Source organism: Vanessa atalanta, chromosome 20 (assembly GCF_905147765.1).
Source record: "Vanessa atalanta chromosome 20, ilVanAtal1.2, whole genome shotgun sequence".
Taxonomy (NCBI): domain Eukaryota; kingdom Metazoa; phylum Arthropoda; class Insecta; order Lepidoptera; family Nymphalidae; genus Vanessa; species Vanessa atalanta.
In genome coordinates this window covers 2,690,006-2,834,184 of record NC_061890.1, presented here as the reverse complement: position 1 = coordinate 2,834,184, position 144,179 = coordinate 2,690,006, and the positions used below count along the sequence as shown (strand labels likewise).

General features: G+C 34.8%; 3 protein-coding genes across 4 annotated transcripts; 1 reads left to right on the top strand and 2 right to left on the bottom strand.

Annotated features, from left to right (window-relative positions):
* Nucleotides 1-33,170: 33,170 nt before the first annotated feature.
* LOC125072091 (fatty acid synthase-like) lies at nucleotides 33,171-63,214 on the top strand. Its single transcript, XM_047682602.1, has 40 exons — nucleotides 33,171-33,323; nucleotides 33,445-33,637; nucleotides 35,117-35,237; nucleotides 35,326-35,529; nucleotides 35,612-35,728; nucleotides 36,088-36,251; nucleotides 40,430-40,572; nucleotides 40,985-41,188; nucleotides 42,293-42,482; nucleotides 42,723-42,882; nucleotides 43,440-43,609; nucleotides 43,864-44,015; nucleotides 44,249-44,432; nucleotides 44,676-44,824; nucleotides 45,674-45,858; nucleotides 45,970-46,089; nucleotides 46,391-46,497; nucleotides 48,923-49,113; nucleotides 49,482-49,651; nucleotides 51,674-51,937; nucleotides 52,030-52,150; nucleotides 52,353-52,643; nucleotides 52,884-53,327; nucleotides 53,598-53,768; nucleotides 54,009-54,139; nucleotides 54,273-54,423; nucleotides 56,241-56,412; nucleotides 56,562-56,674; nucleotides 57,399-57,557; nucleotides 57,674-57,802; nucleotides 58,337-58,416; nucleotides 58,544-58,699; nucleotides 58,991-59,242; nucleotides 59,812-59,965; nucleotides 60,186-60,390; nucleotides 60,635-60,785; nucleotides 60,978-61,146; nucleotides 61,395-61,571; nucleotides 61,761-61,863; nucleotides 62,539-63,214. The coding sequence occupies exons 1-40, from the start codon at nucleotides 33,171-33,173 to the stop codon at nucleotides 63,090-63,092; spliced, it is 7,224 nt and encodes a 2,407-aa protein (XP_047538558.1). The 3' UTR covers nucleotides 63,093-63,214.
* A 4,987-nt stretch (nucleotides 63,215-68,201) lies between these two features.
* LOC125072048 (fatty acid synthase-like) lies at nucleotides 68,202-94,367 on the bottom strand. Its single transcript, XM_047682528.1, has 41 exons — nucleotides 94,353-94,367; nucleotides 93,740-93,892; nucleotides 93,043-93,235; nucleotides 92,450-92,570; nucleotides 91,474-91,677; nucleotides 91,275-91,391; nucleotides 90,556-90,719; nucleotides 89,389-89,531; nucleotides 89,078-89,281; nucleotides 88,182-88,371; nucleotides 87,863-88,022; nucleotides 87,550-87,719; nucleotides 87,031-87,182; nucleotides 86,718-86,901; nucleotides 86,352-86,500; nucleotides 85,794-85,978; nucleotides 85,032-85,151; nucleotides 83,684-83,793; nucleotides 83,379-83,569; nucleotides 81,292-81,461; nucleotides 80,003-80,266; nucleotides 79,748-79,868; nucleotides 79,008-79,298; nucleotides 78,186-78,629; nucleotides 77,833-78,003; nucleotides 77,389-77,519; nucleotides 77,053-77,203; nucleotides 76,410-76,581; nucleotides 75,349-75,461; nucleotides 74,934-75,095; nucleotides 74,690-74,818; nucleotides 74,464-74,543; nucleotides 73,677-73,832; nucleotides 73,300-73,551; nucleotides 72,781-72,934; nucleotides 71,794-71,998; nucleotides 71,188-71,338; nucleotides 70,551-70,725; nucleotides 69,873-70,052; nucleotides 69,299-69,401; nucleotides 68,202-68,926 (listed from the first exon to the last, which is right to left on the bottom strand). The coding sequence occupies exons 2-41, from the start codon at nucleotides 93,890-93,892 to the stop codon at nucleotides 68,391-68,393; spliced, it is 7,221 nt and encodes a 2,406-aa protein (XP_047538484.1). The 5' UTR covers nucleotides 94,353-94,367; the 3' UTR covers nucleotides 68,202-68,390.
* Nucleotides 94,368-109,601: 15,234 nt separating this feature from the next.
* LOC125072049 (fatty acid synthase-like) lies at nucleotides 109,602-142,790 on the bottom strand. 2 transcript variants are annotated; one of them, XM_047682529.1, is made up of 39 exons: nucleotides 142,685-142,790; nucleotides 142,363-142,515; nucleotides 141,843-142,035; nucleotides 139,682-139,802; nucleotides 138,353-138,556; nucleotides 137,690-137,806; nucleotides 136,964-137,127; nucleotides 136,030-136,172; nucleotides 135,216-135,419; nucleotides 133,237-133,426; nucleotides 132,476-132,635; nucleotides 132,111-132,280; nucleotides 131,461-131,612; nucleotides 130,976-131,157; nucleotides 130,102-130,221; nucleotides 129,008-129,117; nucleotides 128,493-128,683; nucleotides 127,631-127,800; nucleotides 125,948-126,211; nucleotides 125,555-125,675; nucleotides 124,895-125,155; nucleotides 124,225-124,668; nucleotides 122,187-122,357; nucleotides 121,385-121,515; nucleotides 120,913-121,063; nucleotides 119,964-120,135; nucleotides 119,447-119,559; nucleotides 119,004-119,165; nucleotides 118,030-118,158; nucleotides 117,693-117,772; nucleotides 116,945-117,100; nucleotides 115,461-115,712; nucleotides 114,779-114,932; nucleotides 114,014-114,221; nucleotides 112,928-113,078; nucleotides 112,594-112,771; nucleotides 112,027-112,203; nucleotides 111,681-111,783; nucleotides 109,602-110,968 (listed from the first exon to the last, which is right to left on the bottom strand). In XM_047682529.1, the coding sequence occupies exons 2-39, from the start codon at nucleotides 142,513-142,515 to the stop codon at nucleotides 110,391-110,393; spliced, it is 6,900 nt and encodes a 2,299-aa protein (XP_047538485.1). In that variant the 5' UTR covers nucleotides 142,685-142,790; the 3' UTR covers nucleotides 109,602-110,390. The 2 variants fall into 2 exon arrangements, with proteins under 2 accessions (XP_047538485.1, XP_047538487.1); XM_047682531.1 differs by lacking the exon at nucleotides 142,685-142,790 and having other exon boundaries at nucleotides 139,682-139,815; nucleotides 142,363-142,481.
* Between the last annotated feature and the right edge of the window lie 1,389 nt (nucleotides 142,791-144,179).

Genomic DNA, 144,179 nt, shown 5'->3' with positions numbered 1-144,179 from the left:
AAGAAGTTACAAGAATCTGGAAACAAGAAAAAGTGTACATCATCCCTATAGTTATCTCCACAACTGGTGTCGTCCCAAACCATCTCCTCCATAGTCTAAAATTATTAGATCTAAATGAGTCCCTTTATATCCCAATACAGAAGGCTGCTATCTTGAACACATGTAGAATAGTAAGAAAGTTCATGCAATTAGAAGAGACTGACACAACATAATTACTACACATAAATATTACATACATAAATAACACACACCACATACTGCATTCACTTGATTTATATCCTTGAATGTAGTTTACACCAGCTTGAAGGCTGAGAAAAACAAAATTTCCGAAAATAATAATAATATATGTTTATTTCAAGAAATTAGATCCCATAGTTTTGTTAGTAGAATGTAACTTATATTTAAATGTTAGTAAATTTATAAACTATTTCAATTACAAAAATTAAAAATCAATACGATAGCTGGGAGCATGCAGTCCACAGCAATACAACATATAGGAACAGTCTAGTCTTCCTGCTATCATTTTTAGGATGTTGTTTGGGCCGTCACGCACTCGCTGTACAAGAGATGCCGCTCTCCTCCTCATTATAGTCCAAAAGCAGTGTACACGAGCCTCTGCAAACATGGTGGAGGCACTGCAAGAACGAGACAGCCCCATCAGCACCCTAAAAGCGTCATTGTATTGAACACGAAGGGCTCCATATGCTCGTTTCGTATAATTCCTCCACAAAGAACAGGTGTAGAAAGTATTACAAAAAGCTCTAAACAATGTAATTTTCACCTCTTTTGCACACTTACCAAACCTGCGGAATATCATGTTAGCTCTGGCCGACAGAGCCCTTCGTTCTCGTTCAATATCCATATTGTCCTTGAGATCTGGGGTGAGTATATGGCCGAGATACTTAAATGTATGTACTCTTTCTAAGGGAACCGAATTAAGCTGTATGATAGGCACTTCAATATTTCTCCCCTCAGATTTGCTCTCAAAGACCATGTACTGACTTTTCTTCGCATTATATATCAGTCCATGTTGAGTTGCATATTCCTCACATTTTTTTAAAAGTGACCTTAAACCACAGACCGAGGCACTCAGCAGCGCCATGTCGTCAGCGTAGCTCAAATTATTTAGGCACACTCCATCTATGTGACAACCAACATGCATACTACTGAGTGACTCGATCAGCTGGTTGACATATAAATTAAAGAGACTAGGAGAGCTTAACCCCCCTTGTCTCACTCCACACTCCAATACATAAGGCTCCGAAAAAGTACTAGCCCATTTCACACTGTTGATCTGATTTCCATACCAGTATTTGTAAATGTTTACAAGTTCGTAAGGCAAATTAATAGATTCTAACTTTTTCCATAAGATGTCATAGGAAACCAGATCAAAAGCCTTTGACATGTCGAGAAAACAAGCGTAAACCGGTGTTTTACGTTTCAAATAGTACTCAACAGCATGCTTAAGAGACAATATAGCAGTTTCAGTTGACAGCCCTGGCTTAAAACCAAACTGGTTATCGTGTAATTTTAAATACTTATTTAATTGTATATTAAGCATGCAATCCAGCACTTTTGACAATATTGTCGCAAGGGAGATAGGTCTGTAGTTATGTCTATCTGATAAATCACCGGTCTTGCTTTTTACAACAGGCACAACAACAGTCTTCATCAGCTCTGATGGGAGGTATGAATGACTGATACATAATGCGTAGAATATTGCCAGTACTCTAGATATATGACGACCAGCATATCTCAGGTGCTCAACACTGAGGCCATCATGGCCAGGCGATTTGCCACCCGAAATAGATTTAATAGCATTTTTAACATCTCTCTCAGATAAATTAAACGAGAGAGGCTCTTTTCTTGGCAAGCCATCAATTGTGAGCTCGAACTTAGACTGCCCCAATGGAGATCTTACAATAAAATGTTCTCTAAAAATATTTGCAATGAGTTTTGGATCACTTTCTCCATCGACACTCACTGGGGGGCCAGGCCGAGCGTTCATTCTACTTGTGGTTTTCCAAAACGTTTTAAAGTCTTTATCAGAGTGTTGAGAAGCTAAAATGTCCATTTTGATTTGGTTTTGATGAATTTGACACCATTTCAATTTGGACTTGAACACTCTACGACTTTCACGCATTTCATTAAATTCGACACCAGATGTTGGTTTCCCGTATTGCTGAATAATTCACTATCGTGGACACTGTCATCCAGCCATGTCTCTGTACCAACTATTATACCAAAGTTTTAATTCGTCTAAAGTTTTGATAGTAGATCTTGAATTTTAAGTTGAGAATTATACGGACGTTTAATAATGTAACTTTTCGTTTGAAGGTTATCCAGAGAATCGTAACATTTGATTTGTTTGGCGGGTGAATGATCATTTTAGGGTACGATAATTCTTCCATTACGAATCCAAGTAAATCTATATTCCCTATCTCCTGCAACTTTTCAGCTTCTAGTGGTGCATGAAGAGGTTTAAAGTGAGGTGATAGATGATCGGATACATATATTAGCAATTTATTAGTAAAGTATCCCAGATGACTGGTGTTAAGTTTATTCGTTAAATTTATTTTGTTCAATTTGGTAACAGCTGCCAATATTTCGTCTCTGGGTCTAGAAGTCGGTAACTTAATAATAATAACTTGGATTAGTCATCTATTTTTCGTACTCTAGTTTAAAGTGAGGTGATAGATGATCGGAGACATATATTGGGGATTTATTAGTAAAGTATCCCAGATGACTGGTGTTAAGTTTATTCGTTAAATTTATTTTGTTCAATTTGGTAACAGCTGCCAATATTTCGTCTCTGGCTCTAGAAGTCGGTAACTTAATAATAACAACTTGGATTAGTCATCTATTTTTCGTACTCTAGTACAAGAGAGAACATCCGAGTCATGTATTGGTACTGAGACTGCAGCGCATAATTGCTTGACAACAGTGTTAAAGTTTTCAGATTTATTCTCTGATATACCATTATTCTCCACATTAGTTTCACGCGAATGTTGTTCAATTAAGTTAAGTCTATTAGAAAGATCGTTAACTTTGCTATTAAGAGTGACATTTTCTTTGCTTAAAATTTTGATTTTATCGCCAGAGGCCAATAGGTCGAATTTTAAACGATCATATTCGGCACTTAGGAATTGTATGCAATTTTAAAGATCGTTCAGTGTGGCCAATTCGGTTTTTAAAAACTGCGAATTATTTTAATATAGTAGATTCCATTGCCGTTTTAATTGAAGTATTGAAGTCTGAATCTCGTTTCGAATACTTGCAAGCAGTGTTGGATCAACTGAATTTAACGCATGAGGAGGCGCAAAAGAGTCATTATCAGCTCTTTCGCTTATGATGTTATTATTACTACCTTTTGGCTGGCCGCAAATGCCACGGAACACAGTCTACTCGCCAATCCGTTAATATGGGGGATATATAGTTCATTTTAAATTTTGCACAGTTTGGTATACTAAATTTTACAGTTTGTGTTTTTTTTATTATTTAGCCTAATATATTTACACTAAACGAGTGTACTTTATCAGTATAGCATAGTTTACATCGTCATACTGTTCCTGCTTTCTATTAATTTTGAATACTAAAGAGGTATCCGAGATGGCCCAGTGGCTAGAACGCGTGCATCTTAACCGATGATTTCGGGTTCAAACCCAGGCAGGCACTACTGAAATTTCATGTGCTTAATTTGTGTTTATAATTTATCTCGTGCTCGACGGTGAAGGAAAACATCGTGAGGAAACCTGCATGTGTCCAATTTCAACGAAATTCTGCCACATGTGTATTCCGCCAACCCGCATTGGAGCAGCGTGGTGGAATATGCTCCAAAACCTTCTCCTCAAAGGGAGAGGAGGCCTTTATCCTAGCAGTGGGACATTTACGGGCTGCTAATGCTAAAGAGGTATCAACAGCAAACAATACTATATCATGTTCGTTGCCAACAAGAAAGGGCGAGTCATTTATGTATATGAGAAATAGAAAAAGTCCAAGAATTAATCCTCGAGGGACCCCATACCAATCGAGACCCCAGGAGAACTTTTTTCTTTAACGTCAAACTTCAGAATTCTATTGTCAGTATTTAGATTACAGGAAAAATTAACTTCTAGCGTCTATTCATATTCATTTTGAATATTTTTACAATGCATTGTAATGTAAACAAAACTAGTATTTAAATTTAGTTCAAAATTACAATAGTTAATTTCCCTTTCATAAATAAAAGTATAGTATATATAGTGATTTATTTATGTAAGGTAAGCCCGTACAAAGTAAAAGAAAAGTTACAAATTTGAATCAATGACTTTTTATTGACCTTTTGCTTTATTAATTGTCATGGCGAAATAGACTATAAGCGCGAATTGTACTGTTTTGAGCTTAAAAAGGTGTTCGAGCGCCTGAAAAGTTTAAAGAGCAACACGAAGCGCTCACTTATAAGTCAATTTTAAGTTATAGTTTTATGTACACCGTTCCGACGGTGATTAACGATCATACCGGCGTTCAGTTAACACGATTTTTAAGTTCTCCAAATTCGCCTGTTTTTTCTTTCGTCAAGCCAGTTATCCCTTTACACATGGTCCATTATCGAGCCTGATTATATCTTCTTCGAGAATTAAAGAAGATAATAATTTATGAATCAGAAATATTAATTAACAACGGAGTTAAAAATAACTGCATCTTGAGGAGTTACACGTGAGCAGAGTGAATTTGGTATCAGTACACATATTTCAACGGTGTTAAATTTTCTAGTGGATAATATCGTCACCCAACACTCGTACAGGTTGTATTTAACTTTAATATATAAGAAATATAAAAGGTTAGTACATTTTTATACCTGTATTCATTATTTTATTATAGTACCGACTAGCATTTTGAAGAGTTCTCATTTTCATATTATTTTCATATGATTAGCAGAAATATGATTATTTAATACTTTAATAGTGTTTTAGAAGTAATTACTTCGATTTATATTTGTATTGATGCGTTTAAGAGACATACATTCAATCATTATAGTTGATGCGTAGGTACTTTTTAATTACAATATAATAATTAGTGTTGGATATTGTTACGATTCATTTTCTATATAATATAGTTAATTCAGCCGTAGTGTACTTAAAATAATCATTTATTAACTTATATATTAAGAAACACGTGGTGAAAATAATATTTGCCGTTAAATTAGTTATTATATTTTAACATTCACAATAAAGATTACCTACTTACATTGTTAAATATAATAAAATCAATTCCAAAACGTAGTACCTAGTTTATAATTATAATAGTACATCATCTGTTATATAACTTGTCATTATATACATTTCTGGTCGACGACACTCGAATCCCAGTATGTCCGAGGAAAGGGAGTTAGTAAAAAAGCGTGGAAGTTTAGTGAAAGGTCGCTTAACAGCATTTATTAATTATCTCGATGCGTCGAATGATAAAAAATTAAGCAGTTGTGATGTTACTGAATTGCAAGTGGAGGGAAAAGATCGAGTCGTTGTACGTACAATATAATGAGGTCCAGTAGCGTTTAGAATGTATAGTCGACGATGTAAAATTACAGTTGTCTGAGCGTTCAGAGTTCGAATCATTATATTATAAAGTTTTGTCTAGGTTTCAAGAATTGTTAAAATTATACAATAAAGATAATGAGTCTATATGTAGTGATCGGAATACAGGTGTCAGCATTCATAAGCCTATTAAGTTGCCTACAATACAGCTACCACGGTTTAATGGGTGTTATAGTAATTGGCTAGAATTTCGTGACACTTTTACTAGCCTCATCCATGATAATGAGGAAATTGACCAAATAAATAAATTCCATTGTTTGCGTGCTTCTCTTGAGGGATCTGCTGCTTTAGTTATTCAATCGATTGAGTTTACCGCTAGCAACTACACCGTTGCTTGGGATTTAATTAAATTAAATTAAATATTGGACAACATCACATACATTACTCTGATCCCAATGTAAGTAGCTAAAGCACTTGTGTTATGGAAATCAGAAGTAACGACGGTACCACAAACACCCAGACCCAAGACAACATAGAAAACTAATGAACTTTTTCTACATCGACTCGGCCGGGATTCGAACCCGGGACCTCGGAGTGGCGTACCCATGAAAACCAGTGTACACATTACTCGACCACGGAGGTCGTAACAATTTAATATGTGATCGTTATGATAACAAACGATTATTAGTGCAGAATCATGTGTCAGCTTTATTTAACATTGAAGCTGTTGCTAAGGAATCCTCTATGGCGTTAAAAGGTTTCATAGACCAATTAAATAAAAATTTACGTTCATTAGAATCCTTAGGTGAGCCAGTTAAACAATGGGATACTTTATTAATATATTTAGTTACTCGCAAGTTAGATCAGAAGTCTTATCGTGAGTGGGAGGAGTTTAAGGGCCGTATAGACAAGAATAGCAAAATCACATTCGATGCTTTCCTTCAATTCCTTCATACGCGCGCTGACTAAGTTGAAACTTTAGAGTTATCACGAAATAATACTCCCGTGACTAACAAATACGTTCCCAAGATAAAATCCATGGTAACGACACAGATTTTTGGTGTTCCAAGCACTGAATCTGTCACCAAGACTTGTCCCTGTTGTAAAGGTGACCACAGCTTAAATACTTGTTCGCAGTGCAAATGCAAGGACATTAAGTAATGAAGCTCGTCTTAAGTTAATATGTAGTTTTAAAGTATGTTATAACTGTTTTCGTTCAGGTCATTTTGCGAACAATTGTAAAAAAACAGGGTGCAAATTATGTAAGCGTAGGCATAATGTATTAATTCACGTCTCGGACAGTAAAGGTACTCGCTATAATAATAATAATATATCAACGTCTCCGTCGACGTCTGCAGCGCCTGAGCGCTCAATTCCCACTGGCAATGGCACTGGTAGTGTTGCTTTATCTGCGCGCCTCTCGCCTTCGACTAGCGAGAATAATAATAAGCAAAGTGGCGTGTTATAATCAACCGCTTTAGTTAAATTATATGATCACTATAATGTTGAGCATATAGTGCGTGCAGCACTTGATAGTGGTAGCACATCATGTTTTATGACGGAGCGATTATGTAAACGACTTAAGTTATATACTAAACAGTTAGATGGGTCAATATATGGTATAAATAACGCGAATTCTCGCGTAGGCAATGCGTGTCAGGTCAAAATGACGTCACTGGATAACAGCTATACCGCTAAGTTATTTTGTTTTGTATTGCCGTTAATAACAAATGATATGCCTTGTTGTGAAGTTGATTTGTCTGACCTTAATATTCCTACTAATATTTGTTTAGTCGACCCTACTTTCTACCAGCCGTCGGAAGTAGATATTTTACTTGGTGCTGATCTCTCCTGGGACTTGCTAGGTACTGAAAAAATTAAGTTAGGTGTTGTAAAACCTGTGTTATGTGAAACCAGGCTAGGCTGGATCGTATCTGGCCCAGTTACCTATTGCAATGGTAAATTATTAAATAAAATATCATGTAATTTTACTCAAGCTAGTTTTGATGATTACAGTGATTTAGATATAATTCGTAAGGATTTATTGCGGTTTTGGAATCTCGAGGAGATTCAATCTCAGTCACATGATTATATGCCAGAAGAAAGATTGTGTGAGGAATTATTTATTAAAAATACGACACGTTTATTGGACGGTCGTTTCTGTGTCCGTATCCCATTAAAGAATGACCCTTCTATTCTTGGTGACTTATTTCGTAAGGCTATAAATTGCTTACACTCCCTTGAACGTAGACTTAAAACTAAACCTGATTATAGTAAATTATATCACGAGTTTATGTCTGAATATGAGAATTTTGGCCATATGACTGAAAATAAAGAAATACACTTGAATGACAATAATTATTTCATACCGCATCACGGAGTATTACGCGAATGTAGCAGCACAACAAAACTTCGTGTAGTATTCAACGCAAGTTGCCCTACTTCATCAGGAGTGTCCTTCAATGATTTACAGATGGTAGGTCCTACGGTTCAGGATGAACTTCTGTCCATACTTCTACGGTTTCGTCAGTATAAGTATGTGTTATCCGCAGATGTCGAAAAAATGTATCGACAAATTGTAGTCCATCCATCGGACAGGCACTTGCAGCAGGTAATTTGGCGTGAAGTAAATTCAACCAATCCAGTGAAGGTTTTTAAATTAAACCCTTTCTTGCGACACGATGCCTTAAGCAATTAGGCTTGGAGTGCACTAACGACGAGGTTGTTACTATTATAAAGCACGATTTTTAAGTTGATGATTTGCTTACCGGTAGTGATGATTTAAACAAATTAATTTTTATTCGTAATGAAATCACCAACATACTTGCGTCAGCTTACATGTCACTTAGGAAGTGGAAATCTAATTCCCCTCAAGTAGTTTCTGGTGATTCTCAATCATTAGACTTAAATATGGGATCCGGTGAACATAATAAATTATTAGGAATTGACTGGTTTGCTAATTCCGATGAATTAGGTTTCATAATTGGCTCTAAGGTTCCCTCTCATAATAGTACAAAACGTGAGTTGCTGTCAGTAAATGCACGTTTTTTGACCCTTTAGGTCTTTTATCGCCCTTTGTAGTATCAATGAAGATATTATTGCAAAGGATGTGGTTAGATAAAATCTTATGGGACGAACCATTACCTTCGGAACTCAACTCCAGTTGGACAGCTATTATCAAGGCCCTGCCCCTATTAAATAATTATCGGATTCCACGCGTTGTGATATGCGATTCATGTGAAATGTTAGAACTCCATGTATTCACAGATGCATCTGAGCGTGCGTACGGTGCATGTGCCTATATCCGCAGTATTAATCATGACGGTCAGTGTATGATACGGTTATTGATGGCGAAGAGTCGTGTGGCACCGATCAAACCTACTACGATTCCACGATTGGAATTGTGCGGTGCCGTAGTAGGAGCTCGGATTTATGAGAAGGTTGTAAACTCACTTCGAGTAAATTTCCGTCGAGTTTATTGTTGGACTGACTCAACCATCGTTCTGGGATGGTTACAAATGTTGCCTTCTAAGCTTCAACCATTTGTTCGCAACCGCGTTGCTGAAATTTTAGACAAAGCAGGTAACTGTAACTGGCGGCATGTCCCAACTAATAAAAACCCAGCAGATCTTATATCTCGTGGCGTGGATATTAGTACCTTACAGGGGTATGGTACGTGGTGACACGGTCCTGATTTTTTAAAAGATAAATCTAATTGGCCTACTCAAATTAATTTAGAATTTGTAACTTTACCTGAAACTAGTTCACATATTTCACTGACTGCGGTCGCGGATAATGTTAAAGATAACACATTAATTAATTTTATACGTTTTTCCAATTATTTAAGACTCCTTCGATGCGTTGCATATATGCTGCGATTTATTAGAAATTGTAAAAAACTTCCTGTTTCACAAAAATCCTTAACACAAGATGAATTACAAGAAGCATTAAATATTATTATTGTAAGAAGTCAAATTGAGTCCTTCCCCGAGTATAAATTACTTATAAATAAACAAAATTTACCTGTAAAAAGTACTCTTCTTAAATTGAATGTTTACTTAGATTCTAATAATATAATGCGAGTTGGAGGACGTTTAGAGAACTCGTCATTCTCTTATGATAAAAGGCATCATATTCTTTTACAGTCCACTCATATTTTTACGAAATTATTATTTAGTTACGAACACAATAAATTAATGCACGCTGGGCCACAGCTATTATTAGCTTCCATAAGGGAATTGTATTGGCCTATAGGTGGCCGAAATTTAGCGAAAGCTTGCTATCGTAAATGTGTACGTTGCTGTCGAATGAATGGTAATGTAATTACTCCTTTAATGGGAAACTTGACAAAGCAACGTCTTCTTCCGGGTTACCCATTTGAAAGTGTTGATTACGCCGGCCCTATCATGTGCGCTAGTCGACAAGGTCGTGGTTGTAGGTTAGTAAAAGTGTACATCGCGATTTTTATTTGTTTTACTACTAAGGCAATTCACTTGGAGCTAGTAGGTGACTTAAGCACAAATAAGTATTTACTAGCACTATTTAGATTTATTTCGCGCAGGGGGAAACCTTTAGATATATATTCCGACAATGGTACTTCATTTGTTGGTGCGTACAACGAAATTTCTAAATTATTAAAATCTAATTGCGATTCTCTAAGCGAGAGTTTAGCTAACGAGGGAATAAAAATGCATTTTATTCCCGCGTACACTCCTCATTTCGGCGGACTCTGGAAGGCGGGTGTTAAGTCGACAAAATATCATCTCAAACGAGTGTTGGGAAATTGTAATTTGACTTTTGAAGAACTTAACACCACTTTAATTCAAATTGAGGCGATACTGAATTCTCGCCCATTAACGCCGCTGTCGTCTGATCCTGAAGATTTTTCACCACTGACACCAGGTCATTTTATTATTGGTCGGCCACTAACTTCACTTCCTCAACGAGATAACCGAAACGATCCTACCAAATATTTAACTCGTTTCTAAAGAATCGAACAACTACGCCAGGACTTTTGGACTCGGTGGAGTAAGGAGTATGTTTCAGAATTGCAACAAAGAACCAAATGGCGTTCATCAAAAGACGAATTGAAGCTGGGTTCCATGGTGGTAGTGAAGGAAGACAATCTTCCACCGCTAAAATGGAAAATAGGACGAATTGTTGGTGTCCATCCAGGATCTGATGGTGTTGTACGTGTGGTTGACATCCGAACGTAGCAGACGCAGCGACGGAGTAATCCGTCGAGCATTCAATAAAATTTGCCCACTACCAGTTTCTTCTGATTCTTGTTGAAAGAGGAGCTTTCAACGTCCGGGGGCATGTTCGAGCGCCTGATAAGTTTAAAGAGCAACACGAAGCGCTCACTTATAAGTTAATTTTAAGTTATAGTTTTATGTACACCGTTCCAACGGTGATTAGCGATCATACCGGCGTTCAGTTAACACGATTTTTAAGTTCTCCAAATTCGCCGGTTTTTTATTTCGTCAAGCCAGTTATCCCTTTTACACAAAAGGTATTCTGAAGATTTCAAAGTTATATTCGTGGAATATACTGTTTCTTATCCATCCATCATCCAGTGATAACTGTATGTACTCTATGACATGACGATGGAGTACCGTAACTATAAATCCAGTGCAGTTGCATATTTTTGGATGTCTTAAAACCCTTAGTAACATTACTGGCACGCCAATCTTCCAACTTCAAAAATAATACTTTAAGACTAACCTATACACGAAATTTAAACCCCTATCACCCCATTGGGCTTGAATATCCAGAAGTACTTAAATACTTATCTACTAATTTTTTATCAATACCCCAAAAATAAAGTTTCATATTTCTACCTTAAAAAAATGACAGACTACTGTACAAACTTTCAACACTTATTTCATCCCTTTAAGGGTAGAATGTCTATTAACGCTTAAATACGTATGTACTTATTTTTAATCAGTATCTCAAAAATAATTTTTCATGTTTCGAACTTAAAAAATGTAGGACTTCCATACAAACGTTCACACACACAAACACAGTGACTCTAAGTTTTGCTTTTTGGCGGCAAAATATGTAATGAATGGATGGTACCTGCCCAGAGGGGGTTGTACAAAGCCCACTGCTTGAGAATAGTTGGCTCAAAACCACGAAGGTGGCGAATTAGGTTTGGAAGCTCGTAAAATAAAATATACGAATGAATAACAGTAAATAATAATTCGATACTATCGAGATCCAATAAATGTATATATAACTAAAATTTAGGATTTAAGAAATAAGTAATTTTAAATAATTTCATAAGAAATATGTGTAAAAAGTCAGTTTGGGAACGCGTCCAAAGCAAAAACTTCAAACGTTAACTTACGTTAATAAATAGTAAAATCATACTTTTTATATTCTCAATATTCATTAGAGTTGTTTGTTTTCTATACAATTACTATTTTAAGCCAAAATATTGAAATAAAAATAATTTTAAGCACGGTAGTTGTCAAAAGTTTGTCCGAGAAATCAAACGTCATTTCCGTGAACGCGGTATTAGGTGGTGAAATATTTTAATATTGAACTTGACTTGAGGCGCTAGTGTTCCTCAGTAGCGAGCAACAGTGTTGTGAGGCGTGCGTCATTTGTTGTGTGCGTAATTAAATAACAATTTAAGTGGTAAGTACTGTTATGTTCATGTATTTTTTACCGTACCTTAATTATACGTCATCACGGGAACGGGTGGAATAGTAAATTATACTCAAACTCAAACTCAAAGCAAAGAAAACAATGGAAACAAGCTTCAAAAAATATAGAGACAAGAAAAAGTCAGCAATACTTCTCCGTCTTCAGATACGGAGTTAGTGAGGTCTCGTCAAAATTCAGTGAGAAGATAGCGCGGAAGAAAACGACATTATACTGTAGAAATAACTGAAATACACAAAGCGAGCCGTATCCACATCAGTCAAAAGTCTAATCTTTTTTACCGAATAGGCCGCAGAGCTGAGTCTATTCGCCAATTTATTGATATGGGGGCCCCATTGGAGCTTAGAGTCTATTGTCATACCAAGGAACTCTGTTGATTCTAAAACATCTAATGCTTCCCCGTGTAAACGTACAGTCGTTTTGACACATCTTACATTGGGAGTAGTTAATTTAATACATTTTTTATTTTTACTATTTAACATAAAATTATTAATACCAAACCAATTTACTATTTCAGAGAGAGTATTGTTCACATCGTCATATATTGAAAGACGTCTTTTTATTTTAAAAATTAAAGAAATATCATCAGCAAACTATACTATCTCGAGTTTATCACCTAGGAGATGTGGCAGGTCATTTATATAAACAAGGAAGAGAAATGGTCCAAGAATTGGTCCTTGAGGGACCCCACAGTAACTGGAGACCCGGGAGATCTCTTTCCATTTACATCAACCCTCTGAATCCGATTGCTCAGATACGAAATCAGAAGACTGAGTGCAGTGTCCCTAAGGACACATTTATTAAATATAGTCACAAGGTAGGGTGCGATTACATCAATTATTGAATTGACTACCTTAACAGAGATCCCCCAAAGATCGGCCGTTTTCTTAGTATCTAGTGATCTGAAGGAACTTATTACATCACTCACACTTACTGTATTAAATTTAAAGCTAATATTACATTCTTCCACATGGTTTTTTAATAATGATTCAGAAACGGTAGGAGAGGAATTTAATGAGTTAGTAGTCGAAAATGGAATGTCAACAAAAAATTTTTGAAAAACAGTTGCAACATCCCGATCTGAGGAAAATAATTTGTTATCAATAGATAAGCTAAAGTCGAAGATGTTATTTTTGACTCTACCAGTTTGGCAATTAATAATTTTCCATGTCATTTTAATTTTATCAGGTGCATCAATTTTTTTTTTATATGCAATGATTTAGCTGTATGACATACATGTTTGAATAGTTTAGAGTAGGCAGTAACATAACTGATAAATGAAAAAGACCGGTTGTATGATCTTTCACTATAAAGTTCATACAACCTCTGCCTACTCTTGTGAATTCCGATCATTAAATTTAAGATGTTAGATGTTAGATTGTTAGATGGGCGCGTGTTGTTTTGGGCTTTCCCGGGTCGTTGACCATCAGGAATTCCCACATTGACTGCGCCTGTCGGTTCGATGAAACCGATGGGCCAGGGTCTGATTGGGGTGAGTGCGACGTCTTGTTCTTCGGAGATACCAGTTCACGGATTAAACTCGTCACCGCCCTCACTGCAGGTCCAGGGCTCTGCTGTCTGTCTCGATGGCTCTTCGGGGTCTGGGCCGTTCTCTGCACCGCTATTTTCAACTGCAATCGCTCAGATCCGCTTAATTGGGACTCAATGGTTGCCGGCTTTGCAGCGGGGAATGTTGTTGGGACCTCGGGTTTCCGGAAACCTAGGTCTTCCCACCTGTCCTTATATGCGATAACCTCATGTTTTTCGAGGCTAACAGGCAACCAAAGCGGACAGGAATATCACCTGTCCTTACTTACACTACAAGGCTCACCTGTGTGGGATTTGGAGCACTTAAAACACCTAGGTTTGATATGACCATAACGGCAGCAACTGTAAGTTTGTAAGTTTCTACTGGAAGGGACGTATGTTAGGAAGACACTTTTGAAGGAAGTATTGGACCTCTAAATGTTATTACAACAGATTGGGTAGGAACCCATGTAGTTACACTATCAGCAATTGTGTTTCTGTTCAGGCGTCTTATTTTCATAGCTTCACCACATCCAGTGGGAAGCTCAAGTGACATTGCCAGTTCTTCCATCGTCTAGTCCACGGGAATACCCTTAATCAATCCCATTCTAGTTACATTAAAAGTCGGTACAGTAGCTTTATACTTGCACATTTCAAGAATAGGATTCGCTAGAAAGGAGTTTGCTGCTTGGGCTGTTGAAAATTCAACTGAAATCTTGTTACGGCCTATGTTCGTCACACCATCGTTAATAATACTCTTAATTTTATGAGTGTGCAGGAATTGTAGTTCCTGAAGCTGGGTCAGATACTTCCCGGGACACATGAACGATGAAAGGACCCTTGTCATCGTCGGAATACATTTTTGGGCCTTCAGAGAAGGATGGATGAGTGTAAATCGTTTGCATTGAGGGATTTACTGGTTTTTTTAACATTGGAGTCGAAATTAATGGAATCATTACCGAGGCGTTTTCGGGAAACAGGTACAGAAGGAGGAGAAGAAGTATCGGGAACAGACTCTATTGAGCCACCTGGATCAGGGGGTTCAGGAGGAGGATCAACCTCCATTATAAAACTTAGAAGCTAAAGAATATTAAAACACGTTAAATACTCACAATATTTACAAATATTACTAACACCACTTAACCCAACTTACACTTACCAACTAAAGCACTATTAACAATAAGATATACTACAAAACTAAACGAAAACACTCAAAATCTCTTAATACGTGTGTTAACCAACGCTAACGCAAGCGAAAAACCTAAACACTTCTGTATTGAATAAAGATTTTTGACTTTGATTACTTAAAAATACCTTTACCTATAAGAAAATCCCAACAACATCATTCAGTGAACACCTTAGTCATTCCGGGAACACGACATCATTTTCGGGAACTCTACTTTTATTTACCATTATAACACTAATTTCAAATATAATCGAACATATAAATATGCACATACAAACATTATAAAGTTATTATTATAGTAATATCTAATTTTACTTTTTAAGTCATTATTATTTTGTTATATTTTGAATTTGTGCTTGAAATTAGAGACAAATTATACTTTTTAATTTTGAATAGATGATTTTTATAAATATTTTTTATATGACTATTCAACAAATTTCCGTAAAAAAGAAAATAAATAGTAAAATTATATTATGAATAATAATATTTTATTGGTTTCTATAAATATCATATTTAAAAATAAATATTTAGTTACGTTCCCGAAACGTCGATTTTTGCCTTCGAGTTACCTTAAAAATCTGTGCGCGCCCCTTTTAAATATTTTAAGTTGAATAACAAACCAATCATTTACACTTCGTTATTTGGCTATTGCTTCTAACTTCTTATGCTCATATTGCAAACTTGAAATTCACCACCTTCGTAGTTTTGAGCCAGTATCGGAAAATCAAAATATCTGTGTTCATTTTCACTGAAAAAAAAAGAAGGATGACCTTAGTCCCTGACCAAGGGTGAAAAAATAGCTAATTCAGCCTTGACATCAATATATATATATCATATCATATTAATATTATAAATGCGAAAGTAACTCTGTCTGTCTGTCTGTCACGCCAAAACTACTGGACCGATTTTAATGAAATTTGGTAAACAAATAGTCTAGAGCCTGAGAAAAGACATAGGCTTTTTATTTGGAAAAAGGACTGTAAAGGGTTGAAAAGGGGGGTGAAAGGATGTAAGTTGTTGAAAGTATTGTCATTTTTGAAACTAGAAGCATTAAACTTATAGGTATACTTATGAACTAACATATCATGACACCCACTAAGGACCGATTTTTTTATTTTTGGGATACTGATAAAAAATGAGTAGATACGTATTTAAGAGTTTCTAGATAATCTATCACTGAGGGGGTGAAATAAGTTTGAAAGATTTTATCGGAGTCAGTCATTTTTTAAGTTAAAAACACGAAACATTATTTTTAGGATACTGATTAGAAACGAGTAAATACGAATTTTAGTGTTTTTTGATATTCTACCACTAAGTGGATGAAATAAGGGTTGAAAAGTTTTATCGAAGTCCGTCATTTTTTAAGTTAAAAACATGAAACATGAAAAAAAAAATGAATCTTTATTTTTAGGCTACCGATTAAAAAAGAATTTATTCGCATTTAAGCGCTTTTGGATATTTTACGTCTAAGGAGAGAAATTGGGTTGACATTTCGTATATAGGATAGTCTGGAAGTCCGTCATTTTTGAAGTTAGAAACATGAAAATTTATTTTCGTGCCACTGATTAAAAATGAATTGATACGAATTTAAGCGTTTCTGGATATTTTACGACGAATACAGGTTAGTCTGGAAGTCTGTAATTTTTGAAGTTAGAAGCAAGAAAATTTATTTTTGGGATACCGATTTAAAATGACTAGATACCTATTTAAGCGTGTCTTGATATTTAACCCCTAAAGGGAAAAAGTAGGGGTTGACATTTCGTATACAGATAAGTTAATATAATAAGTTAGAAGCATGAAATTTTATTTTTTTGTTACCGATTAATAATGAGTTTATTCGCATTTAAGCGTTTCTGGATATTCTACCCTAAGGGCTGAAATACACACCAATGTGGTATACAAAGAGGTATATTACATTAAAGTAACATTTTAAGTTAATTTGTAAATATATTCATATTCTACGCGGGCAAAGCCGCGGGCTAACAGCTAGTATAACAATTAACATACAATATACTTTTTTATGTTAGAGGTGGCAAACGAGCAGGAGGCTGACCTGATGGAAAGTGACTACCACCGCCCATGGATATCTACAACACCGGGGGGCTTGCAGGTGCGTTGCCGGCTTTTCAGGAAAGAGTACACTCTTTTCTTGAAGGTTCCCAAGTCGTATCGGTTCGGAAAAACCGCCGGCGAAAGCTGGTTCCACAGAATGGTTGTGCGAGGCAGAAAATGTCTTAAAAGTCGCGCTGTTGTGGATTTTCGGACATCTAGGTTAACCCACACCGGGTTATATTTTGAATTTTGACGAGATGTCCGAAGGTATACGATATAGGTATGTTGATTTATATATAAATTGAAAGAAACACAAAATAAAATCGTGATTACAATCTTAATTATGATCGAATCAACTGTAATATCACAAAAGTTATTTACCGAATCCGAACAGAAGGACATTCGTGAAAATGTTATTGGAGTTAATGATCGATATTCGTGTGAAATATAATAAATTATTAAAGCCTAAGTCCATTATTGAGTCGTAGTGATAGTAAAAACACAAAAGTTTCAATATTAACGCGGAAGTTTAAAGGTGAAGCATATAATTTAATAAAATGTTCACCATTAATATCCGATAATACTTCTGTAGCATGGAATTCCCTCGTAAAGAGATACTCCGATAAACGTCGTACTGCAAATAAATATATGGATGAATTGTTGAATTTAATTTAATTTATTTCGATGCGTGGTGATGAAATAGATTTCTCCGGCATGATACGTTTAAAAAATAACTTAATGGAAAATTCAAGACCGTTTTTGTACTTCATTGGGTATTTCAAAAATTAGATAATGAGTCGAGACGACGCTTTGAATTGTCTTTAGAAAATTATCGCAAGTATCCAACCAATGTCAACATTTAGATTTTTATGCGCGATATTGAAACAATTCATAACATAGGTAGGTACCTTCGTCTTCCTATAAGCTCGCCAATTTTAACATGGGTACCGAAACTGTATCCTAGAAGTATGTATGGACTTCCAGGAACTAATTGTGGTGACAAGACTGGTTGGTGTTAGAGAATGAGTAAAAATCGAGATTTGCGTGAATAATTAATATCTTTTTTTTGATGCGTTGTATATTTATATTGGTTACAAAATGCGTCATTGCTGAATACGCTGATTCAATGTATGTTATCTACATAATCTTGATGTTATTATCTGCAATAAAAAAATGTGGCATTGTTGTCTACTTATATCGTTAACACGCTTGTGCAAGCATGTTTTTCTCAGGTGCCTATTCTCCCTTGAGAATTGCTGCCGTGGTCAAAATCGGTCAGGATCAATATTAGAGAATATACTTATTTTAAAATGTTATTACGATATATACCTGGTGTAATCTATTGACCATTATTGGTGAACTGCAGAACTAGTACATAAGGTCACCATTCCCGCAGCACACCCTTCTATACCGGGCAGCATGAACATTATCATCTCCTTTTCGTAACCTGCTACATGGGACAGTGAAGAAAACTTAATATTCATTAATAATGTCCGTTGTCGATAAAATGTATTCGAGACATATATATTTTTAACTTTTAAATTTTTTACTTTTTTTCCCTTAAAAGTATCCATGTATTGACATTATACTTACCAAAAAGAATAGAATGAAAAACTCTCTTTAAAATGCCGCCATTTGGTCGGAATAATCAAAAGTAATTTTAACTGGGCCATTCTGTAAGAATTCACTTCGTATCTCACTCGTAAAATGTTAACAACCGACTTACAGTGATACACCATTCTGATGTATGTATCCTGTAAATATTATAATTATAATAGCGACTGTAGCATATCAAGTTCTGATAGTTCACGCTCGTGTTAATCTGCGGTGATGCTCAAGTCTTCTTACACAAAACCTATGTCGATCAGTCCCTATTGATTTTCACAAGGATGTAGGATTTCGTATTAAGATAATTTTTAAAATTATTCGAGTTTTGCTTGTATTTTCCAAATTATTTAAGATGTTTTCAAAATACCGCAGTACTCGTTTACACGGAATACCATAATACGATCACTTCTGATTGGTACGTATATATGGGCGCTCGGCCGTGCTGCCATCTAGTTTCAATGTATGTAACAAATCAAAACTATATCCATGGGCGTTCGCCGTGCTGCCATCTGTTGTCAATATATGTAACAAATCGAATAAAACTTATAATCTGTAAAGCGACATCTATGAGCTAGTTTGGGACTTAATAATACAGGAAATATTATTATCTACTCTTTGCAATAAAGTAAGTAAAATGTAGAATAATAAATTGTAATTTATATTTTAGAATCAATCTTAGATAATACTAAGTTATATTTCTTATTTTGGAATGTAGAATGTATCAAGCAAATTATTAACATTTGTTTTGTACCTATGGCGTTGAGCCTATGATTTCCGGACAGATTTATTATAATAAGTAAGGAATTAAATAAATTAAGATTTAATAGAAGTTTTGGTTAAGGCAATTATTAACTAATACTGCTTAAATAATTTTGAAATATAAATATGATCTATTTTTGTCAAGAAATGTGTAAATTTGATTTGACCGGTATATTTTTAATATAGATAGTGATAAATAATTAAGCTAATTACAATATATTTCGATTTTTAATTAAGATCAAAAATAATTTTATATTATTTTTTTATTATTATAAGCTATTAATAGTTATTATGTTTGTAACAAAATAAATATGGTCTTGTTGTTGATATAAAAAAAAGGATGTCATAGTTTAGTTAGTAGAAAAGTATGTTCAGGCGGGCATTCCTAGGACAATTGTAGAACTATCCACTATTGATCTTATTAAATTTGTTAATGCAAAATAAAATAAAAACCTATATATCATTATATTCAAGAAAACCAACACTGATGAAGTAAAATTATATTAAATAGAATTAATATAAATCCCTTACAAGAACGGATTTTCCTTCGGACGCAATAGAACTATTGAAGCTTTGATCTTCTTAAATTCGTCTTGATCAAGAATAATTTTCATACGGTTGAAAACAGCTATCGCAATAAATTTAGCAAATTTATCTGAGTAGTTTATCTCTGGTGGAATGATCTTTGTTGCATAATTAATTCTCTCGTCAAACGATTCGATTTCCTCGAGTTTCTTCATGAGTGTTTTTGTGACATCACTTTTCGGAGCCATCAATTCCATGGTTCGACAAATCAAGCTGTTTTGAAGTTGAGTGTCACTTGAGGTAGACAATGTCGAGGTAAGTAGCTTGTAGACAAAGTCTGGACTCCCGTCTATGCAGAATACTGTGCCATTGTGACCTGAAGGTTTAATTTGATTTTTGTTACAAGTCATTATTACTATGGACAACTTAAATAACGTAAAGCTAAGATAAAATCGGAATTTGGATTTTATCAAGGAAATGGTTAAAATTGAATCGACAAGGTAGAATTATTTTTAGATTTGAATACAAAACAGCTACAGCATTACAGTAAAAGCCTGTAATTTTCCCACTGCTGGACTAAGGCCTCCTCTCCCTTTGAGGAGAAGGTTTGGAGCTTATTCAACCACGCTGCTCCAAAAATTGGTTGAAATTAGACACATGCAGGTTTCCACACGATGTTTTCCTTCACCGCTGAGCACGAGATGAATTATGAACACAAATTAAGCGCATGAAAATTCAGTGGTGCACTAGTCTGGGTTTGAGCCCGCAATCATCGGTTAAGATGCACTCGTTTTAACCACTGGGCCAAGTCAGCTTTTCAAAAAAAAAATTAATCAAATATAATCATAATTCGCCTGCTCCTTTCACATCTGTTTAGGTAACGCACAGTTTAATTTTTCTTCGGTTCATATCTAGCAACTTCAAATTTAATATTTTCATTAAAAACCCTTGAGCGTTCTATAATTTACATAGATTTCCAGAAGTCAATTTTGATTTAACTGTCTGAAACAAAATGAACAACCTTCTTGTTTAAAATATTGATGATATTAAGGCAGTCAAATGTAACCTCAGGAAAATGATACGCGGAAAGAAACAAGAAATCTATTAATTTCTAATGGTCAATCCTATTCATTAGAATTCATTATATTATTCTGTTACGATTAAAGATTTCGTTAGAGTCGTTGTTAGAGTCCATACCTTGTACAATCTATTGACTAAGCAGCTTAATGTATCCCGGTTCTCTTCATAGCCAAACTGTAAAACACAAGTCTTGACCTTAAGCCCACTACATAAGGCCTTCATTCCTGAAGCACAACCTTTAACACCAGGCAACAGAAACATTGTCAGCTCTTTTTCGTTATCTAATACATCGATCTGTAAAGAAAATAATGTTTTTACTAATTTTAATGTTATGTAATAAAAACATGCCAATATTTACTTCAAATTGACTATGTTAGAAAAGTATCTACTCATTTTTTATCAGAATCCCAAAACTAAGTTTCATATTTTTAACTTAAATGATGACTGACTCCCATAAAAACTTTCAACCCTTATTTCACCCCCTTACTGGTAGATTAGCGTGAAAGCGAGACAGACAGACAGAGTCACTTTCGCATTTATAATATTAGTAAATAAGTAAGTATGGATAGTATGGATTATTATTTCCCTCGCTAGAGAGCTCCGATAATAACCGGGTCCGATCGCTGCTAAATTCAAGTGCTACAGGGAGAACCGCTTTTTTTTTCGAACTGTAAAGTGCTGTTGGCCCTAAGGGCCTCTACAGCGTCACCGGGTGGGATAGGCGAGCTAAACTACTCAAGCCTAGTGTATACTTAAGGGCTCAGAATACGCGCGTCCTAAGGGCGCCTCCTGTGGGCCGGACCTCGGCTTAGGACGCTGTCGTCGACTCGAAGAAGGAATGACGTTTGCATTCAACATCGCACGCCTAGGCGTCGACGAGTCGGTAAGTATGAGGGACCTCGACCCCGCTGGCGGGGTCGGTGTGTGTTGTGTGTACCTATAAAAATAGAGTTGTTGGCAGTAAGTCTTTCGACGGGATCATGTAGGACGTGCTTAGGACGCCTACGGATCGGATAGGGTAACACCAAGGTGCTATACTGGCTCGCCTTGGATATAAGAGGGTTTGAGTGTTGCCACGCTTTATCGAAGTATTGGATTGAAATATGGCCTCCGACGCGCTATTTATAGGCACGCTCCCGCTGCCCCGGCCGGCCGGTACCACCGCAAACGCTACTTTCCGCAATTTTTAAATCTGTAATATCTTCGAAAATATTCATTTAAAACATATGCTGTAAAGGACCGTATAGATCAATATTAAATCAACAATGTATTTAAGGTATTTCATTGGATAAGGATTAATGCTGTAAATGCTTATTAAATGATAATGCTTAAAATAAATGACAAAAATGTTATTGTGGGTTATCACTAACAGATAGACACACACCATCGCGGACTTTTTTGTAGACATTTTTGAGATGTACAATTCTGTGGTACATTATTTTGATCTATCTCGTAGTGTTCAGCCAGTGTTTGCAATATATGCGCAAAAAATGTGTCTTTTTACGACATCACATTAGATACCTCTAAAATGATCAGTGTTTATCTACTATATTGTCCACGTTTTATACATACAAAATCATTCTCTTTAAATCACTCTATCTATTAAAAAAAACCTCTACAAAATTCGTTGCATAGTTTTAAAGATTTAAGCATAGACAGGAAAAGACAGTCAGCGGGAAGCAATTTTGTTTTTTTATACTATGTAGTGATAACAAATAGGTACAAGGTACACAGTTTTCACTCATTAGGAAATACAAACCGCTATGTCCCTGCGTTTTAAAATTGTAATATCTTCGAAAATATTCATTTAAATTACATGCTGTAAAGGGTCATATTGATCTATATTGAATGCACAATTTATTTAAGGTACCTAATTGGATAAGGATAAATGCTATATTGCTTAAAATCGCTTCGAAAATAAGCCATTATTTCACGTAAAAAGTAAACGATAATTTATTGTGGGTTATCTTTAAGAGATAGACATATACCATCGCAGACTTTTTTGTACACATTTTAGAGGTGTACAATTCTGTAGTACATTAGTTTGATCTATCTGGTAAGGTTCAGCCAGCGTTTATAATGTAAGGCGGCTATCATGGTATGGTCATGTTATGCGGAGGAATGAGAAACACATTGTGAGGAAGGTCTTGAGCATGAACTTGGATGGATATAGAGAAAAGGGATGACCAGTGAAAAGATGGATGGATTGTGTGAAAGATGATATGGCTGAAAAGAACTTTACTTGTGAGATGACGTCACATAGAGAAGTATGGAAGAAAAAGACATGCTGCGCCGACCCCAAGTAAATTGGGATAAGGGCAGGAGGATGATGTAGCTCGATAATACCTAAAACATGAATTTTAACTATGAGATAATAGTTTTTCATAGATTTATATTCAAACTATTCAATAACGGATATATATTTTTATTTTGTTGTAAAGTATTTAAGGGTTCGTTGAGCGCTGAATTATTGCAATTCGAGGAGATTGTAAAAAATAATTAAGAAACTATTAAATAATTAAATTATTACAACGCTTACATTATTTATTGTGTATTTTATCAATTCTGTTATAACAATAATTAAGATTAACATTAATTTTGAATTGTATTGATGACATTTATATTAAATAAGACGCTACTTTGACTCGTTTGTTCATCATAGTGCATCAAGTGATTTGTAGTGAGGCTTATATAAGTGAAGGAGCTCATCCTTGTAGGACACTTTTTCCTGGAGCAGCAAGGTGTTGACATTTAAGATATGATAAAATTTTGTAATAAAGTATGATTGTTATTGCTTGTTAAATTTTATTGATAATATATTTTTTGCAATTATCAAGATAATGAAGTTGGTATTGAGGTATATATCAATTTAAATATAAATTAATGCAATGTTACGATTACTCCGGTCAATATAACGCTTAAATTAATATTTATGCTTCGTATATTCTTTTATTGTATTATAATACCAATAAGTAAATCGAAATTATTTTTAAAATATTCCAACGAATGTGTGAAATGTGTTAAGTCACTATAAATAAATCTAACAGGCGCGTATTCCCGACCGCGGTGGCTTTAGCGGGCGGAATTTTACGAAAATTTACATTTTTGAATTCGTCATAACATTACATCTAATCAATTCTTTAACCGTCTTGAAAAAAAGAGGTTTCACCAAATTCGAAATACATTCTCGAATAACGCATTTTTTGGGAGTTTCCTTTTTAAACGGAAAGTAAGTTCCGTAACCACAGCATATTTTTGAAAAAATCTTTCAATATTTGAAAGTTACATTATCCTAGATGCTCTAGGATAGTTTTTATATTATTATTATTTATATTATTATCTTAGTATTTAGAGCAAAAGCCCCTTGAGCGGGTAGGCAACTATTTTTATAGTTGCGCTTGTATGACGTCACGGCCACGTATTCAAATTATTGAGGTATACGATATATTATGTACATACATAATCAAAGGCAATGAGATTTAGATATATACAATTTTACAACATTTTGCATATTGTTAATAAATAAATAAACGCCAAATAGCTACGTCAAAAGGCTATCAATCAACATAAAAAGATACTATCTAGATACTGCTGACACGTCTAGTCAATACATTTGTCCTGTACAAAAGCCAAATTTTGGATATTACGTGGAGGGAGCCTAGAAAAGCTTAACTTTAAATTGACAACCAAAAGGCCTTGTGCAATTTCCGCCATCTTTAAAAAAAAACCCTTTCCATTTTTCATAATAACTCGGTTCTCCGTTGTCATACGATTTTTTTTTTGGAATAGGTTTTTTGTTGTATTTTTACGATCCACAATTATGGTCCTTTGCAATTTCCACCTATCGTTCACCGTTATTAAGATATCGACGGAAAAAGCCGAACGTTTGGGGAGCGAAATTACGGGCCATATCTACAGGTACGGATTTTTCAAAGACCCTCAGAAATGGTGCTGGCGACAGAGTAATTACGGGCTTGAACCAATTTGCACTACAGTCGAACCCGCTCTACCAGAACTTTTAAAACTCATTCCGTGCAAATTTAAAGAAAAGCGTGGGGCTGGTTGTGGGTGAAGGAAAGCAGGATATATCATCATAAAGGAACTACCATAATTGTGCCAACATAACTTTAGTTGTCTTTAATAAACTATACCGGTACACAGGTACATATTTGCATTAATATATCATCGAATAAAACTTTTATTTAAAGTATTTTTTTTTTTTTTTACCTTACCTATTACAAACTGATGTATCCCTAAATATAACTATAGAACTAACTATTACGATCATTGGGGTTATGTTACATTTTCTGAGACAACGTGGTTTGATTTAAAAAATAACTGTAGATAGCTGTTGGTTAACTAAAACAGCTTTAGATTTGAAACCACATTAAATATCGTTCGTACTCTCATGGGCATCCTTTGAAATTTTATAGCGGAATATATGAATTTCATAATTGTTTAACGATAGGCGATACATACTTTTCGTAGTGTATGTATAACCTAGACTGAGATGGTAAATTAAACTTGGTTCTATATATTAAATCAAATTGTGTATGATTATTCATACACATTTGATTTAATAAATTAATTAACTTAAATTATTTATGAGTTATTTTATTTATTCATCTACTATTACGTCAGAACTAGCTTGAAAGCACGCTTGTAAGCGTGTTCACTGTATTTTAAATTAAAATGAATATGTTATATGTAAATCAAGCGATAAGCAATTTCTGTTTATATATTTTTTTACATTTACTGTAAGTAAATAATAATATAAAGTATAAAATACAAATGAAAACACACCATATATATAAGACACCACAACCATTTTTTTTATTTACTTCAGTGTCGTGTGACATTCGGTGTCCGGTGACCGAGCACGCAATGGGACCACGGAAACAATAAAATTTTGGCCTCTTGCACATCGACATTATATTCATTAGTAATACCACAAATAATTTGCAGTCCTGTGGCGCGACGCCAACCAACGTGAACTTGGTTTTGACCAGCACGCAGTCTTCAATATGCTGGATCTATTCAGAGCTATGCTGACGATAAGCGCTCTTCTGCTAATTACATTATTCAAAGCTACTTGTTTTATTTCTTAATTGCATATTTTATGTCTAAAGTTCACAACTTCGCGTTTACATACTTACTTGGTTGCAGAACTTTGCAAACACGCATTATTCTACCCCCAAACAATATTTAGTCAAAATCCAAATATTCTTTATTAATTTAAAGTACACGTTAAAATTTTCTTCAAAAGGGACAACCCAAAATAACCATTTTTTATCTTTTACTTTTCACGAGAAATAATGGCTTATTTACGAAGCAATTTTAAGAAATACAGCATTAATCCTTGTCCAATATCATTGTCTTTTCAAATACATAGTGCATCTTATGTAGATCAATGTGGCCCTTTATAGCATGTAATTTAAATGAATATTTTGGAAGATATTACAGATTTATTGTGAAATATATGAAGTTTAGGTTATAAACAACTAATTGTACACGTGGCTTTGCCTGCGTGGTTTCCGTTTGTGACAAAAATATCATCTAAAAAGGCCAGAAAATCTTTGTCTGGACAGAAGATATTGTAAGAAAGCCTGAATGTCTGAAAGTCCTCGTAGGTCGAAGCTGAATTAGCTATTTCTTCACCCTTGATCAGGGACTAGGGACATCCTTTGTTTTTTTTTTCAGTGAAAATGAACACAAATATTTTGATTTTCCGATATACTATTCTCAAGCTGGCTTTGTGCAACCCCCTCTGGGCAGGTACCATCTATTCATTGGAAATTTTGCCATCAAAAAGCAAAACTTAGAATCGCTGTGTTCCGTTTTGAAGGGAGAATGAGTCAGTAACTGCAGGCACATCTTAGGTATGATTAATCTTCTATATATATAAAATAACAAGTCCTGACTGACTGATTCATCACCGCCAAGCGTAAACTATTAAAGTTAAGGCCTTGAAATTTGGTGAGTAGGATCGTTTTATTGAGTAGACACCCACTAAGGAAGAAATTTTGGAAATTATACCCCTGAGGGGTAAATAAGTGGATACGTATTTAAGCGTTTATAGATATTCTACCCTTAAAGGGGTGAAATAAGGGTTGAAAGTTTGTACAAAATTCTGTCATATTTTTAAGGTAGATATATGAAACTTTATTTTTGGGGTATTGATAAAAAATGAGTAAATAAGTATTTAAGTGCTTCTGGATATTCAAGCCCTATGGGGTGATAGAGGTTTAAATTTCGTATATAGGTTAGTCTTGAAGTCTATTATTTTTAAGTTAGAAGATTGGCGTACCAGTAATGTTACTAAGGGATTTAAGATCTCCAAAAATATGCAACTGCACTAGATTAATAGTTCCGGTACTCCATCGTCATGTCATAGTGTACATACAGTTATCACTGGATGATGGATGGATAAGAAACAGTATATTCCACGAATATAACTTTGAAATCTTCAGAATACCTTTTTAAGTTCAAAGCAGTACAATTCGCGCTTATAGTCTGCTACGCCATGAAAATTAATAAAGCAAAAGGTCTATTCTTTAGAATGGCCGGAGTAGACCTTAGATAACTGTTTTTTCGCTTGGAAAATTTTAAATAGCCTGTTCGAGAGTGAGCTTTACGAGCAGTCGTCTAGGCTCTAGCTCACGAAACTTGAACCACAAATGTAGTTTACAAGAAGTTCTTAAATTAACGTAATATTGTAAATCAGTCTGTTAAATTATTAACCAATTTTCACAAAAGCGAAGCCGCGGGCAACAGCTAGTATTTCATATAGCACCAATATCTACGGGTGATTTTGATAATCTAGCATCAGGTGTCCACCTTCTTATGACATAAAAAGTCATTAATTCAAATTTGTAACTTTTCTTTTACTTTGTACGGCTTACCTTACATAAATAAATCACTATATATACTATACATTTATTCATGAAAGGGAAATTAACTATTGTAATTTTGAACTAAATTTAAATACTAGTTTTGTTAACTATACCATGTATTGTAAAAATATTCAAAATGAATATGCTAGAAGTCAAATTTTCCTGTAATCTAAATACTGACAATATATTTCTAAAGATTGACGTTAAAGAAAAAAGGTCTCCTAGGGTTTCGATTGGTATGGGGGTCCCTCGAGGATCAATTCTTGGACTGTTTCTATTTCTCATATACATAAATGACTTGCCCTTTCTTGTTGGCAACGAACATGATATAGTATTGTTTGCTGATGATACCTCTTTAGTATTCAAAATTAAAAGAAAGCAGGTATAGTATGACGATGTAAACTATGCTATAACTGACAAAGTACATTCGTTTAGTGTAAATATCTTAGGCTAAATAAAAAAAAAACACAAGCTGTAAAATTTAGTACACCAAACTGTGCAAAATTTTAAATGAACTATGTATACGTATTAAATAAGTGATGTACTTTTAAATGCAAAATCGATGGATCTAGTTGAGTCTGAATTTCTTGGCCTTACTCTTGATGATTAAAAATTGCTTCTATGCGAAGTTTACTTGAATAAAATTGATTTGATTTGATTTGATGCCAAATTGCAATGAGTCCCCTATATTAATGGACTGGCGAGTAGACTGAGTTCCGTGGCATTTGCGGTCAGCCAAAAGGTAGTAATAATAACTACTGACTATACTCCAGAATAAAAAAAACCCTTATTATTTTGCGTAAACAATTTTATACTTCAATATAGAAAAAACGTAAAATAATAGTAAAACTAACAATTAATGTTTGACTCAAGAAAATGTGAAAAATATAGAAAAGTTATTGTTTTTAACAGTTATATGAAAAATCAGTAGTCTGTAAAACCACCCATCACATTTATAACGTTTCTGCAACGATTTTTCATACTTTGGATTAAGTTATCCAAGTCTTGCTGCGGTATATTGTCCCAGGTCCGACTAAGATGCAAAAAAGTTACTCTTCCGTCGCAATATTTGCAGTGAAATTCCTCAAAGCCTTTCTTTGGAGCATGTCCCACGCGTGCTCGTGGGGTTTGGGTCAGGTGATTGAGCGGGCCAGCCTAAGACCGATACGTCTTACCATCTCGTCACCACTCTCACTGTGGACGTTATCGTGCATGAGCGGGAATTCTTGGCCCATTTGTAGTCTATGGGGGTAAATTATCGGCACTAGCACCTCGTTACGGTATTTTTCAGCCGTCATTGTGTTTCTGATCCAAGCGAGGTCTGTTCTTCCACCAAGACGAATACCCGCCCAAACCATAATTGTCCCGCCGTGGTATGAATGGACTTATTGAAGACGTTGCAGGCGGCTATCACGACCAGGGACTCGCCAAACACATACTCTACGTGTATCGGGATGGAAACCGAACCGGGACTCATCGGTAAACAGCACTACAGACCACTGGTTATCTTCCCAGAGCAAATGTACACGAGCCCACTCTAGTCGTCGCTCATGATTTCCTCGGCGTAGTGCTGGAGTACGAAGTGGTCTGCGAGCATGAAGGTTAGCTTCATGCAGCCTTCTCCTTACAGTTTGGTCACTCACAAGCAACTGGTCCTCTGACTGGAGCCTCTGAACCAACTGCAAAGCCGTAACATTTGGTTCTCTTTTCGCGGCAACTTACAAATAAGGGTCTTTACGTTGAGTATGCGCTTCCAACCTGGATGTCTTTCAGCCACTTCACCAGTAGCACGGTAGCGTGACCATAACCTAGATATAACGTTTTGTCTTGTTCCAATCTCCTCAGCAATACTCCGTTGAATAGCCCCAGCTTGGAGCATGCCTACTGCCCTTAACATTTCTTCTCTCGTTAAATAGCGCCGCTGCATGATGCACACAATAGGTTTAACTCGAAATTAATCGATAACTTGTTACAAAATGTTGCATAGAATTCCTAAGTGCCGAATATGATCGTTTAAAATTCAAACTATTGGCCTCTGGCGATAAAATCAAAATTTTAAGCAAAGAAAATGACACACTTAATAGTAAATTTAACGATCTTTCTAATAGACTTAACTTAATTGAATAACATTCGCGTAAAACTAATGTGGAGATTAATGATTAACTTTAACACTGTTGTCAAACAATTATGCGCTGCAGTCTTAGTACCAATACGTGACTCGGATGTTCTCTCTTGTACTAGAGTACGAAAAATAGATGACTAATCCAAGTTATTATTATTAAGTTACCGACTTATAGAGCCAGAGACGAAATATTGGCAGCTGTTACCAAATTTAACAAAATAAATTTAACGAATAAACTTAGCACCAGTCATCTGGGATACTTTACTAATAAATTGCTAATATATGTATCCGATCATCTATCACCTCACTTTAAACCTCTTCATGCACCACTAGAAGTTGAAAAGTTGCAGGAGATAAGGAATATAGATTTACTTGTATTCGTAATGGAAGAATTTTCGTACCTTAAAATGATCATTCACCCGCCAAACAAATCAAATGTTACGAATCTCTGGATAACCTTCAAACGAAAAGTTACATTACTAAACGTTGGTATAATTCTCAACTTAAAATTCAAGATCTACTGCCAATACTTTAGACGAATTAAAACTTTGATATAATAGCTGGTACAGAGACATGGCTGGAAGACAGTGTCCATGATAGTGAATTATTCAGCAATAAATATTCTGTGTATCGTAGAGATCGCTCATCGACTTCCCTTTCTGGATAATCTGAGGAAGGTGTTTTATTAACTGTCTCCGAAGATCTTTGTTCTAAGCGAATCGAACACTTTTAAAGTTCTCTAGAAGATTTGTGGGTCTCTGTTAAGACTAACGAACCTGGTTCAAAAGAAATTTTATTTTGCGTCCTCTTCTTCCTCCTCCGGTAACAAGTACGTCACTGGACTTAATGCTAGAAAATATTAGTCTAGTTATGCAATCTCACTCCAGCGATGTTATAGTTGACTTTAATCTAGGATTTAATGATTGGTCAGATAAATGTCACGATACCCACAATATGTGTCCTATTAATTATAACTGTAATCTCGGATATCTTTTCGTAGATTTTATGTCACATAATAACATGTTTCAATTTAACAATGGTAAAAATCACAATAACCGAATTCTCGACCTAATTCTGAATAACTGTGGAGATAATTCAATCGTTGAATCTTCTTTTCTTTTCCGTGATAACACTTTGTACTTCTTCCGACCACCAATATGTTTTGTCGTCTACCCGTTCCCTTTGAATCAAATGCAAAATTTCAGCTCAATCGCATAAAGATATCTGTTTCTAAATTGAGTAGAACGATCCCAAACCCATCTTTTGCATAAAACAATGGAAAGTCGAAATAAGATATATAGTTTACGGCCGCATCTCGGGGGTCACCGGGGCACAACTGGAGCTGACGTTGGATGTCACAGCATGCGAACCGTTGGCGACAGGGGACTGAGCAGGCGGGATCCCCTCGAAAAATTGATTACAGCCGAACGATCGTCCTGACCATCATCTAATTCGTCTTCAAAACTCACTCTTTTCTAATTTACCATCTCCTTTTTCCACTCATAGTCTTTTTCGTTCACTAAATTCATCATCATCGTCCTCATATTCATTACTTTCAACAAGGTCAACAGCTGTTGTGCAGAAGGTACTCGCCATCAACCCTGTATCTACTTCTTGACCTTCACATAATCATTCACACACCCACAAAACTTACGTCTTATGCATCTGACACGGATTTTACTCGAAAATAGTAGAATGAAATGGTCCGACGCAATTAACGAAGAAATAATTAGATGGTTTTTTATCGAAACTGAAGTAGAAACAAAAACTGCATACCGGAAAAAATTGCCTGAGCTATTTATAGAAAAACATCCACATCTGTCACATATTACAGAACTGAGAATTGCTGATCAAAGAAGAAAATTATTTAATAATAAAATAAACATAAAAAAGTTACATTGATTAAAATGAGAAATAGAATAAAAATTATCTAAATTAAATATCTACCCTAAACTCAAACTCACACAAATACAACCACTGACACAAATTCAAACATTGATTACAGGTATAGATCCTGAAAACCATCTAAAATAAACCAGACATTATTTTTTTTAAATATTAGCCAGTTATTTTTTTTGTATTCGAGTAAAAATAAACCAATCCAATCAAAAACATAAATGTGAAATGAGAGCCAAGTTCAATGGCTGACCAATCTCCTTCCTGAAATTTATTTATAACTACATAAAATATAATTTCTTCTTATAAATTAGGATAATATATTTTAGCCTAAGGTCTGACTTGGCTAGTTTTATTAGCAAGCCAAATTCTTTGAATAATAAAATAAGAACCAAGTAACAAGCTTAGAACTTGCGAAGGCTATAATCCGTCGGGTTAAGTCGGGGCAGTATACTGTGCGCAGATGGTTGTACTTTTCAATAAAACTCTCTGGTGCGTTGATTTGACTTGGATCTAAATTACTCTATCTAAGTTTTTAACACTGAAAAGTCCAATGTAAGCCTGCTCTTTACTAAATATAGAGGAACCTATGTCGAGAAGAGCACTGTCAAACATTATTTTTGTTAAGTGAAAAATTATACTAAAGAAAAATTCCAATTTCTGTTTTTTTCGTTTGTATTCACCTAATTACCTGTTTTCATAAAAAATTGGAACTTTCTAGGTCACCTGGAACTGGGTTAGTTTTGATCGATAGGTCAGTCAGTAAAAAAAATGACTAGATACGTGTCTAGATACTGAGTCAATTGACTGGCGTTTCATTCATTAAGAAAAAACTCAAAATAAAAACACCTTCAATTGTATCAAAAAGAGTTAAATGCATAAAAAAATCAATAATAGTGAATATACTCCATATAAATTCAGCCTTAATATATACATAAATATTCCTATATTGAATAAATATTAAAATTTTAAATCTTTTTTTTTTCGAAATCGACAAAGGCTAGGCCATAGTGCAAAAATTTAAAAGTCAAAATTAGATCCTGGTTACATTGTTTCTACTTTCAACGTTTATTAATTAGACGCATAAATTTCGTCAATGTGCAATATAAAAGCCGAAAAGAGATCATTTAATTTTCAATCAGAAACAATATTGCCGTGATAGCCAAAGCAAGTGCTCGCATTTAATTTTGAAAACTTTACTTACTTTTCGTTTATTTCACATATTGTAGTGTGTGTTTGTTTAATAACGTCTGGGTTTTCACAAAACAATTAAGCCAAATGTTATGTTATTACTGAATACGAATAAAATAAAGTTATAATAGTAGGTTATTTTATACCAGATGGCACCCACAACTATCTCAGAAGACTCGCTGACGTCGGGCCAACGGATGCCGTCTCCAGACCCTGGTGATGAAGTCTTCATCACCGGCACCTCTGGTTGCTTCCCTAATTCGGAATCAGTTGTACACTTACAAGAGAATTTGTTTAATAAGGTAGCGTTTTGTTAATAATAAAAAATATTTTTTTAAAATGATTTAAAAGCTCGGTAGATATTGTGCGCTTAAATCGTTCACATGTATTAAATGAATTCAATAAATATGTCATTGTTCACAGGTGGACCTGATATCAGGGGATGATCGTCGTTGGATGTTGACTCACCCTGATATCCCGCAACGTACTGGCAAAATCTATAACATTGAAAAATTCGACGCTAGATTTTTTGGCGTGCACTACAAGGAGGCACACAGTATGGATCCTATGACTAGAATCATTTTGGAGAAAACATACGAAGCTATCATCGACGCTGGTAACTTATTTTCCAATATTTTTAAAATTAATTACGAACGAACGTATAAATCATTGACACTCAATGAAAGATTACATGATTTTTTTCTTAATATATCGGTATCTTTAATGTCACTCTTACTTGATATATTGGGTTGGCAACTACGTGATTATGGCACAACACATGATATTGCAGAGAAGCCCAATGTATCGCGTACATGCATTGAAAAAAAGTTAAAATGCTTGGTTATGTCGAGACTCTCGATTTATGGATCCCTCAACAACTTAAGGAAATTCTTTTGACGCAACGCATTAGCATTTGCAATTCGCTTCTGAAACGCAACGAAATTACTCCATTTCTGAAAAACCTCATCACTAGCGTGGAAAAGTGGATAGCTTTTAGCAACTATAATAAGAAGAAGAGAAGAGAGAGAAGAAATCGCGAGTGATTTAAGATGAACCAGCCCAAACAACATCAAAAGCAATTTTGATTCACCAAAGAAATATTATTCTGTCAGTCTGGTGGGATTATAAAATATTTTTTTACTTTGAACTTATGCTACAAAACTAAACTATCAATTTAATCGTGTCTGTTGAACAACTCACCAAAAATATTGGAACTGGGAGAGGATGTTTTATCACATCCACTATATAGCCCTGATGTTGCGCCTTTAGATTACCATTTGTTTCGTATTTTTTTTAATAACGCTGATGATGACAGATCCATTTAATTCAGTTTTTCGCAAAGATCAGAAATTTTATGAACGTGGAATTTTTACACTGCTAGAAACATGGCAAAAGATCATCGACGAGAACGTATCTAATTCAATAAAGTTATATTTTTAAACTAGTTACTGGTCCCGACATCGTACTAGTAAGATACGTCTATATCAACTGAGGCAATTCACGCGGCGAGTTATATACGACGTCGTAGCCGTGATACATGCTACGTAGCCGTGACGTGTTTTCCTTGATGACGTCGCAATTTTAGTCGATTTCGCACGTCACGTGGTCGTTTCGTTTGTATTTACTGTAGCCCTAACATCAGAAGATAATTCTTTTTTCAGTAGCGAGATAACATTTGCAAATCTGCCCGCACTCTACGAATGCGTCGAACAGACTTCGCATCTTGTCGAAGTATTTAAATGTATATAAAAATACGCGATGCATAATATTTCATATTTCGGTTTTGATAATAATATAAAATGTTAACAGTAATGTTTATTTAAATATAATGGCTAAATTAATTTGATAAGGATCTACAATTAAATTAAACAAATCAGTTTAAGTTTATCGTTAATCTATTTCCATTTATTAAAACAACACAAATGCTCCCTGCGCCTTATCTGCATTATGAATAATATGTCATTACTGACTTTTCTGAAGACATTAGAGGTTGATATAAATGCCATTCAAAATATTGCAACATATGAATATGTTTAAACATTGTTTTTGTTTCAGCCACGCTTCAATCAGTACTAATAGTAGTGTTTATCTTTAGGTTTTAATCCGAAGGAAGTGCGCAACACCAGGACTGGTGTGTTCATCGGTGTTTGCTTCTCGGAATCGGAGTTGGAATGGTGGTACAAAAAAATGCACGTCAATAGTTACGGTATAACTGGGTAAGTTCGTGCATTTTTTCAACATACTGTTATTATGTTAAAATCACCCTAACGAAGAATGAATTGCGAGGAGACTTTTAATTTTCAGCTGTTCCCGAGCCATGATAGCCAACCGTATCTCTCACTGGCTTGGAGTTACTGGTCCTTCCTACTCTGTGGATTCAGCTTGTTCCAGTTCTATGTATGCTTTGGAACATGCATACAAAGCTATACGTGACGGCCATTGTGACGCAGCTATTGTTGGAGGATGCCATCTGTGCCTCAATCCTTTCGTCTCATTACAGTTCTTTAGGTATAGAAGAAAAAAGTATTTTTTTTTAATAAAACTTGGTTCAACTTAACCATTTTATTTAATAGCTACATTTTTGTCTAAGACTCGGTGTTCTATCTACTGATGGAAGGTGCAAGTGTTTCGACAACGGTGCAACTGGTTACGCCCGTTCTGAAGCAGTAGTGGTTTGTTTCCTGCAGAAAGCTAAGGATTCAAGAAGGTAATAAGATCCTATAGTCGGTTGCTCTGCTCGGTCCTAATTACTAGCAAATAATATTCAGATCAATGATACTGCGCGATGATAATTGCGCGAAGATCCTCTGAGTGCGCAATCATCGTTTAACTCAGTAGTTACTCTTTCCACCATTTTAATTACAGAGTATGTCAGTATAGTAAAATATTTTTATACACCCTGCTTAGAAATCAATAAATAGTAGGTTCAAGCTTTTTTATATCTTTAATATAATCCTGTTATCTTACCTTACTTATCCATTTAGTTTTTAACATGAGCTTTATATTTTTTCAATTATCATCTCTCAATCGCAATAGTATAATAGCCTGACCAGATATCGTTTTTAGGGTCTACGCCCAAATAATCCATGCTAAAACTAACTGTGATGGGTATAAAGACCAAGGTATCACCTACCCTTCTGGTGAGGTGCAGAAGTTACTTCTCAGTGAATTTTACGAAGAGTGTTCCATTCCACCCAACACCGTCGAGTACGTAGAAGCACATGGAACAGGTATGTGAAATAAAAACACAGACATCAGGTATAAATAATTTCCATGAAACCTACATTCCCTTTGTAGGAGATAAATTTTGAAAAATCCTTCTTGTGAGAATCATCGATATAGGTTTTATATATATTATATATTATTATAGTGTCTTAAGGTAACGTATCGTTATTTAATAGCCGCATTGTATATATTTCTATCTTCTGTTTATGAATGCTAAATACTTCAAAACGAAAAATTTAATTAATTGTAAATAAAATTATAATAATTGCTCTTACGGGTGGTGTTATGAATTATAATTTATTTTAATTGGCAATAAAGGTTGGTAAAACATAATGAGCAAAATTACATGACGTATGTTGTCAGGGCTGCCTATAGAAATTGGCGCTAACTGTAAGAAATATTGACATTTCCTTACATCGCCATGTGTAACCACCATTATCATCATCAAATTAACATTTCAATTATAGTCTTCATCCATAAATATTTAGTTAGGATTTAACACTTTAAAAGTATTTCTCTTGCAGCTAAAGTAAATTTATATATTGATGTGCCTTCCGGAAAGCATTGCTGTGAAGAAGCAGTCGTATACTTACTTTAATCTGTGGTCGATTGTTACCTTACACAACTTAGTTCACCTGAATGACACTAGGTGGCGTTAGTTAACCAGCAAGTGCGCGGGAGCCGCCGCCATATTCCTTCATAGCGTTGTGTACTTTCGCCAAGTTGGTCGAAATTCGTAAAAAATAATTCTAAAGTGATTCAGTTACAGTGAACAATTCATGTATCTGTGAATTTTATAAAAATAAAATAATTAACTAAGTGTTTTCAAAATCATAACATATTATATTTTTTTGAACTTTGAATTGATTTATTTTCGAATTATGGATCGCCCTCCAAATAAAACTGCGGAAGTTAGTGAGTCGCATGTGCCTATTTCGGATGATGTTTACCGAAAAGTGTACCAAAAAAATTAATGCTACCAGGATGACGATACCTCGAATTCAAGCAGTTCAAGCGACAATAACGAAAGTGAGGGTACTCCCAGCAAGAAAAGCCGGCTGAACTCCCAGGTAACGGTCGATCCGAGAATCGACGCGTTATATGACCAGGTCAGTTTTCTCACAAATTTAATAATGCATCAACAATGTGGGTCTGATATCAATAATACCAGTAGTCACGTGCACACAGACCAAGTAAAAAATGCTACTTCTTTTTTAACCAACCCTTCGGTGCCAAAAAGACTCTAGAACTAGTAAATTATAAGACAGAGTTTGATGACAATAAATGCATGAAGCCCGCCGACGGGAATAGGTTACAACAACTTAAAGAGTTACATCATTTTAACACACCCTTATGGCAACACGTGCGATACAATAAAGCATTAGTTGAAGTCACTGCATCACCGGGATTTTGCAACCTTAATATCATTGATGAATTGTGCTGCCTCAATAAAGGCAAAGACTTTTTGGCCCCTAACAAATAGTTCGGCTATTTGTTGCGGGACTGACTAATGTTTTGTTATACCAAAATGAGCTGTTGCAATCAGGCTTACAAGAAATACTAGATTGGGCTGTTAAAAACCCAAGCGAGCTAAATAGCGACAATTTATTTAATAAAATGAGTGCTACGTTTGGTGAATCTTCCACCTCCTACAAAAATTCGGAGCGCACACTACAAATCGTTTGTGGCAAGCGAGCGGAATGTGTAGAGATTAGACGTTCACGACTCATATGAGAAATACCTAATAAAAGTATATAAACTGCTCTTCATAATATTCCACCCAGCGAAGAACCTCTTTTTGACAAAACAAAGCTAGTCGCTTATTCAGTCTCTGGGAGGGTCACAATACTGGTTGTCACAATCACAAACATTCAAACCAAAAGATAAGTTTAGTCTGAAAAGGAGACTTAATGAACCTTCAACATCTAAAAGTTACAATTTCACCAAGGCCAATTATCATCAAAGTTCAGATAAGAAACCACAAAACAAGCAAACATACAAAAACAAGACTGACAACAACAAGCAGACTAAAAACTTTACATTTACTCAGTATCAGTTATCAGAGCCGTATTTACAAGATGACGTGCCTGCCTTTCGGTCTAGTTTCTGCTCCGCACCTTTTCTCTTCCATCACATGCTGGGTCGCGGAGACCCTGCGTGCGAAAGATTATCGAGTGCTAGTCTTTCTAGACGACTTTCTTCTGGTGCACCAAGACCGAAACAAGTAAAGTCTTCAGGCTGCAAGGCCGTAAGACACTCGGAACTGTTGAGTTGGAAAGTTAATTTCCAGAAATCGGTCCTAACTCCAACACAAGACTTGGAATATCTAAGGATACGATGGCTAACGGCCAAGAACAAAATGGTCTTACCAAATCATAAAGTAAAATGCATCAACAGCGCCCTAGAACAGATTATGCAAAAGCCAGACACGAGTCTACGACAATTACAAATAATTTTGGGGCAGCTGAACTTTGCCAACTTTGTCATTCCTCGGGGCAGACAACACTGTCGCAATTCCCAAATATTCTTGCGACGATTCGACAAGAGAATACCCCGTCAAGTACAACGTATCCCTCAGAATGTTTACCGAGAGATGGTGTGGGGGCGCGCAGCCACTCATCACTCGTTACCGATACACAAAAAACCAGCTACCCACTTCCTGGCAATGGATACCTCAGACGTGGGTTGGGGCGCTCGACTGGATGGAAAAGTGATGTCAGGGAGCTGGTCACTCTACCAAAGGAGGTGGCACAGCAACAAAAAATAATTATTCGCCGTTTTCGCTGCTATCATAATGAACTCAAAAATATTAGTAAAGTCACATTTACTAATCCAATCCGACAATCGAACTCAGAACACTGATAGCGTATATCCGGAAAGAAGGCGGAACCAAATCTTTAGCGTTGCTGGAACTGACATTCAAACTTCTCCAACTACCGGACAAATTCAAAATTGCGCTGTCAGCATATTACCTCCCGGGGAGGTACAACATCAATCATCAATCGCGAACAGATTATCCCGAGAAAAACATCCGGCGGAATGGCAATTCCAAAATCGGGGTATCCCGAAATACATCTGTTCGCGTCAAAAAATACAGCTTTTGTACGAAACTACGTATCAATAGACTGCAAAGGTCGATCGGCATGTTATACAGACGCCTTCTGCAGACCTTGGAATTACTGGGTTGCCTGGGTTTTTCCATCTCCCAGCCACTCAGCCAGATGTGCTAACACCCTGGGTAATACCCAGGGTGTTAGCACATCTGAACAACGCCAAGGGAACTTATCTTGTAGGGGCCCCAGACTGGCCTCAGGTGTTCTGGCTATAAGACCTGAAATCGAGGGCATTAGAGCCACCGCACGAGCTACAGAACCTCTCGGAAGTGCTCATAGATATGACAACATCGCAACCTCCTCCACAAACATTAGCCCTGAAAGTCTGGAAAATTGGGGGTGGGGCGAACAAATAAAAGACGGCTGTAAAAGTAAAATAATTATTAAGAAAGAGTTGGCGACAATCAACACTTACTACCTATTTTCCTGCCATAAAGAGATTGGTGCTCCAGCTCACTGGTGAACCCAAAAACTCCCCAGTCTACCGATATAGCTAGATTTCTGATACAGCTTTTTCTAAGAGAACATTTAGCATACAACACGATCCTGGTGCACAATGCTTTATGTTTTCCTCTTGGCAAATAATATCGGTTTTATTGTAATGCAAAACCGTTATAATAAGAATTTAACTACAGTAATTCCCCATCACTCTCCCATGACATATGATGCTTGTATGCATTACATTAACGTTACTTACATACAAATAAACGTTTTTTACCTTTAAATAGTGATACAATACCATTCATTGTAAATACTTCAAGAAAATGATTAAGTCACATAGATACGCTACATCTCTTCTTAATAGTCAAATCTCTTCTTAATAAAGAAAGGTCATAGAATCCATCCTGTTGTTGTTAACAACAAAAAATAAACTGAAACAAAACATCGAGGAACTCTAAAATTGTAGACATTTTTACGTTTTGTTATTTTATCCGATACACACCCATTTCTCTTCATTAGATGAGAAATTGGTGTGTAGATGTTACGTCGATTGGCTGGTATATTATACAGGCACTGTGTCTGATTGAAAGAGTTTTTTAAATATACCAAGAACTATCTGCTCCCAACAGGTACAAAGGTTGGAGATCCCGTAGAACTGAAAGTCATTGGTGACATTTTCTGTACTGGGCGATCTGATCCTCTAATGATAGGATCTATCAAGTCTAATTTGGGACACTCTGAACCGTCGTCTGGTCTTTGTTCACTGGCGAAGGTAAAAAGTAATACTACGAATTTCCTAGTAGTAGTTTTGTCAATAATATTTTTATTTTTTTTTTTTATGTTACTTACTCGAAGCGTTCAACATTGTTAAAATAGTCTAAGCACATTGAATTTTCACTGTTCATACGCCTATCGTAATCTCAAATATATTGAGCATAGGTTCAATACCTAATCGTTATTTAGGTATTTTAGTATTTAGCTAGTATATTTAGGAGTTTTTTGATATTTGCCAACTATGAAAAATACCAAAAAACTTAAACATTATCAACTTATATATTTCTTGTTTTGTTAAGAAAAAGAATTATATATGTTAACGAATAAGTACCATATGGTTAAAACATTTAAAATAAAATATAGAATGTATCCCAGTTCGTATTAAATCTAATTGTATAAAATTGTGTCAGCTCTGCATCGCATACACAACAGGATATATTCCTCCAAATATAAACTACAAAGTCCCAAGAAAAGAAATACCACTTCTCGAGGAGGGAACACTGAAGGTAGTGACTGAGAAGCAGCCATGGGGCAGGGGCATGTCTGCTATCAACAGTTTCGGCTTTGGGGGTGCGAACGCCCACGTCTTGCTCAAAAACGTTGCGAGACCGAAGGTTAGAGTTTTATCGATTAATTTAGATTAACCTTCTAGTCACAATATATTTACAACAATATTATGTATATTCACAGTAGCATTGATCGCTTCGATAAAATCAGTGACAATCATTGTATGTGCACAAGAAGCTGTAAGGATAAGCTTATAACGCCAAGTTTCCGACTCCGCAAAGTCAATAAATCCTTTTTGGTGCAAGACGTCCGTTTCTGTAATAAAATTCCGCAGATATTTTTAACTTTGCCGTTTCATAGATTCAAGTCATTTGTAAAAAATACATTGGTAAAGACCGCATTTTCGATTCGATTCGATATTCGATTTCTGTATTCTTAGATGTTGAAAAAGAGTAACTACTGAGTTTCTTGCCGATTCTTCTCGGTAGAATGTACATTCCGCACCGGTGGTAGCTTTACTTTAAATAGTTTGTTAAATGACGATTCAAAAGTGCTTGTAATGTAATTAAAACTTGCTAACTTTGATGTACAGTTCTGATGACCGATATATTTTAAGAATAAATTTTTTTTAACATTTAAAAAGTATTAAACGATACACAACATTAAATTAATGTTCCTTATACTGTTTAAAGTGCTGTAAAAAATTTTAATGACATAAAATCAGCCAATTATAAGCCATTAATAGGTGCTGATATTTCTGATATACTTCCAAACAATTCCTTAAATCGGTAAAATATTAAAATCTGAGACGATCGTTTTATAATGCTGAACCGAAATAACTACCTAACAATTGAAATATAAATATACAAAAAATTAACAATGTTAATTTTAAATAATTGTTTGTAAGAAGATTTTCGCGATTATTACACATTGAAATAAAACTAGTTTTTAACGGATTTAGTCGCGTATATTAATTATTTTAACATCCCGACGTTTCGAGCACTTTGCAGTGTTCGTGGTCTGCCCGTGACCACCTATTTCAATGTTTGTAAGAACTTTAATTGCCAATACTATGCTCATTTTTCTGAGACTGAGACATTCATTTAAATTGTCTTGTAGGTACTTTATTAAGTATGTTCGTAAAATATGACTCATATTTAAAATAGCTATGTTTCAATATCTTACAAAATATTTATAATTTTCACAATCAGGTCAATAATGGAATGCCGTCAGATGATTTGCCCAGATTGATCTGCGTGTCGGGTCGAACTGAATCTGCCGTGGCCAAGATTCTAGATGACCTTGAGTCGAGGACTGTTGACGCTGAACTTGTTAGACTTTTACACGCGATACACGATGAAGATATCAGTGGACACGGTTTTAGAGGATACACTTTATTGGGTAATTTAATGTTTTTATCAGAAATTAAAATTTCGTGCTCTAGAATTCTAGAGACCAATTGGTCAAGAATGGTCAAGATTATTGACCAATTGGTCAAGAAGAATAACAGTTAAAGTATATTTTTTTGATCAGCAAAAAAATTTAGTCAGAATTAAAAATCATTAACTTAAGTTAATTAAATAATATATATTTTTTTATAAGATTGTAACCATTTTATTTCGCTTACGTTTTCATAATCAGGCTCGACTCCAACGAAGAGCTTGTTACTAGCTCGGAACATCCAATCCTTCTCCGGTACTCGTCGTCCAGTTTGCTTCGTATATTCCGGTATAGATTCCTATTGGACAGGAATGGCTACACAGCTCATGAGGGTCCCTATATTCGCTGCTGCTATTGAAAAGTAAGACTAATAGCTTTGTAAAATCAGTAGTAGTAGAGGCAGTATTCAAGAAGTTGCTACATATTAAATGAAAATGTTATAAGATATTTTTAAACGTTTTTTTAAATGCCAAACAGTTTAACTTAAAACTATAAAAGTAGATTTGTACAAAAAAAAAATATTTTTTTAATTATATAGATATGGACGGCCAAATAGGCCACCTGATAGTAAATAGTCACCACTGCTATTACCACTGATATTAGCGCTGTCATAAATATTACTCATTATTTAAATCGCCAATGCGACACCAACCTCGGGGACTAAGATGTTGTGTTTCTTGTGTCCGAGTAACTACCGAGTAGTCACTAGGACACAAGAACTACTGAAGTTTGAGTTAACCAGTGTAACTACGCTGGCTAACTCACACTTCAGACGGGATAACAATCATACTAAGTATTGCTGCTTGACGGTAGAATTAGACTTAGTTGATATTTATAGTTCAGTACAGTAGGTATTGCAGATAGTCAGATTCGCTCATTATTAAAACTATTTTTCTATTTAATATTTTGTCTCCTCAGGTGCCAAAATGCATTAGAGCGTAAGGACACAGATTTGGTCAAGCTTATAACGGATCCAGACCCAAAAATAAACGATAACGTCCTCAATACTTTCATCGGTATCACCGCTCTTCAAATTGGTCTCACGGATGTCCTGAAAGCTGTTGGTATTGAACCCGACTTTATTATTGGTAAGTATTGCGGCATTTCGTGAGGTTGATGGAATGACTTCCTCGGAGATGGGGATGAGTGAATTTGTGAGACGCTACATGCATCGTATTGGTAGTCTCATTTCAAAGAAACAAAAAAGTTGAAGAGAACAAATGGCGCAATTATTCTTTACTAATCAAAATAATAATTTTACGACATTCGTGTAAAGTTATTATTGGAATTGGATTGAAACACTTGGATCTTTTTTTTTACCTTACTTTGTTATCCACTCTAGGTCACGGTGTGGGTGAATTAGTTTGCGCTTACGCAGATGGCTGTTTCACAGCAGAACAGACGATTCTCTCTGCATATTATATCGGTTTAGCTGTCACTGACACTGCTTTAATTAAGGGCTCTATGGCTGTAGTAGGACTTGGATTTAAGGAGGTAGGTTCATACACTTTTGTAAGTCAATAGTTTTTGAATTAAGATTACAATTAATCAAAGGAGTTCGCTAAATATTTTATTAACTAAATTCCAAATATTTACAACGGGCTTAACTTTGCGTATTTTTAATTTTAACTCTAGAACAAAATATTTAGTAAACATGTTTTTGTTCTTAAAGTATTGGTGAATGTTGACAATTGAAAGAAATATTGGTTTTTTGTTAATAAAAACAGATAAAAACATTACTTCCGCCCGAAATTGAAGTGGCTTGCCACAATGGACCTGACTCCAGCACGATTACTGGCCCAGCGGATACAATAAAGACTTTGGTTGCCAAACTAGTAGCGCAAGGAATCTTTGCCAAGGAGGTATTTTGCAATGACATCGCCTACCATTCGCGATACATCACTGAAGCTGGTGAGTTGGTAATTTAAGTAAGGTTCAGATGAAAACATATATCTATTGTTTTTAATAATATTTAAAATTTTCCGAACTTCACATTAATTTCGGTTTAATCTTAATATATTAGTTACTATTAAAAAAAAAATATTTTTAAAAAACTGAAGGGCCGCCTCATTTTAGTTAATAACAAAATCCCTGTTTTTTATAATTTGTTAAAGTCATTACTTGAAAATAGTAAACCTTTCAATTTTAAAACAGGACCTACACTTCTTAAATATCTGAAGGAAGTTATTCCAACACCAAAACTACGTTCAGAGCGGTGGTTGTCTACTTCTATTCAGCAGGACTTGTGGGAACATTCCAAAGCTAAGACATCCTCAGCGGAATACCACAGCAACACTTTGCTAGTAAGTACAGTTCAACGTGTAGGTAACCGTTCAAAATGAAACATATACCGCAGGGCCATTGATGATTGCTTTGTTGGTCTATTGGCTCACCAATAAATTTATTGGTTGCCGAGGTACTGTATATGAGCCCCGGGTGAGCCATTATTAAACGATTCGGCTTTCCTTCAGATATTTTCAGTAGTAATATGAAATCTGAAAATTAACAATACCTATAAAGATATTGCGGCATTTCGTGAGGATGATGGAATGACTTCCTCGGAGATGGGGATGAGTGAATTTGTGAGACACTACATGCATCGTATTGGTAGTCTCATTTCAAAGAAACAAAAAAGTTGAAGAGAAAAAATGGCGCAATTATTCTTTACTAATCTAAATAATAATTTTACGATATTCGTGTAAAGATATTATTGGAATTGGATTGAAACACTTGGACCTTTTGTTTATTCTCCACAAACCTTGTGCAATGCCTTTATTGTATAATATTAAATTTCAAGGAAACTTCTTATCCTCAATCCTTTATCCTCAATACCGTTGTGCTGTTCTGCGCTTATGCGCAGAAGTACCACGGCAAGCTTGTCCGTGGTGTTTCGCTTGCGGTGCTTTCGAATTATGACAGTATGAGAAAGCACTATAATCAGTCTCGAGCAGTTGGCTACACTCTCTTGAAAAAGGCCGCTGTAGTCGAAATCGTTTGAGACACATCATTATCGGATAAAATAAAATTAGATTGTATTATATACTGTTTGGATTTTCATGAACCCTCACTCTTCACTCCAACAGTTGGAATGAGGAGTTTGTATATAACTGTCCTGTATGACAAATTGTGTTAAACATATGTCCGTTCAATAGAGTCCAGTGCTGTTTGAGGAGACAGCTCGACTTGTTCCTGAAAACGCTATTACTATAGAGATTGCCTCAGACGACCTCCTGCAGAAATGTTTACCTCAATCTGTTAAGAAGGATATTATCAATGTCCCATTAACCGAGAGAAATCACGAGGACAACGTTCAAGTTCTCTTCACGGCTCTGGGCAAGTAAGTAATCTAATTTGTTGCATGCGTCTTTAAATAGATATATAATGAACTAATGATACTTCACTTTTGGTTTTGGAAAATAAGTCGAAATTATGAGTACCATTTTAACAGGTTATACGAAGCCGGACTGAACCCACACCTCGCCAGTCTTTACCCCACTGTCAATTTTCCTGTGTCACAAGGAACCCCAATGCTTTCACATCTGGTCGAGTGGGAGCATAGTGAAGATTGGTGAGTTTAAATAGAGGCACTCTTAAAAACGTTATGAGGAATTTATAATAAAAGTCGATTTTCAAACCATGGAAGAATATCAGGAAGTCTAACATGTGAATTCATTTCTTACTAAAAAGGTCTGTAATATTTGCATTAATAAGAGACAGATACACAAGGCTAGTTACCTGCGTTCAATATCATCTATGTCGACTGGGATAAAATGAAGTTAATGATTATTATTATTATTACAAAAAACTTAAATCTTAATTTGACTACCGTTAACATACCATACCTCTAAATTATTTCCTGTTAACTTTAGGTACGTAATATCCTACAAAGGCAGTGTAATGGAGTCTAGTGAAAGAACGGTGTACAAGAATATTAAGCACGAAATGACGGAGTTCATGATTGGTCACGTTGTTGATGGTAATTTTTTTTTTAAATTTATCATATTATAATTAATTTATAAAAGACAACTGTCAAGTAAATGAGCTCTCGGATAGTTAGTGGTCGCCTTGGCTGTCGATACTTTCACTAACGACCGTTCCTCACACAGTCGATGCGTCGCCAACTATTGGAACCAAAATATCCTTTGACTGTAATACAAATTATTATACGAACAAATAAGTGGGTGGTGTCTACCATGTTATGATGGGCGGGTAGGCGGACGAGCAAATGGCCGCCCAAAGACAATAGCGCTGCTGGAAATACTGACCATTACTTAATAAGTTATGTCCCTTGTGCCTGTAGTTCCACCAACTCACTCACCCTTCAAACCAGAATACAACAATACTGAGTACTGCTGATACCCAGACGGGCTTGCACAAAGCCCTACCATTTAGAAGGCTTCAATTTCGTTATTTTTTTATATTATATATTCGGGTAGATTTCGATAGCCTTATCGATAATATAAAAGAATGAGGCTCGGGTAGTTCTCGCGTTTCGTGCTAATCGAGGAAAAATGCGAAAAAAAAATAAAATTGAATTTTTTCAATACCAATGCCTAGCTAAATGAAAAATAAAATAACTATATAAGTATCTCTAAATTATACGTAAAATTGGCAAAGATATAAGCTTTATAATTTTATTTATAGGTATGGTAATGAGGAAAGAAAATTGGTAATGATATTAGGGAGCCATGGTAACGAGAAAATGTTATTGGTAATGAAAATGTAAATAAAAATGCAGCTTAAATACGTTCTCTTTATTTTAAAATAAAAATTGAATTGAGTTATACTCACATACCTAATAGTTTTAACTTACAAAATAGTTATCACCTTGAAAACTTACATACTAGAAATGATCAATCTGTTTTAAATTATTTAGTCTCAAAAGTTACAATCACAGATTCAATTATATAAAATAAAACTTATTAATGTTATATATTATTAATGATAGAAATGGTAGGAACTTAATCACAAATGATTATCATATAAGCAACATTGAGCTTAGAAAATATTATCATTAGAAGAATCAATATGACAATAATTTATATTCTCATTCGCTTGTATTATTCTGTCACGTTTATCTTCATATTCATCCTTTCCTTGCTTAAATTCTGCTTTGCTGATTAGTAAATCTTCCTCTGAAGAGTCATCAAAAAAATTTCTCACCACTGTCCTCTTTACTGGTCTTGCAATTTCCTCTTTCAGCTTTGCTTTTTGACAACTATCTTCAGAAATAAAAGAAACAAAGTCTTTTTGATACTTTGGCGTATTCAGTTTCGGTTCTTTGTCAATAAAAGTCTTGTTAGACCAATGTAGTTTTATATCTGAAAGCACTGTAACAGCTTTATTTGGATGAACATTATTTGAAGAAACCTTTATGTTTTGTTTAACATCAACATCCAAGCTACTTGATGGCTTTCGCTGTTGAGCCTGGTCTGTTATGTAACAGGGTTCGCCATAAACATTAGATATATCTTTAAAAAATATACCTGTAGTATTTAAGTCGAGAATGTCATTTTCTAGCTGAATAGTACTATTGACCAAGACGGGCCCCGGTGGGTCCATAAATCCAAGATGGTGACCGTGTGAGCATATTTCTCCATTTTCACAAAAAAAGCAACTAAGCTTTCTAAAAGTCATGGGACTGTTCATTGAACAGAGAACTTGATGTACTGACATCGTTCCGTGAAATGGCCTTACGTCGGATGGAATTACTTTTTCTAAAACATCATCTTCTGAGACAGAAAGCAACTTGATGTTTTTGATTTTGCTTCCAACATATATCCAAAATTCTTCAAGGCTGCCAATATCTTTACCTAACCGCACAATTTGATCTGCAGTCCTCTTCAAAACTGCCCCAACTCCATCCGGAGCTCCCTTACCGTGCCCCGCTTCTAAATAATTCCAAGTAATAGATTTGATTTCTGGAAAATCTTGGTGTAGTTGACTAATAACATAAAACATATACCAATTCCTATATTGGCTTGATGGACTATAATTATGTTATAGATACAAAATAAATAATACACAGTATAGCAAATTTTCAAGTTATTTGCTTAAAAAAATCGAAATTTGATTTCTGACCACTGATGGTAATGATATTTCAGTAAATATTTTATTAATATATTTTTTTTAAAGTACCTGACATTAATATTTCCCAGTGGTAGATATGCGTAATCAACATGCCTATACTATAAAAAATATTTGATGACTTAGACTTATTTCGCTTAGCTTTTATTCTCACCGACACGTGTTTTGCACGAAACGATAGAAATACCCGCTCACACGTAGCTTTTATCCATAACAGAATATAATTATTTTATTTATATCTATTATCATATTTCAATCATTCTAGTTGACATAATTTTATAAATTGTTAATTTTGTTTATTATTTTTATCTTAGGTCGTAACTTGTACCCTGCAACCGGCTACTTAGTGATGGTGTGGGAAACCCTTGCAATGATGACTGGGGAGATGTTCATGCAAGTATCGGTGGTGTTCGAGAACGTGCGATTCCAAAGAGCTACTAATATCCCTAAAGACGGAATGTTAGAGTTCCTTGTTATGATTCAGAAAGGAAGTGGAAATTTTGAGGTTAATATATGCTATTATTTTATATTTATTATTTTTATATACTTAATTGAATAACTGTAAATAAATACTTCTATGAATTTTGAGGAAATAAAAATACTTTTTTAATAATACAGAACAGGGGTAGCATTTAATTAAATCTTTATAAAATATCGAAATTATAAAATTATGATTGACTAAGAACAGGAAACGAAGATAAACAGAAGGGGAAGTCTAAGGCCTCTGCTGTCTAAGCTAGAAGTCCAAATGTATCAAACTTATATTTCTGAACTCTTGTCCAATTCATATTTTTTTGTTTTATTTAGTAATGTATATTAAAATGATCGTGAAAATTAAGATTTTGAAATAAAAGTTGTAACAATGTCGAACAGATCTTTGAAGGCGGAACATCCGTTGTAACTGGAAGGATATATGCACAGAAAAACGTCGGAAAAGATTATCGTGTACTTCCAGATGAGCCTGAATCCACAGGACCCAATGTCAAACACTTACTTACGAGGGACTTCTACAAGGAGTTACGTTTAAGAGGTTACCAGTACAGGTAGTGTACAGAATTAAACCAAGTAATAATTGTTTATTACAACTGTCATTTAAGCATACGAGGCATGCCTTTAAAGTTTTGTCGTTTGAAGAAAAAAACACAACTATAACCTTATAGTACTTTTTATTGTTTTTCAAAGTATTCACCGCGTAGCGTAATGCACTTTTCCACTCTAAAATGGGGATGTGCAAAACGGCTGACTTGAAAGCGTCGACTGCTTCTTCACCGCATTGGAACCTTTGACCACGAAGACTTTTCTTAATTTTAGGAAATGTACAGAAATTAGGAAATTAGAATAAGTTACGGCTTAGGTCAGGACTCTATGGAGGATGTTCAAGAATTTCTACTTTTTCCTTATTCAAATACTTAATCGCTTGACGAGCGCTGTGTGCGTTGTCTTGCATTGTCGTAGTGCAGGATGATGCCTGGCTTTGAGTTAGATTTTCGAAGATTGGCGATGAATTCTGGTAAACAAACTGTGGTATACCACTCTGTGTTAAGATCTTCAGGTGCAATAGTCGCAACATGGCCGGTTTTTCTAACGAACGTGGCCACCATCTTCTTTGAAGTGCTTCGAGAACGAAAAACTTTAGTCGGCTTTGGCTTGTCTTGAAAGACCCAGATTGTAGATTTTTGTTTGGAATCAGGATCGTAGGCATAAATCCAAAATTCGCCACCACTGATGATGTCATAGACGTGATTTGACTCTTCTCGGTTGCTACATTTGCAGAGTTTTCTTACACTATCTGACGCGAGCCGCCTTGTGATTGTCGGAAAGCAGATACGGTAACCAGCGGAAAACTGGCTTTCTCACACCAAGCGCTTCATGCAAGATCTTGTAAATGTTTATCCCTGAGATGCTCAATAGAGCCTTTATCCCTCGATACATAACATGACGATCTTCGAAAATTAGTTTTCTCACAGCAGTGATGTTATTTTCACTAACTTTTGTCACTAACACTAGTATGTTCACGTTAGAATTCTAAAAACCAGCGTTCGACAGTCCGCAGACATGGAGCTTCATCACTGAACACTGATGTTAGCTCTCCAAAACACTGAAGCCGTGTCAGGCCTCTTCTAAAGTGGTAGAAAATTATTGCACAAACATTTTCCCTAGAAAAATTCATTTTCTTACGTAACCTGACAGATTCCAATCGACGCTGTGACTAAACAATAGCAATAAACCTAATACCTTTAACTGATTTGCGAGTCAAAATTTTCATTCAAAACATATTCGTATATAGAACAGTTTCTAATTCAAAATTGCCAGGAAATATGAAAACGACAGAACGTAAAAGGCATGCCTAGTATAAATACAACACAATACAATACAACAATCTCTTTTCATTTATATATAAAACTAATCGCATACTTGAAAATTATAACTTGTAAAATACACAAAAAGAAAAAATGTTTGAATGTTTTGTTGGAATAAATTATTATTAGTTTGGGATCGAGACAGACAACTTGTGGATGATTTACAATAAAGTAATTTCAGGACATTATATTGCATAATGACTTCAGAAAAAACACAGACAGTTGACAGTGTATTTATTTAATATACAAACTACCATTTTAGTTTTCGATAATATCTTGAATGCATACATTAAAACATTTATAGTTCTTATGAACAAAACCTTGAATTTGCCATCGGCATCCACCTCATGCTCCCTCTAAGACTCAGGCGGCTATCGACTATGGCGTTTATCACGCTCAGCAACAAGAGATTTCCAATGACGAGGGGTCAGACATAAGGTTTTCTTTAGAACGAGAAAGTTCAAGATAATTATGTCATCCAATTTATATTAAAAAAACTTATAAATGAAATACATTGCAATTTATTGGCACATAGTAAATTATTATAGGTAGGTATTCTTTTCCTGTGCGTAATTGATTGCTATTTTCCAAATATCCAATAAGTTTAGTACAGAAGACATTTATTAAAAAACATATTAATGAAGAAAAGTAGCAAGCTCATTTAAGTATGATATAAGCAGAAATTGAAGCCCATTTCAATCACAGCGGTCTCTTCCGAGGCGTAATCGGATGTAACGTGGAGGGCACCCGAGGCCGCCTGGCTTGGATCAACAACTGGGTCTCGTTTATGGACTGTATGCTGCAGATGAAGATCATTAATACAGACACTCGAGGTCTTTTCGTGCCCACCAGTATTGAGAAACTGTGTATCGATACAGATATGCACCAAGAAGCTATATCGAAAATGGAACCTGATTCTACAAGGCAGTCGTTTGAGATTAGGGTGTATCCTACTTTTAATATTATCAGGTAACGCTACAAAATACAAACATACAAAGAAATAAATAATATCAATTTATAAAGTTTGTTATTATAATTTTATTATCATTATTTTTCAACAGAGCTGGTGGAGTCGAAATTCGAGGCTTACAAGCAACCCCTATTTCAAAAAGGAATCCTCTCGGTATACCAGTTTTAGAAAAGAACGTATTCATACCCAACTTCGGAAAGTCTGAGATGAAGGTACATTACTCTCGGTATACACATGTTTTTTTTTCTGGGAGTACTCAAACCAAAGTACGATGTATAATATTAGGTTAGATTAGATTAGTTTAACATAGGTTTATCGATCTAACCAAAGAAAAAAAAAATCATCAAAGTAGCCTTTTGTGAAATTAATTACAATATTTGTTTTATAATAACGAAAAAACGACATCATTTACAGATTGAAGAAATTCTCAGAAGCAACGTTCAGCTCATTCTTGAAAATATGCAAATTTACAAATTTAAAAGTGTTGAAATAATTGACGACGCATATAAAACTGCTGAATTAAAACCTATCTTGGGTAAAGTAGCAGAAGTCTTAGGTGACTTACCTCTAGTACAAGCTGATTTATCCGTTATTTCTGAAGATCCTATTGAAATGCCATTTAATATTTGTAAAGAAAATAAAAAGTTGATTGGAGAAAATAATATCCTACTACTTATAGGTGCTAATCTGCTCCACAGACCTGAAGTAAGTTATATATAAAACCACTTTCAAATATATAATAGAAGTTATGACCTTGAAGCCAAACAGCACAACCGGCTTTTACATTAAAATTCTTATTAAAATTTTATATTTAAGCTGCTAAGTTATAAAACAATTAAGTTTTCTTTATCGTTTAATGTAAACGTTTAAAAACTCTATTTAGAAATATAAATAAGATTTACGTATGATAATATATATACATATATAATAACTCCAATTTTTTAGGTACTTAAAGATGGGTTAGCAACTCTCCGCAAAGGAGGATTTATCATGAGCCGTGAAAAAAATTCTATTAATCCTAATGATTTTTCTGACAAATACGACATCATTACCATACAAGATACTGGCGTCGAATATATCATCCTCTTCCGAAAACGGGTTCCAATAAAATCAGCAAAATTTGTTAACATCGCCTCAGCCGATCAAACATATGCTTGGGTGGACAAAGTAAAGGAGGAACTCGAAACTGGACAAAAACTGGTTCTATATAGTCAAAATGAGCCTTTAAATGGACTATTAGGTCTCATCAATTGTCTGAGGAAAGAACCTGGAGGAGAAATAGTCTATGGTCTATTAATTGCCGATCCTTTGGCACCGCCATTTAAACCAGATTTAGATTTCTATGCAAATCAGTTGAATAAGGATTTAGCTATAAATGTTTATCAAGACGTAAGTGGAGCAAGTAATAACATTTACATAACATTTCGGAAAGATACTTACACAACATTTGTGGAAATCAAATAGACTAACACGATCGAATAACTGCACTGTAAATAATATTAAGTATTCTTTAAAATGTAAATGCGCTTTCAATCATGAACCTTTGAAGTCAAACCAAGCACCGTAATATAACAATACGAACTTTTTATGATTTGAGATTTAATGCATGTTAATTTAAAATTCGAAAATTATAGGTAATATATATGTTTTCATATTTAGGGTCAATGGGGAACGTACCGTCATTTACTCTTAGGTGACTTGGATACAGTTCAGGCCCATCATGCCTTTGTAAACACCGTCACTATTGGAGATCTATCTTCACTGAGCTGGCTGGAGGGACCTATCAGAGAGAATCCAGATTTCAAAAACCCAGACAATATTCTTGTGCATGTAAGTAATAAATAAAATTAATATAGTCTAATGTGTTGTTTTACGTGTCAACAAATTTTATAAAAAAATTAAAAACTGTCAACTAAAAAAGAAAGTGAATGAAATTGTTTAACGTAATCTACGTTTATCTATCAGTAGATTCCTCCACATGTTTATCCAAACTAGCCTCGATTGTAACGTAGAGTGATGAAAATCTGTCCAAATTAGGATTTTTGTAAAAAAGGCATTTTTACTATGCAGATATACTGCGCTGCTTTAAATTTTCGGGACGTAATGACTGCAATGGGGCGCGTGACGGTCGATTCCATCGCAACGGGCAGACTTGCACAAGAGTGCGTGCAAGGGTTTGAGATCGTCGGCAGAACGTGCAAGTTAGTCCAAGATTATAGTCCATATTTTTAAAAAAAATATTGTAAAATCTTTTATCGTACTTAATCGACAATATAATGAATTAATATAATAAATATTGTATAAATAATTTTTATTTGAAACGTCCTCTTTCAGTGGTACACGAGTTATGGGCATAGTGATAAATAGTGGTTTGGCTAACATGGTGGTAGTGGAGAAGACGCTCTTATGGGCCATCCCTGATGAATGGACTTTCGAAGAAGCTGCAACTGTGCCTGTGGCTTACGCAACTGTATACTTTGCATTGGTAAGTGTGTTATTAAATGCACATGTAATTTCAATAGATCAGAATCAATAAATCAAAATTAATTCAAGCTTGATGACAATTCGCCAACAAATTATCTATCTGTATCTCCAAAACTTGCAATCATCTAATTATTTCTCGTGACAGATCAATCTTTTTAAAAATGTAATATGGATGTATATTTGTTTGTGCCAGTATTAAATAGTATGCCTAATAAAATAACATGCATTAAAGTTTAACAAATTATTAGACAACTAATCACAATAATTATTTTATATGTAAATAATAATGTAAAATAAATAGTTTCGATTATAATCATCATATATAATGAGATATAATTAATTATGACATCCTACGACGTTACACCGCATTGGAGGCGAGGGTTACTTGTTACATATTTAAATAGAGTCGTACATTTGGACTCAAAATAAGTCAAAGTCAAAAGTCAAAAATCTTTATTCAATATAGAAGTGTTTACACTTGCTTATTGATTGTCAAAAATCTACCACCGGTTCGGAATTTAGCACCTCGGACCTGAGAAGAACCGGCGAAAGAAACTCAGCGGGATATATTTTTTTATTTTTTTTTAACCATTTTCCATGTAGGTACAATGATAAGTATATTTTAGTTATTTGAAACAGCCTGGAGGCGATCATTTCATTCCCAAGGTGTGCAGTCAACTAAAAAGTCATTAGTGTTGTAATATCCTTTAGCACACAAACGCTCTTTAACAACTCTTTTGAATTTTATAATTGAATAATTTTGAACGTTTTCTGGGATCCTGTTGTAAAAACGTATACATTGCCCCAAAAAAGAGTTACTAACCCTGTGTAATCGGGTACTTGGAGTAACAAATTTATTCTTGTTCCTAGTCTTAATAGAATGTACATCACAATTTCTGGGAAAATCATTTATGTTTTTGCGTACATACATAACATTATCAAAAACAAATTGAGAAGCGACAGTCATTATTTTAATTTCTTTAAATTTACCTCTTAACGAATCTTTTGGGACCAGGTTATAAATTGCACGAATAGCCATCTTCTGCAGTACAAAAATAGTATTAATGTCAGCTGCATTACCCCAGAGTAGGATGCCATACGACATTATACTATGGAAATAACTGAAGTACACAAGGCGTGCCGTATCTACATCAGTCAAAAGTCTAATTTTTTTTACCGCATAGCTGCAGAGCTGAGTCTATTCGCCAATTTATTTATATGGGGGCCCCATTGGAGCTTAGAGTCTATTGTCATACCAAGGAACTCTGTTGATTCTAAAACATCTAATGCTTCCCCGTTTAAACGTACAGTCTTTTTGACACATCTTACATTGGGAGTAGTGAATTTAATACATTTAGTCTTTTTACTAAGTTTAATTAAGTTATACCGTGATATCTAATAGTTCTTTGTGCCCTTTTTCCCTAGAAATAGTATTAATGTCAGCATATGTAGTTTATTTAGCTGGTGTTGAAGGTGAACAATTTTGAAGGAATAATTTTTTCAACGACACTAAGGGTAAAATGAGGGTATGGGCAACCAAACAAATTCGGTCTTGTGTTGGGTTGAGAATAGAAAGAAATAGAGATGAGATGAGATAGAGCTATTAAATTTAACCAGAGACCAATTTCGAATTGTCTATAACTTACAGATATACAGATTAAATTTGTCTGTTTTTTTTCCTAACTACATATAAGCCACTTAACATTGTTACAAAACCTAACGTAATATTTTTGTGATAAATATGTATTAATACAAAGATTTATCATCTGGTTTATAGACCGCGTATTATGAATTATCTTTAATGTATCACTGTAACAGGTAATGATGGGTCAGATACAAAGAGGAGAATCTATCTTGATCCACGCTGGTTCTGGTGGTGTTGGTCAAGCCGCCATCAACGTTGCTCTTCACTACGGATGTGAAGTGTTCACTACTGTTGGTACTCCGGAGAAAAGAGCCTTTATCAAGAAGCTTTTCCCACAACTTAAGGGTAATCAAATTGAGTTTTTCGTTCTTGAAGATTAAGATGATTCGAATTCTAAATGAATGAATGAGTTTTTATAAATACACACGTGAATAGCTCAGATTTATACATTATTATATAGAGATTTGTTTTACCCTCTTACGTTTTCTTTACAGACAGTCATATCGGTAATTCTCGCGACACGTCCTTCGAACACATGGTCAGAAAAGAAACAAGCGGAAAAGGAGTTAATTTGGTACTCAATTCTCTTGCCGATGAGAAATTACAGGTATTTTGGGTGAAATATTTTAACTCGAAAATCATATCCATCTTTACAATAAAAAATTACCTAATTTTTTAAAGTGATATCTTTACATTTTGCATACCTCAATCAAGATTTTTAGTGTAGCGTCTTATTAATATAGCGTTATTTTAGAGGCGCTTTAATTGTAGGTAACTTTTGCAAAATGTGCCATGAGATTAATTCCTTTTCTCAGTAATATTATTATTTTAGAAGCAGCATTATTAACCCCAGGACTTTTATATCATTCGACGATGCAGATGCTTGAACTGCAGATTTTGAGGTAACAAAGTCACAGGTCAAATTCTACGAAAGTCCAATCCACTACCTACGTACTAGGATTCCTTTAGGAAATAGATAATTGAAGTTAGTTATGATGAAAGAACGATCCTACTCTTCACTCCATGCAGGCGTTGATATGGCCACCCAATTAAACGTAATTTGATCAGTAATATAGGTAGAATAGTAAAGGATAAGAACATATTTTGACGCCACACTTGACAGAAAACTCACTTTTTGGCCAAACATCAAACGCGTTTAATAAGGTAGTGCTCATACTCAAACATCTCCAAGGTCTCACGCGGTACTTTGTCAAGATTTAAGTCTACCTGACCTGTGGGTCATTGGATTTAAGCGACATTTTAAAGCAAACTTACTGAATGTAAATGGAAAATTAACTATTTAACAAAAAATATTTGCGATCTTAATTCAGGCTTCGATTCGCTGTCTCGGATACCGCGGTCGCTTCTTAGAAATCGGAAAGTTTGACATTAATAACAACACGCCCATTGACGTCTCCTTCTTCCGCAATGAAATCTCCTTCCATGGAGTTATGTTGAACCTCCAGATCGAAGATGGCGAAGCTTTTAAGGTATCTATGGATTTCATATTATTTTCAAATGATGCCTTGAATATTATATTAACAAAACCTTTGTTTATTTTTTTTAATACGTAAATAGTTTAGTATATTAAAATATAAATTTACAGTCACTTACTGAACTGCTGGTTACTGGTATTGCGAGCGGCGCTGTTCGCCCGCTCACGAACTGCACTTTCGAGAAAAACGAAATTGAGACCGCATTCAGGTACATGGCAGCTGGAAAGCATATTGGTAAGGTAAGTAAACTAGAATTTGCCATACACTCTTACTGTCCCTCTTAAACTATAGATGATCAGCGAAAATAAATCGTTACACTTGTCGTGTATAATATTGATATTGTGATAGGCATTATGATTGTTGTTCCTTTAGTTAAAATAGGTAGGCTGATTGACAATTGTGCTATCTAAAGATAAGTGGGATATTATCATTCAACATCCTCAATGCTTCGTTCCTTGGGAACTAAGATGCCTCTTTTGCCTTTTGTTACAATGACTCACTTACCTTAAATTTAATATTTTTAATATTTATGTTTGTCGTTTCATTCAATCCACAAACAGCAATAGTTTTGCCCACCCAGAGAGATTTCCACAAAACCCTACCACCCATGATTAGTTTACTAACTCTGTGATAAAATAGTAGAGAGCTGTAAATAAATGCACCCATTTGTGCTAAACATACTCGTTGAAATGTATTGGTTGTTGGTACACTAGACAATGAAGTCTTCGATTTGTAAGCAAAAGATACATTATTCATACACAAAATTGTTTCAGGTGATTATAAAAATTCGTGATGAGGAACGAAGCAGTCGTTTTATAAAACCTAAGAATATATGCATGGATGCTGTTCCAAGGTCTGTTATAAATAATCGTGGAACAAAAAAATATACATGATAAATAATACATTAATCTCTAACACCAGGAGACTTATCAGGTGACTTTTTCTATTGATACACAACGAATTTTGTTTTTTTTTTCTAGGTACATGTGTGATAAAGATTTAGTGTACATCGTGGTAGGAGGTCTTGGTGGCTTCGGTTTGGAGCTTGCAGATTGGCTTATCTTGAGGGGAGCTAGAAAAGTGCTGCTCACCTCCAGGAAAGGAATCAGCAACGGTTACCAATCATCAAGGCTAAAGTAATTAACATTGCATAAATTTTTAAGGTCAAAATTACTTTTAATCCAATACGCAATCTACTTTTATGTTGCGGTATCGAAAATGGAAAGTTGACAAAGCAAAGCAACGTAAGCTTGTAATTTTAGCAAAGTTGGACTAAGGTTTCCTTCTGAGAAGAAGTCAGCTTTGTTGCTAATTACGTTGATTCTTTCCTGGGTAGAAGGAGACGATAGAAGGAGAATTCGTTTTAATATTTCATTAGTTGTTGTAAGTGCAAACTAATATGTTTGACAAAACTTAACTTTTAACAGAGCATGGGCGGGCTATGGAGCTGATGTACAAATTTCAACGCACGATGTCACAACTGAAGAAGGATGTGAACAAATGTTGAAGATGGCGAACGCTATGGGAACAGTCGAGGCGATATTCAACTTGGCAGTGATATTGAAAGATTCCATTTTCCAGAATCAGACTGCAGACTCTTTTAAGACATCATTTGCTCCCAAAGCACTGGCTACAATGAATTTGGACAAATTTTCGAGGAAAATGTGCCCTAAATTAAAGTGAGTTTTCTATCGTTATCGCAAAATACTTAACTTTACAAAACGAGTAAGCTCTGCACTGCTTAAACGCAGGAAATGATTATACCTTGGAGTAGCAAGCATGTTAGTAAAGAAATTTCACTGGTAGAACTCAAAATAAAAGTATAATTGATTCAATTAGACTTCTTATAAGCACTTTGAATAGATATTTTAATAATATTTGTTATTATGGAATACTACCACCGGTCCAAAATGTAGATTCCGTGAATAATCGCGATTTTTTTAACATTATTTTAAATTTCGATATTGTTAAATAAATAATACCCTGGGTATTGTATTATAGAATTGAAACCCCTACTTTAAGAAATATTAACTTTATCCAGACGAAAACCTGTTGTTACGATTAAAATGTATTGTGTTACGATTAAAATGTATTGTATTCCTATTATAATATTGTGACGTGAAGATCAGGTTTACTTTCGATGAACCCCCTCAGTCATCTCATAATCAATAAAATGACTCAGCGTCTGAGATAAATTACGCATTTAAGTCCCAATTGTTTTGAACAATCACTTCTCTATATTCACCAGGGATTTCGTGATATTCTCATCTGTATCTTGCGGTCGTGGTAACGCTGGACAGACCAACTACGGTTTCTCCAACTCTGTGATGGAGAGAATCTGCGAGTCGAGAAAGAAGCTCGGTCTCCCCGCGCTCGCCATACAGTGGGGTGCCGTGGGTGACGTGAGTTCCTAAAACTAACTGTGTGGTTAATTAGACTTAAAGGTAACGTTACAACGTTAGTATGGCCGTTAGCGAAATCTTTAAAGCCTTCGATCTCATTATCGTGTATTATTAGTCATTTATATCTACTTTCATATATGTTTTCAATGGCTTATTGAAATTTAAATAAGTATAAGTTATCAACAAAGACTTCAACCATAACTTTTTCATATTTATTTAGGTCGGTCTCGTAGCAGACATGCAAGACGAAGACGTCCAATTGGAAATCGGTGGAACTTTACAACAAAGGATTTCCTCCTGTCTGCTATCTCTGGATAAATTCTTGAAACAGAATGCCGTTATAGTGTCCTCGATAGTTGTAGCCGCAAAGAAGGCTGGAGGCTCTGGGTCTGCAAGTGCTGCGGAAGCAGTTTCGCAGATTTTAGGTAAAGAAATCGACCTTTATTTGCTGTAAACAACAAAACAATATTATTAAATCTCGGAGTAAAAGAGCTTGAGAGAGAAGTGCTGGTTACCAAGTCATACCCACAATTTTCTTTTATTTTGAAGAATACAACTGCCCATAAAATATAAAATGGAAGAGTGTACAACCCGATTCTTAATGAAAATCTTAGTTAATCTATAACAACTCTCTCGCACTACCTTAATGTAATATTCTCTGACTTCCAGGTATCAAAGATCTCAAGACAGTGTCTCAGCAAGTGGCTCTTGCTGAATTGGGCATGGACAGTATGATGGCGATCGAGATCAAACAAACTTTAGAGAGGGAATTCGAGATGTTTCTGACAGCGCAAGATATCAGATCCCTGACATTTGCAAGGTTTATTGTTATTTCCATACAATTGTGATTTATAAAATATTAGCTATAAACGCGCTACTTTCATTAGGGTCCCAAAATTAAAATTGTATTAAGAGATGTTATGTTTTAAAATTATTTATTAATTGAAGTCCATTATTTTAATTAAAATAATAAATAAAAAAGCTTTATGACTTTATCATTATGTACCAACAGGCTAGTAGAACTAGCAGCTCAAAAAGAAATGGACGCGTCGACATCAGCTCGCTCTGTCATCCCTGATGAGGTCACCGGTCTCAAACTCCTGATGAGGAATTTTGGTGATGAGAAATTGGCTTATGAACCTTTTATATACATGCCATCTATGGTTAGCGATGGCTCAGAGGTAAGGAAATTGTAGCTCTCTCTCATCTCTCTGTATCTCTTACAAAAGTGCCTGTAAGAGCGCACTTGAATAAAATATAATTAGATTTGTTATATGGAAGTTCAGATAGAGCTTGTTTAATGTTTCAATTTATTCAACTAATTTTATCTCTTTTCTAACATAGTCAATTTGAAGTGATTAACACTGAACTGAATATTGGCATGTTGTTATTACATAACACATTGAAAAATATGAAAAAATCTTTACAGGTCGATGTATTAGATAGCGAAAAAGAGCTGACAATGTTTCTGTTGCCTGGTATAGAAGGTTGTGCTTCAGGAATGAAGGCTTTATGTAGTGGGCTTAAGATCAAGACTTGTGTTTTACAGTTTGGCTATGAAGAGAACCGGGATACATTAAGCTGCTTTGTCAAAAGATTGTACAAGGTATGGACTCTAACAAGGACTAATAAAATCTTTAATCCGAACAGAATAATATAATAAATTCTAATGAATAGGATAGACCATAAGGAAAAGATTACTTGTTTCGTTTCGCATACCTTTTTCCTGAGGTTACATTTGACTGCCTTAATAACATCAATATTTTAAACAAGAAGGTTGTTCATTTTGTTTCAGACAGTTAAATCAAAATTGACTCCTGGAAATCCATACATACTTCTCGGATACAGTTTTGGTACCCTACCCATGCTAAAACTGGCAAGCATGCTGGAAAGCGATGGTTTGTATCTTAAAAATATTTGAATACTAAAACGATATTGCAATGTAAATTATAGAGCGCTCAAGGGTTTTTAAAGAAAATATTAAATTTGAAGTTGATAGATATGAACCGAAGAGAAATTAAACTGTGCGTTACCTAAACAGATGTAATACAGGAGCAGGCGAATTATGATTATATTTGATTAATTTTTTTTTGGAAAAGCTGAGTTGGCCCAGTGGTTAAAACGAGTGCATCTTAACCGATGATTGCGGGCTCAAACCCAGACTAGTGCACCACTGAATTTTCATGCGCTTAATTTGTGTACATAATTCATCTCGTGCTCAGCGGTGAAGGAAAACATGGTGAGGAAACCTGCATGTGTCTAATTTCAACCAATTTTTGCCACGTCTGTATCCTCCAACCCATCATGGAGCAGCGTGGTTGAATAAGGTCCAAACCTTCTCCTCAAAGGGAGAGGAGGCCTTAGTCCAGCAGTGGGTAAATTACAGCATTACAGTAATAGTACTGTAATGCTGTAGCTGTTTTGTATTCAAATCTAAAAATAATTCCACCTTGTCGATAGAATTTTAACCATTTCCTTGATAAAATCCAAATTCCGATTTTATCTTAGCTTTACGTCATTTAAGTTGTCCATAGTAATAATGACTTGTAACAAACATCAAATTAAATCTTCAGGTCACAATGGCACAGTATTCTGCATAGACGGGAGTCCAGACTTTGTCTACAAGCTACTTACCTCGACATTGTCTACCTCAAGTGACACTCAACTTCAAAACAGCTTGATTTGCCGAACCATGGAATTGATGGCTCCGAAAAGTGATGTCACAAAAACACTCATGAAGAAACTCGAGGAAATCGAATCGTTTGACGAGAGAATTAATTATGCAATAAAGATCATTCCACCAGAGATGAACTACTCAGATAAATTTGCTAAATTTATTGCGATTGCTGTTTTCAACCGTATGAAAATTATTCTTGATCAAGACGAATTTAAGAAGATCAAAGCTTCAATAGTTCTATTGCGTCCGAAGGAAAATCCGTTCTTGGTGATCGAAGAAAATTATGGTCTGGAAAAATTCACAGACGGTACCCTCACAGTTCATCACGTAGATGGTGATCATGTTAGTATAGTTGAGAATAAGGATTGTGCGAATATTATAAATAAAGTTTTAGCTGAAAATTATTATGCAAAGATGGACAAGAAAATTGTATCGAGTATAGTCGACTAACCGTGTTCAGAAGGCGTTTAATCAATAAAATGTTTATAAAATTCAGATTCAGAATGGGAATTCCAGTTTAATATTTTGTCACAAATTGTGTAACAGGTTTAATGGTGTCTGTTCTTGTAAAGGATTTATATTAATTCTATTTAATGTAATTTTACTTCATCAGTGTTGGCTTTCTTGAATATAATGATATATAGGTTTTTATATTCACAAAATTATCATTAAAAACAGAGTTGTTTCTTTCTTTTTATCTTTATTCACATTTATGTCATTAGAAAAAAGAAATGTCTTCAAAATCTATACTTGCTACAATAATGATACCATAAAGAGAGTTCGAATTTTATGAGTTTGTTGTTCTGGAACCTGAATCCCTATTTGAAAACTTTTACTTGGTCTTGTGCAAGCTCGTTTGGGTAGATACCACTCACTCATCAGATATCTACCGTCAATCAGAAGTACTCAGTATTGTTGTGTTCCGGTTTGAAGGGTGAGTGAGCCAACCAACTACAGGCACAAGAGGCGTAACATCTTTGGCCCTAAGGTTGGAGGCGCATTGGTGACGTCAGTAACGATTAATATTTCTTACTTTCTTACCTTTAGGTGGCCCATATGCTCGTCGATATATATCATTAAAAAAAAACCATTCAACATTTAAAAGCCACAATATTTCAGACTGACAAAGGCTATATAATAAATAGTATATTTCTATTCAAAGCCAGAAAATATATTTTTGTTCCAAGTTATATGTCCAGACATAGATCATTAAATGCAGATATGTAGATTCAAAATAAAATAATAAAAAGTGTTTTAATTATTTCATACCCATGTTGGGTATCTTGCTAAATATTATAAGTTCCTGAACACGCTGCTTGCTGTACGTATGTATCAGAATAGAGCGATCGTGAACTTACTGCGGGTGCGGCAGCGGAAACTTAAGTTTATCCCGTTTTGCTACGTTGACATTTCATAAAGTAATTGATAGTTGGTTGAGATAAATATTTATTTATATCTTTTTATTCTACCCTCTTGACAAACTTATATAGTACAAATCATTTCTGATAATAACGCAGTGCATATGAATTTTGATACTGGTGTGCGATACGTATACGTACCAATCAGAAGTGATCGTATTATGGTATTCCGTGTAAATGAGTACTGCGGTATTTTGGAAAACATCTTAAATAATTTGGAAAATACAAGCAATCCTCGAATAATTTTAAAAATTATCTTAATAAGATATCCTACATCCTTGTGAAAATCAATAGGGACTGATCGACATAGGTTTTGTGTAAGAAGACACTTGAGCATCACCGCAGATTAACACGAGCGTTAACTATCAGAACTTGATATGCTACAGTCGCTATTATAATTATAATATTTACAGGATACATACATCAGAATGGTGTATCACTGTAAGTCGGTTGTAAACATTTTACGAGTGAGATACGAAGTGAATTCTTACAGAATGGCCCAGTTAAAATTACTTTTGATTATTCCGACCAAATGGCGGCATTTTAAAGAGAGTTTTTCATTCTATTCTTTTTGGTAAGTATAATGTCAATACATGGATACTTTTAAAGGAAAAAAAGTAAAAAATTTAAAAGTTAAAAATATATATGTCTCGAATACATTTTATCGACAACGGACATTATTAATGAATATTAAGTTTTCTTCACTGTCCCATGTAGCAGGTTACGAAAAGGAGATGATAATGTTCATGCTGCCCGGTATAGAAGGGCGTGCTGCGGGAATGGTGACCTTATGTACTAGTTCTGCAGTTCACCAATAATGGTCAATAGATTACACCAGGTATATATCGTAATAACATTTTAAAATAAGTATATTCTCTAATATTGATCCTGACCGATTTTGGCCACGACAGCAATTCTCAAGGGAGAATAGGCACCTGCGAAAAACATGCTTGCACAAGCGTGTTAACGATATAAGTAGACAACAATGCCACATTTTTTATTGCAGACTAGCTGACCCGGCAGACTTCGTACTGCCATAATCGATAAATTCGTAATGAATAAAAAAAATGCTTGATTTGATTGAATGTGGTTTTATTATTATTATTATTTTCAATTAATTACATGTGTAATTATATATTACACATGTAATTAATATATAATTTATTATGATATTTTATTTTTGGGCTACTGTATTCGTCTTTCATGGATCACAAATGAAAAGATACGCCAAATTGCTTCGTTGCTACTTACACAGCGACCCATCTGGTACTGTGATACTTCATAATTTGCATCGGTTATAGCGAAGACGGCCATATCGCTAACATTACATATGTCCTTTAGACTTCACAGAGTTACTATGTTCTACATTAATGTGAGTTTCAAAAGCTTTGGACAATATTGGCGAGTATGGCACAATCCAACGATTGTCTACATCAACATTTTGTCCTTTTACCCTCACAACTACCAATCGACCATTGTCCGCAACTGATCGCCGACGATGAGTATCCATCATTTCCCGTGATGGTTTCAGCAATCAGGTCTCTTGGGAATTGAAAACATTGAAAACTCTGCAAGGTATAGACCTATAGTTTAGATTCAGATAGATACTCGGGTATCATGTGTTTGGTAACTACTGCATGCAATTTTGGGTCGACTGTTTCATAGCATTTATAATTAATGTATTTTTCTGATCGAAGCTGTCTTTGGTTCAAACGGATGTATGTCAATCGTTCAGTCTCAATTTTGACATGCATGTCAACTGCAAACTGATGGAAAAGCACCTCAAAATATGATAATAATAAGATTTACTTCACCTTCAGGGATCATGAGTCTTTATAAATAGAAATTCATAGCAATAACTTTTTGTGGGCACCTGTTTGACATCAGCGCCTGTTACTTGTGTAACCATTATTATATTAAAATGGTATCCATCTTCCCCCTGCCAGACGATCAAAGGAGATTTTAACACATCATAATTCCTGTGTGTTTCAGATACATGTTTCAAATCATTATTCCGACGATGAAGCACAATATCTAGATTGTAAATTTTACCTACAATTACATCATCCACTTCGTCAATAGTGAGCCAATTAAACCTCCTTGTGTGTCATCGGCCTCATCGACATCGGCTCATCGGCAGGTGTTTTGTCAGCTTGAACGACAATACTATGGCTTTCGGATGGCATTCGATCCATTGCTATTTTGAACATGTTTACTAAATTGTTGTTCCGATGAAGAATATATTGTAATTCATGGACAATGGTTCTCTTCACTGTTGGATTGTGAGCACAACGCTTACCAACTTCCGCATCTGAATTTTGTATTATGTATTGCCCTTGTATCGGTAATTTTTAAAGATTAATATATAATTATTTCTAATACATATTCCAATACAATTCCAACTTGAATATTATAAAAAACTATTATAGTATAATACCTTGAAAGTGGGCATGATGTCATCTGGAAACAGCTGTTATATTTTTGAATGTTGGCCAGGAAGTGCTTAGAATCATTTCTCATCCCAGAAACTAAAGAGCGTAAGGGATCTGGTAGTGCGACCAATTGTGGCAATTTTACTTTGCCTCCAGCAGATTCACCACTGTATTGTAACATCTTACAATATTTGCCAATAATTGTCATTTCCCCAATTTTTACCGATTTGTCGGCACAATAATCTATTGCTGGATCACAGTGGAATGCAGAATCGTTTTAGAATCACAGCAGCACTAAGTCTGCGAGATCTCTCAATTTCATTATGTTACTAACATTTAATTTTATACGACTATTTTTTCGATCTGTTTCTGGTCATTAGTACGGTTAACACGTGAAGTAGCTCTTCGCATATTTGATTGACTGCGACGACCTAAGTCAGCTCATGTTCTCCTCAGCATCGTAAACAAAGTAAGAAAAATTCTCGCGCACTTTGCGGTAAAGTGTCAGTATCACAAAGGTTAAAAAAAGAGCACATCGCAAAGGATCACCGAAGTAAAAAAAAGTTCTCGCGCATGTAGTAGTAACCGTCACTCACAAAGATCTTCTATCTTTGATCAAAGAGTATAATAATATATAGGGGATAGAAGGATGCAGAATGCGCTCTTTGTCATAAGAAAAATCAATCGACAATAAAGGTTCGATCTGTTTGTTGGTTGGTTTGTTGGTTACCATGTTGTAAAAATATGATTATGGCGTCGATAATGACATCGATACCGAGCATTGATACTCAATGTTTATTGATCGATGTTAATTGATGACAACGGTGTTTTTTTGTAAACTTTGCGTCGTCCTAAAGGGAAGAAATTATTAAATTTGAGAAATAGATGTAACCATGTTTTAAATAAACCAAAATCAATTTTAAAACATCTATGTTTTATTGTCTAATATCGATGATCATCGAAAATCAATGATGATCGACCATCTCTATTTCTAAGGAAAAACAAAGTTGTTTTTATTAAATTCCTAGCATTATTATCATAATTACTCACCTTCTACACCTTCCCTGGACTTCCACAAATAATTCAAGACCGAAATTAGCCAAATCGGTCCAGCAGGTCTCGAGTTTTAGCGAGACTAACGAACAGCAATTCATTTTTATATATATAGATGGAAGCTCGGTTCAGAACACTTGAGTTGGGACTACGACTTATTACTATTCACTTTGATCCTGGACTAGCAAGGTGCTAATATTTAAGGTACGATATAATTTTGTGATATAGTATAACTGTTAATGCTTGTTAAATCATTGATGAATATATGATTTTTGTTTTTCCCATTATCAATATATAAAGTTAGTACTACATATACAAAGTTAGTGTAATTGTATTTAACTAACATGATTGTATTTTTGGATATTGAAAAAGAGTAACTACTAAGTTTCTTGTCGGTTCTTTTCGGTAGAATCTACATTCCGAACCGGTGGTAGCTTTACTTTAAATAGTTGGTTAAATGACAATAAAAGCCTACTTGAATAAAGTGTATTTGTCTGTCAATGTGTACTGTTTAAGAACAGGATTCCAGAAAGCACAAAGGATCCCTCGGAATTTCTACTTATTTATTATTATGTACAAATAATTCCTACTGTAGATTTGTAAAATAAATTAACAAAATGAATCTTTATTAGTGAAACACGGACAGTTTTATGTAATATTTATTGTATAGAATGATTAATTAAAAGCGATTATTAAATAATTTAAGACTTATAGCACAATAGGACCTGTTAGGTAATACATTATTATAATTAAATAATAATTAATAAAGTATTTAAATTCAAGATTTGATACCCATTAATTACCATAGTCAATCTTCCACTAATATTACAGTTCCATTATGCCTGTTATAACATTCGTGTCTTAGTGCCATCTTGTTCAGCTAAAAATCTATTGATAATAGTCGCACAATCCTTATTCTCAATTATACTGGCATGGTTACCTTCGACGAGATGTACCGTCACGGGACCTTCAGTCAGTTTGTCCAGACCATAATTCTCTTCGATCACCAAGAACGGTGGATTTTCCTTCGGACGCAATAAAACTATTGGAGCCTTGATCTTTTTCCATTCGTGTTGACCAAGAATCATTTTGATACGGTCAAAACTACCAGTTGCAACATGTTTTATAAATTTATCGGAGTATTCCAGTTGTGTGGGAGATACCTTTATTGCGTAATCAACTCTCTCGTCATACGATTCGATTTCGTTAAGTTTCTCCATGAGTGTGTCATTGATTTCACTTTTAGGGTAGACCATGCTGATAGTTTTACAAATCAAACTGTTCTGTAACTGGGTTTCGTTTTTGGTGGACATTGTTGCAGTCGCTATCCCGTAGAGGTAATCAGGACTACCATCTAAGCAGAATATTGTGCCGCTGTGACCTGAAAAATTGAATATCTGTGTGTTTTAAACCATTATTTAAAACTTGTTTTTACTTTTGCCTATACCTAAAGCCGAATCACAGAGAAGTACCGGCAAGACAAACGACAAAAGTTACTCTTTCAGTAAACTAACATAATTATACTTATTTAACTTTTTTCTTTATTATATAGACTATATAATAAATTAAGTTTAATTAAGCGTTTTCTTTTTAAGTATTAATACTTAAAAAGAAAACAACGAACAATATTTCCGTTGGGATATACGAACGTGTACTTGGCTAGTTCTTCATCTTGCTATTGTTTACATTTAACATCGTATCGACACCGTGTTACTACTAAAACAAATCAACCTTATAACTTTAAAAAAGATACCTTCGCTTTCCAATAGGCTCGCCAGTTTCAACATGGGTAAAGTACCGAAACTGTATCCGAGGAGTACGTAAGGACTTCCGGGAGTTAATTTTGATTTTGTTACCTGAAACGAAAAATCTCCATAAATTTGTTTACTTTGGCGCTTTTAAAACTTAGCAAATGCACTATTTCTTTTACTAACATCTTTGGAATGAGAAATGTTAAAGTAGTCTGACATTACTTGGTGTACGCCGCCTAAACAAAGTTGTGAAACTATAATGAATATAATGTTGAAAAAATGACAAAACAAAAGAAAAAAAGAGGGTATATAAGGCGGTGCGAGCGCATCGACAGGGGATTACTTTTTCGAGACTTTGTTCGGAGCGGACTTGTTGCCAAATTATGTTAAAAATCCATTATTGTTCCAAATCTTTGATTACTTTTATTTTTATTATAAGAGTAAAAAATAAAGTTCTGTTTAATTTACCACGTCTATAATTTTTTTTTTTTTAAGAAACACCGCTTATATTTGCTAATAGTATCATGATATATATTATAAGATGCATAAAATTATTTCATGATTCATATCTCATACCTTATATAACCTATTGACTAAAGAGTCTAAAGTGTCCCGCTTCTCTTCATTATTGGCGAACTGCAGGACACAATTCTTGTTCTTAAGCCTACGACATAAGGCCGCCATTCCCGCAGCACAACCTTCGATACCGGGCAGCATGACCAGTACCAAATCATTTTCAGGAACTGATACATCGTTCTGTAAAGAAAACTTGACTAGTTATTATGTCTTTTTTGAATAAAATCAATAGACGAGATGGCCCAATGGTTAGAACACGTGCATCTTAACCGATGATTTCCGGTTTAAACCCAGGCAGGCACCACTGATTTCATGTACTTAATTTGTGTTTATAATTCATCTCGTGTTCGGCGGTGAAGGAAGACATGTGTCTAATTTCAACGAAATTCTGCCACATGTGTATCCCACCAACCCGCAATGGTGGAATATGCTCCAAACCTTCTCCTCAAAGGGAGAGGAGGCCTTAGCCCAGCAGTGGGAAATTTACAGGTTGCTATGTTAAAATGTAATGTAATGATTAAAATCAAAGTTAAAATCTTTATTCAATATGAAAACGTTGATCTTACTTATTGACTATCAAAAATCTACCAGCAGTCCGAAATAAGCACCTCGGACCTGAGAAGAACTTTTTTATAGACTTTAATGTTGAAATAAAATAAAAAAATAGGATTCGTTTACCTTCAAGTCATCGCTAACTAAAGAGGGCATACATATGAAAGGTTCGGAGGTAGAACTTTCATCGCCAAAGTTTCTCAAAAGGATTTGAAGACCAGCCGCAACTTCAGAGCTCGCTTGATGAACTGCGGCTGATGTCGATGCTGCCGCTTCTTTTTGAGCTGTTATTTCTTCTAATCTGTTGGTATATTTATTTAATTATTAAATCAAATAGTACTATTACATGAAAAATGGTATAATTATGTGCAAACCCTGGATATAGTACCACCCACCCATCAGATACTTTACCACCAAATACTAGTATTTGCCTCTCCCCCCTTTGCCTATATAATAAGAAAAATAAAACTATTGTAGGATAAATATCAAGTACATAAATCGCAGGCAAGGTTCTTGCTCTCATTTAATCCTCTTGACGACATTGATGATTACAAATGGGAAATGGAAACGGGAATGGATCCTGTTGTGCGGTTCTACATGTGTTGATACATCAATGGTCATATCTGATGTCAGGGATACAACGTTCATAGTTAATACCAAAATAATCGTCTCAATTTCCAAATCATTGATCTCAACTCAAAAATGAACATACATACATCCTCTAATATTTTATTTATTACATTTGGATAGAAACAGTAATTACCTTGCAAATGTCAATGTTCTAATATCTGGCGCCGTCAGGAATATCTCAAATTCCCGTTCTAATGTCTGTTTGATTTCGATTGCCATCATACTGTCCATACCCAATTCAGCAAGAGGTACTTGGTGAGACACTTTCTTTAAATCCTTAATACCTGACAATAAGAAAATGTATTTTATAACAGAAAGGAAGTTGAAAAGACATCTTTGCTATGATTTTTGATTCACAAAATCATTAAAATAATATCGTTGGAAGTGAATACTGTTGCAGAATCACTCTCCTGGTACACAAACCAAAATCTTTGCTGATTGATCTGCTAATTTTGCTGGCTAGTTACGACGGTGAAAAGATAGTAAGTGTTTTAGTATTATTATTTTTAACTAGAATATGATATTATATTCGATAACAAAAAAAGATTATGCATGAATTCTGCTCTTATGAAATGTTTTCATAAGAAGCTAGTGAAAAAAATGCAGAAAAAAATGTACTATGGTATACATTTTCTGATAAGTCGTAATGAGTTAAGTGACTGGGTGCTGATTTGTGTAACCTGAATCAAACTAAGACATAACTCATATTTTTGTAGTGACTAATCATTTGTTTTGTTACCCATAATCTGCGCGACTGCTTCCACCATGCTGTCACATCCAGAACCTCCAGCCTTTTTCTCGGCCACTACTATTGAGGACACTATCGCAGCATCCTGTTTCAAGAACTTGTCGAGTGATAGCAGACAAGAGGAAATCCTTTGTTGGAGAGTTCCGCCGATTTCTAATTGGACATCTTCATCTTGCATATCTGCTACGAGACCCACCTAGGTGAAAATATAAGAATTTCGGTTTATGTCAAATTGAATATTCAAATTTTCTACAGCTAGCACTACTGATCCGGTTGTATTATTTTTGTTTTCGATATTTTTCATTCATTAATTACACACCAAACTCGCGATTAGGCCACTCGAACCGGTTCCAACCCACAATAGGCCGTTAATCTGTTTATCATTGGAAGTATTACCTATCAAACAGATATAAATACGTAAACTTTATTTATTAATAAATAGGTGAAAAACATAATGAATTTCGAATCGAAGGATTAAGCAAAGGAAGGGGGTGAGGTATTCGAAAGAATCAATTTAAAAACTCTAGATAATTTTATCTCAGTATTTACGCGTTAAACGCGCTTTAATAAAAAAGCGGTAATACAATGTTCATAGTAATTAGTATTCGTGATTGGGTGTGGGATTTCTTAAATTCTCAACTTTAATTTGCTTTATTAGTGTGGGGTAGAAAATATTTTGAACGCTATACTATTATATAAAAATTCTATTATGTTAAAATTATAGTCATAAAATTAGATAAAAAAGTCAATAGTCCACAGACCACCTCAATAATAAAGTCATATTTACAACATAATTAGGTACATCAATACTATAGAAACTTCACCAGCTCAGTGCTAAAAGTCTGCTTAGAATATCTATTGGCAGATTGTGACAGCCAAACATGTCCGGTTCACTTCAATCATTTCACTCCTAACACGAGCGTTACTTTTAACTTACACCTGTCAGAAAGTTGTTCCTTCAAATATGCGATTACTTACGTCTCCGATGGCACCCCATTGCACAGCAAGAGCGGGAAGACCGAGCGCCTTTCTCTTCTCGCAGATCCTCTCCATCACGGAGTTGGAAAAGCCATAGTTAGTCTGACCGGCATTACCACGACCGCAGGACACGGATGAGAATATCACGAAGTCCCTAGATAAATGCAAAGATTAAATATTTCTGTAATATTTATCATACACTCTAAAACAAAAACAAGTATGGTCCTGAACAAGAAAGGCAATAATTAAAGTGTTAACTTCTTATAGAAGGGTAAGCCGCTTCGTTACGTAACGCGTACGGTCCAGTCTGTCTGGCTTCCCTTTAACTTACGCATGTTCAACTTATATCGGTTTAAGTTATCATTTCTGTCGGGCGTCCCAGAACGCAAACTTATTTGTTTTTTTTTTAAACCCAGTTCATTTAAACGTTTTTAAATTCATTATGTTTAAAGCTTAACTATATTGTGACATGCAGTAACGCAATAATGTATCATGTATGCAAAATGTACGAAAACTTACTTCAAATTTGGGCACAATTTCTGTGATAACTTGTCCAAATTCATCGTAGCCAAAGCTTTGGGTGCGTACGATATCGCAAATGTCTGCGGAGTCTGATTCTCGAAGATGGAATCTTTCAATATCACTGCCAAGTTAAATATCGCCTCGACTGTTCCCATAGAGTTCGCCATCTTCAACATTTGTTCACATCCTTCCTCTGTTGTGACGTCATGAGTTGAAATTTGTATATCAGCTCCATAGCCAGCCCACGCTCTAAGAAATGAGAAAGTAAGTCAGAAATATAGCTTAAAAGCTTAGCTTTCATAATTTGTTTCTTAGTAAGTCATTAAGCTATGAAGATTGTTTTAAAAAAATAGCAATAACTGAAGATTAACTACCTCAACCGTGATGATTGGTAACCATTACTGATACCCCGTCTCGAGGTGAGCAGAACTTTTCTGGCTCCTCTCATAATAAGCCAGTCTGCGAGTTCCAGGCCGAAGCCTCCGAGACCTCCTACCACAATGTACACCTTTTCTTCATTACACATATATCTAGAAAAGAAATCAATCTTTGTTGAATTTGTACTGAAAATTAGACTTGAGTTGATAATATAATAGTTGTCATGAAATTTTAGAAAAGTAGATAGTACAAATTGATGATTAATATTTTTAAGAACATAACTGTATAAAAATAAATTCATTCAGATCATAATTTAAATACATACAAAAAGCTTTTACATGATAAAAGTACATCAACTCTTTCTGCAATCCAGTAAGCAAACAATAAGAATTGTATGTAGATATGAAATGTTGTAACTAAATGGATGGAAGAGAATTTTAGGTCAAAATTAAAGCAGAAATATATGTATTGAAATTTGTGTAAGCCCGTCTAAGTCAAGTCCCGGGTAGGAACAATTCACACATGAGATTTTCCAATACCAAACTGCAATTATACTTAATTTTGTTATATTCCGGTTTGAAGGAAGCAATGTTAATACACATAGTCACGAGGGACATAACGCCAATAGATTTGGTGATAGCGCCAAGATTACCAGCGTCTATCGGTTGTGGTGACAACCTACCACCAGGTGGCCCATTTGCCCGTTACTATATATATCATATCAACAAATTTTTTGGTGATGGATAAAACCTCTTTTTCAAAAATAAATCATTAGGTACGTACCTGGGAACAGCTTCAATGCGAATATTCTTCGGTTTCGTAAGTTTAACATTTCGTTCCTCATCACGAATTTTAACGATCACCTAAAACATTGAATAATGAATATGATGTACAATTTAATGCAAATTGGAAACATCAAAGCATCAACGGCTCTATCTAATACAGTGTTTTTTTTTATGAATAATAAATCAAAATAATATTCAAGGAACTGTATAAGCTAGATTCTCACTTTTCCAATATGTTTTCCAGCAGCCATGTATCTGAAGGCGGTCTCGATTTGATTCTTCTGAAAAGTGCAGTGCGTGAGCGGACGAACAGCGCCGCTCTCTATACCAGATATCAGGAGATCTTGAAGGTTCTGTGTAAGATTATATTCAATCGATTTTGTGAATAAAGCTGAAATGCCATTTTAACTATGCATAATAATTTTAATTATTGCGGGCTATATATAGAATATTTTAACAATACGTTACCTTTCTAAATTCATAGCCTTGGTCGAAAACGGAGTCCAACATGATACCGTGGAAGGAGATCTCTTTGAGGAAAAAGCTCATGCCGATGGGCGTGTTGTTGCCGATGTCGAACTTTCCGATTTCTAGGAAACGGCCGCGATAGCCAAGACAGCGAATTGAAGCCTAAACGATATAATAAAATTTAATTTTTTCTCACCGACCTATTTGTGAAGTATGCTTGCAAACTTTTGATTTAATTGTGTTTAATTAATAATTATTACGACACTAATTTTGGATAAGAGACCATTGTCCACTTTTGCTAAATTAAAATGATAGTCATGATTTTAATTTCAAGTTAAAACCCCAAAATACCTGTAACTTTTCATCGGCAAGAGAATTGACTTATGATTTCAAGTAAATAAAGATTCCAAAATACCTGTAACTTTTCATCGGCAAGAGAATTGAGAACTAAATCCACTCCCTTTCCGTTCGTTTCTTTCCTGACCATGTCTTCGAAGGATGTGTCACGAGAATTACCGATATGATTGTCTGTACACAAACAATATTTTAATTTAAACTACATTTTGGATCCTTCTAGAAAAATAAAACTAAACACTAATATTATGCCTCGTATAAAATTAATATTAAATTATAAATATCGCCAAGAGTTCGAAAGTTTACCATAATCACTGATGATAATTTGAGAAAAAGGTATATGAGTAATTTTTATTGCTCGTCAATTATAGCAACTAAACGGAAACAAATCGGCAAATATACAGAAGAGAAAAAGACAAAAAGAAAAGTATCAATTATTATTATAATTTAATATACATGCGTTGACACGCTGACCGGTGGCCCCAGCGAACAAAGGATCCCAATAATCGTTTGTTATTCTAAATTATGACTATGTCCTATGCAGTTAAAATGCTTGGACCTTGGAGTATTTTTGTCTCCATTGGTGACGGGAGGGCTGGTTAATTTATAACCCAGAGGATCGGAATTCAACCGGAAAATGCTGCAAGCATTCTTCCAATTCTTCCACGTGGTCATGATTTGTACGGTAACTATTTTGAAATAAAACTAGTTTTTAACGGATTTAATCGCGTATATTAATTATTTTAACATCCCGACGTTTCGAACATTTTGCAGTGTTCGTGGTCACGGGCAGACGGTCAGTCTGTAGTAGTTTTATTTCAACTATTTTGAATTATTATTTGTTTATAATTAAGACCTTAATATTAATTTTTATTATGTATCCATTTCCTTTGCTAATAAACATAATACACATAAGAGTTATTAGAATTGAGGAAAGATGAAGAAAATAAAAAGCTACCGGACAATTCATGTCACAATTATAATAGTTCCCAAATAATCAGTTTCAGTCCATCAGCTACTATACACTACTCGATAAGATAAAGAACCTGTACCATGGCTAGAGCCCATTTGATTATTAAAAAGAATTCAAATGAGGTTTATTTCAATTAAATTTTATATTACCTTTAAGCTGCGGGAAAAGTCTCTTGATGAAGGCTCGTTTCTCCGGAGTACCAACAGTTGTGAACACTTCGCATCCATAACGAAGAGCAACGTTGATAGCAGCTTGACCAACACCACCAGAGCCGGCATGAATTAAGATAGATTCTCCTCTTTGAATCTGGCCTATCATTACCTATTTTAAACAATATTTTTAATTATTTTTCTATTTATTTAATCTAATTAATACATACAGAAGCTGGCTCACTTACTCTTCAGACCGGACACAGTACAATTGCTTGTTATTGGTTTATTTGCCATTAATAAACTTAGTGATTAGATGTTATCAACCTAGGCGGGCCAGCAGAAAAATCAGATAATATAATACCGTAGTTTCCAAAATTTTCCTTGCAAAAGCTGGTGCTACCTTTTTTTGTAATAGTTGAGTAGTAGCTTTTGTTTGATATTGTGACATATTTACCATCAAAAAAATATGTATTGTGTCTGTACAAAGTACTTTAGATAAAGGTTAGGAACCAAGTCCTTTCTTAGGTTTTGGTTACTAGTGAGAAATACTTCTGTCAAGTAGTCCCGCTCACTTTACAAATCACCTTTCAGTATAAGTTAATGTAGAAGTAAAATGAATAAACACTAATGGAATAATTACCAAGGCATAGTATACAGTTCCATAAGCTACCGGCACACTGGCAGCCTCCTCGAAAGTCCACTCATCAGGAATACCCCATAAGAGTGCCTTATCTGCAACCACCATGTTTGCCATACCGCTGTTTCTCACCATGCCCATAACTCGAGTACCACTGTGTGTAATGTTAAATTAAAAACGATTCATAAAATATAAAGAATAAAACGTAAAGAATTTGAATTGTGAAAATAATTGATATATTATCCTAGTTTTTTCTCGAGAAATAATTGCCAATTAAATAAGACAATTAAATGCTTATGTTAACTATTTTCGAAATATCATATAAAATGTAACACTCACTTGCATGTTCTGCCAACGACTTCGAAACCTTGTACGCACTCTTGTGCAAGTCTACCACTTGCAACGGCGTCGACTGACACGCGACCCATTGCCGTCATCACGTCGCGGAAGTTAAGAGCAGCGCTGTATACCTGGATGAAAACACTTATTTACATTCTTGACAAAAAAAACTCATTTTTTCAAAATATTGTCTATATATTAGAGTTCAACATACCAATATTTTTTCTTAATTTATATATAAATAGTAAAGTGAAATTTTTATTTCAACGTACTGTTTGAGCTTAGACAAATAGTTTAAAAATATCAATTTTCGCAGTAGGCTGATGTTGAAAATGTTCGTTGCTTTAACAATAAATTAACTTTCAAACGCTTAAATAAATGCTCTATATACTATAAATAGTAGCTTTCGTAATCAAAAATTAAGGCAACTGTGGTCTTAATTACATGTATCAGAACGTTATCTGGGTTCTTCAAATCTGAATTCACGCCGATGGGTCCCTCCAGCCAGCTAAGTGAAGAGAGGTCTCCGATAGTTATTGTGTTTACTAATGCGTGGTGTGCCTGAATCGTATCCAAGTCACCCAAAAGTAAGTGGCGGTATGTGCCCCATTGACCCTAAATATAAAAAAAAATATATTTTATTATTAAATTACAATATAAATTATTTGATTCAACAGAACAAGAAATGTGATAATTTTTCGATGTTTTCCATGACTATTGTAATCATTAATTTAAAATAGTTAATAATTATTTTTCTAGAAAAAATATATTTCAAATTAAATAAAACTGAAACTCACTTCCTGATAAACATTAATTGCCAAATCCAGATCCAACTGATCTTCATAGAATTCTAAATCAGGATTAAACGGTGGTGCCGAAGGATCGGCAATTAAAATACCATAGAATACTTCACCACCGGGTTCCTTTCTAAGACAGTTAATCAGACCCAGCAGTCCGTTTATTTGCTCATCTTGACAATATAAAACAACTTTTTGTGCGACTTTAAGTTCTTCCTTAACTTTGTTTATCCAAGCATATGTTTGATCGGCTGTTACAATTTTGACGAATTTAGCCGGTTTTGATGGAACACGTTTTCGGAAGAGGACAACGTGCTCTAAGCCAGTGTCTTGTATGGTGATGATGTCGAATTTATCAGCAAAATCTTTGGGATTAATGGGTTCTTTTTCTCGACTCATGATAAACCCTTTGTCACGGAGAGCTGCTAACGCATTTTTTAGTACCTAAAAAATTTATTTGTTTAAAATCAAGTCAAAAAGTCGTATTTCATTACTTCGGATTAATAGCGAAAATATTTTAATATCTTTTATGAATGCTTTTTGAGAACGATCTAGAATGCTATTAAATAGTATTAACATTTCTCAAACAATAACTGGTTGCTTCTGTTCTTTTTCTTCTTCGTCTTCTTCATCCACAGAATCAGAACCGCAATTTTAATGGCAAATGTATTCTTGTCACCATTCACCATGTTTTTTAATATTGGTTTGTATATTATACTTACTTAAGTATTCTATCTGATTAAGTTATTTATTGTCAAAAATGTGAATTAAAAATCTTATAACCTTATCTACTTAAACAAACAAGTTTCCAATTTCACTTACTTCAGGTCTCTGTAGTAAATTAGCACCAATAAGTATTAGAATACTATTATCTGCTGGCAATTTTTTATTTTCCACAGATATGTTTGATGGCATTTTAATAGTATCCTCAGATAAAACAGACAATTCAGCTTGTATCAAAGGCAGGTCACCTAAGACGTCCGCTACTTTGTCCAGAATAGGTTCTAATCCATTAGTCTTATACACATCGTCAGCAATTTCAACACTTTTAAATTTGTAAGTTTGTATATTTTCAAGAACGAGTTGGATGTTGCTTCTAAGAATGTCCTCAATCTGGAAACGATTTAGTTACGATAATAAATAATAATCATATTATACTTTTCTGCTTTGAATTTATCTCTTATTTAGTTTTTTGTATGCAAATAATACGTTGTGTTTGGTGTTTGGAGCATTTATGTAGGTGTGGATTGGAAATCAGCTACTAGTCGAGACTACGATCACTTTACCAGTGGCTTACATTTTAATTCATATTTAAAGCTGATTTTTGGCTTCCTTTTTAGTGTTTTCATACTGGTGAATAAACATCTTTATTACTACTAATATCTAGTTATGTCCAACTTTATTAAATATTTTTGTCCCTTAATATCCTTTAATATATTTGCTCATACAAATGTGCGTGCGAGTATGGTTGTTTCAGGGCTGTATTTTTTTAGTTTATTTGTGTGTGTTATGAATAAGATTCGATGTGTTGGTAAATTTTTATGTAACATGAAAAATTGTACCTTCATCTTCGCCTTTCCAAAGTTGGGAATGAACACATTCTTTTCTAAAACTGGTACACCTAGAGGGATCCTTCTTGAAATCGGTGTCGCGTGTAAACCTCGAATTTCTACTCCACCAGCTCTGGCGAGAACAAATCATGAAATTAATTTAACGTTACGAATATTGAACATTGGATTTTATTAATCTTAAATAGCAACTTGTTATGTTATATTTTTAATTAAAAAAAAATCTTAGCAATTATTTCTGAAAGTTACCTGATAACATCCAAAGTAGGATACACATTAATCTCAATCGACTGTGTTTGAGAATCAAGATCAACTTGAGGTAAATTGTCGTAGTGGATATTTACATCAATACTGATTTTATCAATACTGGTCGGAACGAAAAGCCCTCGGGTGTCTTTAGTAATTATCTTCATCTGCATCATACAGTCCAAAAATGTGACCCAGTTGTTCACCCAGGCTAAGCGACCACGGGTACCCTGCACGTTACAACCGATTACGCCTCGGAAGAGGCCACTGTGAATGAAATAAACTTCAATTATGAATTAATTCAGCAAAATGTATCTGCAAAAATTACTTTCTTTAATAACAGCGTATACTGAAGCTGTTTTGTTGTGCAGATAATTTGAGAAAAATACTTTCAAAAAATACACAGTACATCAGCAACATCAGTAACAAAGGTGTTACTCAAGCACCCAAAGTCTAATACACGGTGTTGTATAAATTTATAAAGATCTACAAAAAAAGTCTGACAGAATATACAATCGAAAACATGAAAAAACATAAATGATTTTTCCAGAAATTGTGACGTACATTCTATTTATACTAGGAACAAGAATAAACTTGTTACTCCAAGTACCCGATTACACAGGGTTAGTAACTCTTTTTTGGGGCATTGTATACGTTTTTACAACAGGATCCCAGAAAACGTTTAAATTATTCAATTATAAAATTCAAAATAATCGTTAAAGAGCGTTTGTGTACTAAAGGATATTACAACACTAATGACTTTTTAGTTGACTGCACACCTTGGGAATGAAATGATCGCCTCCAGGCTGTTTCAAATAACTAAAATATAATTATTATTGTACATGCAAAATGGAAAAACAAAAAAATATCCCGCTGAGTTTCTTTCGCCGGTTCTTCTCAGGTCCGAGGTGTTAAATTCCGAACCGGTGATAGATTTTTGACTATCGATAAGCAAGTGTAAACACTTCTATATTGAATAAAGATTTTTGACTTTGACTTGACTTTGACAGTGAAAGATGAAGACGTAGTGTCTCAATTATTTGGAATTCAAGTCATATCAGATTCTGACTTGTTGCTAATAATTAAATTTCCGATTATTTATTTTGTTACTCAATAAAACTTTGCAAATTTATAATATTAGCTATAGCTTTATTTTGGACATTACCGTAACGCCTTCAGATTTCCGAAGAAATACAAAGATTGCCGTGGCATATAATGTAAATCATAGTAACCAAGTACCTAAATGTAATGACAATAAACACTCATCATTTGGAATTTAATCTGAACATTACCTGTACTGGTAGCCTCTTAGACGTAACTCCTTGTAGAAGTCTTTGGTAAGTAAATGCTTATCATTGGGTCCTTTGGATTCAGGTTCAGCTGGAAGCACGCGGTAATCGCGTCCCACGTTCTTCTGGGCGTATATACGTCCGGTCACAATAGATGCTCCGCTCTCAACGATCTGGTACATATTGGTTAAGCCTTTATTTAACAATCCTATTATACATATCTTATTATATTTTGATATTCCTTAAATTCTACTAAATATATGTTATAAATAAAGCAATATGGATTTAGCAAGTATTCACTATATACTATTTATGTGTATGATTGGTATGGTTTTAATCTTTTGTTAAGATAAATAATTGATAAATAAGCTAATATAATACATAACAGAATATAAGATTATAAAGACTATTTGAAAATGGAGTTAATACTCATTTATTGTCACTAGTAACATATCAATGTTATTTAGTGATTATTTTGCAGCTACTCGATGGAGCCTATGTTCAAAATCTGAAGAACCACTACATTTACATTTACAGAACTGCAACTGCCACTGCCTTGTAATAGAAGGATCGAAAGAGATCAAATATTGTAATACAAGATACTGAACAATGGAATCGACTCCAGTTACCTTCTCTCTAGACTGGATCTTAACTGTCCAAGATTAAATTCTCGAAGTAAACCTATTTTTAATATACCGTATACCCGCACTAAATTGGCAGGACGTGGTTTTATTATTAGAAGTGCAAAACAACATAACAAGATTGAAATAAAACTAGTTTTTAACGGATTTAATCGCGTATATTAATTATTTTATTTTAACATCCCGACGTTTCGAGCACTTTGCAGTGTTCGTGGTCACGGGCAGACAAACGTCGGGATGTTAAAATAAAATAATTAATATACGCGATTAAATCAGTTAAAAACTAGTTTTATTTCAATGTGTAATAATCGCGAAAATCTAAGACAACATAACATAACAAGATGTTCTTTAAATTGGATATGTTTCATCTTTCTCTCCGTCAATTTAAATCTGCTGTAAAATATTTATTGAATGAATCTAAATGATATTTAACATACCTAACTATATATTGCAATAATTTTTAATTTAAAGTTAATTTTAATTTTAATATTTATAATGATAATGTATAATTTATAATAGTAATTATTAATATGCTTTCTACACTCTGAAAGTTATTTATGTATTAATTGTCATAGGAAACTGTTTTGGTTTAAGGATTAATTATGTACAACTTTTATAATTATTAATAGCACTTTTTGTTTCCAAAATATAAATAAATAAATAAAAATAAATTTAATTGAATCTTGTAAAATGATGATACACTTTTTCGCAAATAAATTATATTTTGATGTTTGAATATTTTCTTCATTTCAACTTACCGGTACGTAATAAATATTTGCCGAAAAACATTGTGTATATTTTGTAACCTATTACAATGTAACCTACGTAATATAAGCCAAGATATCCGAATGACGAGAACACGTGAACCATAAACGCATATTGCGGTTTCAAATCTAAGCAAGCAACTTTGCTTTATTTGAGTTTATAATTCATCACATGCTCGTCGTTGAAGGAAAACTTGAGAATACTTATATTAGTTGAATGAAAATATTTCATACTAGCTGTGCCCGCGACTTCATACGCCTTTGAATTTAATAAAAAAGCGTGACTTTATTTTACATATAATTCCATTCCTAAGTTACTCCTTATTACATCAGCTATCTGCCAGTGAAAGTCCCGTCAAAATCGGTCCAACCCTTCCAAAGATTAGCCGGAACAAACAGACAGACAGACAGACAAAAATTGTAAAAAATGTTATTCAGGTATATGTACCGTGTATACATACATATGCATTTATTAAAACGCGGTTATTTTAATATTACAAACAGACACTCCAATTTTATTATATGTATAGATGAGCATCGAAAGCTAATGGAAGCAGTGTCAGATAAGGTTAACCTTCTCCTCTTAATAGGTAAGGTGGCCTTAGCTCATCTGGACGTTAAAGGGCTTTACTTTACTATATAGGACCAATTCATTTCTCAATAAATAATAATAAATTATAATAACCTCAAATTGTCCACTTCCTTTATGAATCATAACAATGAACTCTAACATTCCTTGTTTAGGGATGTGAGTTGCTCTTTGGAATCGTACGTTCTCGAGCACCACGGACACTTCTATAGCCATCTCTCCCATCATCAATGCGAGGCTTTCCCACACCATCAATATGTAACCGGTTGCGGGGTACAAGTTGCGACCTAGAATGGAATTGTAGGGAAAAAAATTGTAAATAATTTTTAGGAGTGTTGATGTGCACTAACGATCAAGTGGTCCATTTGCCCGTCTGCCTTCCTTTAATGAGTAAACCTTACCATCAATCACGTGACCGGCCATGAATTCGGTCATTTCACCATTGACGTACGTCGCCACGGTCATCTCACCAGACTGCATCTTAGTTTTAGCTTCATGTATTGTTACGAACCTAAAGTAAAAAAAAAAAAAATTCAAGTCATTATACGATATGGTATGGTATTCAAATATTAATATTATTATGTTTAGATTTATGTAATAATATTATATGAGCAATTCTTGAGTATAAATCTTAGACACGGCTTCAACGATTTTGAATCACAAAAGAATCACGATTTTTTTTGCAAAGTGTAAATAGTTTAGCATAGTTCCATAAAAAAAAGCAATCCAAGCTAACTTATATATCAATAAAATAGTTTACATTATTTTTCCCAACTCAACTTAGATATTAAATTTTTCTATAGTTTATTTTAAGTTAATTTTATCATCCAAAAGAGATTATTGTACTTACTAGACTATGTTCGATATTCATGAGTTAAATTATAGTAATAGATTTTTTTTGCCAAAATGTTTTCCTGTGAGATAAATAGATCATTTTAAAATGTGATCTATTTTACAAACCAATATTCGATTTTCAAAATTTTTGATCGGCGATTATCTATCTCTACATAACAACTTCCCGCCATAAGCCCGCTGTCGCTTAGACTTTGTCTTTGCAACCACGCAACGGATTTTAATGCAGTTTTCATGATTAAAGTGGAAGGTTTATACTAATGTATATTATAGCAGAGAGAAGCCGAATATCGACTTTCCTAACCTTGGTTGGTTCTTTAATTTAAAAGTTGTACATCAACCGCGTGAAGCCGGGACTGGTCGTAATACAAAACAAAGAGGTTCCACCGCTCGTGTCCGTCGTGATAAACTCAGTAGCTACCTAACGGCTACCTATGCGGCATGCCTAATTGTATAATTCATGAATGTTTTGTTGCAAATTGGTCGAAATGTGATGATGATTGGAATGTTCGGAAAAAAGATAATGCTGACTGAGAGCTTTTTTTTTGAGAGAGAATTTTTGCTATTGTAAGCTGTGCGGCGTGCGCATGTTTCTCTGTCTGTCTCTCTCTCTCATTAAACAGTGTGGTGTCGCGACGATTATTTTTGTTGAGTGTATACAGGTTTTTTTGTATATAATAAATAATAAAAAATGATTATTACTATAACTTAAAAAAAAAAAAAAAAATATTACAATTCCTTCACTAATTAATCGAAAGGAACTTCGTTCCATCCGGGTGTCCCTTGACATCTCTCAACTTTCTTTTTATATATCTCCATATTCATCTGTTGCGAAGCTGATACATTTAACGGTAAATAGCTCATATGATTAATCTCTTTCTGGTTAAATACACTCACCAGTCTTCACTGTGTTCCCACTCGACCAGGTGTGAGAGCATGGGAGTCCCTTGCGAGACGGGAAATTTTATGGTCGGGTAAATGTTGGCTAGGTGAGGGTTAAGACCGGCTTCGTACAATCTGAAAATATTGTACTCAAATTATTTCAGATAAAATTCCGATTTATAATATGATAATGAAGTTCATTGGCATCGGGTAAATATTGGTTAGTTACGCGATTAATCGTGCTTTACATAACATGAAAAAATTATACTCATTATTCCAACTATTTGTAAACTGAATATTGTAAATTAATACTTGATTACATGAACAACAAAATAGTTGGTCTGTAGTCTGACGAAGATGTTGTCATTTCTTTGTTTTAAATTCATGCAATACTAACTGTTGCACCTTTTTAACAATAATAATAAGGCCTTCGTTGGTCTAGTGTCCTGGGTATAAAACTCAGGTTGGACCGATAAATGATTATTCAGTTCTCTATTCTCATCAGCACAAAGTCTGGAATTGGTTGTATTGATACACCTGTGTCTCGGAAAGTATTTGACACCGTTGATCCAACGGCTAAACTCTTTCACGTCGTGTCGGATTTGCCATCTCATCGGATTATAAGACTGAAGACATAATTATGCTCTATGATATATCATGGACAGTTTGCTATTCTCTTTTGAGAATGGCTGACGCAGCCGATATCGATCAGGAGAACATCACAATCTGAAGTATAAAATATAAAAAAAAATGGGTACAGGAAAATCAATTACTTACTTGCCAAGGGACGTGAAGAGAGATTGTAGGTAATCCTGGTTTTTTCTATCAATAAGAGAAACGTTGATGACATCCTTGTTGAGAGATCGATATAAAATTGCCTGTAGGAGTTCATTTGGGCAAATCTCTACAGTGATCGCGTTGGCGGGAATTAATTTTGCTGTCTCCTCGAAAAGCACTGGACTCTAATAAACGAATGATTCAATAGCACAATTGGTAGAATAGTATCCCAGATGATTTGTTAAATATTTCAAATAATCTAGCTATATTTAAGATGATAGGAATGTTTTTGGTACAGTAGCTGTTTTAGGTACAACTTTAGAATTATTTTTAATTCTTTAGATAAAAAGGACTATATAAATAGATATAGGCGTTTCTCAAGGTACACCAAATGCGGATGGCCTTACTTATTCAGTTAGACATACTGAAGGGTCAGTTTTGTATTTTATTACACTATTATCATTAATCAGTAGTTTTCTTTTTTCTGTCAAGATCAATAATAAGTTAACAACGATCGACTATCGATTTTATTGAGATTTCAGCTTTTAAGCCACTTACCAAAAAATTGTTGGTGTGATATTCAGCTGAGGACAGCTCAGATTTCGAATTTTTCCACAAGTCCTGCTGGATAGAAGTGGATAGCCAACGTTCTGAACGTGGTTTTGGTGTTGGAATTACCACCTTCAGATTTTTCAGTAATGTCGGACCTATTTAACAATAAAGTTTCGATTTGTTGATGTCTTTATTTCCTCATTTTATCGTATTTAATTAACCTGATTGATGTATTAATAATTTAAAAAATTGATTAATTAAATTGATACAGTAATTTTAACTTAAAGTAACTATAACATTATCCAATAATTTTAAAATTCACAATGTGACTCTTTTCTAATTTTATGGTCTGCATAAAAATTACAAACTCACCAGCTTCAGCGATGTGACGGGAATGGTAGGCGATGTTATTGCAAGGTACCTCCTTGGCAAATATTCCTTTTGCTACCAGTTCAGCAACAAAAGTCTTAATTTTATCTGCCGGGCCAGAAATTGTACACGAGCCTTCATCATTGTGGCAAGCCACTTCGATTTCAGATGGAAGAATTGTTTTTATCTGTTTTAATAAACAAAAACCAGTAAACATCAACAATTCAATAACAAAATCTAGAAATACTTATAAAATTTCAACGGTGTCAAACGGAACTGCTAAGATTGACAAAGTGTTAAGACTGTAAAAACTTACGTCCTGATATCCAAGTTCTATTACAGCCATAGATCCCTTAGTAAATGTCGTGTCAGTGGCCGCTAAACCGATATAATATGCTGACAGAATCATCTGTTCGGCTGTCAAACTGCCATCTGCGTAAGCGCAACCTAACTCGCCCACACTGTGACCTAAAACGAAAAATTAAACAAATCTTTATTCACTTCTCAGAGCTAGTCGAATACAAGTGGTGCACAGAATGAACGTGGTACAGATGACAAATTGTCCGGTTTTAATAACTATGTTGTAAAATATTGCTTTTATTTATGATGACCGACTTAAAAGTTTAGCAAATTATTGATTAAATTTTTGTGAATGTTGGAGGTATTCCTATTGAGGATTTACGATTTTGCAATGATCGAAAGTGGTTCTTTATAAATTGGAACCATTTATAGATTTATTATTAGTAAGAAGATATAATCATTCCATCATTCATAAAATATCTACACAATAGCTTATTTTCTCATTTCGCTTACCATAAAATATTACAATACTTACCAATAATGAGGTCGGGTTCGATTCCAACAGCTTTCAGGACATCTGTGAGACCGATCTGCACAGCGGCGATACCGATGAAGGAGTTGAGGATGTTGTCGTATATCTTAGGGTCTGATTTCGTTAGGAGCTCGATCAAGTGTATGCCCATAGGCTGTAGAGCCCTGTGACACCTGGGGAATATTAAAGGTTGTTATAATATTTTTAAGGATAATTAAGGAGACGACTACTAATATTTACGTTTTTAATTTAGTATTTATTACGAAATAATTCAGCAGCTATTGTTTACTTGTCCTTTAATCACTTTTAATCTTACTTTTCAATTTCAGCTGCGAATAAGGGTATTCTCATGAGCTGTGTAGCCAATCCAGCCCATTGAGAGCCCATGCCCGAGTATACAAAGCACACTGGACGACGAACACCGGAGAAGTACTGGATGTTTCTAGAAAGTGACACGCTCTTCGTTGGTGTCGATCCTAAATATAAAAAAATTGGCTTAATGAAAATTTAATAAGAACTAAATTACAGCAATGACCTAACTTTTATAAACAACGAAACAAATATAGTAGATATCTAAAGCACACATCAATGTTTTTATTCTAATTCGATTAATAAATTCTAAATTAAGGTCTCACCCAATAAAGAATGTCCTCTAAAAATGTGTCCACCGATGTCATTATCATGTATAGCGTGTAACAGTCTAACAAGATCAACGTCAACAGTCCTCGATTCAAGGTCATCTAAGATCCTAGCTACTGCTGCTTCAGTGCGACCTGATACGCAGACCAATCTAGGTAGATCATCTGAAGGTATTCCATTGTTGACCTAATCGTAAAAAATAGAATATATTAATAAAACAAGTAATGTTGAATAATTATCGTTATAAAGTCATTTGGATGCTGCGGCGGTGGGTGGTGGACCCATTAGTGCAACCATTGGTAGATATTTATGTAAAATTTGCTTAATACCATTTGTATAATGAAATTAACAGACTTCATCAAAACATCAAACTGAAATTGACACATTGCATCATGTGAACTTCATTTTAAAATGAAGATAACTTAAAATTACATAATCATTTTTTTTCTTGTTAAAACACTTGGGCCTTAGAGTATTCGTTCTAAAAGCTTCCTTAAAAGTATAAAGATTCAATGGGGAAATGCTACTGGTATTCTTGCCATCTTTCCCACATTCCACGCCTTCAAGATTTATACAGTAACTATTTTTAATTCTTATTTGTGTATATTTAAGGACTTAACGTTAATAATTATTATATAAATAAATAATATTCATTTCTCAAAAAGAAAACAAAAATAAACATAAAATTATATTTATAACTAAATAAATGTAATAAGAATCGGTAAGGACAAATTTTTGTGTAGTCAGCTTAAAATTAAATTAAGATTCTATTTTCACAGAATTGTCAAATAGCATCATCAATTAGGAAAAATTTTGAAAAAAAAAGTTAACACATAAGAAACAAGACTGTCATAAAAAGTACTTTTTTTTTTCTTTACTTAAAATAACGAACCTTCGTTCTTGCAACGTTTTTGAGCAAGATGTGAGCGTTGGCACCCCCAAAGCCGAAGCTGTTGATACCAGACATACCCCTGCCCCAGGGCTGCTTTTCCGTCACTACCTTTACTTTCTTCTGTTCAAGATATGGTATCCCCTTTCTTGGAACTTTGAAATTTATATTTGGAGGAATATATCCTGTTGTATACGCGATGCACATCTAAGAAAATTTTATTTATTTCATAAGTAAACAATTAAAATAAAAAGATTCTAATATAAATAAAAAAATAATAATTGCAAATTCATAGTTTTAGTATTATATCTTACCTTTGCAACAGAACAAAGACCCGACGCCGGTTCACTGTGTCCTAAATTAGACTTAATCGATCCTATCATTAGAGGATCAGATCTGCCCCCACAGAATATATCACCAATCACGCCCAGCTCTATGGGATCTCCTACCTTCGTACCTGTTCAGAACAAAGTACTTCAACCAGGCATAGAACATGGATGCACAGAAGCCTATTTGAATGTATTGTACTGCCCATTGCCATTCTATAACCAAATTACTAGAGGCACGTCAGGCTAATCCGTGATATTTGATGGATATCTCGATCTGAGCTAAGCGCTTTCCGAACATCTTAATAACTGCCAAGTTGTGGAATTCACTGTCGGTATCTGGTTAACAATCTAACGCATTTAAAGTTGGACTCAATCAAAACTTCAGATATTCGACCGGTCTATCGTCAAATGCTCTTAAACACTATATATTGTGTTATAGCAAACGTGCGTTTTATTAATAAAAAAAATTATATGATATAAACATAAATTTATACCCAAGCCACTCAAGAATTGTGTACATTTCTATCAGTAAAAAGAGGTTTAGAATTGGACCATTAGTTGCGGAGATTATTTTATTATATTATTTAGATTCGATTGAAATTCGTTGATTATAATTATCTAGTTTAGATTATTATAAAATATAGATTCTATTTGCATTAAATTATTTATTGTTATTAGTATATTTTCTTTCTTATAATTATTCCGGTTATTTTAAGCTAAATACATTGTGTTTTAATATATTTCACTGCAACAATGAATTATTTTTCTTCAATAATTTGTTTATGTATTCATGTAATATATTCATTCATTAGCGTAAAGTTTAATTAAATTAGTTACATCGTCGTCAACTTAATTGTTTCCAAATATTTATTAGGTTATTGAAACGACGTTACATTGATTAATTAAATAGCTCGAATTAAAATTAGTTAATTTTAATTTTCCTTAAATTTGTATGGACTTGGGTAACAGAAAATATTTTCAGGAGAAAATATTATCCAAAAAAAAAATTGAAATACGAAATTAATTACGTATTAATGAAATTAATACGAATTAATTTATTCGAGTATCACGCAAATTTTATTATATTATAGACCATTGGATAGATTAAGTCTTTTTGTTTATTTACGACGCCGTTGTAATAAATTCACATACCTGTTCCATGAGCTTCTACGTACTCGAGAGTGTTGGGTGGAACAGAACACTCTTCATAAAAATCGCTGAGGAGTAACTTCTGCATATCGCCTGATGGGTAAGTGATACCTTGTTCCTTATACCCATCACAGTTAGTCTTAGCGTGGAGTATTTGGGCGTAGATTCTGAAAAAAAATATCAGTTCAGCTATTTACGGTAACTTTAAATTTATTTTAATTATGTATGATGGAGAATCAAAACTTCCCGGAAGACTACTTTAATAAATTATATTTGATTTTATTTTATTTATGACCATATTTCGAGTCGCGTGAAATTTTGATCCATCCATCCATCCATGAATTCATTGTTTTTCCTTGATTATATATATATATATATATATTGTAGTTTTTTGGTAACCGCCATAGCATACCATTATAACTCGGTACACTATTTTTGTAACGACTATCAATAACATTTTAAATATTAGTGCAAACAGAAAAAGTGGATAAGTGATGGGATTTGGTGACATGTAACCCTTTGGTGACTTGTGCTATTAAGTAAAAGGTGTTAGTTATGGCATAGTAATAATTAACCATGTAAATGAACGAAAAACTACGACAACACAATAGAGATTGCTGTATTTAAAAATAAAGTGAATACCCAGGACGCAGGCTAGAGGTTATTCCCGCAGTTATCGTTGATCTCAAAATTAGTTGATAGTAACAGATTAAAAATATTACCTTCTTGAATCCTTAGCCTTCTGCAATATACACACAACAATTGCTTCAGAACGAGCGTAACCATTTGCACTATTGTCGAAAGTCTTACATCTTCCATCGGCTGATAATACACCAAGTCTAAAATAATGAATAAATTAAAAAAAACGAACAACATAACTATTGGGAATGCATGAACTGAAAATGGAATGAACTTCTTTACCTAGAAAACTGCAAAGACACGTTGGGATGAAGGCAGAGGTTTGATCCGCCAACGATGGCTGCGTTACAACGACCTTCACGTATAGCTCTGTATGCGTGTTCCAAGGCATACAGAGAACTGGAGCAAGCTGTATCCACAGTGTAAGAAGGACCAGTAAGACTAAGCCACTGAGATATACGGTTAGCTAACATACCTCGGGAGCAACTGAAAAATATATTATTACTTATTGAAAATCAAAATATAATCTTGTATTGAATAATATCCTGCTTTACCAATGTATTTTTTACAAATGATTTGAATTTATGAAACGGCAAAGTTAAAAATGTCTGCGGAATTTTATTATAGAAACGGATACCTTGTCCCAAGAAGGATTTATTGACTTAACGGAGTCGCAAACTTGGCGTTATAAGTTTATCCTTACGTCTCGTGCACACACAATGAATATAAATTTCTGTAGCTTATATTTTAGTTAAGAATATGTAAATGTAATTATATATATATTTACATTATTGAACTTAATAAAGGATTGCCTAGAATAATGAGGATCGGTTTTGTTTTAAATTATCAAGAAGTCATACATATTACAAATAATTTTAGAAAATGAATACATATATGCGTAGCTTTTTTATGCTATTTATTATTTAGAGTGATATTGGCAGAGCGGACGTGGTCGTATACTTATGTATTTATCCTATATACAGTAACTCTTCTGTGTGCGCTTTTTATTACTGTTCAACTAAACGAGCTATTTTGATATATTTTTTATTGTATTGTGTTGATTCCTAGTTAGATTGGAATAAAAAAACAATGTATTTTTTTTATACATAGATGAAACAGTCGTCGGATTTAGTAGTTTTATACAAAGTAAGATCTAATTAAGAATCTCAACCACAGGATGCTCCTCGAAAAACCATGTTTTTATATTATTTAAAATTATTAAAATTTTGTAATACTCGTAATATTCATATTAACTTACCCAGTAATACCGAATTTATTTACATGCATTTTTTCATACAGACATATCTTCTCAGATTCCGAGAAACAGCCGCCCACGAACACACCAGTGTTTGTATTGCACAGTTCATTTGGATTTAAACCTAAGGATAATTACTATTGTTAAGATTCATTAAATGAAACATCTTAAAGATTCAGAATTTAAAAGAAACATTATGATCAAGACACAGGCATAATCTAATATTTTGGATTGCGTAAATACTTATTTAAGAAGGTCTACCCAGCAATAAGATTGATAATCCCATCTTTTCCATTTATTATTTTTCGTAAACACTACTATTATATAACGTCCGCTGCAACTGATCTCGAGGTTCTGGGTTCCAAACCCAGATCGAGCCTATAAGCAGTTATATAACGGAGTCTGGAAATTGAAAGTTTGTACCCATCCGTGCCTCGGAAAGTACGTTCTGCGCCTGAACTCTTTCCCGTCGTGATGGATTTGCCTTCCCATTGGATTATGAGAGAGAGAGAGAATAGTTAATTTGTTCCACCACAAATTTTAAATGCCAGATCAGATTTGGATTTATGGTTTATTATGTATAACAATAATGTTACCAGCGTCGATTATAGCTTCATATGTTTTCTCCAGAAGGATTCTGCTCATAGGATCTATGGTGTGTGTCTCCTGGTAATGCACTCCAAAGAAAGAGGCATCGAATTTCTCGATATTATTGATTTTGCCAGTACGTTGTGGGATCTCAGGGTGAGTTAATTTCCAGCGACGATTGTCGTCTGATATGAGGTCCACCTGAGAACAATGACAAGCCCTCAAAATCTTTGTTGTTGAACTCTACAGTTCATGCAAGCCCGTCTGGGTAGGTACCACTCAATTATTGTTCCGCCAAACAGAAATACTTGGTATTAATGTGTTCCAGTTTTAAGGTAGAATGTTACACTAACAGGCACAAGGAGCATCTTTGTGCCAAAGGCTGGTGGCGAATTGGTGATGTAATGAATGGTTAAATCTAACGACACCAACGTCAATGAGTAGTGATGACCATTTATCAATAGTCCGCTTAGGATTGCTACAAAACAAACAATTTAAAACAAATTTAGTGTTGTGATCTTTGACAGGCACTTTTAAATGAATGCATCCTTCAATCCATTATCATGTACAAGTCACAATTATAAAGTACTCGCAATTTATGAGTTGGCCTCATCATAAGCGCTTGTTGCTGCAATCTGAGATATAAGATCTATCGAATTACTTTTTTAATTCTATTATTAGGTTAACATTGAAAATTCACAATACCTTATTGAACAAATTTTCTTGCAAGTGTATCACTGAGTCCGAATCGGGGAAGCAACCAGAGATGCCGGTTATTGATATTTCTTCCCCAGGCGCCGGATGTGATATCCAGTGGCCTGACGACGGCCTGTCTTCTAAGAGGACTGTGGGTGCCATCTGGTTCAACATATTTTTTTATAATTAAAAAATTTAATCAATATGAAAACCTTATCTGAGAACAATTGTTTTGAACTAAAACACAAAAAGCAAATAGATCAGCGTACTGCGAATGTTTTCTCCAAAAACGATAGTCCGTTCGATCATAGCTGGTGTGTCACGAATGAAAATAATTGAATAACAATAAGTACAATATTTATAAAAAAATGTATCCAGTTCCACTGCTGGGCTAAAGGGCAAAACTTGAAGAGTTATAGGTGTGGAAAAACCTATAACCCATGCTGTTCCAATGCTGGATAATCGGATATATATGAGGCAGATTTTTATCGAAAACTTGTAAGTTTCCTCACAACGGTTTCCATAAGCACTCAGAGAATATAAATGATGTTCACTATCTCTTAAAAATTATATGAAATCAGAAAAAGGAAATCAAAAATTTATTTAAAAAAAAATCACATACGTTAGTAATCGCTGCAATAATGATCTGATTTAATATTTACAAAATTATGTCTTTTTATAGTTTATGTTCTCAATAATTAATGCTTTTATAATTAAACATTAATTTACCGAACAATGTAACCACGCTACCCTATTTTGACTTTTAAATTTTTACACTATGACCTAGCCTTCACCGAATTTGAAAACATTAATTTAAATGTTTAATTGTTTTTGACATGGAACTTAAACTTTGTAAGGTGTAACCATTGACTTAAATATAATGAGTTATATTATCATATTATTATGTACTAGCATTTATTTGTATATGTACGGTATTTTACAATGATTCAGTGTTCATGACGTAAATCAATACATATAAAACTCTTCCGTTACTGAGTGATTGAGTGACTGAGTGACTGACAGACAACGCACAGCCTAAACCACTGAATCTAGAGACTGAAATTTGGCACACGTATACTTTGAGTATCTTAGAGGTGGCTTAAGAAAGGATTTTTCAAAATTCCCACGGGATAGGGAATAAATGGTATTTATATTTTCGAACCAAAGTAACTCTATCTCCGTAACTATAATTATTAGGGGTTACAAATTTAACATACAAGTAGGTTATAACAACAACTAAAAACTATTTTATGAATATTTCGGAAATCCCAAGGGAATAAACGGAAATTGTATTTTTTTCTTGAAAGTCCGTAGTCCGAGAAACTGGAAATTTGGCATGAAGATAGCTCAATAAACTAAAAAAAACTAAAAATCATGATTTTTTATTTTTATTTGCTTAAAAAACCAATATAAATTGATCCCACACTGCGTACATTTTGCTTAGGAGCAGAGCTCTGCTTACATTGTGAAAAAAGTGCTGTAAAGGGTTGAAAAGGGGTTGTGAGTTGTTAAAATTATTGTCATTTTAAGAACTAGAAGCATAAAACTTATAGTTTAGTTTAGGCTGTACACTTATAAACCAACATAGCATGACACCCACTAAGGAGGGAATTTTAGAAATTCTAAATACTAAAGGGGTGAAATAGGGGTTGAACGTTTGTATGGAAGTCCATCATTTTGAAGTGCGAAACATAATAGTTTATTTTTAGGATACTGATTAAAAATAAGTACATAAACATTTAAGCGTTTCTGTATATTCAACTCTTATAGGGGATGAAAATATGTATGAGCGTCCGTTTTTTAAGAAAGAAACATGTAACTTTATTTTTGGGATACTGATTAAAAATGTCTACATACATATTTAAGCGTTTCTAGATAATCTACCACTAAGGGGGTGAAATAAAGGTTGAAAGTTTTTATGGAAGTCCGTAATTTATTAAATTAAAAACATGAAACTTTATTTTTGGGATATTGATTAAAAACGAGTAAATACGAATTTAAGCTTTTTTTGATATTATACCACTCAGGTGGTGAAATAGGGGTTGCAAGTTTTTATGGAAGTCCGTCATTTTTCAAGTAAAAAACATGAAAATTTATTTTTGGGATACTGATTAAAAACGAGTAAATAAGAATTTAAACGTTTTTTATATTCTACCACAAAAGGGCGTGAAATAAGGGATGATTTTTTTTTATGGAAGACCGTCATTTTTTATGTTAAAATCATGAAACTTTATTTTTGGGATACTAATTAAAAGTGAGTAGATATGTATTTAAGCAATTTTGCATATTCAACCTATAAAGGGTTTAATAAGGGTTGACATTTTTTATATAGGTTAGTCTGGAAGTCCGTCATTTTGAAGTTAGAAGCTTGAAATTTTTGGGCTAGCGATTAAAAATGAGTTGATACGCATTTAAGTGTTTCTGGATATTTTACGCCTAAGGTTCATGGAATCAGGTTGACATTTCTAATATAGGATAGTCTGGAAGACCCTCATTTTTGAAGTTAGAAGCATGTGACTTTATTTTTGGGCTACTGATAAAAAATGAGTATATACGTATTTAGGCGTTTCTGAATATTCTACCCTAAGGGCTGAAATACACACCAATATAATAACATAATATTTTAAGTTAATCTATAAATATATTTATTTTCTACGCGAGCAACGCCGCGGGTAACAGCTAGTATACAGATAAATTTATTGGATCACGTAAAGTATTTAATGATTTTTATTCGACATCATCTTGAAAAAGTTCGCGTAGTCCGCAAATATTTGTGTCTACTTTTTGCCATTTACGGAAAAAATGTTACAGGTCTGTCCAGCACAATATCTCGTCACGGACTGATTTGCAAATCGGAATTACAAAATCCGAACATTTCATTAGAAAGAGTTATTCATTCAAAAAAAAAAAAGTTTTTTTGATAATTTGTGTTTTTTACGTAACCAGATAATTCATTATTTATTTGATTACTGTAAAAGTGCTCATATACATACACATAAAGACGGCGACACTCATTAGACATAATTCAAATCATGTTTATAATTGCATAAGAGGGGACTTAGGTTAACTAAAATATTTACATATATTTTATTGCACACGCTATTTAAAATATTGTAAGTAAATTCTAGTAAAACTTCTCGAAGAAAATGACAGGAGAGAAAATAAAACTAATCAGTAGAAAAACTGACATCGGTGAAGTACCGACCTAGTCTGCGGTTTCATGTGTCGAGTCTTCAACTCGTCAATCTTCTTCACCAAACCACGGTGATCGAAAACAACTGGTGTTATATCAGTAAATGTAAAAAATTAACTAATTTCGTACCTATGTAATCATTGTAAAAAGTTACTTTCTGGTTCTTGTAAAATAAAGAATAAAAAAAAAGTTTACATTATACAATTAACATTTATATTCTTTGTACTAATTCCATCTGCTGAATTTCAGCAGATGGAATTTGGTTTCGGCGTCGGTTTTTGCGTCAGAATTCTAAATTTCATCCGCAACACCTAGATGTCTGAAAATCCGCCAATTTTTAAGGTATTCTGCCTCGAACAACTCTGTGGGTCCAGTTTCACCACTGGTTTTTCCAAACTGATACGACTTGGGAACCTTCAACAAAAGGGCCTAAATATTCCTTAAAGGCCGGCAAGGCGTCTGCACGTCTCCTAGTGTTGCAGATGTCCATGGGTGGTAGTCACTTTCCATCAGCCTCTTGCTAATTTTCCATATATATATTTTATTAAAAAAATATACCATACACTTCTTGTTATCTTTAAAAATAATTTTGTGAATATACTAATTTTGAAGTACATGCAGTTATCTAACTGCAGCTAAATTTTACCTTTTTTTTCTAACGTTAAAAAGATATTAAATCAAATCAAATCTAATCAAATCAAAAAATCTTTATTTGGACATACACATTTTACAGATCATAGAAATATATACATACAAAATAACAAGAAATCAGAGAATGTAATGCCCAAATTGGTAAACCACTCAGCTTATGTTGAAATCATTGTAAAATAAGCTGAAGATGCTTTTATATTATTTAATATTTCATCAGTTCATTGGTATGAAGGATATATTGTGAATATGCTTGCAAGTGGTTGAAATTTGAATTTTTTTTTAAACCATATATTACATAATGATTCGCAAGTTTAGAACAGTTTGTTATTTTATTATTTTTCCGATTTTTTAATCGATAACTCTAATGCTCGTCAATAACCAAAAAAAAAAGAATATTATTGATTCTAGACAGTTTTGTCTATGCTTATATAATAGATCACGTCTAATTGTTTTTAAATTTTTAGCAAAGATAAAATACTATGATGTGGAGACAACACCTGTTTTTTTATTTTTTCGATTTTGATCACTGATAAAAATGTTTCAAAATAACACTCAACATATATCCTCCACTTAATGTCTTATGTAAATAGTTTTTCATCAATTTGTCATCGTGTATTTGACACGCAATAAACATGTCGTAGTTGTTGATATAATACATTTAAAAAAGGTACATATATAATATTGTATACATTAGTATTTATTCTTATACATACTCGTAATAATTATATTATAGTAATCATTAAATGTGGCCTTTGGTATAGAGCTGCACGATTTTGGGGAAACAATGTTGTAGGTTTTTGTTCCCTGATCACAAGAATATCGCTCGCGTCGCGCAGGAATGCAACATTCTCGAGAAAATTAAGCAAAACTATCATAGCCTCTAAACTCGAATATATCTAATCAAATAGACCATTAATACTGTCAGTGCAGGCGAAATAAAATAATGCTTACAGCCAGAGTGTATACGCTTAACTTTTTATACTAACTATTGTTTCGGCGTTATAAGAACTTTTTAATCTTTTACTTTCATTATTATCTAATCTTTCTTCTTCAGCTTCCTCTTTTTAGTGTCTCTAGTTCGACATTATAGCCTAAAGTGGCCTATAATTCCATGTTTTAAACAGGTCTTTCGGCAGACAAATTTTATCACGTGAATAATACCTTGTACTTCCACACCTGCCACATTGTTCAAATATTCGTTTTGAAACTTTACTTTTTCCATGTCCTCTAGATATTTTATGAATATATGGTCTATCGGGCACTTTTTGTCCAAAATTCTCTAATTGTTTGTTTATGGTTTATGTCGAAGCTTGATGTCTTAACCTTACTAGAAACTTAACAAACTTTTCATCCGTCTCTTGCTTTAATAGTCTGAATAAATGACGCTCATATACGTTGCTTTACTTTGGAGCTAAGTACTTATATAATTTTTAAATAGCTATGTTAATAAATCACCATCAATAGCATTCGTTCCTGTAATTCGTGTCCTCCAAAGTGCAACAGATTTGCTCTTTACTTTAATTCGGTATCAATACTGGCTCCCTCAATATAAACAGAATATAGAGCCCGCTTCGATGGAAAGTGACCCTACACCTCGCTAGAATTCGATTTTTCTAAGATATATTGCGCCATTGTTGTTACCTGTAAACAAAGAACCTTTTTCTGTACAATTAGTCCCGTTTTGTTTCGCTGTTGTATGTTTCGCGCGTTTCGCTGTTCGAGAAATGTAGTCTTGATCGCAATTTAATGATCGGATTACTTTTATAATTGTTACACTAACTGAATATTAAATTATTTAGTTGTTTATATCAATCCAAAAATCGACACCGAATCGATTACGGCACTAACGCTCCGAGTTCTGACGCCCGTACGTTTTCGTGTATAGGGAGCCTTTATTCAAAACAATATTATGTATATCGACGGTACAGAGTCAGACATTGTATAAACAGGAGAATTCCTCAATTACTATAGCTTTTAAAAAAATACTTTTTCATTTGACCACTGCTTATAGACATTGGCGCCGTAAGAAATTTAAACACACAACGTTACTGGTTGGCAGTAGAACTTATGATAAGTGGGGGGGGGGGTATCTACATAGACCGGCTTGCACAAATCCCTACTCGACAAAATATATAAGATAATAAAAAATCGTGTACTTATTAATCGTTCAACTTTCAAACAGGACATAATGTACTTGAATTGACGGAAAATAACTGCTGGTGCTAATTTAAATTTAACCTTTTAAGGTGATCATTTGAAATGCTTTTAAGACTGCTTCATTAAAGTATACTTTGTTTTTCAGACCGGTCTTCTGTCAGAAGGACGACAGCACGCCCGGAGCAGAAAGTACAATGGAGGACTCCAGTCTGTCAGGTAATGACAGATCTGTTTTTTATACTTATACCAAAATATATCTTAGATACATCATGAAAAAAATGTATAGAAAATATTATTTCTTTCTCACGGTTGGACTTTGCGATATTGGTGATTATGTACTAAATTATGACGTACGATATCAACAGTTAAAGAAATTGTTATAATTTACATATTTCATTGTTTACAATTGTAACCATTACGTACTAAATAGAATCACAAACAATTCATAATTATTACATTGAATTTCAACGCATAATTATGACGAAAAGTATTCGTGCTTCGAATATTTAAAAGTATATGAATATTGAGTTTAATGATAATTAGAAGTATATTATAGTATGTTTAATACTTGTTTAAAAAATAACATAAATTACCTTCATAGATTAGCAAGAAATAGCGACTGCATTACCCAGTTAAATCTGATGCCGTATCAAAATCGGTCTATCTATTTAACCACATGCTGCAGCGCAAATCTTTTTTTTTTTTTAGTAATTATCTAAAACTAGCGACCCGCCCTAGCTTCGCACGGGTGCAATGCTGCCACTAAATATACTACAGAATGTTACAACGTTCACAGTTTTTCAGTCGTTAGACAATACAAAGAGCCGAGATGGCCCAGTGGTTAGAACGCGTGCATCTTAACCGATGATTTTGGGTTCAAACCCAGGCAGGCACCACTGAAATTTCATGTGCTTAATTTGTGTTTTTATAATTCATCTCGTGCTCGGCGGTGAAGGATAACATCGTGAGGTAACCTGCATGTGTCTAATTTCAACGAAATTCTGCCACATGTGTATTCCGCCAACCCGCATTGGAGCAGCGTGGTGGAATATGCTCCAAACCTTCTCCTCAAAGGGAGAGGAGGCCTTTATCCCAGCAGTGGGATATTTACGGGCTGCTAATGCTAATGCTAGACAATACAAATTGCTATGTCCCTGCGTTTTAAATCTGTAATATCTTGGAAAATATTCATTTAAATTACATGCAGTAAGTGCCATATTGATCTATATTAAATGCACAATGTATTTAAGGTACTTTTATTAATGATTTAGATTAATAAGAATAATTTAGATTAATGACGTATTGTTTAAAATCGCTTCGAAAATAAGCCATTATTTTTCATAAAAAGTATAGAATATTAAAAAGTTATTGTGGGTTATCCCTAAGAGGTACACATACACCATCACGGACATTTTTGAAGACCTTTTTAAGTTGTACAATATTGTAGTACATTATTTTGATCTATCTCATAGTGTTCAGCCAGCGTTTGTTCAATATATGCGCAAAAAATGTGTTTATTTACGACAACACTTGGGAAACCTCTAAAATTATCGGTGTTTCTCTAATATATTGTGTATGTATTATACATACTTTTACCTTGAATCAGTCTATCTATTATAAAAAAATATTCCGTTGTGTAATTTTAAGGATCTGTCTGTACCTGTGTATGACAGGTACAGACAGACAGCGGTAAGCGACTTTGTACTATGTAAAGATGACATAAAAGTCTCAATACGCTGGTATCCGTGCCGTTAGCTCAAATCCTACTTCCCAAATATTCTAATGGAATTCTTATAATTTAAATAATAAATTAAATTACATTTATTTTAACCTTTCGGTACCTTACGGTCTCGTACAACCAGCTTTCACCAGCGAACCAATTCGGTTAGGGTTATATATGATTACAGAATTCGTTTACGCATTCGATTGGGAACCTTCAAGAATAGAGCGCAGGGCCGGACCGTGAGTTTAGGGGGCCCTGGGCTAATACTACTTAGGGGCCCACCCAAGACGCACCTGAATGTAGACTTGAAATAAATTGGTTTGATTAATTGCAGGATTCGCAGGGCTGCTAACCATACGATCTGTTTAATTTAATAAAATTAGGTAATTCTTTCGCATTATCGTCTATTTTTGACTTTGACTTGACTTAGCTGGTAGATCTAAGTAGCCTTGATCCACGGGGCCCTGGGCTGAAGCCAAAAAGCCATATGGTAGATGCGGCCCTGATAGAGCGTACACATTTCTTAAATGCCGGCAACTTACCTAGGTCCCCAGTGTTGCAGTTGTCCATGAGCGGTGGTAGGCACTTTCCATCAGGTGATCACCGATATATTCACAGATATACTGAATGTATCGGTGAGTTATTCATATATTTCAGTTTCTTAATTTGTAACATATTAGTATTTCATTGGTTTAATAGCATACATAGCTAGCTTTTTAAATTACAGAATACTCTATACTGTTACAACAACAACAACATCAACGACATAGCTATATAATAAATAATAGCTATATAATATTTTCTGGTGGTAGGATGTCAATCATCCGCCTGGCTTGTTACCACCGTACGCATGGTGAAACACTCGTGAAGTGGCTGCTTGCAGCCGCGTTTCGAGATCAGCCGGCGTACAGCCAGTGCCCGAGCGCGCATTGTCGCGATAAGAGTTGGTCCGGTGGATGTTGCTGTTGAACCAATGCTGGAGGAAAGTATATTGACCCGCCGGTCAGGGAGACCCGTAGAAACGGTTGTTCCGCTGGCCGCCCGTGGCAGAGTACAGGGGCCCAAGCGTTCCTAACCAGCTCGCGAGGCTGCCCCACCAGGCCACGCATAATCCCGGTGTGGACCGTCGTGCCGGTTGGTGACCGGACGGTGGGGTCCCGGCGGCCACTACCGGGAGGGTTCGGGGGCCCTTCCGCCCGGCGGGTCAGTTTATTTTCTCTTCTGGCAACTTATTGGGGAAACACAGCTCCACACTTTGACCGTCCCTATCGTGGCAACGCATCGCTCGCTTCACGTCTCTTCCTCTTTTTTCCCCCTATCCATGACAGTGCATAAAAGAAATGACGGTCGTACAGCGGTGCACACCCCCACCATTCCCACGCTGTTTGAGGTTGAGTTCGTTAACATCCGTGGACTCCACGCTAACCTCAATGCTGTCCACCACCATCTCGAGACAGCACGGCCAGCAATGTTGTTTCTGACGGAGACTCAAATACTCCGTCCTGTCGATACCAGCTACCTTAATTATCCCGGCTACATGCTTGAAGAATCCTTCAAAGCGAAAGCCGGAGTATGCTTGTTCGTCAGGACGGATGTTTGTTGTCACCGTCTGCGCTGCTTGGAGGACCCTTCCTTCTCCCTGTTAGTGGTACGTGTGGACTTGGTTCGTCAGAGTCGGGTCTACGTGTGCCTCTACAGATCCCACAATGGTGACTTGGAGACAAGCCGACTATTTGACCATCTTAGTCGGGTGGCAGATGCTGCGCAAGAGCAGTTTCCTAACGCGGAACTGGTGTTTTTGGGGGACTTTAACGCTCACCATGAATCATGGTTGAAGTCCTCCAAAACTGACCATGCGGGAAGGACTGCCCATGCTTTCGCTCTCACGCATGACTTGACCCAGTTGGTTGATCAGCCCACCAGGATCCCAGACATTGACGGGCAAGCGCCTTCCCTACTGGACCTTCTGCTGACTAGCCACCCGGTGGAATATCAGGTTGAGGTTCGGGCTCCACTTGGTTCTTCGGATCACTGCCTGATATCTACCAAAGTGCCACAGGCCAAGCTGCCGCCACCAACGGTAAGCAAACGTCGCATTTGGCACTATAAGTCGGCAGATTGGGACGGTTTGCGCGATTACTATGCGTCAGTCCCTTGGAAGGAGCGTTGCTTCAGTGAGAATGACCCGACAGCTAGCGCCGCTGCTATTGCTGGTGAGATCCTGTTGGGGATGGAATACTACATTCCTAACTCAGACCTCGCCAGTAAGGGTACGCGTAACCGTTGGTTCACTCGCGAATGTGCCGATGCTGTGTCTTCTAAGCAGGCGGCTTATCGCGCGTGGATCAATGGCTGCGTTAGTGGGGCATCTAACATTGACTCACTGAAAGCAACCTACAATAAAACTTCCAAGTCTTGTAGGAAGGCATACACAAGAGCGGATGCACAGCGCATTGCGCGGTTTGGCCATGACCTTATTTCACAACCTAGAGGCTCCCGTAGCTTCTGGCGTCTGACCAAATCTGTGCAAAGCAATTTCTGTCAACCTTCGCTGCCACCGCTCAGGTATCCGGACGGATCGCTAGCTCACAGTCCGCAGGAGAAAGCTGATCTTCTGGCAAACCTCTTTGCGGATAATTCCGTAATCAATGATTGTAGTGCGCTGCCACCAACAATTCCTTCATGTGGCTACACGATGCCTGACATCAAAATCAGGCAACGTGATGTACGTGCAGAGCTACAATCACTTGATGTGCGGAAAGCTAGCGGTCCCGATGGAATACCAGCCATAGTGCTGATGAAGTGTGCAGCGGAGCTGTCTCCTGTGTTAACGCGCCTGTTCCAGCTGTCTCTTTCTACAGGATGTGTGCCGGATTCTTGGAGAGAAGCTAATGTGCAAGCGGTTCCCAAAAAAGGGGATCGATCTGACCCGGCAAATTATCGGCCAATAGCTATCACCTCAGTTCTTTGTAAGGTGATGGAACGGATCTTAAACAACCAACTGATCCATTACCTAGAAGATCACTGTCTAATTAATGATCGTCAGTACGGGTTTCGACCGAAACGGTCCACAGGTGATCTTCTAGCGTACGTAACACACCTCTGGGGTGAAGCTATCGATAAGCGTGGAGAGTCGTTGGCCGTCAGCCTCGATATCTCCAAGGCTTTCGACAGAGTCTGGCACAGAAGTCTTCTCTCCAAGCTGCCGGCATACGGTCTGCCGGTTCAGCTCTGCACCTGGATTGCTAGCTTCCTACACAAGCGCAGCCTTCGCGTTCTAGTTGATGGTTGCGCTTCAAAATCCCATGTAGTGAATGCTGGAGTCCCCCAGGGCTCTGTGATATCCCCCACGCTCTTTCTTCTGCATATCAATGATATGCTCTCTCTCGGGAACATACATTGCTATGCGGATGACAGTACAGTGCACGGGGGATACCACGGACGCGCAGCGGCTGGACGGGCGGAAACTGAGGAGAGACGGAGGGATCTTGTTGTTGAGCTCGATAGGACGTTAGGACTCATCGCCAAATGGGGCTCTGACAATCTTGTTGAGTTTAACGCCAAGAAAACACAGGTGTGCGCTCTCACAGCGAAAAAGTCACCATTTTCCCCTCCTCCTTCCCTCTGTGGCACCACGCTGGAGATACATAGCAAAGTCGCCATACTGGGAATCGACGTTCGGTGCGACCTCAATCCAAAGGATCACATCGAGGCTGCTATAAAAACAGCCTCACGTAAACTCGGAGTCCTGAACAAGGTGCGGCGTTTTTTCACGCCTGCTCAACTGCTCCTGCTGTATAAAACACAGGTACGGTCCTGCGTTGAATATTGCTCGCACCTCTGGGATGGCTCCGCTAAGTACCTACTGGAGGCCTTGGATCGGTTGCAGCGACGTGCGGTTCGCATTATTGGCGATGTAAAGGTCACCAACACCCTCGAGCCTTTACAATTGCGTCGAGAGATAGCGGCACTCAGCGCTTTCTATCGAATGTGTCACGCCGAGTGCTCAGAGGAACTATTCTCCCTTATTCCTGCTTCCCCTTTCCTTCACAAGTCCACGCGTGCTGGTTCTCGATGTCACCGCCTAACTGTGACATCAATTCCATCGCGTACAAAGAAATTTGGCAACTCTTTTCTTTGTCGCACTTCCAAAACATGGAATTCTTTACCAGCGCACGTATTCCCCTCCTCTTATGACCTGGGTTCCTTCAAGCGAGGCGTGAAGAGGCATCTTGCGGGCCGGCAAGGCGGGGGCGGCTAGAGCAGATCACCTTTCCCAACTGCACTAGCCGTCGTCGCGTTTGGACTCTACTACCACTTACCATCAGGTGGAGCAGAGTCATTTGCCCTCCCGGACAATAAAAAAAAAAAAAAAAAATAATCTGTAAAACCAACCAATTTATTTGTAACTTGTAATTAAATAGTTATGTAAATAAAAAAAACTTCTATACCAAGTGTTTTAAATGATATAACAATTATTTTATTAACTAAGATGTTAAGTCCCTTGTTCCTGTACTGGCTCACTCACCTTTCAAACCGGAACACAACAATACCAAGTATTGCTGCTTGGCGGAAGAATATCTGATGAGTGGGTGGTACCTACCTAGACTAGACGGGTTTGCACAAGTCCCTACCACCAAGTGAATATCTCACTGATGTACTAAGGCCTCGTATTTCTTTGAAGTTTAGAGAAACTTCCGCCACGATGCTTCAAAGCGGGTTGATAGATACACATACAGAAGAATTTCATTAAAATGAGACACATTCATGTTTCTTCATTATGTTTTGCCTCACCACCGAACACGTGATACATTATAAACGCAACTTTAACTCAAAGGAAATTCAGTTGTATTTACAATGTCAGAAGAAGCGGTCATATTGAGCGAAGTAACATCGATTCGATTATGTTATTTACGTAGAAATAAAACAAGAAGAAACAATATTGGTTTATTTTGGTAAAATATTGGGTTTTTCTCTTTCACTTATTACAAATTGCGCACCAAAAGCTCAACTATTGCAAACTGTTATATAAATAAATATATATATTGGACAACATCACATACATTACTCTGATCCCAATGTAAGTAGCTAAAACACTTGTGTTATGGAAAATCAGAAGTAACGACGGTACCACAGACACCCAGACCCAAGACAACATAGAAAACTAATCAACTATTTTCTACATCGACCCGGCCGGGAATCCCACCCGGGCCATCGGAGTGGCGTACTCATGAAAACCCGTGTACACACTACTCGACCACAGAGGTGTTATAATACAGGTGAATGCTGTCGATGAGGGACAGCCTTTAAACTCGTTGTTTTTACAGTCACCTGAAGTAAACATATTTGGCATATTGCGACGCATCACTGATTGAATGTAACTCTATTAAGATTGGCAAACGAATCACATTAGATTCTACGAGGAATTTAAAATTTTCAGAGTAAAGGTAATTTACGTGAGTTTAAGATAATTATATATGCACATTAACGGGCTGACCTTGCTCAAATCCTTTTAACAATAATGTTTGAAATAAAAGTTTTGACTGTATTATGCTGGGACTAATTAAACCTGAATAATTAAATATACAAAAACAGGTTAACAAAATCTCTAACTTATTGACTTGGTAATAAGGTTGTTTTTTGGTCAGGGGAATGAAATTAATTTCCCAAACTAGAATGACTGATCAACAGGAAATCCATCGGTAGTTGTGGGTTAATGAATTCATTTTATGTGATATTGTCCTTCAGCGCAAGCATTAGATGAATTTTGAATACAAATTAAGCAAATGAAAATTCGGTACTGCTTGCCTGGATTTGAAGTTACTAGATTGTGATACAAATTTTCCGAGTATAGTATCAATTATATACATAAAAGCACGTGGATAATAGTGGTGCTCTGGCGGATTTGAAAGCGCGTCCTTTCGGTAACGTTCTGTGACGTGTTCTACAGTGAATAGAGGCCATTTTCTTTTCAAACACTGATCAATTGTTCTCGATATTTGAATAATGAACGCATTCTATGGACTGATAACCCTTTAAAGTTACTCAACCGGTTGACATTTCTCTAAAACAAAGCTAATCATCAAAGTAAAAAAGCAAAACTGACAAAAGGCAAAAAGGCATTGTCTGTCGTGACCACGTCTACCGCAAAACAGTTGAATTTCGAATTCAGCGTGATTAATGACCAGCTCGATACAAAATAAAGAAACTCGAAATGATTAATGTTGGTACTGAAGTCTTTGTGTCTTTAACGAGGTAAAAATCGTGCTTTGATGTTCCGTTGATGAATCGAATTCGAGTTACTTTGTATTTAATAAGAGTGACGACTTTATTTGGAATCTTTGCTCCTTAATTTTTGTCAAAGACTCTTGAAAATCAGAAATCGAAGCTTGTTTTTTTTTATTTCGATGTTTTTAAGGAAACAGATATGTCTACTGTCTACTGGGCCGATATTGATGAATTGATGAAAGATTGAATGTGAAGATTTTTACGGTTTTTTGTTACAACATTCACATTACACTTCCATACAACCTCTCTCTTTATTGGGTTGTCTGGAAGAAATGGCTACTTAGCCATAAGGCCGCCCGTTGTACTCTACAATAATATTTAAATTTTTCTTGTAACATATTTTAATCTGTATCTTGTGGTGTACAATAAAGTATAAATAAATAAATAAATAAATTAACATCAATATGCTATAAAACTTTTTTTTTTAAATATTTCTTAATGTCTATATCAAGTAGGCAAGGAAGGAAGGGTAAGTGAGTGTTAACAAATGACAGAACATCGTACACCATGTCAAATTTGCATTGACTGTAAGGAATAAGTAATATTTTCTTCAGTGTCAATGTCTATGGGTGTACATGTTTTTAACGTCTTTATTGTTACATCTGAACTGAATACTAAATACGTGTAAAATCTTTGATATTTGTACATCGCGATGGCAAGATTCGCTATTTGTTTTATAAACTGCATCGTATAACAAAACCAATTACATCTAATTTATTAACATTGGCATATAATTGTTATCTTCGTAAATAATAGTATTGTGCAACACGCTTAGGATCTAGTGAGCTGGTTGTTCAATGAGCGATGGTGAACAAATAATTGGAGGAAGTCTAAAAGTCAGCAAACGTTTTAAAATTAATAAAACAATCGATTTTCTTTTAATAAAATCCTCCCTTACGCTCAATTAACTTTAACCTGACCTCTTATAAATATTATAGCTCCTGTCAAATATAATAATAAATAAGGCATATTATTCGATACCGAGAGCCGAGATGGCCCAGTGGTTAGAACGCGTGCATCTTAACCGATGATTTCGGGTTCAAACCCAGGCAGGCACCACTGAAATTTCATGTGCTTAATTTGTCTTTATAATTAATCTCGTGCTCGGCGGTGAAGGAAAACATCGTGAGGAAACCTGCATGTGTCTAATTTCAACGAAATTCTGCCACATGTGTATTCCGCCAACCCGCATTGGAGCAGCGTGGTGGAATATGCTCCAAACCTTCTCCTCAAAGGGAGAGGAGGCCTTTATCCCAGCAGTGGGACATTTACGGGCTGCTAATGTAATTCGGTACAAGATTATATTAAAGATAAAAAATCGTGGACTTAGTGTTTGTTTTCCAGCAAGGATATATTTAAATTTAATTGTTATTAACTGACTCCAATACTCCAATTCAAATAGTGGAAAAGAGTAACTTCTGAGTTTCAAGCTGGTTTTCCTCGAATCTACTTTCCGAACCCGTGGTAGCTTTACATTCAATTCTACAATGTAGCATGCCGATTCGAAAGTTCTTTTATGAGCCTACTTCAATAAAGAAAATTACGAACCAAATATTGGATTCAAAAATATTTGTCTTAAAATATTGCTCTCAAAATATTTGATTCACTTCGTTGTCAGAACTCTTTTCGCCTTAAGTCCTCCTTTGAATTTGAAAACAAATAAAAGTAGCTGATGCCAAGTGTAGACTATAAGATATGTGAAGACTTGAACTCATATTTGTGTAGAGCCATTGTGACTTTACTCTTGTGAACTGGCGTATTGTGTTGTAAAAGTAAGGCGCTTATTCATTTTCCGATGAAATTTCTATAAAAGTGAATTATTATTTGGTGTAATATAATATACAAAATAAATAAAAAAGCATTTTTTATTTATTTATTATTGCATAACGAATTTCAATTGTACAAAAGGTGGGCTTAACGCATTCTTTACCAGTCAACCTCAAAACGTTTATGAAAAGTTTTTAGTGGGCGTGCAAAATAAAGTGGAGTTATATTTTGCTTTTTGTGAGTTACATAATTTTATATAATATGTGTGGATCGAATGTAAGTCTACAACATGCTAAAACCTCAATGTAAATGGAAGTATTGTAATGGAAAAGCTACAAATCCCTTTTTAACACAACTACAAACCGTTTTTGTACAAGCTTAAATGAAGCTTCAGTTACAGGTGGCACCGTATTTGCTGATAGTGTCAACAAAAATAACAATGAAACAAAATCAAAAATACTCTATTCAAGTAGGCTTTGACAAGCACTTTTAAATCGTTATTTTACAAGACAATATTAAGTGAATCTACCACCGTTTCGGCATGTAGAGAAGAGCCGCCAAAAAACGCAGTAGTTACTCTTTTTCAAACTTTAAAATACAAAGTTATATTAATTAAATTTAATATACCCTGTGCGAAAGTCAACAAGTATTAGCTCCACGCTTTTTATCATCTATAATTATAATCTTGTATTGAATCAGGTCAATATAAATAAAGACCACTTCATATTTTATGTGAAAGTAAAACATGGACTTTTAAAAGTCGTTTCTTCTAAGACACTTGGAAGCCTTCGCCTAACGGTAGAATATTAACAGATGGTTGCATTTCAAATAAAGAACAAATTAACTATACAAAATTATTTATAATATATTACATATAATAGTTAAATTCCCACTGACAATTGTTTCTTAGTCGTACTTGTTATAGCAACCTTGTCAATATTTCCTCGATCTTGGGCAGCAAACACTTTACTGATAATATTCACACAATCATTATTCCCAATTATACTGGCATGGTTACATTCGAGGAAATGAACCGTCACAGGACCTTCTGAGAATTTATCAAGACCATAGTTCTCATCGATCACCAAGAATGGTGGATTTTCTTTCGGACGCAATAGAGTTATTGGAGCCTTGATCTTTTTTAACTCTGCTTGATTGAGGATCATTTTGAGACGGTCAAAACTCGATTTCCCAATTGATTTTATGAAATTATCGGAATATTTCTGCTGAGGAGGAGATACTTTCAATGCGTATGTGATCCTCTCATCATAAGATTCGATATTTTTCAGTTTCTCCAAGAGTGTGTCACTGTCTTTATTTTTTGGTGCAATTATGTCAATGATTTGCTTAATCAGGCTGTTTTGTAACTGAGTGTCGCTTTTGACGGAAATCGACGAGGTAAGCATCCGGTAGAGGTAATCCGGACTGCCGTCTAAGCAAATTATCGTACCATCGTGACCTGAAAGTTTATAAAAAAATCAGTTTCAATTATTACAAACAGTATTTAAAACGGGATATTTACCATGTTTTTTATTTTTATTTGTTGGAGCTCGATATTTCGACATTATCTACGAATGTCTTGTTCACGAGATAACCATGTTAATTTAAAATCTTATATAGTTTCAATTATTTTTTGCATTTTTTTTCGCCTTAAAGAAAAACGCAATTGAATTAAATGGATCAAACCGGCAAGAAATCAAAATCTTTCTAGTTTCAGTTTTTTTTTTAGTATAGTTAGACGGATGGGCAAATGAGCCACCTGATGGTAAGTGGTCATGACCGCCCATAAACATAAGTTCAGTAGGAAATATTAATCATTCCTTACATCGCAAATGTGTCACCAACCTTGAGACACTGGCTTACTCACCCTACAACCTGGAGCACAACAATACTGAGTATTGCGGTTTTCGTGGGTGGGGTTTAGTATAACCCCGTCTGGGTAGATACCACCCACTCATCAGACATTCTCATTTCGGTAAACCAACATAGCCTTCTATTCATGGTAGAAGGAAATAAATATACAAATACTAATATCTATATAAAACAATATAAACCATATACTTTTGTCTATATAAAACCATAAATATATAATTTTCTTTTAAGGTCACCGTTTAATTATACTTAGATATCGTATTAATCAATAAAATATCGAAGTCGTTTAAGACACAAACCTTCACTTTCCAAAATGCTCGCCAGTTTCAACGTGGGTAAAGTACCAAAGCTGTATCCAAGAAGTATGAATGGACTTCCAGGATTTAATATAGATTTGATCGTCTGAAATAAAAAGAAAAAAAAATTGGTAATACCAAGATCGTGTAACGATAGCTCAAATTTTTTGACAAATACTGACTTTTTAATAAATCCCAACATTAATTTAGTCCGCTTACTTATTATGTTTTAAAACAAATAAGATCTTATTGACAAAACATAAAAATGTCATAATTGTGGTAAAAAGTAGCTGAATCCCATTGCTGGGTATGGAAGATGCAATTTTCAAAATTCTTACAGGATCCATACCTTATGTAACCTGTTGACTAAAGAGTTTAAGGTATCCTGCTTTTCTGTATTACCAAACTGCAGGACACAAGTTTTTATCTTAAGCTTAGAACATAAAGGCGCCATTCCCGCGGCACAACCTTCTAAACCGGGTAGTATGAACATTATCGACTCCTTTTGGTGAATTGATGAGTCGGTCTGTGAAGAAAACTTTTTTATAATGTTATGTTTTGTTTAATGTATTATTATGAAGTATCGGTTAGTAAAAATTGCCTGTAAATGTTTCACTGCTATTTCGAGATCTCTTCGCATTTTTAAGAAGGTTCGGAGAGCTTATCACCATCACGCTGGTGTAATGTAAGTCGGTGGAAATACATGACGCATTTGGCAAAATTTTAATTGATACGTATAAATTCTCACACAAATGTTTTACCGAAAACAACGATTATAGAGAGGAATTAGGTTTTTGAAATCTTAGTGGGAGTAATCTGGTTTTGAAACCACACATACACAAATTCTATAAGAATATATATTTTCATATTATTAAAATAATAAATTAATCAAATTAACATATTCTCAATGTCTTACCAATGGCTCCGAATAGCTAACCAAAGATGGCATGTATATAAAAGGTTTTAAGGCCAAGTTTTCTTCACCAAAGTTTTTCATGAGGACTCGGTGACCAGCCCCATCTTCAGAACGCGCTGTATGTGCTGACACGGATGTAGATGCTTTCGCTTCTTTTTGAGCTGCTAATGCTTTCAACCTTTTGATATATTGCAATTTATAATAAAATCAAGAAGGAAATCTAAATGATGTCATATTTTAAAATTCTTATATAGTTTCAAGACATAGGTTTTTTGGTGATCATATTCTATTGTTTACACATAAAAATATCATAACTATTCTGTTATAAACGTACCTTCCAAATGTCAATGTTCGAATATCTGGGGTTGACAGGACTATTTCAAATTCCCGCTGTAAGGTCTGTTTGATCTCTACCGCCATCATACTGTCCATACCCAGATCAGGGAGAGACACTTGATGAGATACTTTCTTTAGGTCCTTGATACCTGGTCGTATTTTGAATATATAATTAGAAAAAAATAAATCTTACTTTGGTACCTCCATAACGAGTTGGATCTGCTCACTTAATGGATTCGTTTTATCTATGTTTTCATAAAAAGAATATTAATGGTTTCTTTTGCCGAAATATATTTAGTTTTAATATGCATTTTTAGATCAGTTAAATTCGAATAATCACATAAATAAACCGTAACAATATCATTTGTGAACGGTCTTCAAACATCTCTTTTGTAGACCAGGCTTGAAGACCAGTATAAACCGGTATGAGTACAAGCACAAGGAACTTAAAATTTCTTACGGCATAGATATATGTTTACTGCTGTTATAACTAACCTTCTAATCACCAGGTGGCAGTCTTCCACCTAAAGAGTTAATATAACAAAATTCTAATGATATTAAGACATTGGTAATTAAACGAGGCCAATCACATTTAAGTGGCTTCCAAAGTGTGTGTAATATTGTCTTTTTTACTACTTTATTACTATATTCATTCTATATATGATGAGTGGGTGTAAGTTTACACAATATGACGAGTGGCTGGTACCTTCAAAGACTAGCCCTTGCCAAGCCCTATCACCAAGTTCCCTAAAAGGTGACTAGATTTAACCAATTGAATTAGATAATAGATTTGTTACAGTAACGGATGCTACAGTATTTTTTTATTTATACCTAACTGTGTTACGCAGTCGTATAGCAAATAACAATAGGAGTTAATGAGCGTCAATAGCGTAATGGTTTAAGGCTGTGGGACGCTTAGCGATGTAAAAAGTCACAGGATCGATCCTGACCCCTTGGGTTATTGTCGCACCCACTCCTAATACAAGTGATAAGCTTAAAAAGAGGGGTAAAAGGGAATATTAGTAATTCCTTATTTAATTTGGGGCATTGCTCGAAAAAATATATTTGTTCTTATTATTTTTACCTAGAATTTGTGCAACTGAATCAACAATGCCTCCGTATCCATAGCATCCTGTCTTTTTTTTAGCCACAACTATCGAGGACACTACCACGTCATCCTGTTTTAAGAATTTATCGAGAGCTTGCAGGCAGGAGGAAATGCTCTGTTGGAAAGTTCCACAGAATTCCAATTGGACTTCTTCGTCATCTTGCATGTTCGCTACCAGACCCACCTATAAGATATGCAAACAACTTTTAAAATCCTATTAGTCCCCAGTACAAGGACCTTAAATTAAAAAAAATAGTACTATATCTTAAACCGAAAAATATTAAATTTAAAGTTGTATGTGCGGGGAGACACAATGACGCCATATAGACATTTTCGGGGTGGTGGACAATCCATACGCAGCATGATTTTTGTCGGAAAAGTTGACCACAATTTTCAAATTAACTTTACTAAACAAATTAAAAAAAATAAAACTTTTATTTACGAGGAGTCATAGTGACGCCATATCGACAATTCCAGGAATCCAGCATTCGAAAACGCAGCAGCGCCGAAACTTTTCGCACCAGAAAAGTTTGTCGGACTCATTGCAAAAAAGGCACTCTCAAAATTTTTACATTTGTATGTGTCAAAACAATTTATGGTCCTTATACTGGGGCCTATATCTCATTGTCAAATAAAATTACATGTGTGCATACATAGCACGATTAAATACGCATTATTTATTTTTTTATACATCATCATCACATAACACTCGACTATACTCCGCAAATATTGTACACTTACATCTCCGATGGTACCCCACTGCACGGCGAGCGCGGGGAGGCCGAGCTTCTTTCTTGACTCGCAAATCCTCTCTATCACGGAGTTGGAGAAACCGTAGTTAGTCTGACCGGCGTTGCCGCGACCACAGGTCACAGATGAAAATATCACGAAGTTCCTGGTGAGCAACAGTATTCGAGTTTTGGTTATAAATTCAGCAGGCAGATACTTTGCCTAAGGGAAACTATTTCTTTCTAAGAAGCGTTTCTTGATTATGGAAGTATCTACTACTTTTAAAAACTTTTTCACCTGATGTTAAGTGGTCACCACCGCCCATAAACATTGGCGCTGTTAGAAATATTAACCATCCCTTATCTTCGTCAATGCTCTACCATCCTTGGGGACTGAGATATTATGTCCCTGTAGTTACACTGGCTCATTCACTCTTCAAACCGGAACACAACAATACCAAGTATTGCTGCTTGGCGGCAGAATATCTGATGAGTGGGTGGTACCTACTCAGACGGGCTTGCACAAAGCCCTATCACCAAGTAAATGTTTATGGTCCAAAATAGTCTTTAATTTTATTTGGTAGATCCCAATATACGAATGTAACTTAAAAAAAATAATGTTATACTTAATATTCTCAAAACACACAAACGGCTATAAAAAAAATTACATTTAAAGACTACGGTAGAAAACTTACTTCAATTTAGGGCATAATTGTTTTGATAGCTTATCCAAATACATCGTTGCCAGTGCTTTGGGTGCAAACGAAGCTTTAAAAGAGGCTGGAGTCTGGTTTTCGAAGATCAAATCTTTTAATATCACTGCCAAGTTGAATATCGCCTCGACTGTACCCATAGCGTTCGCCATTTTCAACATTTGTTCACAACCTTCCTCTGTTGTGACATTATGCGTTGAAATTTGTACATCTGCTCCATAGCCCGCCCACGCTCTGTTGGAAGATACTTTTGTCAATCAAGGTATATGTAGATAGTGTAAAATAAAGTCGCTTTATGTTCCTGTTCATATCTCTGCAAACGTTTTCTGAACCACTCAACGGATTTGGTGCGCTTCTCGTTATTTAGAATATGCACTCGGGTGAAGCCGATAGTTTAACACAAACGAAAAAAGCTGAAGCCGACAAACGAAAAAAGAGCAACAATCTTTTTTTAATTCAATACCTCTTCCTATTGCCTTTACTGGTCAAAGAATTATATTTGCTATTACTCTTTATAGTCATAATTTGTACAGTTGCTAACTTTATTTTTAATTTGAAAATATTTAATAATGTAAGTACAGATATATCACTACATAGTATAAATCAAAGTCGCTTTCCGCTGTCGGTCTGTCCCTATGTATGCTTAGATTTTTGGAACTACGCAACGGATTTTGTTGCGGTTGTTTTTAATAGAGTGTTTGAAGAGAAAATTTTAAACATATATATTATAATACATGCATAATATAAAGAAAAACTGTAATTTTAGAGGTTTCTAATGTGATGTCGTAAATAAACACATTTTTGCGCTTACATTGCAAACGCTAGCTGAATCCTACGAGATAGATCAAAATAATGTACTATTGTATACCTTAGAAAAGTCCGCGATGGTATATGTCTATCTCTTTACCCACAATAAGCACTTTTATCCTGTACTTATTAAGACAAATAGCTTATTTACGAAGCGATTTTAAGCAATAAAACATAAATCCTTATCCAATTATCGTTAAATATATTATGCATTTAATATGGCCCTTCATAGCATGTTATTTCAATGAATATTTTCGAAGATATTACAGATTTAAAATGCAGGGACAAACCGGTTTGTATTGTCTAATGAAAAGAAACTTGGAAAGTTGTATGTAAACTCATTCCGTTGTATATTTAGTATCAGCATTGCGCCCGTGCGAGGCCGTGTAGGGTGCGTATAGTATATACCCTAGTATAACATAAACCAGGCCAAGGTTTTTTTAAAAAAAAAAAAACTCTTTTAATATACGAAAAATCTTTTGCAATTAGCACAGGAAAACAGATAAGTAAATTATCATTTGGTATTAAGTGAGCTCCGCGCTCTTATATTGCATTAAATTATTTATTTTTCATTTCGTCAAAATAGGAAAAAGTGGCGATTTTTATATGATGGAAAGAAAATCCAATTATTCTTTTCTGTTTTCCATCTAAATACATGCCTCATACGCGATGACTGGTAACCATTACTGACTCCTCTCCTGGATGTGAGCAACACTTTCCTGGCTCCTCTCACTATAAGCCAGTCTGCAAGCTCCAGACCGAAACCTCCGAGACCTCCCACCAGAATGTATACTAAATCTTCATGACACATGTACCTAGAGAATAAAGCAATCTAGTCAAGATTTTATGGATCCACCAGTTCGAATTTTGGTCAATGATAATATTTATATGCTCTGAAGAACAAACCTCTGAGAAATAATGCGTGTAATTTAAAATATTTAAAATATTATTATACAAAAAAATTTTTTTTTTTACTCAATTTAAGTCACTAATATTAATTAATTGTTATTTCATGGGGCTAAAAACAAATGAGTAAAAGACAGTTACGGTTAAGACGACAAAACGAAAGACCGTTTCTTAAAATCGCAAAAAGATTAGCTTCTAAAACGTAGCCGTAAATCGTGAAACGATTTCTAGGAAATTCATAACTGAAAAAGTATTATGTAATGGATATTCTCATTGGAACTTTAACTTTCGTGATTTGCATCAACTCGTTGATAATCAGCCATCGTGACATCAACCCGCATTGGATTTGAATAATAAAATAAACGCAAGCAAATGCGCCTCAAGTTTCGCTTATAAAGAATAAATACTAATTCTCGTTTAATTGTCACTCGTTATATCTCTTTGGATATAATTAACAAAATTAATTTATTACTATATATGTATTAATCGTAAGTTTCGTACCTAGGAACAGCTTCAATTGATATATTCTGTGGTTTTGTAGCACGACCGTTTTGTTCCTCATCACGAATTTTAATGATCACCTAAAACATTTTAGTAAATTAAGTACTTTTCGAAAATAGGGTTCACTGTTTTCTTGTTAATGCAATTTTGAGTAAGTCCCAGCAAGTCCCAGAATATCTGGGTAGGTGCCATTCACTCATTACATATTCTGCCGCACATCATCAATACTTAGTATAATTGTCACAGGTACAAGGGGTCTTCATCATCATCCCAAGGTTAGTGGCGCATTGGCGATGTAAGAGTTGGTTATTGGTTTAAAATAAATTTTAGTAATCACCTTTCCAATATGCTTTCCAGCGGCCATGTACCTGAATGCGGTCTCGATTTGATGCTTCTCGAAGGTGCAGTGCGTCAGCGGACGGACAACGCCACTTTGGATACCAGATAATAGCAGATCTTGGAGATTCTGAACGAAATGTTATGCAAATAATTCAGACCTGGACTTATATTCGAAATTCAAAAACAGTTAGCAATATTTTTAATTCAGATAATGGATACAATCATATTAAAATTGGGAAATAAAAATTCGAATTTGTAATTTAAGAAAAAAACATTGAAGTTAAAGTGCCATTTCATTACTAATTACGAATATATTTCCAATGCTTAACATTGATTTCTGATTTACAATAATCCCAGACGTTCCTTATTATTTATAAAAATAATTATATCTATCTGGTTGGATTTATGTGAAATTAATTAATAATATAATATTATTCATTGCTCCGTAATTCTTCATGCGTTATATTTTTTCTGGGACGAATGTGATCTATAAGCTTTACCCGATTATAATCTATCTCTGAGTCAAATTTCGTTCGGATCTGTTATGCCGTTCTGACACGATTGAGTAATAAACATTTATTTAAACTTTTGAATATCTTATCATTAAGAAGATAGCTAAGTTTTGCTAAATTCAAAATTGGATGCTCCAATTCCAAAATTATAGTACTATTTTAATAAGTCTTTGAGTAATGTTTTTTATAAACGAAACTATTTGAAATTAACTGTTCGTTCAATTCTGTAAAACAGGTTTTGCTGTTATCGAGCAATACAACTTTGCAAGAGGTACCGCTTTGTGGTAATAAAACTTCTTAGGTACCATATGTGATACAGACAAAAAATCACAAAAGGGTATTTGTTTGTTCTGTGATTTATCTAAAAATATCTTGTGATTGTTTAGTTTCCGATAATTTGGGTGGCTCGCATATAATTAATAGAAAAAAAAAACATATTAAAATTACAATAATATACAACCTTTCTAAATTCAAAGCCTTGGTTGAGGACGTAGTCCAACATTATTCCGTGGAAGGAGATCTCGTTCTGGAAGTAGTGTATGCCAATGGGCTCGTTGTTGTTGATGTCGAACTTTCCAATTTCAAGGAAGCGGCCGCGACAGCCAAGGCATCGTATTGAGGCCTAAAGCATTAATAAAGCTTAGTGGCTACATATAAGGTCGCTGATCTCAAGACCCTGGATTCAAACCCCAAATCAAACCTGAAGTAATTTATTGGTTTATTCTGTAGAAAAATCTTATCTAAAATAAAACGTTCATGTATTCTAAATAGAATTACATATTAAGTGAAATATCTATGATATATATATATATATATATATTTCTTTTTTATACCTATAATTCTAAGGTTGTTTGGTATACGATAATCCTAGTGTATAAATAACAAATAAATGTTTCAAAACACCTGTAATCTCTCATCTGAAAGAGAATTAAGAACCAAATCCACTCCCTGCCCATTCGTTTCTTTTCTTATCATGTCTTCAAAGGAAGTGTCGCGAGAATTCCCAATATGATTGTCTGTGAAGCAATTGTTACTTGGTTAAAGTGAGTTCTCAACAAAAAAATATATTCCTTAAATATTTTTATATTGAGTTTTCCAATTATTATGTCTTTTCAAGTTAGCTGCAATGCGATTCTATAAGAATTCACTTCGTATCTCACTCGTGAAACATTGACGACTTACAATGATACGCCATTTCCATATTTATTCTATAAATTTTATTATTATTTTACTCAACGTCACATATCTCATTCGGACATTTCACGTTTGAGTTGTGCGGTGAGATTCGAGTTGCTTCTCATAGAATACCGGAAAACTGATAACGAACAATGTATGATTTTTTTGTTAAAATTATTGCTGTAACGTTTTTTAAAACCAAAACAGTTGAATGTAAGAATTTTCAAATTGATTTTCATATTACCTTTAAGCTGTGGGTAAAGTTTCTTGATGAAGAGCCGTTTCTCCTGACTACCGACGGTGGTGAACACTTCGCAACCGAAGGAAAGAGCAACGTTGATAGCAGCTTGACCAACACCACCAGAACCAGCGTGGATTAAAATCGATTCTCCTCTTTGAATCTGGCCTACCATCACCTGGTAAAAAAACAATTATATTACTTGGTGAAAGGGCTTTGTGCAAGCCTGTCCGCTTAGATACCACTCACTCATCAGATATTCTATCGCGGAACAGTAATCCTTAATTGTTATTTTTCTATTTGAAGGGTGAGTAAGCTAGTGTAACTATATGCACTAGGGAAATAACATCTTGGTGTCAAGGTTGATGGCGCATTGACGATGTAAGTATGTAAGAAGTAAAAACGTTTGTGAACAAATACTATTGGATGACCCATTTACCGATCATCTTACCTTTATCATTAAAAGGAAGCTTATAACACCATGTATCGAAAAGTTAATATCATCCTTCCTGGATGATATTCTTTCTAATAAAAATAATCTACATAATCTTAACTTGGCCTAAATTTAAAATGATTTTTTAACATTAGTTAAGGAAATAGTTGAATTATGGCACTACAAATATAATAAAATGGGATGGTAACCCATACTTTGAGTTGAGTTATCTATTTTTAAAATTAAAAACGAGCTATATACAGACGCTCAAAAGTAATGGTGACCATAACTCGTTCACGATTAAGGACCAATTCATTCACGAAGGCGCGCTTCTCCACTTTAAAAACTTAATACAATCATAATATAATCTAGTTTTTTTTTCTGTTTTTGCTCTTATATTAACCATCTCACGCACTATTAGTCATATTGTTATACAAATGAACGTCGATAATTTAACGCGGTTTTGCGCTCCTTTATGAGTGAAGAGATCTTAAGTAACAACCTAGGTAAAGACTTACATACCAAGGCATAGTATACAGTTGTGTAAGCCACTGGCACAGTGGCAGCTTCCTCGAAGGTCCACTCATCAGGGATGCCCCAACAGAGCGTTCTATCTCCTACCACCATGTTCGCCAATCCGCTGTTCTTTACAAGGCTCATAACTCGTGTACCACTAAACAAGGATATTTTAATTTAAGGTCACATAAGTCGACATAGATCGTTGATTCTTAACTGTGGGTAACGGGTTAAAATTCCGACAAGGACCACTCAGTTTTTGTAGTCAAATACATTAGGAAAATTTAAGTTGTGTACAAAATTTCATATGCTGTTGATTGTTAAAGAGCTTTTGCGTCTGGAGCCAATCCTGGATGAAGAAACATCATGATGATCATCATCTAGTTTATGCTTACCAAGAAAATGGTAATAGGTAATAGTGTTTGGTAGGCGTCGTCACAATGTCTTTGATAATCATAAACAATACCGAAGAACTTACTTGTATGTTCTGCCGACGATCTCAAACCCTTGCACGTACTCTTGCTCGAGTCTGCCTCTCGCAATGGCGTCGACTGTCACGCGGCCCATTGCGATAATCACGTCACGGAAATTTAGAGCAGCACAGTATATCTGCATTGACGTTAAATTCATTAAAATACATTTTTTAATAATATAAATGTAATCAAGCTACAGTTAGCCATTTTAGTTCTTGTAATTAGTCCAGTCATTAAATACGTAAAAGAGGTCTTTCTCTACGAAAGGTCAAGGAGAGTTCTAATTAAGGTACCGTTTTTCCTAGATGGCGTAGCTGGAGGCAATTGCTCAAGATCGCAAACTAAGAATATTTGGAATTAGGTCACTAAATTATACTAATCTGCCAAATTAAACATCTCTGTGGTCTTATGTCAGGATCTATCGAGTGATTGGATTATATGCAATATATTCGATAGATTTTATTTTATTATTTTACTAGCTGCTCGGTCTGACTTCGTATACAAAAAATAAAGTATACCTATAAATCCCGTGTGACTCTTCAAAGTTTCCGTGAAAACCTTTCTTAGAATTAAATTATCAGGTCCTTGGCTATCGTTATAGGATTTTTTGCTATGATCCTATTTTTCCGATTATGAGAATTTCAAGCTTGCAGCCGCAATAAGTAGTGGGAATTTAAAGTATTTGATTAATGCTTAAGGCCTGACGAATTTTTTAGGCCTGATGTGACTAGCAGTGACTAGCACCCGGCTGTCTTAGATGAGCGCTCAAAGCCACTTACACTACCTGAAGACTATGGTATCACTTACATGGATGATATAGTTTTCTGGGTTACTGAAAACAGAATTCTCTCTGATTGGTCCCTCCAGCCAGCTGATTGAAGACAGGTCTCCAATACTGAGGGTGTTCACTAGAGCATGGTAGGCCTGCACCGCATTAACGTTATCCAAAAGTATGTGACGATACGTACCCCATTGATTCTAAGTATAAAAATATTTGTTCACTTAAATTTTCTGCAACTTCTTAACTTTACAACATTGCTTTACATTACTAACAGTATTTAAAACGGGATATTTACCATGTTTTTAATTTTCTTTGGACGGCTCTGTAAGCAATACTTTCTACAGGAAAACAACGCATACCGACCGATATCTTCATGCTAACTCACACCACCATCCTCGACACTTAAACGCTGTAGTAACATCATTGACCAAACGCGCATACGACCTTTGTGATGAAGACCACATACAATCTGAGATAGCACACGTTAAAAAGGTCCTACAGCGGAATGGATATAAAGTGGGAAACACAGCTACACGAGATCATAAGTTACTGCGGCAGTACAAGGTTGAAAGACAACCAGCATTTATGCCATATGTTAAAGGAGTGACACATAAGATAGCTAGAGTCCTGAGCAAATATGCGGTGAAGACTATCTACACTCCTTTCAAGAAGATAGGGTAAATGTTACGTTCATCTAAAGATAGCTTTCCCCTGGAAAAACCCGGAGTTTACAAAATCGATTGTAGTTGTGGTAAACCCTATGTTGGACGGACGAAGCGTACGGTATCTTGTCGTATCAACGAACATATCAAGGCGGTAAAAAACAATGATACCAAGAAATCAGCCATCGCGGAACATCTTCTGGAAGCCGGGCCGAACCATTGTATCGAGTTTCATAATGCTCAGATACTCGCGACAGAACGCCATGACATACCCCGACTGGTACAAGAAGCCATTGAAATTACTAAATATAGTAATTTCAATAGAAATTACTAAATATAGTAATTTCAATAGGGAAGATGGGTTCCAACTGTCGAAAGTATGGAATTCAGTGATAAAGTTATGTAAACCCTTGAATAATAATATAAAAAAATCGCGAATCGATACGGTGAGTTTCGTTTGTAAAACACGGGATCGAGTTTTGAGTGCAAATAAAACAAATAGTAGGGGTGAAAGTGACAGTGGTAGTGGTAACCAGTGTTTACGCAGCAAATTCTATATTGAATAAAGATTTTTGACTTTGACTTTGACTTTGAAACGTACGAGAAAGGAGGTAGTACACTATGGACACTTCTAATGCCGTCAACATCTACCCGCAAACGTCAGTCTCGTGAACAAGACATTCGTAGATAATGACGAAATATCGAGCTCCACCAAATAAAAATAAAAAACATGGTAAATATCCCGTTTTAAATACTGTTAGTAATAAAAATAAGCATGTTAATTTAAAATCTTATTGCTTTACATGTTTTTTTTTTTATATAATATATTAAAAATAATAAATAAATAGATTGTAAATTTCCTACTGTTTTATCTCTTCTCAAGCACATGACATTCGGAAATTTTTCTCAGGATTTACCTTTATCGCCGAACGTTTAATTTAGATCCTGCGCTGGTTTGAACTTCCAATGTTTGATTAAAGTTATCATGTTCTTACCACTCGGTCATGTCAGCTCGATGTTAACTTCTTACTTATAAATATATAATAAAAGTAAAATAGGCCTGTCGGTTAATGTTAGCTATTATTTTAATATATTGACTTCGAAAAGATTGATTTCTAATAAATAAATATTAGTTGTTCTAGATTTTTTTTATTATATTTCTTGGTAGGTACCACCAACTCATCAGATATTCTACCGCCAAACATCAGTACTCAGTAATGTTGTGTTCCGATTTGAAGGGTGAGTGAGCCAGTGTAACTACAGGCGCAAGGGACGTAAGATCTTGGTTCCCAAGATTGGTGGCGCATTGGTGATGTAAGTTACCATCAGGTGGCCCATTTGCCCGTCCAGCTACCGATATCATAAAACAAAATAAAAAATATTTTATATTACATGCACTTACTTCCTGATAAACATTTACTGCTAAATCCATTTTCAACTGCTTTTTATACAATGCTAATTCTGGATCGAATGGAGGTGCAGAAGAATCGGCTATCAATAGACCATGAAATATTCCACCACCAGGTTCTTTTCTCAGACAGTTGATCAAACCCAAAAGTCCATTTATTTCCTCGTCTTGACTATATAACACAACTTTTTCTCCATCTTTAAGTCCTTCCTTAACTTTGTCTATCCAAGCAAACGTTTGATCGGATGAAATGACTTTAATGAATTTAGTCGCTTTTGCGTCAACACGTTTACGAAATAGCACTATCCACTCCAAGCCAGTATATTGCATGGTAATGATATCGTATACATCTGAGAAGTCTTTTGGATTTATTAGGTTTTTTTCTCGGCTTATGATAAACCCTGCGTCATGGACAGCCTTTGACGCGCTATTGAGTACCTGTACATGATAGTTCAGTATTTTTTTAAGTATATTATTTTGTTCTTAATAGGTAATTTTCAAATTCTGACTAGTATTATGTAACAAGCTTTACACAGAACGAATTTATATGGTTATTAGACGTTAATATGTCTTCTACACAAAAAAATGACTTATAATATAATTTGTCAATGTTGAAAGAGCTAACATTTATATTGTAATACTTATGTAAGTCAATATTACTTACATCAGGTCTCTGAAGAACATTAGTACCAATAAGTATTAGATTATCATTTCCTCGAATAACCTTTAATTTTTTCTCAGATATAACCGAGATGTCAGCTTGAACCAATGGCAGATCGCATACGACATCCGCTACTTTGTTCCGAATAGGTTCAAGTCCAATAATACTATTATATTCATCGTCAACAATTTCACTAATTTTAACTTTGTATGTATGCATGTTTTCAATTATGAGCTGAATGTTGCTTCTGAGAATATCTTCTATCTGTAAATATATTTTAATCTGTTATCAGTATTTTCGCTAAAGACTTTACTGATCCTTATCTTCTTATACATCTTATAATTTAGTACTTAGCTTCACGACACAAGAGCAACATTGTCTATGAGAACTCACTTCGTATCTCACTCTTAAAATTACGAACACCGACTTAAGTTGATATAGTAATTTGATAAGCGTTTCAAATGTTATAATCATTACATTCAATGCCGCGTGTGATTTTTATGTCTCACATTTCACGATCATGTTCTGAAACACAGTCATGTCGAGCTTGTTCTCACAGAATAGATCCACACTGCAAATTTATTTTATGATATCGACCTATGCTTATGATTAATTCGTTGATAGTATTTTGGAATTTTTAGAATATTTTATTATTAGTTGCACCTTCATCGTAGACTTTCCCATATTGGGGATGAATATGTTTCTTTCTAAAACTGGTACGCTATGAGGGATTCTTCTTGAAATAGGTGTTGCATGAAAGCCTCGAATTTCCACTCCACCGGCCCTAGCAAAAAGAAAGTTAATGAAAGATCGTTCACAATAAGACTAATGTTTTACTTCAAGTCACAAAAATCAACCAAGTATTTACAGTCGGCCAACGTCACGCGAAGAAGGTAAATCTTTTTAAAGGCGCAATATTTTGTAAAGTATATTTTTTTACTTTTTATAATATGTTCTATTCGTTCCTCTGATTTTTCATGATATGCATAGATATATGAAAACTTACCCTCTGAATAATATTTATAATATGTACTTGTTAGTGTTTCACAAGTTTACCTGATAACATCAGCATACGGATAAACCTTAATCTCAAACGATTGGTTAGCAGAATCTGTGTTCATTTTGGATATAGCGTCATAGTGCATATCAGAATCTATGCACAGCTTCTCAATTCTAGTAGGCACGTAAAGCCTTCGGGTATCTTCACCGATGATTCTCATCTGCATCATGCAATCTATGAAGGTGACCCAGTTGTCGTTCCAGGCCAGTCGACCACGCGTGAATTCCACGTTACATCCGATTACGCCTCGGAATAGGCCTCTGTAAATGAGGAGAGCTTCCAATAAAATTGAGCGAGCTTGCATAAAATTTAAACAATTAAATTTTACTATTTTATCATTATTTGCGTAAGTCGGGCGTTTTTCATTGATATATCTCACTCTAAATCAGCTGTACGAGTACAGTGCTTGAATTAGCTCGACGGATATGCATTACCTCTGTCAAAAATAACTATACTAATAACATACGTATACATTTAAGTAAAACAAACTAAAATAGTCAATGATTCCTTCCATATGTTAAGAAGCTACAAAATGTTTAGGGATAAAATGTATTAAATTAAAAAGTTAATATCTACAAAGTAAAAAATCAAACATAATGTATTTGTTTACACATAATAAACGTCCAAATCATATAAATTAATTCGCCTTGTTATGCCATAGTTCGTAATACTTGGAAATGGTTAACAGAATGTTATTTACGTAATTAGCCCAAAATACACAATAATAATTTTGAAATTAACTCGTACCGTGAATAATTATATTTGGAATGAATGGAGGAAATCTAATCGGAGTTTAATTTGTTCTGGCCGCATTTTTTGATATTAACGATTTATTTGGTAAAACAATATGACGTTCGGAAATGATCTTCATATCCTGATATTCCTTTTAGTCAAATCAATACTCCAATAATAACGTAACTAAATAAAGTAACGGTGCACGTACAATATGTATGCTCGTGAGAAGTTCTACTTCGTCGACTTTATTACAAAAATAGTTTTTAATTAAAACATCCCTTTGAAATATGATATAATAATAATTGTTATTATTTGGCGAATATCATTTCTTCTTTTTCTCCTCTACTATAACACTCTCTCACAACTTTGAACATTCACAATTTCAACTAAGCGTTATAAAATAAGGTGAGGTGTAAAGTTGTCAATTAGAGCGACTTGACTCTTAATTGGCGGCTTAGCGAGCAACTGCATCATAGTTTTCACGTCAACCTGTGTGCGAGCTTCATAAAAAATCCCTCTCATAATTTTGTCATAACGCACCAAAATAAGTCTTCTCTAATAAAAAATCATGATTAGAATTTAATCAGGATATTATTATATTATGAAGGTTAGTTGTAACAATGATAGATGATGACGTAATGTCTCAATTATTTGGTGTTCAAGTCATATCAAATTCTGACTTGTTGCTAATAATTCAATTTCCGAATATTTATTTTGTTACTCAATAAAACTTTGAAAATTTATAGTATTAAAAGAATAATTTGGACAATTATTCAACAACACAATTTATGCTGTAATAGCTTTATTACAGACAATACCGTAACGCCTTCGGATTTCCGAAGATACGAATATTTCCGTGACATAAATAAATCATAGTAACCAAGTACCTAACTGTAATGGTAAACACTCATCATTTGGAATTTAATCTGATAATCGAACATTACCTGTACTGGTAGCCTCTTAGACGTAACTCCTTGTAGAATTCCTTTGTCAGTAGATGCTTAGCATTGGGTCCAGTAGCTTCCGGCTCAACTGGAAGCACACGGTAATCCTGTCCAACGTTCTTCTTTGCAAATATGCGTCCGGTCACTATGGATGTTCCACTCTCAACAACCTGTTTGAAATTTTATTATGGCATATGATGGCAGACGAGCATATGGGCTACATGATGGTAAGAGGTCACCACCGCCCATAGATAGTGGCGCTGTGAGAAGTATTAACAATTTCTTACATCGCCAATGCGCCACCAACCTTTGGAACTGATGTTATGTCCCTTGTGCCTGTAGTTGCACTGACTCACCCTTCAAATCGGAACACAACAATACTGAGTACTGTTGTTTGATGATAGAATATCTGATGAGTGGGTTGAACCTACCCAAGCAGGCCAAAGCCATACCACCAGGTAAATTGCAATTATTATAATATTAAATTTTATAATCATTACAATTTTTTATTTGTAGTGTTTCTCTATTTACAATTATAAAAACAAATGAACTATCTGAATGTGTAATTTTACTAGGGCTTTGGGCAAGTCCGTCTGGGGAGGTACAACCCGCATCATATATTCTTCGCCAAACAGTAATACTTAGTAAGAAGATTTTGATTAGAGCCAATGAAACTACAGGCACAAGGTACATAACATGTCAGTTCCCAAGGTTGGTGGCGTATTGGCGATTGGCGCATGGGCAGTGGTGGCCAATATCCATCATTACGCTATCATTTAAAGAAATATTGTGGACATTATTCAAGCAACTCTTCAAAAATTCTAAAACTAAAGCCAAAATAATTATACGAAGATAAAATAACCTCAAAGTGTCCACTGCCGCTCTGAATCATCACAATGAACTCTATGTCTCCTTTTTTGGGAATGTTAGTTGCTCTTTGGAATCGAATGTCTTCGAACACTACGGACACTTCCGTGAACAGCTCTCCCATCATCATACCGAGGGTCTCCCATACCATAACAATATAACCAGTTGCAGGGTACAAGTTACGACCTATGATGGAAATTTAAACATAATAGACCGTTGATATGGTTAAGGGTTACTTAAAAAGATTCAAATTCTTATCATTAAAATAAATATACAAAAATATATGTCATTCAATGAAATATACTATATTTTTTGCTATGATGTTGTCATACTGACCTAATATAGATAGACTTGCCAGACTAGGATGCACTGATTTTAACGAAGGATATTTTGATTTCATTTATGAATTTTTATCTACTACTATGAACTCTTAAAATATAAATAGAACTAACATAATACTTGAATCAGTACAAACTCGTATAGCAATATTAGAAAACAATTAAATCTTACCATCAACGACGTGCCCGACCATATAATCGTAGTTTTCATTTGTAATGGACATTTTCACAGTCCTTTCATTGGAATTCATTTTATCTTGTGCTTTGTATGACATGACGTACCTAAAGTCCAAAAAAAAATTAAATAATTCGACCATATGCAACCTTTTAGACCTACATGGCTTAAATAACAATAAAAATCTTTACCTGTTCTGAGTTCTGAATCTCAATCTTAATAAAGTGAAGTTTCGGTAAATATCCAAACGCTTGTCTAACAAATGATTCACTTCCGACGTTTCGTTTCACCACGCGATATATTGTAAACACGAATTAAGCACGTAACAAAAAACAAAAAAAAAATATCCCGCTGAGTTTCTTTCGCCGGTTCATCTCAGGTCCGAGGTGTTAAATTCCGAACCGGTGGTAGATTTTTGACAATCAATAAGCAAGTGTAAACACTTCTAATATTGAATAAAAAATTTTGACTTTGACTTTGACTATGAACTAAGAGGTCATAGAGACACTAGATCATATCAGATTATATGACAACTGATCAGTACCTTGCCAGTAGGCATAAATGTTATAACGTGACGTGACATGCCGTCTTAGAACGTAGACATTTAATCTAGTTACTTTAGGTGATTCCGCAATCTAAACTGCATCGATCAATCTCCTTCGCGTCTTCTCTACCAATAATAATGATATATTCTGTGCCTTAATGGCGGAACTAAAAGTGATGCAGCGCGATAATACCATTTATATTTAAAAAAAATTTAACGATATAACTACAGTAACAATTATTTAATTTGAATTAACATATTATAATATTTATAATGATATCCATTTAAAGTTTAGTTATAGACTAGCAACTCGCCCCGGCTTCGCACGGGTGCGATTGGTTGAAGGAAAACATCGTAAGGAAACCTGCATGTGTTTGATTTCAACAAAATACTGCCACATGTGCATTCCACCAACCCGCATTGCAGCAGTGTTGTGGAATATGCTCCAAACCTTCTCCTCAAAAGGGAGAGGAGTCCTTAGCCCAGTAGTGCGAAATTTACAGTTTTAATATGTGCGTAAATGATTGTATGTTTTATTTAAACTCACCAGTCCTCGCTATGGTCCCACTCGACAAGGTGTGATAGCATCGGAGTGCCTTGCGACACAGGAAACTTTATGCTCGGGTAAATGTTGGCGTGGTGTGGGTTCAGACCGGCCTCATACAATCTGAAAAGAATTAAGTATATTTCACTCATAATTATAATTATTTTTAATTTTTTTTAACAGAATGTGTATTGTATTCTGTGTGTAAATTAAATGAATCAAAATAGATTTGACACAAACAGTCGGTAAGCTTATTGATAAGTTTAAAATTATTGGAGCAGTAACAGTTATTTATTCTTAGCACAATTTCCAATTATATTATGCTGTTTTAACTTTAGGAAGATTTGTCTGAAACTGCGACTTTATCCCTAATTTAATATTGATAGTCTGAAGGAAAAGCCGAGATGGCCCAGTGGCTAGAACGCGTGCATCTTAACCGATGATTTCGGGTTCAAACCCAGGCAGGCACCTCTGAAATTTCATGTGCTTAATTTGTGTTTATAATTCATCTCGTGCTCGGCAGTGAAGGAAAACATCGTGAGGAAACCTGCATGTGTCTAATTTCAACGAAATTCTGCCACATGTGTATTCCGCCAACCCGCATTGGAGCAGCGTGGTGGAATATGCTCCAATGCGGGTTCCAAACCTTCTTGTCAAAGGGAGAGGAGGCCTTTATCCCAGCAGTGGGACATATACGGGCTGCTAATGCTAGTCTGAAGGAAGTTAATTAATCAAATGAGATCCACAATGGTCATACCCTCGATTTTATTTAAAGGACCGGCTTCTCAAGTAGATATTTATAAGGCTGCAGCTATAAAAGTCCTACGCTTTTAAATTCTGCCGAACGATTTAAAACATGGCTAAAAAAATTACTTACTTGCCCAGTGCCGTCAAGAGAACCTGTACGTTGTCATGATTCCTCTTAGTTAGAGAAACATTGATGAAATCCTTCTTGACAGAGCGACGTAAAATTTTCTGAAGGAGGCTATTTGGACCAATTTCTATAATGATCGCAGTTTCAGGAATTAATTGAACCTTCTTCTCGAAAAGCAGTTGACTCTAATAAAATAATATAATATATTTACACACTTGGTCTTATAGTATAAATAATTATTTAAATACGCTTGCTTCTACAAGTATGTTGCATTAGCGCTCTGGTGAGGGTGCAAATAATGTGTTGAATTCAAGTTATCGTAGAAGACGAACGTTTGTTCATTTAAAATATTTGATGTTATCTTACACATTTTACAAAGTACAAATCCGTTTTAGTTAAGCAATTTTGTGTTATAGTTGTTAGTTATTAGAAAATCTATAAACGAAAATATATATTTAATAGGAACTAAATACGATTTATAAACTTACATCGTTGTACCCAGCAATCAAATCAATCTTGGAACTCTTGATAAACGGTGTCTCAACAGATACCAGACCTTCACTGTATGCAAAGATAATCATCTGTTCTGTCGTGAAAGAGCCACCTGCGTATGCGCAACCTAATTCACCCAAACCGTGACCTAAAATGGACATAAAGGAATTTCATTGAATGCTCTAGTTAATGACACAGCATTAATGATGGAAATATTTTGAATTTAATTTGAATATTTGTAATTTTTACTTAATGTTGTGCTTTTTATTATTACCAAACACACAGATAATAGATTTTTAAACAGAGTAGAAAAGAGAGCGAACAGCATACTTCCATCGTCCATCTAAGCGAACACGACAGCTAGCATCTTTACATGGTTTTTAAGAAAAATGAGGTCATCTGTCTTCAGGTATACATTTAATGACCAGACAAGGCAAAAAAATTGAATGAATCCGCGAATACGATATTCCATAAAATAATTTATTCAGGATATTATAGAAGGATTAGTATGGACTAGCACCATCCATTTAATTGATGTGACTATATACACATACAATATGAGTGTCTTGGTACTAAAAGTAATGCTAATATTTCTGATAACACTCATCCTAATTTATTAGCTCTCTACAAATGGAAAAATTGTTACCAATGATGAAGTCTGGTTCAGTCCCAACAGCTTTGAGGACATCCGTGAGACCGATCTGAAGGGCGGCGGTACCGATGAAGGAGTTGATGATCTTGTCGCATATCTTTGTGTCTGAATCCGTAATGAGCTTGATTAAATCAATGCCTTTAGATTCCAGTTTTTTGTGGCACCTGGGGTTTATTAAAAAAACTTGTTGAGCTAAATTTTTAAAGTTGAAGTGAATGAATTTTTGCTACGATTTCCAAAATCTGTATAATAGTAACAGTCACGCTTGCTGTAATTGCATTCACATATGCTTGATGATGTAATAAGTTTTAACAATAATAACTTGTGGTTATATATACATATATAATTTGTGTCCTTACTTTTCAATAGCATCAGCGAATACTGGAATCCTCATGAGTTGTGTAGCCATTCCTGCCCATTCAGATCCCGCACCCGAGTATACAAACCACACTGGACGCCGGACACCGGAGAAGTTTTGAATGTTTCGAGCTAGTGAAATGCTCTTTGTTGGTGAGGACTCTGGGTATGAAATTTTATATAATTGTATTAAAAGTTTTGAATCTAGGATAAAATTATCTAGATATATTCTAAACCTTGAATTAAATACGTTCTTTATACAAATTTACAAGAATTTAAGAAGAAGATATGTTTATGAAAAAGTAAAAAATAATAACATTTTTTTAATTAAGAAAAAACAATATTTATATCCAGTATTATTTTTACCTAATAAAGCATTAGCATTTTTTTAGCATTAGCAGCCCGTAAATGTTCCACTGCTGGGATAAAGGCCTCCTCTCCCTTTGAGGAGAAGGTTTGGAGCATATTCCACCACGCTGCTCCAATGCGGGTTGGCGGAATACACATGTGGCAGAATTTCGTCGAAATTAGACACATGCAGGTTTCCTCACGATGTTTTCCTTCACCGCCGAGCACGAGATGAATTATAAACACAAATTAAGCACATGAAATTTCAGTGGTGCCTGCCTGGGTTTGAACCCGAAATCATCAGTTAAGATGCACGCGTTCTAACCACTGGGCCATCTCGGCTCTTAAGGCCTCGGCCTAATAAAGCAAATTTTATATTTTCTAAAATGATAAACGTTCTCTATGAAATTCTTACCCAACAAAGTATACCCTCTTACACCGTGGCCTTTAATATTTTCATCGTGTATCGCGTGTAAAAGTCTAACAAGTTCAGCGTCAACAGTCCTCGACTCGAGGTCATCTAGGATCTTAGCCACGGCCGATTCAGTGCGACCCGATACACAGATCAATCTAGGTAAATCATCTGATGGTATTCCATTGTTAACCTGGTTTTGAAAGGCGTAAATTAATGAAAACTTGCTCTTTCACTTAACTCTTCTTGGCCAAACCGCTGAATTAAATTTGATGAAATTTTTATGACGCAAGCTCCAAGAAAAGTCATAGGGTTTTTATAACTATATCCTTACGACGGACCCTTGAACGCAAGTTGCGGACGACAACTGCTTAATAAGTTTTAGTTCTTAATAAAATAAGGTTATAAGATAGTATACAAGTAATTTCTTCAGCCTCTTTCCGCTTTCTTTCACGCATGATGGACAGCATTTTTTAAAATTGTAAATCAAATTCTAAATTAGAAGGATGAGATTGAACTCGATATGTTCAAGTCGATATCGTCCATGTTTTATAGCCAGAGCAGATGCAGCGTTAAGATCGTGGGAGAACTTTGTGTATTGATGAAAAAAAATAGCGATAAGACATCTTGTTTCAGATTTCTAAGCAATCGCAATTTGAAAAAAATATAAACTAAATATTACAGTATTTCTATTCTATAACTACTGTCTACCTGTATAGGAGACAAGAGATTGTCCTTTATTTCGATAATCTTATTCAGATGAGGAAGTCGCGCAGTATCTATTTTATTACTAAGATTTCTTTCTTCCTTAATTTAAGTGTTTAACCCTACCGTATATCAACTAACACACAATTATAAAAGTTTAAGTTTAAGATATTTTTAGTTTAAAAATATTTAATTACTTTTAGAATATCTACTACAGTGAGTTCATTATCTCTGATAACCATTACCAATTTACTCGACAATCCTGATTGAAGCCCTAGCTGTGCAGTAGATTGAAGTATATTTAAAACAATATTCTCAGCCAAGAAAATGCGTTTAGATGTTGGTTTGACAGACGACTCTATACTTTGGACAGCAGTGAATTGACGTCATTAGGTTTATCAAGGTAATAAAGAGACGAAGAATTCACTAATTTGTACAATTACAATCGACGTGTAAAAAGTGTTCGAATAAATTGTATTTTAATTGTATATTAACAGGATTAAAATACATGAGTCCAAAGTTGCTATTAGCAAATTAACATATGTTTGGCAGAATCTAGAATTTTCTAATATCACCAAGAAAGAACTTGTCGAGTCGTTTTTTATTTGTCAAAATTCCTCTATGGATCGAAGTCTTCGACGATGCGGGCAATGTAACGTAAACGTGGAAAAATTTAAAGGCTCCGGAGATGTCGTATTGGATTACAAAACTTCAGTTACCATGGATGGCTAAAGATCAAAATAAGGTGTTATGTCCCTTGTGCCTGCAGTTACACTGGCTCACTTGCCTTTCGAAACACAGCTATAATATGTATTGCTATTTGGCGGTATCCTCTAATAAATAAATTGTAATTTGTAACCAATAAACTTAGACCTTGGTTGAAATAAGAGCAAAATTAATACTTTTTTTATCAGAAAAAATGCCCAATTATTTAAGGAATTACTAATATTCCTATTTACCCCTCCTTTGAGGCTTATCACTTGAGTTAGGAGTGGGGACGACAATGGTCCAAGAATCAGTTAAATTAAATCAAGCACAAGAGAATCGATCCTGTGACTATCGCATATCGACATCGCTATGCGGACCGTAAACCATTGCGATATTGACTCTTCATATATGTATGTATAGCAACAGTCACACTTGTTCTCATTACGTTTACAAATGCTTGAAGACGTTATAAGTTATAAGAATAATAACTACTGGTCATATATAATTTGTGTCAAATAAGAAAAAAAAATTATACTTAAAAATAGTATACTTTTAAGGAGCTTACTAACCTTTGATCTCGCAAATTTTTTAAGTAAGATGTGAGCGTTGGCACCCCCAAAGCCGAAACTGTTAATACCAAACATTCCTCTGACCCAGGGCTGCTTTTCCGTCACCACCTTGAGTTTTCCCTCCACGAGGAATGAAGCCTCTTCTCGTGGAACTTTATAATTTAGATTTGGTGCAATATATCCTGTTGTATAGGCGATGCAGAGCTGAAACGATATGGTAGCATCAGATTATTACCTACAATTATAATTAATTAAAAATGTTAATGTAAAATGAGATTTTGCTATTAGTAGTAACAGTATTTCACCATTCACCCTTCACTGGTGTGATTAAACGAAACGAACGAATCACAATAGATATAAAACCAAGTGTCCACTGTGATCTTAGCACATTTATATAATTTAGTAACTATTTGCTAAATCAATTATCGATACATCTTGCGGATCAGTGATCATTTTAGATTTATAAATTTACAAGGTTAATTAAATTTAACAAATGCCTGAATGCTGTACTTGTGATATATTTTCTTATAAACATATATTATATGATGATTTTAATAATACTGCTAATAAATTTATGTAAATATAAATAAAGAATTTAATAATACTAGAAGTTACTAGAAGATATACGCAAACAACGATGGAACTTTCAAGATTTCAATAGTTTGTTCAAGAGAATGACCGAGGGTTATTTCACCGTTATATATTTTTACTTTTTTAAATACTGCTAGTTAATATAAGTGAGACATTTATTTTAAAAAAATAAATAATTGGAAACAAAAGTATAAACTTGTATGTCATCAACATCAATTCTTACCTTCGCAAGAGAACAAAGACCCGCAGTAGGTTCACCGTGTCCTAAATTAGTCTTAATAGATCCTATCATGAGAGGTTCAGATCGGTCAGTACAGAAGATTTCTCCAAGTGATGTAAGTTCTACAGGATCTCCGGCTTTCGTACCTTTTGGGATAAAAGTACTTTATCAAATTGTATTCATCAAAATATATACGATTATGACAATTTATTAAAAAGTAGTATACTTGTATATATCTAAATATTTAATTAGATATCAGAAACTTATGTATGAGTAGAGAGTTTATGCCGAGAAACTATGTAATAATAATAACTAATTGATGAATCGACAGTAAAACCAGACTTATAGTGATGATAATACAAAAATAATGTCTCCTCGCGGCATCTGACTATCTATCTGTAAATAATCATGATTTTCACCAATGAATGGAGTCATTCATTAGGTTTTGTGTAAATTTGGCTGGAGAATGACGACGATTGTTGAAGTTATCGGAAAAAAATCCTACTGGCGCGCGTATCCAATAATTTTAAGCATTACTATATAAAAGTTTTATGTTAACTTATTCTATCCTTTCGAATTCACGTCCGCTCACGATGGGTAAGGGATGGAAAGTGTTTTGGATTCAAATGAAAACTTGTTTTTTACGATATAGGTTGGCGGACAAGCATATGGGCCACCTGATGGTAAGTGATCATCACCGGTTTTAGACAATAGCGCTGTAAGAAATATTAATCATTCCTTACATCGCCAATGCCCCACCAACCTTGGAAACTAAGATGTTATGACCCTTATGCCTGTAGTACACTGACTCACTCACGTTTCAAACCGAAACACAACAATACTGAGCACTGTTGTTTGATGATAGAATATCTGATGAATAGGTGGTACCTACCCAGACGGGCTTGCATAAAGCCTTACCACCCATAAACCCACATACCTGTTCCATGTGCATCTATAAACTCAACGTCACTGGTTGGAACCGAACATTCTTCATAAAACTCTCTGAGTAGTAATTTCTGGGCGTCACATGATGGATAGGTGATACCCTGTTCCTTGTAGCCATCACAGTTAGTTTTAGTGTAAAGCACTTGAGCGTAAACCCTGAGATAAATTTTTTAATCAGGTAATTATGGTATAATATATCATTGTACTTATAAATTTAAAATTGCATATGTATTAAGCTTTCCAATATTTAACAGGAGAATCAGTTGTGGAAACCTGATGGTTGTGGTGAGCGATCTCCATACACTTTGACTTGAAGACAGGTTTTTTTTTTATAATTTAGTTAGGAAAACAAGTCATTCTTTGCATAGCCGATACACCACCACCTTTTGGATCTAAGATGATTTACCCCTTGTGCTTGTAGTTACTGGTTCACCGTTCAAACCGGAACATAAAAATACTAAGTATTACTGTTTGACGGTGGAAAATCTGATGAGTGGGTGGTACATATTAGACGGACTTGCACAAAACGCTACCACTGACTATAAAATACTTTTCAGGATATTGGTCATCACTTTTCTGTGCTCCAATCATCAACAAATAATTATATTTATAAAAAAAAATAAAGAATAATAGAATTAAATTCGAAAAACAACGTTACTTATGCGATAATTATTATCAATTTTAACAATAATCAATTGACAATAAATTATTTTATTACCTCCTCGAAACCTTGGCTCTCTGCAGTAAGCAAACAACAATTGCTTCAGAACGAACGTATCCGTTGGCACTGTTGTCGAATGTCTTGCATCTTCCGTCGGCTGATAATGCACCCAATCTGAAAGTAACATTGCTATTTAGTACTGCTTAAATCAGGTGATGTCTATCCATTTCGGCCACAGTGAGAACGTATGCCATGTGTGTGTGTAAACAATGGTGAGTGCTAACAGAGGTGCTTTATCTTGCTTTTCTCGCTCTCATAACTTGAAACTGTGACACGACCAGATAAAGATCTTTTCGAGGAACGGTAGTGTTAACACTAACAAATTTCAAACTCTGGACGGAACCGGAGAATTGTCAAAACAAAAAAAGCAAAAAATTAATCGTGAGAAATTTGATTTTTATTTTAAAACTGTAATCGAGCACGACCACGCCGCTTTACTGTATACAATAATTATAATAATTTAAGTGCCTCAAACTATTATATTTTATCAACGAGGGAATTAAATCATCATATTTTATAAAAAATTTGAATAATCTGCTTGGGAGGTTCATCTCTAAATGGGCTTCTATTGAAAAACGTCAGTTAGTAATATTTTGAAGGCTATAATAAAAATGGACAGACATTTAGAAATATTTCAAAATCAAACATTTAATTCCTTACCTATAAAAGTGCAGAGATACGTAAGGATGAAGGCACAAGTTCGATCCTCCAACAATAGCTGTATCACAAAGGCCCTCATGTATAGCTTTGAAAGCCTGATCTAAGGCGTACAGAGAACCGGAGCAACCTGAGTCGATGGTATATGAAGGTCCAGTTACTTCAAGCCAGGAGGAGATACGGTTTGCTAACATCCCTTTGGAGCAGCTGTAAATCATATTCTTTCTTTAACATTTCTAAAATATAGACCTTGACTTATTGCCTCTACTGGTGTCAGGAGGGCTGGTTGATATTTTCCATTCAGAACATCGAAATTGCAATTCAACAGGGTAACGCTGCTTTCACGGACACCATTACAGACAGATATAATCGGTACATTATTATTTTTTATTCAAATAAAAAAATCTTGTGCAATTCTTTTAAACTTTTTCCACTTATATCAGAGAATATAATGAAGGACATCTATACAATAAAGTCGGATCTTTTTTTTTAAAAGACAAGTAGATGGACGATATACTGGGTCACGTGACGATAAATGGACCAATTTGGAAAAACCAATAGACATTGGCGCTGTAATAAATATTAGCCCTCCTTACAACGCCAATACGTCACAAGCCTCGGAAACCAAGGTGTCATGATCCTTGTGCCTGTCGTGAGCTTGCTGCCATGAGCTCATTTACTAGGGCACCTACCCAGATAGGCTATCGCGAAGCCCTACCACCAAGTAAAAAAAAAACAAAATTTCAATTGTTTGAATTTTGTTATAATTATAATTGACCTTATTTTATCAAATCAAAATAAAATGATAATAATTAATTCTTGTATCAGAATACTACGATACTACTACTATTATGTCTGATCTATGAAGTTTTTCTAGATGATGTTCAGTTTTCTCGATAGCATATATAATTCGATTCAGTAGTAGCTTTAAATTTAATTTAATCTTGTAATATTACAAAATGAAACGTAATTTTTGTTAGAGCCTATTTAAATAACGTGGATTGCGATTATTTTAATTTCACTTCGATAACAAAATCGAATTCTCTGTCCTACTAAAATATCTATAAAAATGACACTTGTTTTTCAATTTCAATGTCAAAATTTCACTGTCCAAAAACTTATTACAATATGACAACACTAGTTTTCGCCCGCGGTTGCTGCTAAGCGTAAGCTGTTAGGCATAAAAAATTATGTCCTTCCTTGAAGTACATATATGTTTGCTTAAAACCAAATTTAATCAAATTCGATTCAGTAGTTTGGCCGTTAAAGAACAACAGACAGACAGAGTTACTTTCGCATTTATAATATACGTATAGTTTCAAACAAACTCACCCCAATATACCAAACTGGTTGATCTCGGTATTATCATACAACCACGTCTTCTCAGATTCCGAGAAGCAAGTACCGATGAACACGCCAGTCTTAGTGTTCCGCAGCTCGTTTGGATTTAAACCTGAAAATAAATACTATAACAATACTAAAAATATATCTATTTTGAAGTTTACTTATGAGTAATGATATGAGCTGCAAAAATAGCCGTATTGTAAAATAAGAGTATACTTCCTTGTCAAATATTAATACTAATAGCTACACGATATGGCTTCGTACTGGTAAAATAAAGATTAAATACGGTTCTACAATTAAAACAATTACATAAAATAAACAATATACATTCGTTTTATCACGAGTTCATTTAAATGTCTAGTAATATTTGCTAAAACCATTATTTCCAATTGCAAAGTATAATGTATTTATTTACATAAAATGTTCAAAATGAATATTTAATAGATAAGAGAATTAAATAAAAATGTAGTTACCGTAATGTTTAAATTTTTCAATAACAAAATATTTACTGATATTTATAATAATTAGGATATCTATAAAAGATAGATGTGAGATGTGACGTCGCTAATGTTTCTATACAAATTTTAGTGATTTACAAATCTTTCATGAAGAGTTTTCCTGCATTTACTCTGAGTTCTGACTAAGTTAAAACGTTAAAGATTAAATTTGTAATATTATTAAAACTATCTTTTTATTTATCGAGTAAATAATTGAGTAATTTTGAACACAATTTTATAAACTCGCTGTCCATTTAATTTGTTACATTTATTCGATAAAAATAATAATTTAATACATATATAAATTCTTTGCAATATTCAAATATAAAATTCAAGAAATTAATTAAATATCATCCATAAAACGTATTAATTACTTCAGCCTCCCATTAAACCTCACCTCATTCAATTAGTTAAAAGGCTGAGTGAAACAAAATGGCGGATGAAGTCACTCCGGAAACCGTCGTCTCCAATGACCACCGCGAATTTAATCTAAGAGCTCCGAATTCACGGATCAAATAAATTAATCCTATTGGGAAGGAACAGGAGGTTGTATTATTATTCGTATTGTAGCTTTTCGAAGTAATGATTACAATCGCGCCATTAAATGTCTATAGATAAAATAATATACTTTTTTTTTAGCAGATTTCGATATTTAAACAAAGAAAAAGGATGGCAAAGAGTAACATTTTTTTTTACATTAGCAGCCCGTAAATGTCCCACTGCTGGGATAAAAGCCTCCTGTCCCTTTAAGGAGAAGGTTTGGAGCATATTCCACCACGCTGCTCCAATACGGGTTGGCGGAATACACATGTGGCAGAATGAAGCACTTGAAAAATCAGTGGTGCCTGAATTTTCATGTGCTTAATTTGTGTTCTAACCACTGGGCCATCTCGGCTCGTAAGAGTAACATTAAATTATCGAAAAAAATAGTGGCCATCTGTAGTGAAGTATTAATAATGAGTAAAACTATTCTTGAAATTATTGATGAATAATAAACATTAACATAGATTAATGATGATGCAATATCGTAAAATTGATTTTTTTTCACAGATTACAGATTCCGTATTACACGTTTAGACGAGGCACTTCTTTATGTAATTCCTATACAGAGTATGAAATATATTTATACCAGATGATTTACTTCATTAATAAATTGAACCTGTTCGAAGCCGGGTGGGGCTAGTACATTAACCATCTAACAGCCGCACTAACAGACGTTTAACGACTTTATGCACTTCTTAGTAAGTATAGATTTCAATAAGTAAATAATCATTAGGTATTCTACCGCCAAATAACAGTACTCTGTATTGTTGTATTCCGGTTAGAAGAGTGAGTGAGCCAGTGTAATCACAGGCACAAGGGAGATAACATCTTAGTTCCCAAGGTTGGTGATCTTACATCACTGAATGAATGGTTAGTATTGTATACAGTGCATTTGTAGATGGGCGGACCACTTACCATCAGGTCGCCCATATGCTCATACGCCAACCATACCATAAAAAAAGGTTTTTAATAGTACTTATACGAGATCCATTAAAGGTTTAATTAGCATCCCCTAAAGACGATTAAAGTTAATTATAACAAACCCGTAGACAGACCCTTGAGTTATAAAGAAAAGTCCAAATTAAAGTCGAATGCCATATTATATTTACCAGCGTCAAATATAGCTTCATATGTTTTCTCCAAAAGGATTCTACACATAGGGTCCATTGTGTGCGCCTGCTTGAAGTGCACGCCGAAGAAGGATGCGTCGAATTTTTTGACATTGTTGATTTTTCCAGTACGCTGTGGTATTTCAGGGTGAGACAGCTTCCAACGACGACTGTCCCCAGAAACGAGGTCCACCTGAGAACAATCAAATCTTGGTGGTACCTAATCGTGGCGAAGTATTGAATGGTTAATATTTCTAACAGTGCTAATGTCTATGGGTGGTGGTGCATACGGTGGCCGATTTACTCACCTATATCAAAAAAGGGACCTTGGGAACTAAGATGTTATGTCCCTTGTGCTTGTTGTTACACTGGCTCACACACTCTACGAATAGAAACACAACAACAGTGGGTGCTGCTGGTGGTAGAATATCTAAAGAGTGGATGGTACCTACCACCAAGGGCATACTATCTTTAAATTAAGTTTAAGAGCTATCTTATAATTAAAATTATACAACTCTACCTTATTAAACAAATTTTCTTGCAAGTGTACAACGGAGTCCGAATCAGGGAATCTGCCGGAGATGCCGGTGATGAGGACCTCCTCTCCAGGCTTTGGATGAGACAGCCGGTGGCCCGACGTCAGCCTGTCCTCTGAGACGAATGCTGGTTTCATCTAGTGAAATATTTTATTAATAATTTTATACGTACATTGGCAATATTTTATCAGCCGAGTTAAATTAAAGAAGTAAATAGTGCAGTTATTATTGCAATTCCTCCGTAAAAGATTGCGGATTTAATCCGATTTTAAAAACGTTTTAAAAATTCAAAGTGTAAACACACACCTTTATTTGTCGAGTCTCTATTGTTTCTGATAAACAAATATGTAATTTGTATTGTAAAAGAAAATACTGTCCGGTGCAATATATAAACACTAGTTATATAGAACAATGACCACTGGGATCATTTCCTGACCTAGACTTGCAAATGATGGCACTATGGCTTACGCTTGAGTGAATCATTATTTTAAAAATATAATAATTATTGTATTCCGTAGATTTTAGCTTCATTTTTTGTCTACATGACAAATATCTCTTAATAGTTCTGAAGCTACTGGTTCTGAAGGCCGGCAACGCACCTGGACGTCCCCTCGTTGCAGATGGCCATGGACGGTGGTTATCACTTTGCAGTTCAGTTGATTTCACAAGCGCTTAGACCGAAAAAAAATCTCCAAAACTTCACGTTACGTCACGTCGGTATAGTCCTTAAAATTATTTTTACTATGTTAGGTCCATATTTGGATCTACATACTAAACATGAAAATTCCACATATATTGGACTAGCAGTTACTTGCAAATCTGCAAACAACTGAAATCCTTATATTAGTATAATTTATACATCAAACAACCATTTTTGCATATAATTTGCAATGTGTTGTTTTTTATAATTAAGTATTCGACACTAGGCGTCTTATTATTACGCAGTATTCAAACAAACATCTAATATTATAAAAACGTACCTATTTCTGATTAACCGATCGAAAACTAGATAGAAGTAGATCTAGTCGTCTTTTGATAAACACAAGACTCTGTCCAAATAAGAATTATTGACATCGATAACTTAAATTAGTATAAACAAATCAAAATAAAAACAAAAATAGTGAAAACCAAAGCTAGCAGCATTTGCCAGTTGAATCTATATGTAGACATTTTGTTGGCAATGTCAGGTTTATTCAAAATAAGTGGGCTTATATTCAAACGATTTTATATATGAACGATCCAAAAATTTAGTAAGTTTTTAATTAAACAAATCGATTACACAGATATATTCACAATAGTCATCAATATCGATGCGTTAATAAATCATATGAACAAAGACACATAAATCACTGAATCTATTACAAAAGAATAAAGATAATGTTGTAAATTAGCGATTCGTCGCAAACGTGGTGCGCGGGAAATCTTGAATGTAAACGTCGATCTAAGATGGTGAGTGGTTAGAACGAACGTACATCTTAACCGATGATTTTGGGTTCAAATCAAGGCTGGCCCACTACATTTTCATGTTCTTGTGTTTATAATTCATCTCTTGCTCGGCGGTGAAGGAAAACATCGCAAGGAAACCTGCATGTGTCTAATTTCAACGAAATTCTGCCACATGTGTTTTTCACCGACCGGCATTGGAGCAGCGTGGTGGAATATCCTCCAAACCTTCTCCTCAAAGGGAGAGGAGGCATTAGCTCAGCAGTGGGAAATTTACAGGCTGCTAATGTGAAAATGTATATAATATAATAGACAACACACACATTATAGTAAATTCCAATCGAATAAAGGATATTTT

Bases quoted from the DNA above. Each gene is read 5' to 3' on its own strand.
- LOC125072091 (XM_047682602.1), top strand. From the start codon at position 33,171: ATGGCACCCACAACTATCTCAGAAGACTCGCTGACGTCGGGCCAACGG. The intron at 42,883-43,439 runs GTAAGACTAATA...TTGTCTCCTCAG, and splicing joins TTCGCTGCTGCTATTGAAAA to GTGCCAAAATGCATTAGAGC. The intron at 58,417-58,543 runs GTCTGTTATAAA...TTTTTTTTCTAG, and splicing joins TGCATGGATGCTGTTCCAAG to GTACATGTGTGATAAAGATT.
- LOC125072048 (XM_047682528.1), bottom strand. From the start codon at position 93,892: ATGGCACCCACAGTCCTCTTAGAAGACAGGCCGTCGTCAGGCCACTGG. The intron at 90,720-91,274 runs GTAATATTTTTA...ATTTTTTTTCAG, and splicing joins AAGGCTAAGGATTCAAGAAG to AATCTACGCCCAAATACTCC. The intron at 73,552-73,676 runs GTAGTTAATCTT...CTCATTTCTTAG, and splicing joins TACCAATCATCACGGTTGAG to AGCGTGGGCTGGCTATGGAG.
- LOC125072049 (XM_047682529.1), bottom strand. From the start codon at position 142,515: ATGAAACCAGCATTCGTCTCAGAGGACAGGCTGACGTCGGGCCACCGG. The intron at 135,420-136,029 runs GTAAGAATTGAT...ATATCGTTTCAG, and splicing joins GTCTTTGTTCTCTTGCGAAG to CTCTGCATCGCCTATACAAC. The intron at 130,222-130,975 runs GTAAGTAATTTT...AATTCTTTTCAG, and splicing joins CTCTTGACGGCACTGGGCAA to ATTGTATGAGGCCGGTCTGA.